Source organism: Glycine soja, chromosome 8, assembly GCF_004193775.1.
Source record: "Glycine soja cultivar W05 chromosome 8, ASM419377v2, whole genome shotgun sequence".
Taxonomy (NCBI): Eukaryota; Viridiplantae; Streptophyta; class Magnoliopsida; order Fabales; family Fabaceae; genus Glycine; species Glycine soja.
The window spans coordinates 2907946-3049976 of NC_041009.1; the positions used below are offsets into that span (position 1 = coordinate 2907946).

General features: G+C 32.1%; 15 protein-coding genes, 8 non-coding genes and 3 pseudogenes across 34 annotated transcripts; 21 read left to right on the forward strand and 5 right to left on the reverse strand.

Annotated features, from left to right (window-relative positions):
• Positions 1–5202: 5202 nt before the first annotated feature.
• On the reverse strand, positions 5203–5923 carry LOC114424344 (embryonic abundant protein USP92-like). The gene has a single exon (XM_028391185.1). The coding sequence runs from the start codon at positions 5845–5847 to the stop codon at positions 5449–5451; it is 399 nt and encodes a 132-aa protein (XP_028246986.1). The 5' UTR covers positions 5848–5923; the 3' UTR covers positions 5203–5448.
• Positions 5924–11167: 5244 nt separating this feature from the next.
• LOC114424733 lies at positions 11168–12036 on the forward strand (annotated as a pseudogene).
• Positions 12037–14755: 2719 nt separating this feature from the next.
• LOC114424610 lies at positions 14756–17467 on the reverse strand (annotated as a pseudogene).
• A 14355-nt stretch (positions 17468–31822) lies between these two features.
• Positions 31823–35778, forward strand: LOC114421158 (transcription factor bHLH68-like). Of its 2 annotated transcripts, none has more exons than XM_028386970.1 (9): positions 31823–32325; positions 32716–33034; positions 33451–33528; positions 33773–33838; positions 34201–34347; positions 34445–34501; positions 34777–34821; positions 35094–35141; positions 35237–35778. In XM_028386970.1, the coding sequence occupies exons 1-9, from the start codon at positions 32096–32098 to the stop codon at positions 35369–35371; spliced, it is 1125 nt and encodes a 374-aa protein (XP_028242771.1). In that variant the 5' UTR covers positions 31823–32095; the 3' UTR covers positions 35372–35778. The 2 variants fall into 2 exon arrangements, with proteins under 2 accessions (XP_028242771.1, XP_028242772.1); XM_028386971.1 differs by having other exon boundaries at positions 34201–34266.
• Positions 35779–45595: 9817 nt separating this feature from the next.
• On the forward strand, positions 45596–53140 carry LOC114423904 (putative E3 ubiquitin-protein ligase LIN). Its single transcript, XM_028390814.1, has 15 exons — positions 45596–46437; positions 47328–47564; positions 47685–47770; positions 47862–49025; positions 49117–49261; positions 49416–49673; positions 49777–50083; positions 50450–50574; positions 50649–50765; positions 51151–51282; positions 51359–51481; positions 51870–51980; positions 52062–52208; positions 52399–52644; positions 52877–53140. Exons 1-15 carry the CDS (start codon positions 45652–45654, stop codon positions 52892–52894), a joined length of 4002 nt encoding a protein of 1333 aa, XP_028246615.1. The 5' UTR covers positions 45596–45651; the 3' UTR covers positions 52895–53140.
• A 4019-nt stretch (positions 53141–57159) lies between these two features.
• LOC114421159 (protein NRT1/ PTR FAMILY 1.2-like) lies at positions 57160–60359 on the forward strand. The gene is made up of 5 exons (XM_028386972.1): positions 57160–57425; positions 57523–57615; positions 57765–57982; positions 58250–58788; positions 59294–60359. The coding sequence occupies exons 2-5, from the start codon at positions 57531–57533 to the stop codon at positions 60171–60173; spliced, it is 1722 nt and encodes a 573-aa protein (XP_028242773.1). The 5' UTR covers positions 57160–57425; positions 57523–57530; the 3' UTR covers positions 60174–60359.
• A 187-nt stretch (positions 60360–60546) lies between these two features.
• LOC114421160 (cyclin-dependent kinase F-1-like) lies at positions 60547–64194 on the forward strand. 5 transcript variants are annotated; one of them, XM_028386975.1, is made up of 3 exons: positions 60547–61116; positions 61326–62082; positions 64053–64194. In XM_028386975.1, the coding sequence occupies exons 1-2, from the start codon at positions 60634–60636 to the stop codon at positions 62070–62072; spliced, it is 1230 nt and encodes a 409-aa protein (XP_028242776.1). In that variant the 5' UTR covers positions 60547–60633; the 3' UTR covers positions 62073–62082; positions 64053–64194. The 5 variants fall into 5 exon arrangements, with proteins under 5 accessions (XP_028242776.1, XP_028242778.1, XP_028242777.1 ...); XM_028386977.1 differs by lacking the exon at positions 64053–64194 and adding an exon at positions 64007–64022; XM_028386976.1 differs by lacking the exon at positions 64053–64194 and adding an exon at positions 63993–64009.
• Positions 64195–66507: 2313 nt separating this feature from the next.
• Positions 66508–72639, forward strand: LOC114421161 (protein tesmin/TSO1-like CXC 5). Its single transcript, XM_028386979.1, has 8 exons — positions 66508–67080; positions 67517–67624; positions 67724–67901; positions 68741–69094; positions 69553–69653; positions 69735–69829; positions 70994–71416; positions 72195–72639. Exons 1-8 carry the CDS (start codon positions 66869–66871, stop codon positions 72377–72379), a joined length of 1656 nt encoding a protein of 551 aa, XP_028242780.1. The 5' UTR covers positions 66508–66868; the 3' UTR covers positions 72380–72639.
• Positions 72640–74558: 1919 nt separating this feature from the next.
• On the forward strand, positions 74559–76541 carry LOC114423013. The gene is made up of 3 exons (XM_028389604.1): positions 74559–74799; positions 74888–75006; positions 75866–76541. Exons 1-3 carry the CDS (start codon positions 74657–74659, stop codon positions 75883–75885), a joined length of 282 nt encoding a protein of 93 aa, XP_028245405.1. The 5' UTR covers positions 74559–74656; the 3' UTR covers positions 75886–76541.
• A 1327-nt stretch (positions 76542–77868) lies between these two features.
• LOC114422851 (proteinaceous RNase P 1, chloroplastic/mitochondrial-like) lies at positions 77869–81820 on the forward strand. Its single transcript, XM_028389398.1, has 7 exons — positions 77869–79293; positions 79382–79471; positions 79574–79755; positions 79854–79974; positions 80184–80255; positions 80382–80508; positions 81453–81820. The coding sequence occupies exons 1-7, from the start codon at positions 77953–77955 to the stop codon at positions 81692–81694; spliced, it is 2175 nt and encodes a 724-aa protein (XP_028245199.1). The 5' UTR covers positions 77869–77952; the 3' UTR covers positions 81695–81820.
• A 1295-nt stretch (positions 81821–83115) lies between these two features.
• LOC114424366 (probable protein ABIL5) lies at positions 83116–86697 on the forward strand. 2 transcript variants are annotated; one of them, XM_028391211.1, is made up of 8 exons: positions 83116–83381; positions 83478–83560; positions 84902–85049; positions 85229–85325; positions 85431–85470; positions 85856–86010; positions 86155–86216; positions 86342–86697. In XM_028391211.1, the coding sequence occupies exons 1-8, from the start codon at positions 83307–83309 to the stop codon at positions 86435–86437; spliced, it is 756 nt and encodes a 251-aa protein (XP_028247012.1). In that variant the 5' UTR covers positions 83116–83306; the 3' UTR covers positions 86438–86697. The 2 variants fall into 2 exon arrangements, with proteins under 2 accessions (XP_028247012.1, XP_028247013.1); XM_028391212.1 differs by having other exon boundaries at positions 83117–83345; positions 83468–83560.
• A 3025-nt stretch (positions 86698–89722) lies between these two features.
• LOC114424649 lies at positions 89723–93122 on the forward strand. The gene is made up of 5 exons (XM_028391511.1): positions 89723–89882; positions 89970–91457; positions 91550–91611; positions 91764–91875; positions 92362–93122. Exons 2-5 carry the CDS (start codon positions 89990–89992, stop codon positions 92976–92978), a joined length of 2259 nt encoding a protein of 752 aa, XP_028247312.1. The 5' UTR covers positions 89723–89882; positions 89970–89989; the 3' UTR covers positions 92979–93122.
• A 717-nt stretch (positions 93123–93839) lies between these two features.
• On the reverse strand, positions 93840–95079 carry LOC114423057 (dynein light chain 1, cytoplasmic-like). Its single transcript, XM_028389665.1, has 2 exons — positions 94626–95079; positions 93840–94325 (listed from the first exon to the last, which is right to left on the reverse strand). The coding sequence occupies exons 1-2, from the start codon at positions 94761–94763 to the stop codon at positions 94182–94184; spliced, it is 282 nt and encodes a 93-aa protein (XP_028245466.1). The 5' UTR covers positions 94764–95079; the 3' UTR covers positions 93840–94181.
• Positions 95080–101297: 6218 nt separating this feature from the next.
• Positions 101298–101395, forward strand: LOC114424812. Its single transcript, XR_003669110.1, has one exon. It is a non-coding gene; the product is annotated as a small nucleolar RNA Z43 (small nucleolar RNA).
• Positions 101396–101690: 295 nt separating this feature from the next.
• On the forward strand, positions 101691–101770 carry LOC114424816. The gene has a single exon (XR_003669114.1). It is a non-coding gene; the product is annotated as a small nucleolar RNA U83 (small nucleolar RNA).
• Positions 101771–101862: 92 nt separating this feature from the next.
• LOC114424809 lies at positions 101863–101952 on the forward strand. The gene has a single exon (XR_003669108.1). It is a non-coding gene; the product is annotated as a small nucleolar RNA snR60/Z15/Z230/Z193/J17 (small nucleolar RNA).
• A 99-nt stretch (positions 101953–102051) lies between these two features.
• On the forward strand, positions 102052–102154 carry LOC114424818. Its single transcript, XR_003669115.1, has one exon. It is a non-coding gene; the product is annotated as a small nucleolar RNA snoR99 (small nucleolar RNA).
• Positions 102155–102249: 95 nt separating this feature from the next.
• Positions 102250–102372, forward strand: LOC114424843. The gene has a single exon (XR_003669134.1). It is a non-coding gene; the product is annotated as a small nucleolar RNA SNORD14 (small nucleolar RNA).
• Positions 102373–102461: 89 nt separating this feature from the next.
• Positions 102462–102579, forward strand: LOC114424846. Its single transcript, XR_003669137.1, has one exon. It is a non-coding gene; the product is annotated as a small nucleolar RNA SNORD14 (small nucleolar RNA).
• Positions 102580–102681: 102 nt separating this feature from the next.
• LOC114424844 lies at positions 102682–102805 on the forward strand. Its single transcript, XR_003669135.1, has one exon. It is a non-coding gene; the product is annotated as a small nucleolar RNA SNORD14 (small nucleolar RNA).
• Positions 102806–102921: 116 nt separating this feature from the next.
• On the forward strand, positions 102922–103045 carry LOC114424845. The gene has a single exon (XR_003669136.1). It is a non-coding gene; the product is annotated as a small nucleolar RNA SNORD14 (small nucleolar RNA).
• A 1706-nt stretch (positions 103046–104751) lies between these two features.
• LOC114421165 (chloroplast processing peptidase-like) lies at positions 104752–107357 on the reverse strand. Its single transcript, XM_028386980.1, has 5 exons — positions 106781–107357; positions 106259–106396; positions 105772–105858; positions 105282–105349; positions 104752–105184 (listed from the first exon to the last, which is right to left on the reverse strand). The coding sequence occupies exons 1-5, from the start codon at positions 107216–107218 to the stop codon at positions 105034–105036; spliced, it is 882 nt and encodes a 293-aa protein (XP_028242781.1). The 5' UTR covers positions 107219–107357; the 3' UTR covers positions 104752–105033.
• A 950-nt stretch (positions 107358–108307) lies between these two features.
• On the reverse strand, positions 108308–111955 carry LOC114421166 (pentatricopeptide repeat-containing protein At5g21222-like). Of its 6 annotated transcripts, none has more exons than XM_028386987.1 (5): positions 111828–111939; positions 111400–111475; positions 110897–111136; positions 109682–110587; positions 108308–109490 (listed from the first exon to the last, which is right to left on the reverse strand). In XM_028386987.1, the coding sequence occupies exons 3-5, from the start codon at positions 110957–110959 to the stop codon at positions 108606–108608; spliced, it is 1854 nt and encodes a 617-aa protein (XP_028242788.1). In that variant the 5' UTR covers positions 110960–111136; positions 111400–111475; positions 111828–111939; the 3' UTR covers positions 108308–108605. The 6 variants fall into 6 exon arrangements, with proteins under 6 accessions (XP_028242788.1, XP_028242782.1, XP_028242784.1 ...); XM_028386981.1 differs by having other exon boundaries at positions 109682–110599; XM_028386983.1 differs by having other exon boundaries at positions 109682–110599; positions 111745–111832.
• Positions 111956–112885: 930 nt separating this feature from the next.
• Positions 112886–115023, forward strand: LOC114424431 (annotated as a pseudogene).
• Positions 115024–127756: 12733 nt separating this feature from the next.
• On the forward strand, positions 127757–128972 carry LOC114423064 (transcription repressor OFP8-like). The gene has a single exon (XM_028389674.1). The coding sequence runs from the start codon at positions 127882–127884 to the stop codon at positions 128761–128763; it is 882 nt and encodes a 293-aa protein (XP_028245475.1). The 5' UTR covers positions 127757–127881; the 3' UTR covers positions 128764–128972.
• Positions 128973–134259: 5287 nt separating this feature from the next.
• On the forward strand, positions 134260–135401 carry LOC114424270. The gene has a single exon (XM_028391107.1). It carries the CDS (start codon positions 134496–134498, stop codon positions 135162–135164), a length of 669 nt encoding a protein of 222 aa, XP_028246908.1. The 5' UTR covers positions 134260–134495; the 3' UTR covers positions 135165–135401.
• The last annotated feature ends 6630 nt before the right edge of the window (positions 135402–142031 follow it).

Genomic DNA, 142031 nt, shown 5'->3' on the forward strand with positions numbered 1-142031 from the left:
CTCAAGGTTTTTCACATACAACTTCGTCCTCTCCCAGATCTTCGGCGCAGAAGAATCTTCTGAAATTCGATCACTTCATTCATTCGTGTTTCACTTTCTTTAGATTTTCGTCAATATTAGAGATTCTACGTTCGCGATTATGATGATGATGCTATAGCAGCAATATTTCGTGAACCATATTCACATCAAAGGCCGAATTGCAGGGTCTCCAATCACATATGGGCAATCGAGGATAACCTCAATCAGACGAATTTGGGGTTGTGTGAGCCTCTTCGCATCAAACCCTGGATCACATGACACTCCATGAAACCTCGGTCAGATCCTCCAAATTGCACGACACTCGATGAAAGCTCGGTGAAATGAATTTGGGGATGTGCAAGCATCTTCACATGAAAGACCGAATCGCAGAACATTCTCCCAATCGCAGACACTTCATGAAACCTTAGTCAAACCCTTCAAATCGCACGACACTCCATGAAACCTCGGTTAGACCCTTCGAATCGCGCGACACTCAATGAAAATTAGGTCAAACGAATTTGGGGATGTGCAAGCATCTTCACATGAAAGACTGAATCGCAGGATACTCTCCCAATCGCAGACACTCCATGAAACCTCAGTCAGACCCTCTGAATCGTGTGACACTCGATGAAAACTCGGTCAAACGAATTTGGGGATGTGCAAGCATCTTCACATGAAAGACCGAATCACAGGACACTCCCCCAATCGCATACTGCATTGTATAGTAAGAGCCTTTCCACAATCGCATACTTCAAAGTTTTGGTCCTACACACAGGCAAGACTTTTAATACTGAGTTTTGTTATTTTTATCTTCACTTTTGTGATATATTTATTTTTCTAATGTGTAGATTTTCCAGTTGTAAAAAATAATTCTACTAAAAAATATTCAAAAGATATGTGCAAAAATATGAAAAGGGGGTAGACAATGCAAAAGCACAATGTAACTTGGAAAGAAAAAGGAGATTAGCAGAGAGGTGCATCCAAATGATGGTATGTAAACAATTTATATTTCTTCATATGCAAATTGCTTTTTGTATTAAATTCAAATTAGTCATTGGAATTTAAATTCAAATCTAATAGACAGGTGTTTGATTTCTATCCTCTTCTTTAATATTGACATTTTATAAGTCAGAAACCAAATGCACAGACACGCACACACACTTGTGTGAAAGTTGAACTTTTATATAATTTTAAGTAAATGTGAATTTTTGTTAGGCTTAATTAACAAGGTTGATGAATTTGTGTCTTCGGAATGTTCCTTTGTTTAAATAATCACATTGTCTCACTTTAGGGATACATGTAGGCATTTTAAAATATATTGTTAGTCCTTGGTTAACAGCAACAAAACATATCCTAGAGAAAAATAAGCATAAGAGTTAGGGTTATAACTCAAAGGCATCATTTGAACGTGTATCACCCAAAAACTTAAAATATGCTAATTTTAACAAATAAAGTCATTATATATTTTTGTTAATTTATTTATCTCCATATTTGTTAATTTATACTCATGCTTATTATATATGTTGCTTCATGAAATTTTATTTCACCTCAAGAGTTGAAGGAGTTGGTTATGAATATCACAATCTTTTCTCAATATTAAGATAATTGACCAACCTGACAGAGGTTTCATAAATTCTAATAATAGGTCCAAATGTAACAACACAACTTTGTCTCTTCTAAGCACATTATACAATCATGGTTTGGAGCAAACACCATTGCCTGTAGGATCAGATGTTTCAAGTCTTGGAAGCAGTTGTAGTGTACCACTATCCAATGAAGCAACATGGAATTTGAGGGTATGATTTTCACACTAGATTAATTCTCAGCAGGAAAGATAGACCTTCAGGTCCTTCTCTAAGATTTACCAGTAGTTCTATGTCTAACAAATGTCTGCATAAGCTCTTGCTTCAGTTGTCTGGTCACTAGGAATGAAGCATTGGCTTTTTAGAAAGTTCTCCAGATCATCTTATCTTTCCCTTCTTCTTCTCATACTCTTGTTTCAATTCTTCTAAACGATAGGATATCTGATGCAAACCATAATGCAGATGTAAAATTATATCTGACTTGAATAAATATTACATAGTCTAGTAACATCATAGTCATGCATTATTGTAATGGCCATTATTGAAAAAATATGTATGCATCATGGTGTCTACCAAGAAGGTAAAAGAGTAGGGACACTGCCAAATAAAAAAGTCAAGTCCAACTATCTTGGCATGGAAACTGCCAAATTAAAAGGGTATATAGGCCATGCTCTATATTTGAGCTGCATGTTCAAGATAATAAATGTTTAATCCCTAGTCCAACTATTTGACAAAGGTAAAAGAGTAGCTACAATGATCAAGGTAAAACAAATGTTTGGCCCATTGCCCACTAAAACCTTTTTTGCTCAGACTGTGCAAAAAACTATGTGGAGACACATTTTTTACTCACAGATTTAATGCAGTTAAGAGAATGTATCAGTAATACAGTTATCACTTGATTAATCACATCAATAAATCAATAAATACGAGATTTAAAAGTAACAAATTATGTAACATTCAAGTTTGAAAGTAACTTTGAGTTTGACAAAAAAAATGTATGTAGAAGTTATTAAGTGAAGGAAAATGTGCATCTTGCTCCAATTCATATCATTCATAGTCCGTAACAAGGAGTTAGAGAAAGGAAGAGGACCTAGATAGAATAAGCTAGTGGTAACAATGTATCTGGATTTATTGCATCCTCGGGGAAGTTTTTCAAAGCATGTATGAGTTTTTCAAAAGGTAGTTTAATCTGATAAACAATTAAAACCACAAACAAACAACATAAATTTGCTTTGGTTTATAATATATAGAGGAATTGCTGTACCAAAGGCAACCCTGCCTGTAGTCAAAATACAGTAATTTTGCTATGAGAGTTATTATCATCAAAGAGTATATAATATTAACAAGAAACATGCAATTTAATACATATCCATTTCTTTCCTCATAGAATATGTATCTTTATAAGGTAGGGATAATACGTTGACACCATCAATAATCAAAACAAATAAATCTGGGAAACAAAATAGTTACCGGATACAAGACCTCCATTGGAGCATGAACAACTCCTTTTAACAAATTCAAAAGTTGATAGATGAACTTAAATCATTGAAGATATCTAAAGCAATAAGAAAATACTAGTAAATACATTGATAAATCATATGAACAACTCCATTGGTTCAGAAATACTACTAAATACTACTAAACACTTAACTATAATGTTCATTCTTTCATAAAAAAATCAAAAGTATGACCAAGAGGTTCAACATGGGTAGAAAATACTACTAAATACTACTACATAATACTAAATACTTTGATAAAAGGATAAAGTGTTCTTCCTACAATTTCACATAGGTTCAGCATTGTTCAGAAATACTACTAAATACAAGCCCATACATCATTCAAGGAGATAGAATGTAGCAATGCCACTATGACCAAGAGTCTAAGATAGTTTCGAAAATCAAAACAGTTAGAAGAATCTAGATTATTCCAAATACAGAAGAGAGTGTAATACCGAGATACTATTTGCTTGTCAAGGTCTATCTTCAGCAGAAAAGCACTTCCATACAAATTTAATTGACCATATACATTGCCTCTACATCACTTCATTTCTCCCTCTTGCCTAAAAATAACAAAGAAATGCAAAATTGTTGGAGGGTTGAGCGGAAAACGGACCTGAAATTGACTCCAAAACAATTCGAATAAAAAATAAATCAGCTTCATGAACATCAAATTTTAATAATTTCTTTAAAATCACAAGAAGTAGTTTGTTTTCTTCTTTGTCTTTTTTCAATAAAAGAATGAAAACGAAAAATAACTACAAATGTCAAAGAGGGACAAAAAATAAAGCTTACAACAAAACTAGGGTTCAGTTTAGGCAAACACGCGGGGAAGGGGTGACCTGAGTCACGATAGGCTAGGGGTGCGCCACCACGGAAGGAGTGACCTGAGTCACGATGACCACCGTAAGTCGGGGTGACAAAGGAGTGACGATGACTGAGGAATGGAGAGAGCTGAGTCACGATGCGAACTGAGTGACGAGAGTGTTGTTCAACTAATCTTCACATAGCTAGGGCGCACAACTAAGTCTTCTGAGGTCATGAGAGTGTTGTTCCAGTCACGTGACTATAATGTCGTGCCAAACACAACGGTGTTCACCAAAGCAACGTCGTCAAAGTAGTGTTTCTGCAATTCAAAGACCAGTTTGTATATCACCGTCTTCGTTTTCTAACTTTACAATTATGAAATTGGCACTGCTTATTATACCACATCGGTTTAGGAGGACCGATGTGGTTACTGTGTCGTAGAAACCAATTTTTTTAGTAGTGTGCGGAAATTGACATTCGGACTTTTGAGTCTTTACTATTTAGACATTTTGGTACACTTGCCAAACAATCAACATATAATGAAAGGATTTTTTTTTTCATTTTTAATCTAATTCTTTCAATTTGAAAGAGTCAATTATCCTAAAAAAAATTGTAGTCCTGTATATTGCAATATTTTAAGCATGCACATGCATGATGGAAGAAAGTTTGAGATAAATAATGCTATAAGAAGCCTCACTCTTTATTAAACTGTGTTTGGTCTATATAACTCATAGTAGTATTAAAGAAATAATCCATTAAGCAAGAGCTTTTAAAAATAAGTGTTTTTTCTTTGAACTTAAAACATTTCTAAGCAAAAAGCATTCAACTAATTAATTAAAGAAAGATACAAGCTTACTAGGAAAAGAGCTGAAAGAAAACCTAGCTGACGAAACTCCATTATTTAAGGCTGGTTGGATACCAGAAGAACATCTGACTCTGAAAGATTTAATAAGATAAATAATTTATAGAGACTTCCAGCTTCTCTCAGTGTGCTTAGTCCAGAAAAGAGGACTCCAACTCTGGATTTTTTTTTACTCCTTTTATATGTTCCTTTCATTCTATTAATTAATATTCTGATACTTTTGGTATGTATTCTTTTTTAATATAATTTTTTTTGAAAAATAAAAATATTAAATCAAATATATATTTTTTATGCTGAATTGCAATGAAGAAAAGAGATGCCTAAAGCATCAGCTATTAGACTCTATTGAACATCCATATAGGAGGGTTGATAAGAATCATCAAAAGATTAAGATCAATTTTTATATTAAATCAAATATATTAGGGAGAGAAAAAAGTATTAGAACATGAAACACGGTACATTTTTATTGCATTATTAATGATCACAACATCATGAAAGCATGTCGATCACGAGATGAATCATGCTTCGGTGGGGTACCAAACTAACAACAGTACACGTAGGTTCGTAGCTCCATTTCCAGCTCTAAGCTAAAAAGGGTAGTGCCGGCGGGCAGAAATACACAACATCACATTATAATTTATTTATAATACACACATTTCTGATGGTGCCCAAGATGCACTAATTAAACAACAATTTTAGTCTGAGAGGCACCCTCCGTGGCTAAATTGGGAACCCACAAAATGGACTTGTTTCCAAGGAAATGGCAAAGAGGGTTAGTTCCAGGATCAACTTTCATTATTTGACGGAACAATTCAAAGTTCAAGACCGAAGTATCAAAGTGGCAAACAGCAAGTGCCTGAGTTTTGGTTCCATCACCGGCAAGCAATGGAACCATGAAAGCTGTTGTTTCATGGACTTCATGGCAGTAAAACACAGCCTTTTGGAAATTCAACCTATGACACATCACTGCTTTGCCTCCAAGATTATGCACTCCCTCCACTGTGTATTCCTCTTGCTTACTCAAGAAGGAGCTTGAAAATGCCTGAACGTTCTTTCCAAGCTTTGAAATGACAAAGTTCATTAGGGTTTCCAAGGATTCTGCACAGTATTTGTCTTCTCCCTTGGGTCCTTCCCTTAAACAAAAAAATTAAAATAATGCATTTTATCTAGACCTTTATCTCGTTAAAACAATGAATAAAATATGTTTTGCATGAACCACGAGCTAGACATGATTAGTTGCATACTTGCATTTTTTTAAGGAATCAAATGATTTATTTTGTCTAAAACAAAAAAATTAAAATAATGCATTTTATCTAGACCTTTATCTCGTTAAAACAATGAATAAAATATGTTTGCATGAACCACGAGCTAGACATGATTAGTTGCATACTTTCATTTTTTTAAGAAATCAAATAATTTATTTTGTCTAAAACAAAAAAATTAAAATAATGCATTTTATCTAGACCTTTAATTATCTCGTTAAAACAATAAATAAAATATATTTTGCATGAACCACCACCTAGGCATGATTACATATTTTATTATTATACATTCTCTTACCTGGTCATCTAGAATGGTCCTCCTAAATTCAAATCCAACTCCACTCTCAAGTAGAGTGGAAATAGGCCAGGCCGGTCTACAAGGGCCTACGTCCTGACCTACATAAAGTCTGGTCTAAACTGACATATTTAATTAAAAGATTAGGTTCAGACTTTTTTAAAAGTTTATTAAATTAAATAGACGAGACTTAAACTTGTTAAAAAGTCTTATAAGCTTGATAGGTTGGCCTATATATATTTGGTACCAATTTATACTATATTATTTTTTGGATACAATTATTTTTACTTGATTACATATTATTGCTCCATAACTTTTATTCCTATAATCAAGTAAGATTTTAATTACAATTTAGGTGTCTGTATATTACTGCTTTCCCTCTGGTTAACGTTTCCTTTTTCATTAACTTTCCTATTTTTCTATCCCAAAGCAAACAAATATAAAAAGGCTATCAGGTCAGGCTAAACTTTTAAAAAGGTCAGGTCGAACTAAAATAAAAGTCTTTGATTTGATAGGCTATAGGTCAGGCTCAGGCCTAAAAAATTCATCATAGGCTAGGCTCAAATTTTTTAAAGCCTGATCTGACATATTTCTACCCCTACTCTCAAGATAAAAAATACACCAAGTAACAAGATAGGAAAAGAGACAAAATTATGTCATCATATCCTAATGGTACAATAAATAATAGATTATAACATGCATGGACGTAACCAAAATAAATTATTCGGGGAAGGCTAAAACTAAAGTACTAAACACATTATAATCAAAATCAACAAATGACTAATTTTTATTATTAAAAGTTATCTAAAATTAGTTTAGTAAAAAATTAACTAGTATATATCTTATGAAATTAAATATAATAATAAACTAAAATCATTGATTCTTTCTTTTTAAGAGGTCATTCATCAAGTTTATAAGTTTGTGGTAAAATTTCTAAAGTTTGTGACACGAAAGTAAATAATAAAAAAAAAGAGTTCTTTAGGTTGTCATATTTCAACTACATTCAAAATTTAATTTATCTACCCAATTCTAAATATTATAAAACCTTAGTTACTAAATAGAATTAACGGTAAAACAAACTAAAAGCAATTTGAAACAAAATCATTGTTTAAAGTACGTACTCTCTCCCGTTTTTTATTTATAAAGTTGGTGACTCATTTATGCTTAACTATTAAAAAATTGGTTAAATTTGGGTATTAACATTAAATTTATTCTTAACATTATTGATGAGATTAACATTATTGATGAGAGTTTATTTATCTTCTCCGATCTCCATGTAGAAGTGAAAAAGAGACAATTCATGACATTTAATTTAGTAAAAAAATATTTAATGCAGAAAATGATTGAAATAAAATCTTATAAAAAAGGGTAATTATATTTACTTGCATCTTGGTCCGATTTGATGAGATTGCTTGTGTTTCAGGACCATTTTCAGAAGTCCCTTCCTTGTTCTGCGCCAAGTACAAGCTCCCAATTCATTATCTAATGATGTTGGCGCATGCAAACGGTCAAATAGATGCTTGCAATCTATTTCAAAAAGTACAACTCCTTAGCCCACAAAATGGCTTCTAGCAAGGAGGATGCTTCTGCTTCAACTACTGGTGGCATACCAGTATTTACAGACGTTCTTGCAGCAACATAAGCACCCTCTGAATTTCAAATACAAGCACCATGACCAAATGCCTTTGCAGCAACATAAGCTCCCTCTGAATTTCAAATACAAGCACCATGACCAAATGCCTTTTCTGCCTGGAAAAGGGACCCGTCAGTATTGCATTTTACATATCCTCAATTGGATTTTGTCCATCATGAATTGTTGTGTTGTGGTCAAAATAAAAAGTAACTCTGAATAGAATAAGTGAATCTTTCCTCTTCTCTCTACATACATATTATTGTGGCTGTTACTAGCTAACACTAAAAAAAACAACTATGGACTTATGTTTTTGTGAGGAGATAGAAAAAAAAAATCTTAATCACTAAAGTTAAAATTATAGGTTATTTATTGCTTTAAATTATTTCATATATTAGATTTTATCTTAATTATTTAAAAAATTTATTTTTCTTATTTAACAAATAATAAAACAAGCTTGCAGTACTCTCTCTACTTATTTTTTAAAAACTTTTGGAAAATTTCTGTTCCACTCAAAGTGCTTCCGCTCAACAAATTGTTTTAGATAAATTAAAAAAATAGCACATTATAATTTTATGAGAATGAAAAATATATTAAAATTTTTATGAATTTTATGATAAGAATAAATATATTTAAGTATGAAATTTATAATTATGTAACCTTTATTTGTTTTTTTTATCAGTCATGTTTGTTTGTTGTTGTCTTGTTGAGGCTTGCAGCTTGGAGAGAGACAGTGGAAGCAGTTTCCTTACGTAACGAGATCCACTCAAAACGTTATCGTATCCTCCCTACCCAAATGTGCCAATATAAAACTTGAAATGATTGCTTATCCTTCTTCTTCTTCTTTTCTTTTTTTGTTTCCTTTTCACGCCGCTGCAGATTTGGGATAGTTTCAGAAACTCGATGAAATTGACCCATTTTAATTCATATTTTATACACATAATGGCGTCCTGTATTTGTTCACTTTCATCAATACATTTCTTTGCGATGGATTTGGTTATGCAGACCACGCGAGGTCCAATTCTGAATCTAGAATCAATTTTCCAACACCAAATTAAATATGAACAGGCCCAAGCCATTGCTCAATCAAGATCTAAAATGATAGTACGTAACTTAATAAACATTGTAAAACTTCATTGTATGCTTAGTAAGGATACTAGAGAAATAAGGGTGACATGCAATTGAGCTACACTTATGGGAACTTTGCAGTGGCAGCACCCATGCCATAGGCGTAGTACGTACTACTATCTTGTTGTCGAGCATTCTGCAACATATAATTAACGTTGCTATTTTGTCACTATATACATTTCTTTACTACCCCTACCTATTTGTTTATGCAAACAGAGTGACTCTTGTAATATTAATTAATTTAAATGCAGGACACGAGAAACGACACTAGAGGCATACTAAGAGTGACTCATATATTAATTTATATAATTAAATATTTTTTTAGTCTTTGAATTGAAAAATATAAATATTTGTTTTGTATATAATAAGAAATATATGACAAATAAATATTTTTAATTATAAATTTTATTATGATTAAAATATATTAAGATATATATACTTTTAAATATATAAATTATATTTAAATTTCTAATAAACATTTTAAACTATGATATAAGATTATTTTTAATTATTGATATTTTTAAAAATAAATATTGAAATTTGAAACTAAATATAAAAATAAAGATAAAATAGGGTATATTAAAAGTGATTGAAAGTTACGAAGATAAAGTTGAGAGAACGATAAAGTTAAGATAGTTGAGAGATTTTTTATAATTTGTAAGAATAATGTATAAATAGATACACCATTAAGTACTTAGTATATAGATAAAGATATCTAATTATGGTAGTTTGAAGTTATTGAGAGGAAAATATTTTTATTATTTTATAAAGATTCCAAATCAAGTAGGATTACTATAAATAATGAAATTATTTTTGAATAATTACATATTTAAAATTCACATGATTGATTTTAAACCTCATATTAAAAAATATAAAAAAATTATTTTTGAAAATATATAAAATATATGTTATATTTTATATATTAAAAAAAATATATATTTTATATATAAAAAACATTAAAAAATGAATACTAATTATTACTAAAGTATATTTTTAATTTAAATAAATAAACAGTAGTTAATTAAATGAAAATTAATAATACAGAAAAAAACACTTAATTAATGGACAATTTATTGTTTTCCATCTTTTTTAAACTTGAATAAATAAAGTAATACATTCTTTTTCAATTTTACAATTTAATTTGTTTAAGAAAGTGTTAAAAGTCAATAGATCTAACTCATTAGTTGAGAATAATTTATAAATTATTATAAATCTTTTAATATTATTTTTAATTTTTACGGATAAAAAATATTTAAAAATCCTAGAATTTAAGGTATATTTTATATGGAATCTAGTTTTCTAATTAAACATCCCTTTTCAAAATAAAATAACATAAAACTAGTCTTCCGAGCGTCCACTCTAATATTTTTCAAGAGCTAACAATCCAAACCTAGCCACTATATATGTCATCATCCCTGCAGGAGTTGGGATCACAAATTTTCCGCTATCCCTCATTTATTGCAAAAATGGAACTTCATTTCTTAGTGATCTCTATTTCTGTTCTCTTCGCTGTAATTAGTGTTAATTAGGGCTATGAAGCCTTTTATTTTCAATTTTCATGCCCTTGTCAACTTTAACTACTTTTTCTAACGTGATCAGAAACTTAAACAACAAGTATATATAAGAATTAGTATAAATTTCTAAATACCTGAGTTGGATTATTTTCTATGAATAAAAAAAATCAACATTATGCTCTATTTCTATCATTCCATGTGCCAGTACAATGATATTGTTAAGACATGAGACTTATGCTAATGTATATATGTTGTAGCAGCTTGCTCTTGCAAGAGAATGCCATGCCCAATCATCGCTCCCAGACGAAGATTTTTGGCATGCTGTTTAGCCAAACACTCCCATTCCCAGTGCACTTAGAGACCTTGTAAAGCCTGGCCCTGAAGGTTTGTTGCATCTTGATGAATCATCAACTCTAGATGATTGATTCTTGTTTATTTGTTCTTAGCGTGTTAGAATGTCAGGTTTGGTTTGTGTTGCATGTGATTGCGAAGTAGCAAACACGAGAAGAAAAATAGATATATATATTTTTTATTATTATTACGATACAGGTGTTGAAATTGATAATCTCCCCATGCAAATTGTTGATACGCAGTACCCGAAAACCTTCTTCTATGAAGAGGACCTTCATCCCGAGAAAACAATGAATGTACAATTCAGCAAGAGTCCCTTTACACAACCTTTTACTGTATTCGCATGGTTAAAGGGCTTGGAAATCAAAGACATAGAAAAAGGACACACTTTTGCTGATATATGCATGATGAGAGAGCACGTTGAGGGAGAACGCAAGTTTTTGTGCAAAATCCTTGAGAGCATTAATCGGTTTCGCCATTTCAAAGCTGGGAAAGAACATTCAAGTACTTTCAAGTTCCCTTTGTGGACAAGCAAGAGCAATACACTGTGGAAGGAGTGCAAAATCTTGGAGGCAAAGCAGTGATGTGTCATAGGCTCAATTTCAGAACGGCAGTGTTTTATTGCCATGTAGTCCATGGAACAACAGCTTTCATTGTTCCAATGGTGGCTGGTGATGGAACCAAAACTAGGACACTGTCGTTTGCCACTCGGATACTTCGACCATGAATCAGTAAATGCTTCGTGAAACCATGGGAGTTGATCCTGAAATTAACCCTGTTTGCCATTTCCTTGGCAGCAAGGCCATTTTGTGGGTACCCAATTTAGCTGTGGACAGGACACTGCCTATCAGACTGACGTTGTTGTTTAATTAGTCCATGCATCTTAGGCACCATGAAAATGAGATTGTGTATAAAATAAATAATCATTTACTTGTGTTGTGAAAGTAATGTGTTAGGGTCTGCTACCCAAAAGGAGCATCATCCTGTGATCAGCAGCGTGCTATGATGATGCTTTGATGCAATAAATATATTTGCAGTGTTCTTCGTTCTTAAAAGGAACTAAAAAGGAAAAAAGTTTTTTCATTGGAAAGCATAACATTGCGTTATTTATGATTATTTTTTGTGTTCTTTTATAATTTTTACATTAAAAATTTTCTTTTTTTAATTTTTTAATCAGTACCGACAGGAACTTTCATTCTTCCATCGGGCTTGTAATTAAATATTGGAAAGCACACATCTTATAAATATACTATTTGAGATAGGCTCGATTGATTTTACCAGTACTGATGCATATTGATCAATTTGGGAAGAATGCTTCCTCTTAAATTGACATTTTCAAAGAGTTTTTGATTGCCTGATTTATTTTACTAAGCATAAATAGTTGATAAATCAATTAATAAAACTTCAGATGGATTAAATAGTAGAAATGTAACTTATTTTGCAAGCGGATGCATGTGCCAACAAAAACTTGATAGGAAAGATCGCGATTAAGATTTTGAAAATCATAATTGTGTCTGCAACTGCATAAAAAGTATTTTACATCAACAGCTAGCTAGATGTACGTATAAGACATGTATATGTTAATTAATATTAAGTTCGTATTTTGAGTAACGAGCAACATATATAACTTCCTCATCTAGCCTGTAGCATATATGGAGATACTTGTTTTGTTGATGGAACAAAAGAAGAAACTCCTTTGGATATATAATGCAGGGCATCTATTTATAATATATAAAAGGTGACCTATTCCATATTACATCGTCACGTCAGCGAAAATGATGATGTGGAAGAAGAAGAGCATTCTTTTATTGAGTGATACTTACCATCTTCCAAAATTCTATACAATACATTTCAATTGAGTGATATTCACTTCCAAATGCCTCAGTCTTCTGCATTCCTTTTTACACATACGACTTCGTCCTTTTTCAGATCTTCGACGCAGAAGAACCTTCTAAAATTTGATCGCTTTATTCATTCACGTTTCACTTTCTTTAGATTTTCATCAATATTAGAGTTCTACGTTCGAGATTATGATGATGATGTTATAGAAGCAGTATTTTGTGAACCATATTCACATCAAAGACCGAATTGCAGGACCTCCAATTTGGGATCGTGCGAGCCTCTTTGCATCAAATCCCGAATCGCACAACATTCCATGAAACCTCGGTCAAACCCTCTGAATCGCGCGACACTCGACGAAAACTCGTTCAAACAAATTTGGGGATGTGCAAGCATCTTCACATGAAAGACCGAATCGCAGACACTCCATGAAACCTCAGTTAGACCCTCTGAATCGCGCAACACTTCGCATCAAACCCCAAATCGCACAACACTCCATGAAACTCAGTCAGACCCTCCACATCGTGCGACACTCGACGAAAACTCGGTCAAACAAATTTGGGGATGTGTAAGCATCTTCACATGAAAGACCGAATCACAGGACACTCTCCCAATCGCAGACACTCCATGAAACCTCGGTCAAACCCTTCGAATCGCGCGACACTCGACGGAAACTCGATCAAACAAATTTGGGGATGTGCAAGCATCTTCACATGAAAGACTGAATTGCATGACACTCCCTCAATCACATACTGCATTGTATAGTGAAAGCCTCTCCACAATCGCATACTTCAAAGTTTTGGTCCTACATAGCAAGACTTTTGATACTGAGTTTTGTTGATTTTTATTTTCACTTTTATGATATATTTATTTGTCTGATGCGTAGATTTTCCCGTTGTAAAAAATAATTCGGCTGAAAAATATTCAAAAGATAGATGCAAATATGTGAAAAGATGATAGACACTGCAAAAACATAATATAACTTGGAAAAAAGAAGGAGATTAACGGAGAGGTGCATCCAAATGATGGTATGTAAACAATTTATATTTCTTCATATACAAATTGTTTTTTTGTATTACATTGATATTCAAATTCAAATTAGTCATTGGAATTTAAATTCAAATCTAATAGACATAAGTGTTTGATTTTTGTCATCTTCTTTAATATTGACATTTTATAAGCCAAAAACTAAATGCACAGGCACGCACACACACTTGTGTGAAAGTTGAACTATTAGTGTTTTATATAATTTAAAGTGAATGTGAACTTTTGTTAGGCTTAATTAATAAGGTTGATTAATTTGTGTCTTTCGAACGTTCCTTTGTTTAAATAATCACATTGCCTCACTTTAGGGATACATGTAGACATTTTAAAATATATTGTTAGTCCTTGGTTGACAGCAATAGAACATGGTCCTAGAGAAAAAGAACATGGTCCTAGAGAAAAAGAAGCATAAGAGTTAGAGGTATAACTCAAAGGCATCAGACCAACATTTGAACGTGTATCTCCCAGAAACTTAAAATACGCTAATTTTAACAAATAAAATCATTATATATTTTTGTTAATTTATTTATCTTCATATTTGTTAATGTATACGCATGCTATATATGTTGTTTCATGAAATTTTATTTCACCTCCAAGAGTTGAAGGAGTTGGTTATGAATATCACAATTTTTTCTCAATATTAAAGGTTTCATAAATTCTAATAATAGGTCCAAATGTAGCGACACAACTTTATCTCTTCCAAGGAAATTATACAATCATAGTTACTTAAGGCTCGCCTTCCTCTTTTAGATGAAAATGCTCTTAATATAGACTTGCAACTACAATCTACAAGGAAGTTTTTTTCTAACTCAACTTTATAGTTAAACAATATTTTTCACAATTTATGAATAAATTTTAACTTAAATAAGATATGTTTAATTGTTCATTACCTATAGGTAAAAAAAAAAAAAAAAGACTTCAAGGAGTTGATTATGAATATCACATTTTTTTCCAATATTAAAATAATTGGCCAATATGACAGAGGTCTTGGAAATATTTGATCATTTGGTTAGCCAACGGCAGAAGCATAAAGAGGAAAAATAGTTGTGAAAATAATTAGATGGAACACCTGTTTAAGAAATTAATCTTCTCTCATCTTGTAGCCAAAGCATGACTGGCAATATTAGTTGTTGCTAACTCTGTAGTAGGTCATAAAAGAATCCTTGCAACATCTAAAGCAACATTTCCCTGAAATTAAACAAAATCATAAATCCAAGTTAAAAATTATATCTATATATTCGGGAAGCTCATCTTCACAGCACAAGTATGTTCTTTAGTCTAACATTCATCACAGGTGTCTTTTCTTAGAAAGAAACTAATACAGTATTGCTCAACTAAGTCTCACTATAAAATTTGGGCATGTAGGAAGTAGGAACACAATAGGTTAAGTTACCTGGCCAAGGATTACAGCTGTATCAGTGCTCTTTAGGTCTGGCTCAAGATTTTGTCCATATGGGTGCCCATTATACCACCAAACAAACTCTCTAGCTGAATGTATCCCTTTCAAGTTCTGAGAAGGAAAGGAATATTAAGAAAAATTGAAATAAGAGTAACTAAAACTATCAGTTAATGCATAGCCATCACAAAATAAATAAGCATTAAGTCATTGCTTACACCACAGGCAAAACCAATGAAACACAAAAATTCTAGCAAATTCAGGAAAAGCACATAATGAATCAAGCTTACCTCCCCTGGAATACCAAGACTTCTATCACTTTCAGCACCAAATGCAAGGACAACCTGCTCGAGTTCATAAACTAAAAGATGGTACAACTGACAAATATCTGCATTAACATGTTAGTATGTTACCATCAACAAAAAAAATCCCGAACCAGAGCGCCTCACCGCGTGATACAGCTCGTGTAATTCAGAGAGAGAAATGCTGGATCCAAGGGTCACATTCCCCAAAAATGAGCATCGTTCATGTTGTGCCACCTTTGAAAACTGGTTGATGACAATTTGTTGCAAGTTTTCTGGTAAACTAAGCTCAACAGTGTTACTCTCACCAAAGAAAATATATTGAAACCCCCGGTAGCACCAAAAAAGTAAAAATTGAAGTTTTGAAATATTTCTTCAAGTAAACCTCAAAATCCATCCTTGAAAAAATTGGCAGCAGACACGATAGTTCCTACAAATGCAAAAATCCCCACTCTAGTCCCTAAGAACCCCAAATATTAGATATATTAGCCCTGACACACCAGACAAATTAGTCCCACAAAAGCCTGGACACTACTGAATGTCGTGTCCACGTGTCGGACGCGTTTTTGCCGTGTCCAATTTCTTTTTTTGGACTTGGACACACCATGACACTTCTCCAAATAGTTGGATATGCAGTGGGCACTTCTATGGATATACAATGGACACTTCTCTGATTTTTCTTTATCAATTTTTTTAAAAATCAACCTAAAAGATTAGATTATAAAAAATTATTTTTAAAATTTACTTATTTTGATAACCTCTTTCATGCAACGTTCTACCTTCTTATCTTCTATTTACATTTGCGGTTTGTCCCTTTTGCATGACATCCATTCATGTTCTTGAGTACGCTAGTGTCATTGGTTATTTTACATTTGTCATTGCCTCATCGGCGGCATCTGGTCATCTTGCTTGGCTAACTTCGCATTTGTGGTTCCTCTATTCGTCACTTCTACTTGTTTTTCTTTTCTAGTTTGTTGACTTCTTCTTTCGTGCATTTTTTATACACCCTTTGTTTGTCTTGATATAAATCTTAATCATCAATTTACATTTTTGTCATGTTGATAATATATATATATATATATATATATATATATATATATATATATATATATATATATATATATATATATATATATGTCGTATTCCCATGTCCTATGTTTTAGATTTAGCCATGTCCCGTGTCCGAGTTTCATAGATTAGTCCCTCACAAGACCAAAGGCATAGACATCACAGATCCATATTGCTGCAGTGGTGAGAATCACACATTCATGCAGACAACGTATTGGAACCATTGGAAAAAGATTGGACAGCTCATATTGTATCTCATAATTGGAACTTAAAACATGCATTTGAGACTTGAGTTGTCCGTTCTTCAACCAACAGAATCCAATTTACTGATTGTGTGAACGCGTGATCCTCACAACTGCAACCAATTCAGTTTGACAACATGTGTGGTTCTCAGGGACTAGGTTGAATTTTTTTGCATTTTAGGGACTTGTGTGACCTGGGGTTTTTACTCTATTTCTTGTTCTATACAACTAGCCAGAACACAACTAAGAAGTTCAATTTTGCAAATAACAAGAAAAGACCTTGGTTTCAGGGTGATCGGGTGCAACAACGGAGCGAACCAACCCAAAAGCCGTGGGCAACCTGTCAATGATATCAACTTGTGCTTGTTGGTGAGCCTTCAACATCTACAAACCAAACAACCCAATTCGGTTACAGTTATCTATCCATTTTCAAATTTGAAGCGTAAAGAATAGAGCTTTACCTTCTCGGCAGTGTAGAAACCAGCAGGACCACTTCCAACAACACACACCCGCAATGGACTTGAAGAAATGCTCCTACAGAGCCAACTTCTAGCCCCCAAAATTCCCATTTTTTGCATTTTATAATCTGAGAGAACAAAAAATAAAGAATATATAATATGGGAGAAGAAATACACGAGTGCAATGTTGGGACTTGGGAGGAAATCACATTCACAAACATCCAAGCGATCCCACTTTATTAGCTTCGGGTCTGGATTGGTATGTTGGATAGGTCGTTTTGGGCTGACAAGTCCAATTGAATTGGGCCTATCTGTGACCCAAAACTTCATTGTCGTTGCCCAATCTTTAGAGTTTAGAATTTTTTTTTTTTTTTTTAAGTAGGATATCCTTCGGTAAAACCCATATAACATATGTTTAAGTTAGCACTTAGCAACCATTTCATATCTTGTTGGTTGTTTAGAGTTTAGACTAAAATCAAACAACTCAAGACGAAGAATCACAACAAGAAGTCATTTAGAATTTGGATAGGTTTTAATTTAACTTTTAACTAAAAGAAATCCTAAATTAATTAACCATTTAAATTTGTGTTAAAATCTTAACCAGCCCAATTAAAGGACCCGCATGCTTAATGATGCAGAGAAACCTACGAACAACTACCATTATAGCACAGCATATTGGCATCTCCACAGTCACTACATGCAATGAAAAGGATTGCCTTGTTTCCCGGTCAACGCACACTAACCTTGCAAGAAAATGTCACATACACGACTCAAGTCACAGGGTTGCAAAATATTAAAATTGTTGGCAAGGACTTCTACATAAATATTTATTAGAGGATAAAATAAATTGAGTTTCTATTGTAGACTCAAATTAACTCAGACACTTTAACAGAAATTATTTTTATTTAACTTTTACTTTTCTAATAGATTTTTTTATGTGAATGGGAGGGACAAAGTCCCAAGAAAATAACTAGAAATCACGTGAAAAAACTAATACGCTTATATCTGCGAAAACAACGTTTGAAATAAAATGAGGAACAACCTCAAAGATCCTTAACTGTCTATCGAAGGACAAGTCATTTAGCAAGCCTATCAACTTTTGTAATAGATAAAGTGCATAAGTTAATTTTAACTAAAAAAATTAACGACATTTTATCTTCTAATTTTCTTTTCCTCAATTTATTTAGACTCTACTTATTTCAACAGTTTTAACCTTTTAGCGGGCTTGGAATCTTCTTTGCAATGTATACTTTTGTGTCACTTGAGCTTTTCCATAATGAAAGAAAAGTTATTCCATTTAGGAAAGATAATTAAATCTGAAAAGCAAGTGCACGGGTTTAACGGTAGCATATATATTGCCTTTAGCAATGTTAATTAAAAAGGTTCTTATACGTAGGTTACCCGAGAATGAGATTGTTGAAGTTAACAAATTCAATCTTTTTCTTTTACCAATTACTGACCTTCTAAAGTCAATTTAAGTTGCAAGATAAAATGATCGTATAAAATGCATCCTTTTTTTTTTTGCTGAATTTATAAAATACATTATTCTCCCACTTTAAAGTAAATATAAAGTGCACACACGTATATACCTTCAAGAAGCTATATAACCTCTTTTGTAACTTGTAAGCACATTGTCTTGACTTCAATTGTTGCGGATGCATTATGGTTTCGCAAGTTTATGACTTTGTGTTTAGATATAAAAAAAAGTTCATAAATATTTATAGGAGAAAAAAAGTTCATAAATAATTAATGAGGTTTAAAAAAATTACGTTCAATTAATAATATGTATAAAAAAAAAACACGTTTAAGTCAAGGAGATATAACTTACCTATTTGAACATGATATGTAAATTATAGTAAATTTTTTAATATTATTTTTAATTCCTACAGATAAAATTATATAAAATAATACAGTTAAATAAATAATTGAAAAAGTAAAAAAAAAATATTTATCTATCATTTTTCATCATTTTTTTTTGGGTTTTGAAACTATTTAGAGATTTTTCCAAAATTAAAATAAAGTGGTAGGCATAAATATTAATAAAAATACAAATTACAATAAAAAGTAATAAAAAAATACACTTTAAATTAGCTTTTTAGTTAATTTATTGATACAATGAAATTCTTTCTATTTTATCTTCTAACTATTTGGAGGGTTGCGTGATATTAAGAAAAAAACTTTAAAATAAATACAGAATCACATAAAGTCACGCGTAAGATAAATAATATTTCTCTTGACGTTTATTTAAAATTTTAATATCTAAATCTAAATTAAAATTGAAGGAAAGTAATTTTTTTTAGGGGAAGGAAAGTAATTAATTAATTAAAAAATACTTCAGGGGAATTAACGAAAAAGAATGCAAAATTGCAACAAACAAAATGTATAGTTTACGTATTAAATTAAGTGATTGGCGGGTCGGGTTAATGAGGGAATGTGAGAGGTCACAAATGACGTACGGATGACGTAGTAATTTGCATGTTTAAAAACTACTATAAATCAATAATTTGTGGCTGTGAAATTTAAGAGTAAAAAACGAAAAAGCAAGAGAAATAATTAGAGCATGGACCCGATGTTGATTTTGGAACAGAGAAATTTTATTTTATTCTTTAGAAAAAGGGAGAGGGAAAAAGAAGTGTCATTTTTGGCTTTTTGCTTTATATGTATAGGAAACGAGACAAAGTGGGCCATGTAATAGGGCCCACACCAATACGATTGAGTAGTTGTATCCAAAAAACACTGAAAAGCCCAAATAGAAAGGAGTTCCCTTTGTATAGAACTCTTTCGGACTACTACAGCCAACCCGGACCCACAAACCGTCTGTCTGACCTCCTTAACTAATTTTCAGGTCAATCTCTCTCCACTTTCAAAAAAGAAAAAAAAAATTCTATACTTTATAATCAAGACATTGCTAGTATTATACTACTACATTTTCCCATTATCAACCTAATTAAGAAAAAAGAAAAATTGTGATTTTTGGCTTTCATAAGTTCTTGATTAGTGTTAAACTGTCTTTTTCATAACTTTTGATTAGACAATAGTAGGAATATTGTTTTGGAGTATTATTAGGGTCTCCTGAGGTATTATCCACTTAGGTGCTTATTAGGTGTCACAGTATTATTTTTGTAAAAGACACCTTGGTAGATTAAAAGGAAATAGTGTTTATAAATAATCTGTGATCTCAATTTTTAAGCAATGTGAGACTTTATGATTACTAAAACAGATCTCTTAACATCAAATTACAGGTTTAATTTTCTTTCATCTTAAAAATGATTGTGAAAGATAATTAAGAAATGATCTGACCACCAAACCCTTGAAAACTAGATCAAGGTATCAATCATTCAACAAAGTTGTGCCCGAATAAAAGAATTTCTTATGTGTTATTTCTTTTTAGTTATAAGGTCCACCAAAACTGATATATGAAAAATCAAAATGTTAAATGTATATATGACTTTTATCGTGTTGTATGGAGTAGTGACAAATCAATTTATTTATGCCATTCATCCAATCCATTCATTCCAAATAAAAAGTTCAAATGAATTAGATTTAATCCATCTATTTAATTTTATGAATGATTAATGATATATGCATTATTTTTTAAAATCCATTGAATTCTCCAATCAATACTTAATGGATTAGAATCAATCCAACATACATTTTTCATATTTAAATCATTCTTAAATTTATTTTGAAAAAATTGTTCAAAAACTATATGTTGATACAAATTTTAAAAAAAAAATATTTTGGTCAACATAAATTGGAACTACTTTTTAAATTTTTATCCAAAGGATCTTTGATGGATCAAATTTTCTAAATAATTTTTTGAAGAGTTAAAATGGATTAATGAATTGTTTTAATGAAATCTATTTTAATTCAAATTAAAGTTTATCAGATTCATTCATTTTGTCACCTCGAATTATATGTAGTGTTTTTAAATTTTGAATAGTGGTGTCTTGATGCTAAGGCTCAAGTGGTGTGTAATGATTAACTCTAAAGATACTATTTTATATAAATGAGAAATGATCAATTTATTTTAGGAGTAATTTTTTTTCATCATCACCATTTATTTTCTCAAGATCTAATAATTCTAATAAGTAATTAATTTTACTCATTATGAAAAGAAATCAATTTACTCAAAGACAAGAATAACATTTTTAAAAATTACTCTTCATTATAATCATTCATTTTTTTAAATCTAATCATTAATGATTATTAGATTTCAAGAAAATAAATAATTAAGATAAAAAATAATTATAAAAGAATTACTCTTAGAATAACTTGACCATTCCTCTGTACTAAAAAATAATAAAAGTTACTGAAAATTAACAACATTCATAATATAACTCAACTAGTGCTGGAAGGTGTCCTACAAGATATTAGAAGGAAGATACATAAATTGTAAACCAAACTCCCGTGCATTAGGACAATTAAACTATCTCCTTTCTACAATCTACTGTCGGCTCTATTTCAAATAATGCCCATTTTCTTAACCTAAAAAGCAATAAACTTAAAAGAATGAGACATATGTCTCAGTTGCTGTTCTAAAGAACCTAAGGATGACTCTCTTATTCTAGTGATCCATATCTTAGTTCTAATGGTTTTACTCATCGCTCAAACTCTAGTAAACACTTTTATCTACGGTGAAGTCCACACTAATCACTTATGATAATTCATTGTATCTGTATTCTGTCCCATGCCTCATGTAGTAGTTCTTGTGAAAAACTGAAAATTACTGGGAAAAAAAACTGATTCTCCATGGTATGCATTGTGATGATTTTTCTTGGCAAAGATTGTAACCAGGTCCCTTATTTTGTTATTCAAGGAAAAAGAAAACAACCTCAATCTTATGGTGTCATAATCAACACCACTTTAATTTCCTTCACTGGATATCATAGATCTCCAACAATGTATCTAAATGTACCTAGATGTAGGCATTTATTTTTCATTATAGGGAATGCATTACTCCTCACCAAGTTTAGAAGTGCAAGATGAATATCAAATGTGGAGGTAAGATGGATACATGCATGTTGGTGTCCTACTATCAGGACTAAGCAAATTTTCAGTTTGTCTGTTAGACATTGGAGAAGTTCGATAGCTCTCTTCGCTTTATGTAGATTCTTGTATAGTATTTTACCTCCCTTGTATTCCTAACAGTAAGAACTATAAATTGAAATAGTTTGTGTAAAATAAAACAATTAAGTTCTTGCATTTCTAAAGAGAGAGAGAGAGAGAGAGAAAACTAAAAGAAAAAAGAATGAAAGAGAAAAAAATAAAAGAAAAGAAAGAAAAAAGATTTAATTGAAAAAAAATCACAATAGATTTATATATATATATATATATATATATATATTATCAAAACTATATTTTAAGATATAATATATTATTAATAGCAAAAATCACAATATGAAGGAAATATAAGAGTGGAAAATTAATTGAAAAAATAATATTATAATTACCAAAACTATATTTTTATCCATAAAACAAAATAAATTTTTACATAAAATATCATGTAAACATGTTTATTTTCATTATTTTATTTTTATCAATTATTTTAATAAAAAATTATCTTCTCTCAATTTTTTATTATCAAATACTTATAATTCAATAAATTAGTTTATTATCTTTCAAACTTTTAATTAGTAACTTTTAGTAATGTATTGTATTTTGAGGTTTTTACTTTATTTTTCTGCTTGTACTTAACTTTTAAAAGATACTTCCTGGTCACACCAAAAAATCTTGAGCATCATAGAATCAATTTATTTATTTATTTATTTATTTATTTATTTATTATTATTATTATTATTATTATTATTATTATTATTATTATTATTATTATTATTATTATTATTCACAATCACTTGAGAGCAATGAGGAGCAATAATGATACTCCGCCTTGATTTAACACCCCCAAAATTCCGAATAATTAAAAACATGAATAAATTATCCTTTAACAAAAATAAAAAATATTAAGTAAATGATAAATTATGTTTTTTTTTTTTACATAAACATCACCTCTTTTTCGAGGATAGAACTGAATGATTATACATTAGTGCCAAGATTAGTTCAAATAAATTTATTAATTAATTTTTCACTCGTTTGACTTTGTTTCTCTTTGATCACTTTCACTTTTGACACATGGGAGGCTAGAGAAAAAGCAATGAGGAAAATTAGCATCCTTCATATGTATGTACATCATTTAAAAATTGATGTAGTCTCCAAGGCTGCAATTAAAAAATAGAAAGTGTGAATTATTTTCCATAAGATATATAAAAGGACAAAAGAACTCAAGATAGTAGGGGTAAGAAACCATTATGCAAATGCCATTGGAATTTGTATTTAAAGTATTACGTATAAAATATTAGAAATATTGCTATCATTTTCCTACTCAGAATGATTGAAGGTGTTTATTTATAATCTACTTAGATATTGCCTTTTGCTTGTCTGCCAACATTATTCCCTTTCCACATTTTTTAAGTTACTAAACAATTCAGTAATTTGGTCATATATATATAATAGATTATTCATTTGACAATGAGTTTTACGTTGATCTCATCAAGCATCACGCAACACATTTAATTATTTATAGCTGTCATTATCAACGGAATTTGTTCAATTACAGGTTACAGCTTTGATAATCTTTTTTTTTTTTTTGTTCTTACGAAAGAAGTTAATATTTGGAAGAACTTTTATATCGTCTCACGTTATATAAAAGGAAAAAATGAAAAAAAGGAAAAGATTGAGGAATAAAACAAAGAAATTAGGCACAAAATATACTTCATTTCTAAACGCCAAAAGATAATACGCTTCATTTGAACGAGAAGTGAGAACATATATATGCATAATAATTTATTAGAATGCGATCGGGTGCGTAAGAGTAAAATAAATACTAGATTTTATTATAAAGATTAAAAAATATAATATATTTCTCGCCCTTTCAATTATTTTGACGTATTAATTTTAGTTCCTATAATAAAAATTGATGCATTCTTAGTTGTTATATTTACCAAAATTTTAGTCCTTGGACTAAAAATGTATTGATTTTTTTAATAGGGATTAAAACCTAGTTACCTTTTAATATATTTTGAGGGACAAAAATATAATTTATCTTAATTAAAATTAAAATATAAAAATTATAGTATATTAATTGAAAATCCATGTAATTTTTAAATAATGATTTAAATTTAATTATTTATGTATTTTTTACATTCTCGTGTATAAACAAAAATGATGTTTGGATAAGATTAATTGGATGCCTTGAAATGCGTGCACGCAACGCTAAGAAAAGAAGAGCAATTTTGTCAAGTTCATGTAGCTAGCTTAGCCAGATCATCATTTTCTCTCAAAACACCTTTGAGACAATTCGTTTTAAATTCTGGGCCTTTTGGTGGAGAGATAGTGCATAATCCCCACATAATTAAGTATTGTCCGCATGTTCTACTGATTAAACAGAATTCTTAATATTAATCATACATACATATTCACCATCAATTCACAAGTATAGCCGGTGATGATGACTTTATTTTCACCTTTATGTGTGTACACGTTCTAATTCACCGGTACCAAACACCAATTGTAAGTTCTGTTTAACTTTTATCAAATAGAGTACCTAATAAACTATATAAGGATGTATTTGAAATATTTTATTTAAACTTATATTGTGGTTTATGATATTTTTATACATAGCTTTTAAATTTATTCCAATGCATTCTTTTGTAAAACGTATTAAAATATTTTTTTAACTTATTCCAAAAACTTTATTATGAAACTTGTAATAAACTTTCGTTTAATAAAAGTTTATTTTACTTAATTAAGCTATTGATATTACGAAAATTCTTATTTCGTTTCTTATTTGGTTATAAAAAGATTAACTATACAATGACAAATTCATGTAATATTTTGCGGATGTATTTTGTGAGAGAAAATATTTTATATAAAAATGAGATGATTAAATTTGAATCGTTTAAATATATATAAAGTATTAAGATTTAATATTAAAAAATAAAAAAAAATAATTATATGACATTAAATCTTAACGATTCATATTTGATTATATGATTTAAATTTAATAATTATCTCATTCATATATATATATATATATAAATGAATTAGGTCTCGACTTTATTAGAACAGATTTTACATCTCAATAAATATTTATAAAGATTCTTATAAATTATCAACCAATAAAATTTTTTATATCGACAATAAAAATTAAATTCATTTATTTTAAATATGAATTTATTTCTTATCAATAGAATGAATTTTTATGTATTATTTTGTATATATAATTAGAGCTACACAAAATTTTTATAAAGGTTTTTAATTAATAAAGGGGTTAAACATCTCTTTCCTTATAAATAGAAATATTCACTTGTTATTTTCTCTTTCAAAATCATTAACTTTTGGTCCTCCATTTTAGAAATGTGTTATTTAAACTCCACTTATTAAATCTATCAATGCAATCAACGATGATGCCCAGTTAATACTGCAAACGTGGGTGACTATTGGCTGCCATGTGACAAGTATTTTTTCTTTTGTCTCGAAATTTTTTCGAAGTTTCAATTTATTACCTATAAAATTTAAAGTTTAATTTTTATCCCCGTAAAGTTTAAAGTTTAGTTTTAGTTTTCATAAAATTCAAAAGTTCATATTTAAATTCTATAAATTTTCTAGTTACCATAAATTCAAAATTTGATTTTAAAAAATTGTTTATATAGGGTTACCTTCTGAAATAGTACGTACTGTTTAAATTTATTGTTAACATTTTATTATTAACTTTATTCAATTTCAAATTTTTAACAGGGGGATAAATAACAAGCCAAAAATGTCAATTTACCGATCTTTTTATTCTTTCTCTAAGCTAAGTTTTATAATATTTAATTTTATTTACATATTGTGGCTATTATTTAATATTGAAAGATTGTTTTCTGACATTAATTTTACATTTTTTTTCCACTTTCAACTGTTGAAATAATACAAAAGACTTAAAGGAGGATATACATAATAAAAGACTTCTACTTCTACTTTATTACTAAAACAATTAAACTCCTATCTTTATTTGATTTATTTTTATAATTTATCATTTTCATTTTTTCTCTTTACCGTATATATTTATTCATTTTTTATTTTTCTTACAGGTACCACCTCACCGCGCTAGGGAACTCGATATACAAAATAAGTGATCACGAGTGGGAGATAGATTGGTGTGGAGATCAAATTGAAGAACACCTCCGAATCAAGTATTAAAATTAATCACATTAATGATACATTTAAAATAAGTGTTTCTCCTGAATAAAAATTACAAATTAAAAATAACGTATAAGGATTAAAATATAAAAAATTTCCTAAAATCTAAAAATACTTTAAGATCGACTAAATTATTCTTTTATTATTTGCGCCTAATCTAACTAGAACACACACACACAAAGGAGGTCCGTACGATTGATGAGTAGTGGAACTCATAGGATATCACAATTGAAATGATGCGAAGGCATGCATATCACAATACCATCTTGTGTGCTTCTTTTATTTCTAACCTAAGAAAACAACCAATTTTATGGGATAGTATTCAAATTCAAATTGCCCTTTACCTTTCTTTCTATTTCACCTTTTTGAGGAGGGGGAGGGAGTTATTGTAGGGTTGTCTTTTAAAATAAGATATGAAAGTAGGAGTAGGGAAACCGCTAGCTTTTCTGGTATCGTATTAACCTATATTTATTTATATACTTTATTGTTGTTAACTAAGCCGTCTTATATGAATGATGGTATTCTGGTGTCACACTATAATAATCGTTTTAGGTGATTTTACACAAATAAAATAAAATCAATAAATAAATGAAAATGAATAATAATTTTATAAAATTAGTTTTATTATCATAATTATTTTTTGTTTTATAGTCCATATTATTAATATTATAAAAAATATAAATGACAGAAAATACTTAATATTATATTAAAAATTTAAAAATAATTATTTTAAGATAATTTTTTACCCAACAATTATTATTGAACGGAGAAAATAGTAATTTTAAAGGAAATTCTGAAGCATGTGATGAGGAATCCAACGATGAAAACGTTTTTGACATGGATTTAAATAAGCTATTTAAGTTTTTTAGGCTAAATATTGGGGTTCAAAAAAGACATTCCAAATTTCAATATTGTCGTTTGTATGTGTTACACAAATATTTTTGAGTTAATAGTACAATATGCTAATTATGATATTGTTTAAGAACATGCTGCTCATCTCGCGGATTCAACCTTGTGTGAGCAGTGGACAATATATAATTAACTCTTCTGTTGGCTTCGTGACGAAAAAAGATAAAGACACCGTAGTCGTAAATCCTACTATAACTTTTTATTTTAAATATTTTACTGTCGTAAATATTCATGATTTCTATGAGAAAATTAAAAAGAAAAAAAGAAATCGTACAAGCTTTTATAACTTTTGTGTATAAAATCGTGATTTCATTTACGCCATATCCTTAAATGAGTATTTTTTCAAAATTTATCTTCATTTTGATAAATTTTTTTAAAAAATACCCCTTTTAGTAAATATCCTTACCATCCTTTTTCTCATAAATTCCTTTCATATGAGAAAGAGAGTTGTGTTTGTTTCTCGGGAAGATCATGGAGGAAAGCTAAAGAAAATAAAATGAGAAAAGTGTGGTGACTAAGGGGAGAAAAGTGTGCTAGAAAGAAAGAAAAGACACCGCACCTACGACAAAGATTTTGGAGTACTGTATGTGCTAGAAAGACAAAGCCATCCCCGGCTAACTATATGCCTATTCTTTATATATTTAAAAAATGTAGCTTTTTAGTATTATTTTTTATACTAATTTTTTATTTGATTAATTATTTTATTTTTTCATATATTTTTTTTGTCTCTTTCTTTATTGTAAAAATTTATACAAAATATAGTACGTATACATTTTTTATCCCTTTAATGCAAATGAAGAAAACTATGTGGGTTAATTGTTTTCAAGTCTCTGGTCTCAGGGCAGTCTTAGTTCGAGAATTATAGGTTTATTTGTTTGTTGCTGGTAATATCAAAATGCGGTTAAAAGGAATGTTTGTTTGGAATGTATAAAACTAATTATATTAATTAAGAGTTTTGTTAACCAAATGCTTTAATTAAGGATGACATTATATTCATTAAGAAATTAAAAGAATATTGAAAATCATATAAAAACTCATTTAAAAATTACATAAGAATACATTTTTATGTATTTTAATAAAACATTTTTTTTTTTTACTTTCTTCAATTTAAGTTATTGATTAACATCTGTGTTATGTGTAGTTACTATAGCTAACCAAACGAATAATCCCATCACAGTTTTAATATGTTTACTATTGATTTGATCACTTTAAAATGGCATCAAAATGCTGATAGCAATATAATACGAAAATTTACAGCATGCATGAGTGCGTGTACGACCTATATCCTATATATGGCATACTTAAGTATGAGGAGGGGTATCAACAACGCTTAGCTGCTTAAATTAGGTATAATATTTTTTTGGGTGCATAAACAAGGAAAGAACAAAAAACAGAAGCTATTTTTACAATTGAAAAATAAATTTCAATTTAAATTGAAGATTAGTTTTAAAAATCATACACTCATTGTTACTCTATCGAATATTTTTTTTCGTATTAAATATTGTATGCATATATTATTATTTGCTCTATTGAAACTTGAAAGTCAATTTAAATAATTTTTAGAATACGAATTCACGTTTGATTTTTATTTTAAAAAATGAAAATTTTGGACAAGGATAAATTAGAATTAAATATTGTAATTAATTATCTTTTAAAAAATTAAGTATTATAATATTGAAAATCTTGATTTATCTTTTAAAAAGAAAATATTTATTGCAAAAATTGAAAACAAAAGAAATCCATACTCAACTAAAAGTCTAAAAGTATTAAGTTATATAACAAAAATACATGCATTATTTTGTAAAAAAAAAATACTAATTATAACTATTGCTTATAGAAATTCTTAAAATTAAAATGACTCAAATCCTATATGAAATTAATTATGTTAATAGATAGATTGAATAAATTTACCATTTTATATATTCAGATCCAAATGTTAGAAATCCTTGATTGAGAAAATCAATAATTTTGTAGTCAATAAGGAAAAATAAAATGAGAATTGACATGTCAACTAGATTGAATATTAATTTTCTAGTCTAGTTTTTTTATCTTACTAAAAAGACTTAATTAAACTTTGAATATTAACTTTGATTAAAACTTTTAGCCACGACAATGAAATTCCTAAACATATTTTTTAAGAATTTTTTTTATCAAACAATAACAAATTAAAGTAAAAATAAAAAAATGAAATTGAAGTGGGAATATTACTACTATTACACTACTTTTTATTATAAATATACTTTTTAAATAATATAATTTGAACATAAATCATTTCATTTTAAAACTTTTTGTTGACTAAAATATATTTTATAAAATAAAATTTATTCAAATCAAGTTTACCAACGCTTTCCTCCACATGCGCAAGGTTGATGATGTTAACGTCATAGATTTGATTTACTACTTTGTTAATTTGTCACACAAATTCGAAAAGTTAATAAAGATACTCCTACGTATTATACGCTGATGAAGTATATGTTTACACTTGAAGTTACTGCAAGAGCCAGCTTCACATAATGATTAGTATAACCGTAACTCGTTGAGAGCATTACGCCATTATCAAGTTGTTCGTCATTAGTCAATGATAGAATCGTTAAGCAAGTAATTTTCGTTGACTAATGTATAAAATTGTCAACGCATTATACATGCAATCGACCATCATGGCGGAAGAAGAAAACCGAATTGAAAGACGATTAATTGGGATGGAAAGCTGAATCCTTCAGGCAACTAATGTGGCTAAAATTTTTAATAAATAATTTTAAATTCTCCTATGACATCTTTTTATCAATGTTAATGTATCCCTTATAGTCACTATCGGATGATTTTTTTTTTTTTTTGCATTTTAGTCTTTTTTGAATTTATGCACCTAAGATTACCCCTTTTTGCATCTTAGTCTCTTATCGTATTCATGCACTTGAGACTATAAGCTTGTGTATTCCTGTAGACTATGATTGACTGACCCTGTATAACCTGTCTTATTTATTGATCCAGTATTTGCTATCTGACCAACCCTGGATAGCCAACCAATGATCTTGCATTGGACGTTTCATGAGACTCCAAGACACAATCTAAGTGTAACGCCCATGATACACATATGAGAATTGTAAGAATAACAACTAGATGGAATATGAGAAATCATTTCAGGAATATCGGAGTCATTCGGATATAATAAAACCCTATATGAGCCAACGTTAAACCACACAAAGGACATATATTACACTTTTCGCACTAAATGTTTTTGGGTTAGGTCTCTTGTTTTCTTACCCATGATCTAGCTACAAAAATAATTAATTTTTTATTTATTAAATATAAACACATTTAATATTTTTATGTATTTAATTAAAACATTAAATATATTTTATTTAATATTTTTGTTAAGAATAATTCCACATCGAATAATTCATGAACATGATAAGTGTTTATATAGCTGGATAGACCATGAGAGAAATTTTAATAAAGGAGAGAAGAGGAAGGAAAATGAGAGGTTTTAATTACATATTATATTTGATTAAAAATAGTGGATGCATGGAAGAAATTTTAATGGAGATGAGATTGGGGAGTTTCCCTTTTCTTCATTAGTTCACAAGAGGAGAGGAAGGAAGGAAGGAGTTTTAAAAATTAATTTAAATTTGCATTTATATAGCTTTAAATTTTAAAACACACAAATGTTTTGATCATTATAATTGAAATGTTTTACATTTTCACCCCTACCTTTCAAATCCTCCCAATTGAAGAAGAACAAAATTGGATGGAAAAGGATTTTTCTCCCCTAGCCTCATAAAAATTGATGAGACAACAAAAATTTATAAAAATCTCCCCCTCCTCTCCATTTCCTTCCAACTAATTAAATACTATGTAAATCTGCTTATAATTAAAGCAAACGAAAATACACATGCAATTAAAATACATATGACCGAAGATCAAGAGCGTATTCATTTAATAATTAGCTGTAACCCTTTTTTCTACAGACAATAATTAGCTGTCTGTAACTTTTAACCTTTTCATACATAAATATAGTATAAGACACAGACTAATTAACTCATTGACAACTGCTTAATGAAATGAAATAAGCAATGAATGCCAATGCAGTCAAGGATAAGGTGGAAGTGTTTAGCTTGGATAAGTCAAATTAAATTTCTCAAATTTTAGACGTCTCATCTATTAAAAGGCATTGCAATATTGTGCAAGTCTCAGTAGCACGCCACGTGGAAGATATGATACAAAATTCGTGCACTCGAGAGTGGCTATGGTTAGACGCATATATTGGTTTTCTTAATTATGGGAATTTGCTACCACCTTTTCTGTCCCACTTTAAGATAAAGCAAAAGCAAGCAGCTAGCTAGGGGAAATAGAAAAGCAAAGGAAGAAAAGAAAAACATGAAAGAAAGAAAGAAAAGAAAAGAAAAGCAATAAAGAAAGGGAAAAAAAGAAGAAGAGAGAAAACAAAGACAAAAGGTTCTCAAAACTCCATGATTATTCAAATTCTCTAAAAAAACAGTACCAAGCAGTAGTAGTGTTCCCTCTACTTAATCAACCCACAGGAGAGGACCTCTACAAAGACCCTGTTTAGGCTTGGGTTGGAACAACATCAAAAAAGAGAAAGCAGACTTTCTTTTCTCTTTTGTAGATCGAGATCGTAGAAATTAAGAAAGGCATGAATAGAGGTGTTTTGCAAAGCTCACCGGTGCAACAAATGATGGCCAGAAACCCTAACAACTGGTGGAACATCAACACCATGCGCCCTCCTCCTCCTTCTCAAGCTTCTGCACCTTTCTTCTCCACTCCTTCCAACTTTCTAACTCCTTATAACCCCACTTCTCTTCCTCTTCCTTCTTGGCATGACAACAATCAAGAGCTACCCGAGTCATGGAGCCAGCTACTCATGTAATACACAAATACACTCTCTCTCTCTCTCTCTCTCTCACACACACACACACACACACCAAATTAACACACCCACATGGTTGCATGGCAAGGCTTGGTATTTTTTTTTTTTGAATTAAAAGTATTTACAGGTTGAGAGTCATGTACTAATCCTTTCGGCCGATAATCATATACTAATATCTCTCGAGATTGATTTCAGAAAATAATTATTTACTTTTTTGCAATATTCTCTTTTAAGAAATCTAGAAAAACAAGAGATTATTTCTTTAAAATAAGTTAAACCAAACCCTTACTTAGTACTTACATATATGAATATGTTTGATTATTTGAAGGATTAAATCTAACTGATTTTAATTTGTTTTTGGTTGCATGTGTGGTTTTGGGAAAAAGGAGTGGGATGGTGTCTGAAGAAGAGAAAGGGGGTATGTGCCAGATTCAGTCAAAGAAGTTGGAGAACTGGGAGCAACAAATGCTAAGCCAGGCTCCAAGTGCTCCTATTGTTGATGTTAAGCAAGAAAGCTCGGTGAACAGCTATGTGTATGGGCATGGAACAAACGAAGAGTTTCAAGCAGCAAAGCCAATTACATGGTCTCAAATAGTGCCTGCTTCTTCCCCCAAATCATGTGTAACAAGTTTCAGCAGCAGCATGTTGGATTTCTCCAACAATAACGCCGATGCGAGGCCTCCTCCACCAGATCCATCCTCAGAGGTAAAATTATACACATTAATTTAGAGAGATTCTACACAATTTAATTTGTTATTGTTTTTCTTTCTTTCTGGGTTTTGATACGAGTTGCACATTTCGTGAAACTTTACTAAAACCAAATGACAATTGAAATTAACCTTTGAATTTGGTCCCCGAAATGCTTTCGTATTGAAGAATATTTTCAATTTTCATTTTCCAATTTAATATACATACGCCAAAGGCGTGGGTCCTCCAACTTTTCTTTTTAAACGAATATGTATGTAAAACGGTTCTTCTAATATTTTTCTTTATTATATATAGATAAAAAAATGGATCGTTTGCTTCTCTTTATCTTCTATTTTCTTTTGGGTTTCTACTTTAAGTATTTCTTTTTCTATTGCATTATAATTTTAACGATTTTTTTGTTTTTTAATTTCAAGTGTAATAGCAGTACTGCAACTGGTGGGGCATTCAAGAAAGCTAGGGTTCAACCGCCCACAACTCAGTCGACCTTCAAGGTATTTTCATCGATTGCAAACAAATACACAGAAACTTCCAACCTCGAACACTTTTTCAGGCAAACCAACACACATAACCGCACACAAACATCACATGTGTGTGGGTGGTCACTGTTGTTTTTCTTGATTGTCTTGTTCCTACACATTTTTATTTCATTTTATTTTATTTTTCTCATTTTATCTTGATATATGAAGAATTAACATAAGCCAGCATATCAATTAAGCATGTGTTTGCCCGTTACAGGTTAGGAAGGAGAAATTAGGTGACAGAATTACCGCCCTTCATCAACTCGTTTCCCCATTCGGAAAGGTATAAACCTAATTTATTCAATGGAATTGAATATTTACATAAACTTAATTTATATCCAAAATTGGAATAAAAAACTAAAGTATATATATATATATATATATATATATCTTCATAGAAAACCTATAAAAGTTTGCATATCCAATTAACCTCGTTAGTTCCCTAGCTCCAACATAAGAATGGAAAACGATACTTTTTCTTGATATGATTCATCTTCCCCATACCCTCTTTCTTTCACACAGTTTTTTAGAGAAAAGAAAACAATATGCTCTTTGTTTATATAGCATTACATAGAAGAGAAGAGATGACTGAGAATATGACTGTAGTGTGTGATATATATTTTGATTTTTTTTTTACTTTTGCAGACTGACACGGCTTCTGTCTTATTAGAAGCTATTGGGTATATCAGATTCCTTCAGAGTCAAATTGAGGTCATTAATGTTTATTCTCCTCGCTCTGTCGATTTTTGCAAACGACCACGAGAGTCAGTGAATAGTGATGGCACGCTAGATGTTAGAAGTCCATTATTTCACGTTGTTCTAATCTTTCTGCTTCCACTTTAGTTTTTGAAGTTCTAAAAATATTCTCTTTTCCCCGTGGATGATGCAGGCCCTTAGCTTACCATACTTGGGCAGTGGATCAGGAAACATGAGGCACCAACAATCCGTAAGAAATAATACCAACCCATTTCTAGTTAGCACACAACACATACATAAAGCCGTTTCTCACTTCCCAAAGCAATGATATATATATATATATATATATATATATATATATATATATATATATATATATATATATATATATATATATAAAATCACTCTAGCTTTCTCTCTCTTGCAGCATCTTTCTTCTTCTTGCATGTGCGCCAGAATGCATACTAATTAATGGGTAATAATGTGGTACTAATTGAGTGATGATTTGTAATTGTTTAATGTTAGGTTCAAGGAGAGAAGAATTGTATATTCCCTGAAGACCCCGGTCAGGTATGCTTTTTCCTTGGATCCACTAATTAACCCCTTAAAGGGATACGTTTGGGGATTTTGCATTTGGAAAAGAAGCTTAGCCAGCCACCTGCAGTTCGACTTGCATTCTATATTATAAGTGAAGAAAAGTTTATAGCTAGACAATTAAAGACAAATGTCACCAGCTTTATCAGATATAATACTATATATTAATTAGTTATTATATATATAGTAGTTTGAACACTAGCTAGTCAAATTCTCATTTTATTTAATTTGTTTCTGGCCGGTTATAGTTGCTGAATGAAAACTGTTTGAAGAGGAAAGCAGCTAGTAGTGAGCAGGTAATTAATTGTTCTGTGAATTTTTTCCTTTTCTAATAATGATTAAACTAATTCAATTTTTACTTATGTCTTGCTTTATTGGTTGTTGCTATTAGGATTCTCAAGAAGAAGCAAATAAAGACCTGAGGAGTAGAGGGTTGTGCCTGGTTCCAGTGTCATGTACGCTCCAAGTTGGAAGTGACAATGGAGCTGACTATTGGGCTCCTGCTTTTGGTGGGGGATTTCGGTAGATTGCTCAACTTACTATATATTAATGGGTTATCATGCATATGCAGCATATATACAGCAGAGAGGAAAATATAATATTCATGGAGATTGTATAACATCATTAGCAGTCAATCTGCTGCAAAACCTAATTAAGGCTGATTGCTCATGATGCTATACAGCATTCCTGAATAAAATGTATGCTGCCAGTCAAGTAGTATATATTTTGCAAGCCCTTGTGAAGACTCCTTAATTCACGGAAATCAGGCTCTATTTATTTTCACTAGCTTAATTAATTAAGAGGTCGATCGATCGAACAATGCTAGATTAATTAATGTATGTATATATATGCAATAATTGTATGATTATTTTCATTGCTACTTCTTTAGCAGTAACTAAACAGGAGATCATAAAAGCTATTACTAATGCATAATCTGCATATCCACTATTTAAGCCTTTAAGATTAAATTTATTGTCCATTTGGTACATCACGAAATTGTGAGAAGGATATACAAAATACGACATCGAGCTAGTGTTTATTTAGACCAGTTTACATAAGTTACTTGAGTGCATGCTAAACAATATTTAAACTTTTTTAATATATTCTTTATTTTGAAGCTAATTATATGTGAATTTTATTAAATAAATATTTTAACAAATTGTGTTTTATTTAATAATAGAGTGTAATATTCCTATAAATACTCGACCTAGCAGTCGGCATATATAAAGTTTGCAGTGTATTTTTGTACGTGGATGAATAGACGTAAAAAAGTGTGCACACTTCGCAATGACATACACCGACACCGACAGAGTTTAACACGCATGCAGACTTGTATCGCATGCGGGGGTTATATTTATAGTTATACTTATTATACCCTTTCTTTGGTTATACCAGTCACCGGTGTATATAGCAGAATAAATAGCCCTAGCTTGGCTAGGGCAACCCATCTGTTATTGCATTTCAGCAACACACTTCATTTGTTTCATCATAAATTATAATATATAGAAAAAAATTGTTAACAATAAAAAATTTATTGAACATGTATTTTTTATTTATTAAATTTGATGATAGTAAAAAAATTATAATGTCACTTCAAGAATGAGTCTTCTTATTTTAATTTTTGAATAAATTTTAATCAATAATATAATAAAACATGTATTAGAAAACTTATTAATAACATTCCTTATATTTACAAGATGTTTTGAAAGAAATTATTACGATGAAAACTTTCAATAATAACTTTTACATCACAATACAATTTTTAAAAATGCGATCAAAATTAAAACCTAAATATTAGTACTTCTTATCAAACCACCATCACCAACTTTTTTATGTAAATGTTGTTGTCACGGCCGGCGTACGATCATGTAGTGGTGGCGGGAGTGGAGTTGATTGAAGCAACAACAATGAGAGGTGACAATATGAATAATGACATGGTGATAGTGGTAACATAATAGTAATGATACTAAATATAGGATGTCAATTAACAAAGATCACATATTAAATGAATAACAAGATTACATCCAAATTAATATAATATAAAATAATAAGAATTAAGATATAACAAATAAATTAATATAAGTGACTAAATTATATTTTATAATAATAATTGATAACATGATTTGTACCAATTTATATATCTTACTAAATATGAATTTATATATATATATATATATATATATAAATATTTTATATTAAATATGAAAAATTTAAAAATATTTTAAAAAATATAGTTTTTCAAAAATTACTAGTTCAAATTGATCAGCTCTACACCAGTTTGACTGATTCCCATTGGTTCTTAAACCATCCGATTTTTCTAAATTAATCAATCGATCTTCATGTCAATTCTTGGTGGTTCAACTAGTTGAACTGGTCAATTGGATTTTCAAAATATTGATTTTTTTAATAAAGCTTCTAGACAAAGAATAGATTTATCTTTTAATAAATGTATATATTTTGAACTCTTTATGTAGGTCATCAAATTTAATATTTTAAAAAGGTAAATAAATATGTGATTTATATATTATAACAAATTTAATATAATAATAATAATAATAAAAGAAAATATAATTTATGTTTACATAAATAGGCCTAAAAAACTTCTTAAAATGCCTAATGTCTAGCCTTTTTTAACTAAATATATTTTTATTGGACTAATTGTAAACTAGACCGTAAATTTCTATCAGACGACCTAACCAATTTCTATCTATTTATGTGAAAAATGAATAAATTAATAAGTAAAAAGATAAAAAGCATCCACAAACAAGTTTAAGGAAAACTAATAAGTAATAATAAAGTGTCTGTTATATAGAATGGTTTTACTAGTTGAAAAAAATACTTACCAGCCATGACATTTATATTTGAAAAGTTATGTGCAAATAATATATATATATATATATATATATATATATATATATATATATATATATATATATTCCCCAAGCTAGGATAATAATCTAATTACTTGCAGCCGTTTGTTCTTATCATTGTGTGTCCTCTATCTCGAAAATTAATAAAATTATAAAAAAATCGATGGCCAGCTAGCTACTAGCTACTGTAACTAGTATCGCATATAGAAATTGGCTTCTCTATTATCATCCGTTCCTCAGCTGTCTCGCATGTGAATAAGAAATGTACAAATTCCAGTATTACAAACTTCCAATAAGAAGGGGTGAATTAGTGCTGCGATGTATTTAAGAAATTGGACCATCTGAACTGACACGCAAATGATAGTGAAACATTCTATGGCTCTATATACAATAACGAACATTAATGGCATGGGTTGCATACAGCATATCTGATGCAGCCATTCATCAACACAAGATACTTACGTGTAGTTGTGCAAAAAAAGATCAATTAATACACAAGATACTTACATTTTGTCCAGTTATACAACTTAATTACAAGTTTGGAAGCATGGAGAACTGAATTAATCATCAAACAAATAAGCATAAAAGAAAAAAGGAAAAAAGAAAGCGTGAGTGAGCACAGAACAAACAAGGTAATTCATAAAGTGAATAAAAACAATCAACACGGCATAGCAAAGTTGCGAAAGAAAATAAACCAACTAAAAATGGGGAACACTCGATACGGCAAAACAAAAAATAGAAAAGTCTAAATCACTTCATGTCTATATATATGCGAGTATGAGGAAGGATAAGTATTATAGTATTTAAATTTGCACTTATCATCGTTAAATTTTATAGATAATTTTACCGAAAACAACATAGTTAACTACTTCCTTTTTCAAAGTAATTTTTAGCCCTTTAATGTTAATAAAAAATAAAATGCTAAATGTTTTAACAAATTCAATTTACAACTAATAAAATTTAAACAAATATGATTTATAGCAAAGTAAAATTGTTTTTTTTTTAATTTAGAGACTTTGACCGGTTAAATTTTTATTTAAAAACAAAAAAGCTTAAAGAAAAAAGTTGAAAGATCAAGATTAATTAAACTTTTTTCATGAACTAAAAAATAAATTTTTAAAAAGTTTAAAAACTAACAATCTAATCCAAAATACAGTGAATTGAAAGCAACAACTTTCAATTTAGGATTTTTATTCACACCGTCACTTTTTCTTCTTCTCCTTAATGACACAAAAACAAAAGCCCAATTTCATAAAACTCAATGCAAAAAGTTTGGGTCCACATACAGTTCTCTCTATTTGCTTTTGTATTTTTTAAAAACTTTTTTCCTCCTAGAAACATGATAATTGTTGTGTATAAGTATATTTTGAGATTAAATCACATAGAAATTGTTAATTTCCTTCTTTTAATTCTTCCTTTTTATGTGTGAATAATTGAGATTTTAACATCATTTAAGTTTTTGTGCATAAAGTGTTCAAGTTTTGTGAATTTATAGTGTTTGGTGAATAATTGTCACAGAAAAATAAAGTAAAGCTCGAGAAAACAAACTTAAGATCTGAAGATGTTCGCTTAGCGCAACACAATCGCTTAACAGGTAGAACACGCTTAGCGCCAAGAAGTATGAAGAAGTCTGATACGTGAAGGCGCACTCAACGCAAGTCACACGCTGAGCGCTAGGTTATCGCCATACTCGATAAGCACGGTAATCGCGCTTAGCACGAAGGTTGCATGAAATCCAAACTGAATTGCAACTATAAAAAGAGAAAGAAGAGAAGAGAAAAGACAAATGTTAGAAGCACGAGAATCAATCATTAGGAGTCATTCTTTCTCTCCATTCCCTTTCTTGTCTACTCCTTTCATTACCCATTACCCTCTTACAATTATAAAGTCTCTTAAGACAATGAGAGACTAAAATCACTCTTGTTGGGAGCTTAATAGTCAACTATTTTTTATGTAATCACTCTTCCTATTTATTTAATGTTATTTTAATTTCATTATTTTTTTTCTTTGCTTAATTTCATTGTTTATGGTTTGATCACCCATATTCATAGTAAATTTTAGGGGTCACATTGGGAAATGTTATTCACTAAAAGAATTGGAAAAGAACATCTAAATAATTCATCTCTAAGGATAGAATGATTTTATTTAGCCTATTATAATCTTCATTCTTAATGCAATTTAACTGTTTTACCTCTTAAGGAGATTTGAGAGAGAAAATAGATAAATTATACCGTTTCACATGAAGGATCATGATAAGGATAAATTAGTAGATGTAGGTGATAATTAGAGTAATCTAAATAGAGAAATTTTTTTAGCATTACATCAAGAGTAACTCTTGTAGGTTAAGCCCTAGACATTCTCATCTTCTGAATTAACTTTTGCTTCTAATATTGGCTTCTCTCATCTTGTATGTTTTAATTAATTAATTTAATTTTATGCTTGTTTTTCTCTCTTGTTTGTTTAAATTTAATTTTATGCCAATTTATTTTACTTTTCTTTTCACAACCTTTAAACCAATTTATTTATTATTTGAAAATTATAAATTTACCTACCTAAGTACAAACAAAGTTCATCTAGACTTGATACTTAAACTTTCGTTTTATTTTACTACTTTACAAATTTGTGCACTTGTCAATCGTTCAACAAGTTTTTGGCATTGTTGTCAGAGACTTTGTTCTTTGTACTTGATAATTTGGATATTCCAATTTTAAAGCAATTGGTTTTTATTCTTTAGCTTTTTATTTAATTTTTCTGAAAAAAATCAATTTTCTATAATCAATTTTTATTTTTAATTTTTATTTTAATTTTTGCTTTATAATACATTCTTTAACCTTGATAACCTGTGTTGTAGTTGTTTTCTTTCTTGTATGTGAAGTATAATTTCAGGAAACAACCTTGTTCCATTGGATCTAGAGATTGAAACAACTTGTAGAAGAAACAACCCTGCAAGAAGAAGGAGGGAACAACAAGAGGTCTAGGTAAATTAAGGAGAGAGAGAACCATCATCTTCGGTATCATCTTTTTCTTTCCATGTGATCAACCCACATCCCAATTTTGAAGAACGTATTATGGCAGAAGATAGGCCATAGAGTGACTTTGGAGGACTATTTTTGTTCCTTTTTACCTTAGTACTTTACTAGCATAGCCTGGCCCGAAGTTTAAGCCACCAACATCACTTATCCACATTCTTTCATTCAGCTGATTCAAGGCAATTGTTGATGGATTGACAAGTGCACCAATTCGTTTCAAGTAATAAAATTAAAATGGAAGTTCAAGTATCGAATTCACATGGATTTTATTTGTACTTAGGTAGATGGATATTTTATTAATAAAAGAAGTTAAAGAAATTTGACTTGAAAAGTTTATAAGAAAAACAATAATTTAAATTGACAGAAAATTAAATCAAACAAGAGAAGAAATTAAACAAAAATTTAAATTGATTAATTAAAGACAGAAAATTTAGAGAACCTAATAATATTATAGAAGTAAATTAAGAAGATGAAAATGTTGAAAACTTAGCCTAGCAGAGCTACTTTTTGATGTAATGTTAATAAATTTTCTCTATTTATAATTATTTTAATTTACACCTGTATCTATTAGTATACTCTAAATTTGGTTCTCCACATGAAAGGGCCTAATTTATCTATTCTCTCTCAAATCCCTTTGTAGAGCTAAAATAGTAAATTGCATTAAGAATAAAGATGTATAACAGGCTAAACAAAAATCAACTTATCTCTAGTGATGACTTTATTTAGATACTCTTTCCTAATTCTATTAGAAAATAATATTTTCCAACATTACCCCTAAAACTTAACATGCAAATGGGTGATCAAGCCACAAACAATCATGTTAAACACAAGAAAGGATAATACAAATGTAATATTATTAAATAGATATGAAGAAAAATTACATCAAGAGTTTAGCCTCTCATTGTCATAAAGGTTTTACAATTACAAGAGAAAAATATTTAGTAAAAGGGAAAGAAGATAAGAAAAGGAATAAAAGAAAGGAATGACTCTTAATGCTTGCTTATCCTTCTTCTAACTTTTGTCTTCTACAAGGAATTATATTATCTTGAAATCTCTGTTTATTTTTTTCCTTCTTTTCTCTTTTTCTTTTATAGATGCAGATTAACTTAGCTACGCGAATTTCTCGTACTAAGTCTACCTTTACTTTATTGAATTAGCCTGTTTTTCTTAATTAACCCATTTTTCTTAATTAGTCTGCTTTCCTTAATTAATTTATAATATATTCCAACAAATGATAAATCAATCATGTCACACACTATGTTGATATGCATACCCCATTTTTTTATTGAATAATTAAATTAAGAAAAAATATAGATTTGAATTGTAATAATAATATATCGTTGCACAGGTAGTTATGCAGAAACATTATAAAATAATTTATCATTTGATATATGTATGTTATTGTACACAAAATTAAATATTGACAGTTTTTATTAATGTAAGAGTATAATAAATAAGAATATATTTATATAGAATGTTAATATTTTGTGTCTAATAATGACATACATATATGAAATGACATTATCTCAAATTAATAATTTGCACATTTGAAAACTGTTAACTTTATATTATTGAACAAGTAATGGCAATGCCAACGTAAACTTCAAAAGCACTCATAGTTGATAACCTGAACCTGCAACGTTGCATTATAATAATATATACTGTAAATCTCTTTTCATATCAAAGGCTGTAACTTTGAGATGATATAAAAACTTAATAATTACATGTTATTAATTTTTATAAAAGCATATTTGGATAGAAAGTGTTGATAGTACGAGGTTGATTATAACTTAGGTTGATGGAGATGGAGTCCCTACTACAAGAACGAAACAGAATCAGACTAGCGAAAAGTTTTTCTAGCAAGTAAAACTGAGATAATTCATCGATCAAACGTAGTCTTCGTCTGTGAGTAGAAGAGAATCTTGAAGAGTGGAGAACGAGTTGCCTTATTGGTAATGGATGTGATCGCTTTTACCGTATGACTTTTCTAGATTTCTAGTCAATATATATATGTGTATATATATATATATATATATATATATATATATATATATATATATATATATATATATATATATATATATATATATATATATAATAGGTATGAAATTGAACAAACAATACGTAGTTTGTTGATACTATATATGTTATATGACCATCATGGGGACTAATTGTTCGTATTATGGTACGTTGCTCATTACAGGAACATTGACTAATCCCAGACAAAGTATGCAAAACTTCACAAGCCAACAATTTTAAGTAAAGTGAAGGAGTCTAGTTCAGGGCAGCCCAAATAATCAGGGGTATAAAGTAAATTTTAAGAGAAATTTGAAAATTATATTTTAAATATATATATATATATATATATATATATATATTACTTTTGTCAGTATATAATTTATTTCCTATTTTATGAAAATTAATTATAATTTTTTTGATAAAACTAAAATTTAAGCTTTAATTACTTAACTTTGAGCTGACACATTTACTAGTTCAGTAAAATATAGAAAAAAAAAGCATGATGGTAAAATGAAAAAAAAAATGATGATAATTTGATGCTAAAATGTACAATTAAATTAAGAAACAAGTCTTTGTTCATTTCCAGCTCGTGTGTGCAACAACCCAGCAATCACGTCTCCAACAGCAACCGTGCGTACATACATAAGGTATGTTTTTTGTTTTTTCGTACTATAAATCACAAGAAATATGCAATAGCATGCATGATGAAAATGTTGATGGAAACTCCAGGCTTGGCTTGACTTTCATAGGATATGCCTGCTGGAAAGGATGACAAAAAAACAGTAATCATGTTGGGCGTGAAGTTGCAAAGCAATAAACATCATTTCCAGGTGAGCAATTACCAAACATCGCCACCACGCGAGGCCATGTCATTTCCACACCCTAATTATTCTTCTTTTCGATGTGACGACATGCGTTGTTCATCCATCACCCTTTCTATTTCCAGATCTCTTTGTCTGTCACTGCTTGTAGTTTTGATGTGATATTTAAACTGTTCTCTTATGCTCATTTCCTCAAATGTCACTTTCCAATCTAAAGTAGCACAGCGTATTGGTTTTTCTCCTTATGATTGCGTGAACTAACTCACATGTTATTCTAGTTTAATTACTAAGTTTGGAAGCAGAATTTGGCTCTCTTAATAGTTGTGCAAAGATCGATTGTTTCTCATAAAAAAAACATCCATAGTATAGATCCAAAAAAAATATTGATTTTTTTTCCGTCAATGTGTGTTTAGGTTATAATATATAATGTTAATTTCAATTAAAATTGAATTTTCAAGCAATATGATTTTTGCTCGAATGTTTTATTCTTAAAATAAGTCGATACTAAAATTTTGATGTAAAACATAATTTAAGTCACTTTAACTTAAAAATTAATTTTATACCAAAGTTAGTTTTTTTAACGTGAGACTAAATTTTTCTATATTCACTTGAAATTACGTTAATTACAATATTTCAACATAATTTTTTATGATTCAACGTAAATCCAAACAAATTCAATGTATACAAAAAAAAAAATCTGAAAAAATATTGATGATAAAATTCAGTGTAAAATTTTGATTTAATGTAAAACCCACTTAAAGTTACTTCAACTTAATGTATTCTATGCCCAAATTACTTCAACATAATTTTATGTGGTGTTTAGTCAAATTTTAAATAACCTGACCGGTACTGGCCCATGCACTACACAATGGATTGTGATCTTGGTCTTACTGCCTATGTCCTGCTCTGGTTAGAAAGGCCTATTAGTCCCACAGTGTGTTCAAGTGATGGCCTGAAAAAAAAGGAATGAATCAAATGGATAAAAAATGTAAAAGAATTGTGTGATAGAGGAAAATTCTCTCAGAATTGGTTTAGCTTTTCCGTTTCTAACTGTATACTATTGAAATTGTCAAATTTGATGATTCTTTCATGCGTTTGATTTAGCTTTTCAAATTGGTTTTCTTAGGATTCTATATGCTTGTTTAATTTGGCAAATTTGTTGTTAGCGCATTCATAAATCGAGCATGTGTTGATTTGATAATATTCAGAAGGAAAATAATCAAGTGGTGAATGTGAATCTCCTCTGTATCCGTGCACATGATTAACGAGCCGGCTGGGCGGCAAAACGGGTCCCACCCGCTGTTCGTGTTTTACCGCGAGATTTCAAAGTGGACAGAGTTACCAAAATGTCCCACTCTTTTGGCCTTGCTCCACTTCCGATTCCACACAGCTGTTTTAGATGTTGCCATTTTAACCTAACCCTCGTTTTTTAATTCCATCTTTAGTTTTTCATATTATAAAATCTTTTAAACTAGTAGTAGTATAACTTATATGAAAATTTTGTCTTTTGTATAATTTTGGCTCAAATTAACCATTTATTATTTTTTTTATTCTTTCTTATTATATACTAACTCGAATTGTACGTAAGTATTCCCATGTTCTATATTGGGTGCAATTACTGCAGACCCATTGAGTTACCTCTGTCCTTTCACAATATCTTAATATAATTTGACGGTAATATTTAAAGGACTATCTTAGCAGTTAGCACAATATCTTTGGACCGATTAAACTTCACAAGTTAAACAACGTCATTGAAAGAAAGGAGACACACGAGAGGTTTAAATTTAACAGCCAGTTGATTAAAAACTCTCGCAGCAATGTTTTGCAGTAACATTAAATACAAGGGTCACATTGGTAAAGTAAAGTATTTTATTTTAGTATTTTATGAAAGTAAAACATGGTAAGACCAAAACAAGGGTCACATTGGTCATTTCAGAAACTGCCGTCCGAGACTTCTAATTCCGGCAAATTCAATTGAAACCGTTAACTGGTATTTCCGTTAACGTCGTATCCATAATTTCATATACCCCCCCAACAGACCAAACTTGTACTCACTATCACACCACCATGACCACCGTAACGGTCACCACTCGAGCTCAAATCCTCCGCCACACCGCCGCATTCACCTCCTCCGTCCTCTCGCAATCCGAACTACGTCGCCGCCTCATCGCCACTCTCCTCCGCGACACTCCATTCTCCGACCAAAAACACCTAAACCTCGCCGCAGACACTCTTGAGAGCGCGATCTCGTTCTCGAGCCCCGCCCTCCGCTTCTCGTCCCTCTCCCTCGCCGAGAAGCTCCTCCTCCCTCTCCCCGACTTCCCCCTCTCCTCTCTTCTCCTCTCTCTCATCCACGCACTCCGTAACCGCCCTACCGAATCCGCCGTTAGCCTCCTCCGAATCTTCCACTCCAACGCTTCCCTCGCTCGATCCGAAATCGCTCCCGCGCTCTACGAACGCCTCTTCTCTCTCCACCTCTTCCCCGTCTTCCGCTGGTTCGATGATCAGAGGACGCGGATTCTCTCAACGAGCCGTAACGATAGCGATTATTCGGTAACTTCCGAGGAGTACTCCGTGGTGCTGCCATGCGCGAAGGTGTTGTCGAAGATGAGCGAGGAGCAGGCAGCGAAGCTCAGGGAGGTGGAGAGAGACTACGAAGAGGTCCTCAACCAGAACTGCATGGTTCTCGCCGAGTATTTCAAAGAGGTTTTGGTCAACGAAAACGGTGACGCTGCTGCGATTAGTCCACCGTCGTTGGTACTGAAGAGCGCCGCAGAAGATGGCCGCGGCGGTGTGGAGAACAGAAAGGAGGAGATGATGAAAATGAGCGTGTTGGAGAACGGACGGTATAATGTAATAATGTTGTATCTACTTAATTTGTTCTGTTTACCAATTCCTTACTATTTTCAATCTAACACTGAGAGCATCAAGAGCTGGTCAATATTATTTTCATTTTCATATCAACTTATTATTTAATTATAGGATTACAATTTTTTCCTCTCTAGCTTATATGATTTCTGTTTCCTTGAAAATCATTCTGAATTTTATCCAAGTATTTCATAATTTTCATGTCTTATGCTAAGAGAAAAAAAAAAGAAAGGTTTTCAGGTTGTTGGAAAATTAGAATAATGGTAATTAACTTTTGAAGGTGTTTTTACAAAAAAGTTATATTTTTCTTATTAACTAGTATTTCAGTTAGTAACCTACAGGATAATCAATAATGTTTATTTTATATACAATTGAATTTATAATAAATAAACATCTAAAAGTATATTATGATAGGCTGACAAGAGAATTGAATATAATAAAGATAAAAAGAAAATTATTTAAAATAGTTAAGAGAGAAATTTTTTATCACTTGTAGAAATAATACGTGAAGTGCACCTTAGAGAGTGGAAGTTACTGAAAATTTGTGTAGTTCTTGAATGTGTGAGATGCTACTATAGTAATAATCTCTATTAAATAAATTATTGAAGTTGAAATACAACTACATTTTAGAATTTGAAATATAGAATTTATCATCATTACAATTTCTAACTTTTATATGAGAGACTAACAAGATTAATAGATTTCAAATTTAAAGATATATTTAATATTTTTCTGATTCTAGAACTATCGTGACCTCACCTCACAATTTTGATACAGAATAAAATGAGGGGGGAGAATATTAGATTTTAATATAATACTAGGCACTTGCATTTCATGATCATTCTGTCTCGTTTTTTATGTACTGATTGCTGCAGCCAATATGGTCCGAAAGGGAAGCATCTATTGAATTTTTGAGCCCCAGTTCCAGCAGCAGATCTTCCCAAGTGCCATTTTATCCTCAAAGAGTCTTTTCCAGAATCCTCAAACCCCAAAAAGCTTCAAAAACTTGGACAACACCAGTCTATTTAAACTCAACCACCGCTGATACTGATTTTTCTTTAGATGAGAGTTTGCTTAGTTCGTCTTCAGATTCTGAGGCAGAAAATGATGAGGTAATTGATGCTACCGAGAGAGGGAGAGCCGAAAAATTAAATATTCCCACGAGGTCTGAATTTTCTATGCTAGTTGTTTTTAGTTCTTGAAATGCTAAGTAATAAAGCTGTGTCCTGTAGGAAAAGGACAAAACTGTTGCATTGTTGGAGCCTCGACAAAGCCAAATTAAGGAGCGAATGCTATCCATCTTCAAACAATCAAGAGGGTACGTATACGCCAATATTTAAAACCATTCTTGGTTATGTTATTGCATGGTGTGCTGCATTTTATTTAACTTGGGTTGTTCCTACTTGTAGTTCCCCAGATTATCCTATGGCAGACTTCGATACCCCGCTGCATGGAATTGGGAAACATGCACCTCCCAAGGACTTTGTCTGTCCAATAACAAGTCACATATTTGATGATCCAGTGACTCTTGAGACTGGTCAGACATATGAACGTAAAGCTATCGAGGAATGGTTTAATAGAGGAAACATAACCTGTCCCATCACACGCCAGAAGCTTCAAAACACCCAGCTACCCAAAACAAATTACGTGCTCAAGCGACTAATTGCAAGCTGGAAAGATCGCAACCCCCATTTGGTCCCACCGCCGTGTGAGAGTCCGTACGAAGATACTGATGAGGCAGTTGTGATACCAACAACATTGCCTTCAACTTCTCCTAATAGTGTTATAACCCAAGCCACCGTTGATGGGATGATGAGTGAGTTACGCTGTGCAATCAATAACCTTTATATGTCAGAGGTTCTCCAGGAATCGGAAATGGCCGTGCTTCAAATTGACAAGTTCTGGAGAGGAGTGAATGTAGGAGTGGATATACATAGCATGCTATCAAAACCTGCGATAATCAATGGATTTATGGAGATCCTTTTCAATTCTGTTGAGCCCCAGGTGCTTCAAGCTTCAGTTTTCCTTTTGGCGGAGATGGGTTCCAGAGACAATGCTGTTATTAAGACTCTCACACGTGTGGACACTGACGTGGAATGTATCAAGGCTCTTTTCAAGAACGGGTTGACTGAGGCTGTTGTCTTGTTGTATCTGCTAAACCCTTCCACTATGAGTCTTGCAGAGATGGCAATAGTGGAGTCTCTAATAACAGTTTTCAATAAGAAAGAGGAAGACTTGGTTAAGATGTGTTTGAAGCCCAAAACAGCTGCAGTGCTTTTACTTGCACGGATTGTTGGAAGCAGTGAAGAGATAATTGCATCTTCGGTTGTCAATACCCTTTTCTCTGAAAAAACAATTGGAACTATTGTCGGAAGTTTGGGAGCTGACTTGGCAAAGGAGAGGATTGCTGCAGTGGAGATCTTGTTGAGATGCATGGAAGAAGATGGGACTTGCAGGAATAACATTGCTGATAAAGCAGAGTTGTCACCTATTTTGGAAACTTTAATCGGTGCAACCGATGGAGATCGATTTAAGATTATTCAGTTTTTCTTTGAGTTAGTCAAATTAAATAGGTATGTATATATCTTTCATTTTCATAATTACACTAATCAAACTAATCTAAATTTTAGTTTGTCTGATAGCTTCCTTCTGGGTTCCCTTCAGGCGTACATTCATTGAACAAATCCTCCACATTATAAAGGAAGAAGGACCTTTTAGTACAATGCATACTCTTCTTATTTATTTGCAGACAGCTCTTCAAGATCAATGTCCAGTTATGGCTGGCCTCTTACTCCAACTCGATCTTCTGGTGTGAATCTTTGATGCTCCCTGAATCTTAAATATAAAAATTAGTTGTATGATTTCTTATTACAGTATCTTTGTATTACTGCCTTTAAATCACAAATGATAAAAATCTGTTTTACAAGTAATAAGGGCTTAATTTTCATCATGACATTTTGTAGGTTGAGCCAAGAAAAATGAGCATATACCGGGAAGAGGCGATGGATACTCTTATTTCATGCCTGAGAAACACAGATTTCCCCGTTACCCAATTAGCAGCTGCTGATACAATTATTTCACTGCAAGGGAGTTTTGACTTCTCTGGAAACCCTCGAACAAGAGAAGTTCTTCTTAAACGAGCAGGTATCGAAAAAAGTTCCAGAAGTCTTGTACAGGTGGATCAGATCAACAACTTCAGCCCAGAAATTGATATAACTCCAGTTAAGTCCTTCTAAACTCGAATCTCTTCCTGTATTTTGACTTTTTGGGTTCTGCTTGCCAAATATTCTCTCTGATACCTTATTGTTTGTTTGGCGTCAACAGGAAGAAGAGAAGGCAGCTGATGATTGGGAAAGAAGAATTGCATCTGTTCTAGTTAGCCATGAGTTTGGCACTCTTTTTGAGGCTTTAGCAGATGGCATGAAGAGCCGAAACCCAGAACTACGATCAGCATGCTTTATATTAGCTACATGGCTCATTTACATGTTGACCATTCTACCAGATACAGGGATACATGTAGCAGCTCGTGCCTGCTTGCTGAAGCAGTTCATAGCTAAATTAAATTGTGCTAAGGATGTAGAAGACAGAATCCTTTCTATGCTTGCTCTCAATAGCTTTCTTCATTTCTCTGGTAAGTTTCACAAATATAGCCATTGAATACAATTTACAAGTTACAACATCATTTCAAAAATATGGTACAGCTAGATAATGACAAACAAAAATCTTGTCTAAGAAGGGGTAGCTGCCAATAAGCAGTTCCTTGAAGCATGATAAACTACTCAATACAGAATTCAACATTTATTTAGATCTGATACTATCAATCAATATTAGTGTTGGCTTTCGTTATTAATCTGTTATTTGAATTTTGAAATGAAAATAATCAAAATAATTTCCTTCTACATGAATCTATGAGACTTTCTTATGATTTATATGTTCAAGTTCCTGCATGTCATTGTTATAGAAAATTGTTGATCATACATCATATCATGAATTTCAGACGGCTTTGGTGATCTAACTTCCTTCACTAAGGATATCATAAAAGGGTTGAGAGAGCTAAAGAGATCCTGTCCTTTAGCAACTAAAATGCTAAAGGTTCTTGTTGAAGAAAATGAATCTAAAGCGGTAAGTTTGTTGAATTCTTTTACCATTGTCTAGTATAGGCATGGTGCATGATTTAATGTTCTTGATTGGAACAGGAAATTTGGATACATAAAGAGCTCATAAAAGAAGACTGCAGCGAGAATGGAGAGGTGCTGTCTGTCATTTGCTTTAAGGGTAAATTTTTTTCAGGACATACAGATGGCACTATGAAGGTAATTATAGTTAGAACTTAGAACTTTACATGCCTTGTATACTCTAACGAATAATGAATTTAAGTCTGAACGAAAATATCTGTACTAGTTGAAATATTTGTTCCTTAGAATTACTGGAAAATAAATCATTACATTATTGAACTGTTGATTTATGCAATTACCATAAAAAAGAATGAGGTGAGCTAGACCTAAATACGTAAAGATATATGTATCACAAACTGGAGTGGACTTTAGGGCGTGTTTTATGCCACATGCTTAAAAGATTGAATGGCTGGAAAAAAGTCAAGTCATGCTTGATCATTGGCAAAAATGTTTTGGTCTTGGCTGCACATGACAGCTATACTGTAATATGAGCTAACTGGAAAATACCTTGTAACTTCTGAAGGTCTGGACATTAAAGGATAACTTATTCTGTCTGATGCAAGAGATCCAAGAACATACTAAGGCTGTGACAAACTTGGTGATTTCCGAATCTGATGACAGATTATACAGTGGTTCACTTGACCGAACTGCAAGGGTAAAATTTTCTGCAGTTATTCTAACCTCAATGTTGGGCTGCCTGCTAACAAAGGTTTTGTTTCATTAAAGAACAGGTCTGGTCTATTGGAAAGGCAGCAATACATTGTGTGCAGGTGCATGATATGAAAGACCAGATTCATAATTTAGTTGTAACCAATAGCTTATCTTGTTTCATTCCGCAGGGGACTGGTGTCAAGGTACTCTTAAACTATGAACACATGTTCTTCTTTAAATGGTTTTGGCTCACTTCTTTTATGCAGGCTAGAGTGTAAAATAACACTAGTCTCCTTATTATGAATGTCTCTCTGTCACACTCACTTGTACACACAAACATTATGCTTGATACATTGCTCTGAGCTGCATGTTTTACCGTTTCTTTATTTTCTTCCCTTCTGATTATGTCTTTGACAACAAAATCCCTAGGTGGGATCTTCACAGGCCATTAATTTTTGTAATAGATTCTGTTACTGCTTTGCCCTTTGTACTGAAAATTCTTAACAATTACTTCATACATGCATGCATACATACATACATACAGACAGACATACATTGCTTTCTGCTGAAATTAGTTTGCTATCTTATCAGGTTCAGTCATTGAATGGAGAATCAAAGTTGTTAAATTCTAGTAAATATGTGAAGTGCTTGGCTCATGTTCATGGGAAATTATACTGTGGATGCCATGACAGTAGTGTTCAGGTATCAAGTTTTTGAAGTGTAAGGCAGTCTAATGTGATGCTTTATCAACATTCTTGCAATAATATTCTCATGATATTTCAGGAGATACATTTGGCCACTGGAACAGTCAACACTATTCAAAGTGGTTATAAAAGATTACTTGGGAAAGCAAATCCTATTCATGCACTGCAAATTCATGGTGAACTTATATATGCAGCTGGCTCTTCCTTGGATGGATCCGCTATAAAGGTATCCCAGACACGTATGATATAGCGGTATATATAATGATTAATAATAGTTACAATTCTTGCTAGAAACATCGGGTTTCATGATTTTCTGAATTCCCAAGCATAGAAAATCTTTGAGCTACTTGATGTTAATTTTAAGGATGTCATAAACTCATAATAGCTAACTAACTTTTGCATATATAAATGTCAAGATATGGAACAATTCCAATTACAGTATAGTTGGATCATTGCAAACTGGATCTGATGTGCGGGCCATGGAAGTGAGCTCAGAATTGATTTATTTGGGGTGCAAAGGAGGTACTGTGGAAATTTGGGATAAGAAGAAACACAAAAGAGTCGACACGTTGCAAATGGGTACGAATTGTAGGGTTAATTGCATGGCTCTAGACAGCAATGAAGAGGTTTTGGTAATTGGAACTTCAGATGGACAGATTCAGGTGCCTCTTTTATTTATTCAATTAACTAATTAACTTCTTGTTTGAATTTTAATTCCAAAATAACGATGGAAATTGTGCTCTGGAACTTAGATGGACTTCAAGTTTTGCATTTTCATGTCATCATATATGTAGCATTTGTACTTTGTCTTCCAAGTTCCAAATCAGATTTATAAACGAAATTGTAATTATAGACGTTTCCTTTAACAGTTACTAAATCTCTGGTTAATTGCAGGCTTGGGGAATGAATTAAAAAAAGACGCTGAAGGTGCAGTGGTACAGGAAGACATAGATGAACTTACCTTGACATTTGACAGTATTACATTCATTAAACCTTAAAAAATACTTTCATTTTTTAGGTTCCTCGTGAGCTGTATATAGCTCAAAGTTTATACATCCAAGTGACTTGTACATAGATTAATTCATAGATATATTGCTATATCATATGTATGAGATTGTCTTTTTAATTTTTATGCATTCTTCCTTTTTATTTCTTTTATCTCTTTCTTTTATTTTCTTTTTCTTGTTTATGGACGTTTGTGTGGGGACTTTAGTAGGGAAGGAAGATGAGGATAAATTCTAGTATTTTGAATAAGCATTCTGCTGATACGAGAAATTAGAAAGAATCTTCATTTTAATAATAAATATGCAATAATTTTCCATCTGTTCATAATATAAAGTTGTAACATTCAGATTCACGTGTTACATTTTTTTCTTCAAATTCACCTGTCATATTTAGTAATAAAATTTTAGTAAAAAAATATCCAATGAAGTTATTTTAATAAGAGATATATTTGTAAAAAATTCTTATATGAAAGTTCTAAGATCTTTAATGACCACTTAGGAGTGATTTAAATCACCATAAGACATAAACAAAGATAATTCTCAAATAATTACATGATTAATTATGTAATCACATCCTCATAAGTAGCAATAGAATTTTATTTGTATTTTATAAAAAAATTTCATATTTATAAAATAATATTTTTTTGTTTACATTAACTAAGATTGATTGAGTCCGTTTAACGATGACATCTACTTATACAATTTAATAAATGAGATATATTAATTTTTATACAATAAAAATCATTACATATATATTGTTCTATCCGGATTAATGATGTCTTGTCACAACAATTCTGCTATCAATAACAATTTAGATTAAAATTATAAAATATTTGTTTCTCATTATCATAATCTATATTATAATAACAAATTTCTAATTTTAATCAAATACTTGTCATATTAACAATTAATTTAATAAAACAATAAATATGATAATAAAATAAAAAATAATTTTTTATTAAAATTGACATAATAGATTGAATTTTGGACATACATATTTATCCCCAACATATATATTATAACTTTACCCACTGATTTGTTTTACTAAGGAAAGCTCTTTATGTCATTGATAGTAAAACTTTTTATACATTTAGGTATATGATTTAAGAGTTTAATAATTGTTCGTATAAAATATTTTATACTATTAACTAATAAAAAGTTATTATTAATATAATTTTTAAGATACATAGTAAAAGTCCTTGATATTGTATTTACATAAAAAAAATTAATTATTCTTTTAGTCCTATAATTTAAAAGTCTTATTTTGATTGTTATAATTGTAATATTTTAACTCTTTTGATTATGATCGTCTAAAATTATCTTACATTGATATCTTTTAAATCGCTACAAAAATGAAACTACTATTTAATTTAATTTTTTGGTGGTTTTTCACCGTTTGCTTTAGTTATTTAGCAATTTTATATATATATATAATTAATATGACATTAGGAAATTTCAGATGTGGGTAAAAAGGTTAAAAAATTGTAACTATAAGAATCAAAATAAATAAATAAAAAACTTAAATGATAGAAAAAGATGTTGTAACTAGAAAGATTTCTCATCAAAATTTCAAATCATTTTTTTTCTCTATTCTCTTTTTAATCTCTCAATCAATTGTTTATTTTTAAAAAATAATGATTACTAATTCACATCTACTTTGTATATATTACTTTTTAACCTATTTTTGAAGGAGATAAAAGTTATCAACATTAGGCTCATCTTATAATTACAAAGTACTTTAATTAAGATCAATAAAATTCGAAAATTGTGATTTTTTTGTACTTTTAAGTATGTGAATTAAATTTCTGGCAAATAACCTTTTGTGTACATGTAACTTCTGTTTCCACCAATATAACCGTCGATTCTTCGAACAAAACAAGAGTACATGAAGCTTTCATCACACCCAGGGGACCAAATTTAACTTCTATTTATTAATTAACAGATTAAAAAAAATCAATTTCCATACTTTTTATGTAAAATACGCTTCGATTCAAGTTAACTTAAAAGCATGTTTCAATTTTTAAAATAAATTTCATCAAAATTATTTTTAAGAAAATGTTTGATAAATATTTCATATTGTCCGAAAGTAGATTTGAGCTTAAGTCAATCCTATAAAATCAGTTATAAGGTGAAGATTATTCCTCATTTATATAGTTTATTTTGATATTATTTTTATTGGATGTGAGACTTAACATATCTCATTTTTTTCATAGTTATTTGTCATGTGAGACTTTTAACACATTCATTTATTTAGGTGTGACCACACATATGTTATCCTACACCTAAAAAGAAAAAAAAAAATATATATATATATATATATATAATATAACATAATTTATAGTGTGATTAAAAAAATTAAAAATATTGACAAGGTGTTTAAAATAAAAATTGATTCATATATATTACTATTATTTTTATGAAATCAAACGAATAGTTAAATACTAACTAAAGTCAGTTCACCGCAACTTGAAATGACATAATTTTTTTTTTTTTCTTCACCCTTTGGAACCTTGGATCAATCGTTGGACACTTAATCTAACCTTTTTGTTCCACCGAGTCACATATTTAATACAAGTAATCTTTCACTTCAAGCTAGTTAAAGGTGGACGATGACAGTTAAAGAAGTATATTATTAAGTTCTATCAGCCATGGGAGTTAAAACTGAAGTCAATTAAGAAACTTGGAATCTTGCTTTGGAACGAATTTGTCCAACAACACTTGTAACTCAATACATTTTTTCCTCAAGTTGAACCAATTTGTCCAATACTTATAGATGATAAAGACTTTCATTAGAGGGAGAGATTATCATGTAAAAGAGAGTTACACTTAAAGGAAAGATGTGTTGGGTTATAAGTGTGAGGTGAAGTCACACATTAAATAGAAGTAAAAATTGAACACCATATAAATGAAAAAAAAACTCATAGCGTTAAGATTGAAAAGCACGTGGATTTGGTGTAGCACAATGAAAATGATTCTCTTACTATCAAATCTACTCCTTTACTAAATGTTACTACTAGTGATAATTTCGAGAACTCATGGCATGTGATATTTGGCTGCAACCCAAGTTCAGCGAGTCTTCATAAGGAATGGTCTGCTGCTCGTGCTTTGTCCAATCTACATCATGAGCACCATCACCAAATTATGCTCTCATCTTGGTCGAAACCTGCACCTGGATACATCAAGATAAACATTGATGCTGCTAGCTTTAAAGACATCAACAAATATGACGTCAGCGTTTGTATACGAGATGACCAAAGTAATTTCATTTCAGCCAAATCTCTTCACCATGAGGGAACACCAGAACCTCGGGAGGCAGAAGCAATTGATCTCTTACATGGTTTGCTTTGGGCTAAAAGAGCTACGACTTCATAACATTTTGTTTGAGCTTGATTGCAAGACAGTCGTTGACGGAATCTCAGTCGGTTCTACAGGAAGCACAGATTTTAAAGTTATTCTATCTAAACATAGAACTTTAATTTCTAATTTTTAAACTCGGGTGAGTTTCATTAGAAAACAAGTGAATATTGTTGTCCACTCCTTAGCAACAAGAGCATCAATTTCTATACTTGTATTCAAGTCTTTGATTATATTCTCAGTTATATCTTTCATCGTATTATTAATGGTGAGTTAATCTTCTTTTAAAAAAAACCATCATGAAAAAAAGTAAGTATTATCCATAAATGAAACCTATAATCATTGTTTAATTAATCAACACCCAAATTTATTAAAAAGATTAAATATTTTTTTCTGACAAATTGTGCAGTGATTTTTCAAACAAAAAGGCATACTTTTCCTTTGTACTTTGTACTTAACGAGCGATTAAAAAAGTTAATCAAATATTCTCAATAGTCTTTTTTTTTTTTTTAAGAAAAACTTTTCCTCTGTATTTCTCACTTACCAAACGAGGTCTGTATTTTAAAAGCAATTGATTGCATCACAATTATTTTTATCAAATTTTAAATCAAACTGAATGTTAAAAAATAAAGCCAGTTACCTTCATTATACTTGAAATGACATAAATTAGTTTTTTTTTCCTTCCTTTCACCCTTTGGAACCTTTGATTCGTCGTTGGACACTTAAACTTAATTACCTTTTCGTTCCGCGGAGTCTCTCACACACACATATATATATATATATATAACGTATTTTTCACTTCACACTTGTTTAAGGTGAATGACACATACGGATTTAAGCCCAATTGGATGCCATTTCGTGTAGTTCATATGACAATAATTAAATAAATGGTTTAATATGTACATAAATAGCCAATTTTTTTGTCGTAATTAAAATTTTGTTTTCCTTTTTAAGGAAATTGGGTGGTCGTTAATTTGCAACAAGAAATACTACTAATTTCTTTCGATTACCGAGATGCGACAATAAATTACTATAATAACGAGGTCAACTGCACCGAGTCGTAACACACGCAGGAGAGAAATATTGTATGCGGATAAAAAGAGCTTTTGTCCATATATTGTAGTAACTAGCTTAATTAATTTATAGTATTTTGTGTGTAACTTTTCCATGTGTGTATCGCAGAAGGAAAAATGGAGATGCCAATGGAGCAAAAGAAAGCCACCGAGCTGCTTGAAAGGAAAAAGGGTGGTTGGAGAACCATGCCCTTTATCATAGGTGATGACCCCTTTCAAGGCATTTCTCTATTCATTCATACATTAAAAATCATTGTTTTTCTTTTGGCACAATGTTGTGTGTTACTGCTAGTGAGGTATATATATGAGAAGTTCTAATATAACCAGGTTGTGATTTCCATCTTCCTGTAGCAAACGAGACCTTTGAAAAGGTTGCAGTAGTGGGGCTCCGTGTAAACATGATTTTGTACCTGCTTCAGGAGTATCATTTTGACCCTGCAACTGGAACTATTATAATGTTCCTGTGGAACGCCTTGACCAATCTGTTGCCCATCTTTTGTGCTTTCCTTTCTGATTCTTGCCTTGGACGATTTCGTGTTATTGCAATGGGAACAGTCATCCACCTTGTTGTAAGCCAATACTTTGGAATAACTTATTTTCGGTTTATTTGGATTATATGACATTAAGAACTTATAAAATATATATAGCTTATAACACACACATATATATATATATAATCAATTGTTTAATTTTAACTTATTTCAACAAGCTTTCAAAAACAGTTTATAATTTAAATATTGAAAATAATTTATCGGAAATGGCTAAAGTCTTAATTAAGTTGCTTACCCAATGGGCACTTGAATTTCTTACATGTTTGGTTATTATCTTGATTGCAGGGCTTAGTTGTGTTATGGCTCACTACTATTATTAGGCATGCAAGGCCTCAATGTGATACAGAACCTTGTGCAAATCCAACAGTACCGCAACTCCTGATTCTTTTCTCTTCCCTTACTCTCATGGCTCTTGGAGCTAGTGGCATTAGGTCATGTACCTTGGCCTTTACCGCAGATCAAATCTACAACCCTGAAAACCCACAAAACGAGAGGACCATGAAGAGCTTTTTCAATTGGTACTATCTTTCAGTTGCCATTTCAGTAACAATTTCAATGGCATTCATAGTGTACATTCAAGTTAAAGCAGGGTGGGTTGTGGGTTTTGGGATTTCTATGGGGATTGTGTCACTGTCTGCAATCATGTTTTTTTTGGGCACTTCCATATACGTCAAAGTGAAACCAAACAAGAGCTTGCTCACTGGCTTCGCCCAAGTGATTGTTGCGGCCTGGAAAAACAGACACTTACCCCTGCCTCCCAAGAACTCTGACATTTGGTATTTCCGCAATGGTTCTAATCTTGTTCAACCAACAAACAAAGTAAGGTATGCATTGATTTTTCATATGATAGACTCTCATGTAACACTTGTGTATGCGTTTCTTTCTTTGTATAGAGATTAAATAAATATCTAGGCACGTTAAAGAATAGAGTAAACACCGAACAACCAAATCTATTGTTAAAAAAACGTTAATCCTTAAACATATAAACTCTCACTTTAATCTTTAAAAACAATCAAATATTGGCTATATTAGTCCTTTTTAAAACTAAAGTGTACCATGTTTTATATGACTAACATTTATAATTTTAAAAACTAAATAAAATAATATTTCTGTAGTATTGGAGATTAATGTGTCTTGCACTAATTTTTTCAAGAAGAAATTTAGGTATATTGCTATATTAGTAAGAAGAAATAGACAAAAAAATTGCAAATCATATATAGTTTATCCGGTCCCCATTTTGTAATATGAAATTATAAAAAAAAATAAAAATTAGAGGACTTATTTTGAGCATGTTAATTAATTCAATAGTTCATTGATCTCCCTTCTTAGGTTCTTGAATAAAGCTTGCATAATCAAGAATAGAGAGAAAGATTTGGACTATGAGGGGAGACCCAATGAGCCATGGAGTCTGTGTACAGTGAGACAAGTAGAGGAGTTGAAAGCCATAATCAAAGTCCTTCCTATTTGGTCCACTGGCATCATACTTGCGACTACTGTAAGCCAACAACAATTTTTCATAGTCCAAGCAGGTACCATGGACAGGATGGTGTTCGGTATAGATATCCCAGCTACTAATTTCGCTTTATTCATGATGCTAACTTTGACCATGTGGGTGATTGTGTATGATCGCATTCTAGTTCCCATTTTGCCTAACCAACGAATACTCACTGTGAAGCTACGAATGGGAATTGGGCTAGTGATCTCATGTTTAGCCACTCTAGTAGCAACATTGGTAGAGAAGAAGAGAAGAAATCAAGCCATAAGTGAAGGATTTATAGACAACCCGAAAGGAGTGGTCAACATGTCAGCTATGTGGTTGGTGCCCTCCTATTGCTTATTTGGTTTGGCACAAGGTTTTACTGTCATTGGACAAATAGAGTTTTTTTACTCTCAATTTCCTAAAACAATGTCCACTGTTGCTGTTTCCCTATCTACCCTTAACATTGGGGTGGGAAACTTGGTGGGAAGCCTCATCATCAAGGTTGTGAAAGATGGGACAAGGAGAGGAGGAAGAGCTAGTTGGCTAGCATCAAATATCAATAGAGGACACTATGATTACTACTATGGACTCCTTTTCATTCTAAATTTGGTTAATTTGGTATGTTTCTTGGTATGGAGTAGGGCTTATGGGAGTACTCAGGATATAAAAGATTGGGATGAAGATGTTGACAAAATTTTGACATCAGAGAAAGAGACCAACACACAATAAAAAGGAGGAAAACAAAGCAAAAGAAATAAATGTATTCTCTTGTATTAGTGGAAAAAAGATATTTTGTGGCTGTATTTTCTTATTTCTTATTAAAATAAGAATGTAAAACCATGTGAAATTATCCTCTTTTATAATTGTTATAGATATAGTATCGATAATCATGCAACACATGGAATAATGTGTCAATCAACAAGAGTGGATTTAGATTATTAAAATATTAAATATATATTATTGAATTATAAATTAACGGGCATAAAATTGTCCTCAATGAAAAACATGTGTGGTCCATTAAAAAATTACATAATTTATTGGCTTATTAAATATATTTTCGGTGTTATAATATATCTAATCTTTCCCACGTGTGAATAAGAGAAGTTGAGTGAGAAGTGAGAAGAAGAGACTGATAATAAGTTTGAGGCAGAGGCATTGGACACCGGAGTGGACAGTGAGTGTGATTGAGATGGATCCTCCACCGAAGAGCTGGAGCATCCACACCCGATCCGAGATCATAGCAAAATACGAGGTCATGGAGCGGGTCGGGTCGGGAGCATACGCCGATGTGTACCGCGGCCGCCGCCTCTCCGACAACCTCACCGTCGCCCTCAAGGAAATCCACGACTACCAGTCCGCCTTCCGAGAAATCGACGCTTTGCAGCTCCTGCAGGGCTCCCCAAACGTCGTCGTTTTGCACGAGTACTTCTGGCGCGAAGACGAGGACGCCGTCCTTGTCCTCGAGTTCCTCAGAACCGACTTGGCCACCGTCGTCGCCGACGCCGCTAAGGCCAACCAGCCCCTCCCCGCCGGCGAGCTCAAGCGCTGGATGATTCAGATTCTCTCCGGCCTCGACGCTTGTCACCGCCACATGGTCCTCCACCGAGATTTGAAGCCCTCTAATCTCTTAATTTCCGAACTCGGCCTCCTCAAGATCGCTGATTTTGGACAGGTTATCTCGTTCTCAACAATCACAAACCCTATCCCTCTAACTATTGAAATGTTTTAGCCAGTGTTTGCATAATTGATTTTTTAATTTGAGTTTAATGGTCATTCCCTGGCGCTGTAAATCTATTTTGTATTCTACTATTAATTTTACACTATTGAAATGTTTTAACCAGTGTTTGCAAAATTTACAGAATTGATGGGTTGTTTTCTCAGGCAAGGATTCTCACGGAGCCTGGTATTGATGCTTCTAATAATCATGAAGAATATTCTAGGGTTTTAGATGACGCTGACAATAAGGATACTATTACTAGCACTCACGATGGGAAAGCAACATGCACCACAAGTGGCGTAGATAGGGAAGAGGAAGAGAAAGAACTTGGTTGTTTGACGTCATGCGTGGGGACTCGTTGGTTTAGGGCTCCTGAGTTGCTTTATGGATCCAGAGACTATGGTTTGGAGGTTGATTTGTGGTCCTTGGGATGTATCTTTGCAGAACTTTTAACTCTGCAACCTTTGTTTCCTGGAACTGCTGATATTGACCAGCTTAGTAGAATCATTGGTGTTTTGGGTAGCCTTGATGAGAGTGCTTGGGCTGGTTGTTCTAAACTTCCTGATTATGCGATAATCTCCTTTAGCAAGGTGGAGAATCCTGCTGGTCTTGAAGCTTGTTTGCCCAATCGGTCCCCTGATGAAGTGGCTCTGGTGAAAAAACTGGTTTGTTATGATCCTGCTAAGAGGGCCACGGCGATGGAGCTGCTTCATGACAAGTACTTTAGTGAAGAGCCTCTTCCTGTTCCGGTTTCTGAGCTGCGAGTTCCTATGACCAGAAAAGGGCAAGATGAGGATTCCCCTTGTGGGTGGGGTGATATCGATGAAATGGATTGCGATTCTGATTTTGATGAGTTTGGCCCTCTGAATATCACAAGGACTGGAACTGGTTTCTCCATACAGTTTCCTTGAAGAATTCAAGGTACATTGTATTCTTGGAACTGCCTTTTTGCCTTTTCTGTTGTGTTGCTCAACTGTTATTATTTGCTGGAAATTCTTCGGTGAGAATATTGATAAGAAATATCTCTTTTTGTCTGATTTATCATTCACTTGTGAACAAAGGGATAAATTGTTGAAAAGTATGCATGATTGTGTGTTAACATGACACTCGTAGTTGATATAATACATGGACTTGTATCTGTTCAAATTTACACATATAATGATAGAACCCACTATAGTTATTTTTGTGTTTATTGCTCTGATGACATGACAAAGTAAAAAGTTAGCTGCAAGAGGATTCATATCCATAATAAAGACCGACTTTTTGTGAGTGGAAGTGGGAAATTCTGCAGCCCAGCTATGTTAACAGGGGTCTTTGTGAACTTAGACGTTGAAATATATTTTGTTTAAATTTATATTTGTATAAAATTTAAAGGAAATTAAATAGAGGAATATTATTAACTTTCCTCTTTTTATTTTTTTAAGAAAATAAGCTTCCTCTTATTAAATAACTCTGACACTTTGTTGCCTTTTTAATATGACTCCATTACCTGTTTTTGTCTCTATACATGAATACTATTTTGTCATAATCATTCATTCGAGAAAAGCAAGGCATACCTTGTCATCTTTAACTGTACATAGAAATTGGATGGTTATACTTCATGATATTTGTAATCCACTTTAAATCCACAATACCATGACTTGAAAAAATTAGAAAAAGGGGAAGTTATTTGTTGCTTATGACTTATTGGTTCTCCCCATGTCTTTTGATTAACATATCTTATAAGCTATACTTTTTAATCGTTAATAACTTCTTCTTTTTTTTTATCTAAAATAGGCTACTGCATAAACATTATGAAGACAGACAGACATACTTTATCTAACTTAATGTCCATTACATAATGTCAATCAAGAGAGAGTCAAAAGAAATTGAAACCAAACAAATAATTGATTGCTACAACTTATATGACTCTGAAATTAGGGCTGAACAAATTAAAGCATACCCAATTACCCATTACCCATTATTTACAGCAAGTACCTCCAGTCTAGTTTGTTGCAATTCCTTATTGAAAATAAAGCAGTGTTATTGAACATCAAGCTTAGGTTGGACCGACAATGCACCAAATTACCCAATCTCCTTCCTATCTAATCTCTAACCCCCAATCCAATTTGCTGCACTGATGTCACCCTTATTCCAGTTCCTCAAATTTATCCACGGTATCATTCACTTTTCAATAATGTCTATTATTTACTACAAATATGACTGTCTATTAGCATATCCACTGTTCTAAGTATTGCATACCACTTCTTAGAACATGCTTAAACTACCTACGTATGTAAATACTATTTTATTATATGCACCGAGGCAATAGTCAATAATGCATGGAAAAACACAAACTGAAAGAGTAAAGAACAATTCTCCAATATAGGAGTTGCTCAGCGTGTAAACACTGATATCCATAACAATTCTCTTTGCCAAATACTACATCCACGTTAACTAGTCTGTTAGCACTTAGCAATATTGTTGATAATTTCTAGACCAAAAGATGAAACTACTATTAATCAAGGGCAGTAATGGTAGCAACAAATAAATTTTGTATGTTATTTTATTTAAAAGACATTGATATACTAAACATCAGGACTTAAAATAAATCTTTAGGTTCAATCACACCTGCAGAAGTGAACCATTTATACACAAAGATTATATAATTATCAACCTAAAGATTGTTTACTTAAAGAAGTAGAAATTCTGAAAAACATATTACATTATATATTATCAACCTCTATTATTGAGATCTTTTGTTCTCAATATTACATCAGTTGCATTAATGTTTTTCTGTGCCTCTTCAAGATTCTTCTATTTCTGCTAGCATATTTTGTGATTCTCATCAGCCCCTTCTCTGAAGTGCAAGTAATGTGGAAGAAATGATGAACAATCCCTTTGAAGTGCAGGTTCTTTTAGCCTTGGAATTTCCTATCACACTTCGAACTATATATATTGATTTATGCAATTTTGGAATCAGTAGAATACTAGAATGTGACTTGGATTCTACATATAAAGAAACCATTTTAAACAAAATATTTATAATGCTAATTCCTGGATGTTTTTTTTTCTTCTGTCAATTAATTTGTAAAACTTAAGCCTTTTACTCAACCTTGTCTTGGGACAAATCTAACTTAAATTATTTCATTTTAGACAAATAAATTTAGATCTGCATTAGTAACAGGTCTTAATCACCTTTTTACTGGAAAATTAGTTCCAAATAAGACGAACAGTGAATTTCTTATTTCCGGACATTTCTGTGAACACTTACCTGCTGCTCAGCACTATATAGCTTTCAACTTGAAGCTATTATATACGCTCCTGAATTCTTTCTTCCAAAAGCATTACGCTAAAAATGAGACAAACTTTGAAAAATGGAATGTTATTTAAGCAGGCATCTCTTCTCCTTTCTATTGGTAAAAACATTTTATTTTCATTTTTCAAGCGTGAAAGGAAAAATAAATAATTCAACAACATATCAACCTTTGGCAAAACTTTCAGCCATTTATGGCAAATAATTCTCTTAATTGCAAGGAGACATCAAATTCCAAAATTAATTCACAAACAAATCTCTAGCCACTAACAGTCACGGAAATTCTCTAAAAATAACTTCAAATGCGACATGCATATAAAACCAATCTGGAAGGGATGACAAATAGAAATCTTTGCGGGAGCAATTTAAAATAGTATAGATTCATTTCCTACAATGTCCAACATTTCCTATAATTTCCCAATACTCATTAACTCATTGAAAGCATTTGATTTTGAACAATTTGTATTGCCATCAAGTTTTATGGTGTGTATCTCCGTTAGTTTCTTTGCGACGACTCTTTTTTTAATTCATTATAATCAAACTACTTGAATATTATATGGAGACTGATCAATTCACCAAAAAATATGGAGAGTGATCATGATACCTTTTGTATCCTTCACCTAAAAAAGAATGGAATAATGTCTTGACTTTTATGTTGAATTGCTGTCATGTTCGCTTATATTGGGCTAATATCCCAGTTGAGTGTCTTCCATGGTCCAATTTTAGTGGGTAGTTTGATTGAAGTTTTTAAGCTCTTTAAGCCTTTTCACACGGAATATATAGGGTTTAGTGGTTTTATCACGTTTTCCTTAGGGCCACCATACACATACAGAAGCCAGGTGGAGTCAGTTTGTTATCTACTCCTTTGCTATTACCTCTGAAAAAATACAAAATATTTAAACATGTCATTTCCTTTTCAATTTATTATCCTAAACATATACAGCAAAGACTTATATTTCATTTTCTTCACCATTTTTTGCCATTGGTCCAAGAAAAGAAAAAAAGACTGTAATACAGATTTTTTTAATTACCATGTAATAAATAGTACTTATTTTCATTCTAAAAAAATGTAATAAATATTACATTTTTCTATTTATAAGAATTAATTAACTAATTTACCGTGATTAATTTAATTAATAAAAAAATTATCTTAAATTTATATTTTTTTTAAAATACTATTGTTATTAATGTTTTTCTCTCTCTTCTAAATGTTTATCAATACAATATTTTTCTAATTTAATTGGGGATATTCTAGTTTAAGAAAAATTAATTCAAAAAAATTATGAATTTGATCTTATTAAAATGAATAAATATCACTTCTAATTTGAGTCTTATAAATAATCTTACTTAAGAATTTTATGATTTTTATTGAGATTTTTTCTCCTACCCATACTTTTTTCATTCACAATTAGGAACAGAGGTGGGATAGTAAAAAAAATATAAACATTATTAATAATTAATCTTACTAAAGAAATTTGAGATTTTTTTCTCTTACCCATACTTTTTTCATTCACAAGAAATTATTACTTGAGAAATTCGAATTATGTTTCGTTAAGTAATGTTGTTTTATGAAAATTAAAATAAAATAATACGATTATAAAATTTTACAATTGTGAAAAAATTATTGATATTTTGTCAATGTTACTCCAGTATGAAACCATGAGATGACAATGAGATTAGCTCGAAATTGCACTTAGTGGCATAAACTGTAAAAAAGTTTGCTCTGGGAAGTCAACAAGTGGCGTGGGACCGCTTTATTTTAGCGCCAAATTCTCTCTTTATTTACATCTTAGGTTTAATCCCAAAACCGAATCCCCTGTTATAAACCCCAGAGACGCAAAGTAAGGCTCCAGATCAAAAACGCACACGTGTCCACAATTAACGGCTGATATGAAAAATGGTTTGGACGTGGGTTGAATCGTAGGGCAGAGAAGCAAAGAGGAGCACTGCTTCTATGAATTTGCGCCGCGTGATCAATACTTTAACGAAGAACCGTTGGATGAAGAAGGGAGCGATATCTGGGCGTTGAATATTTACAAAAATTGAATTTGAAAAGCTTGGGAGAGAGAGGGAGGAAGAGAGGGGGCGAAGGCGAACACCACCAACAAAGAACACACACAACTCAAACCCCCCTTCTCCCTTCTCTCCTCTTCTCTTCTCTTAATAATCGCAAAGTTTTCTTTTTTTCTTTTTCATATTTTCTTGTTCTTTCTATTGTTGTTCTGTGTCGGTGTTTGGATCGAATTGTCTTTGATTCGAGAGCTGAACGCAGAGTGGGGCTCCGTTTGGATCTGAATTTGAGCTTAATTTTTGTTGAATTTGTAGCTCTGATTATTCTTGTTGTTACCATCAATAGTCGGTGAGAAGACTGAGTGAGGTTTTGATTTTTCTTTTAAAAAGATTATTGTTTTGATGGGGGAAGGTGAAGCTGAGGGGAGTGATGGCGCTCCCAAGAATGTTGTGGCAAACGACGTCGTTGCCAATGCGCTGTTGCCGTTCGATGTTCCCGCCAAGAAGTTAGCGCGGCAGCTCGATTTCACCGGCTTCGGCGGGATGTCGACGACGCCGCAGCCGCAGCCGCCGGTGGTTTTGCCGCTGCGGCCTTCTACTTCTGTCAGGGTTGGGTGAGTTTTTGTATCCTACATGTTGTTTTCTATTTTTCATTTGTCGACAATATGGATTTTCAGATTTCTTAGAAAAAATAAGGTGAAACTGTGTGTGTGTGTGTGTGGTTTTTTTAAAAAAAAATATCTGATTTGTGGAAATTCTGGGATTGGGAATTCGGGAATAAAGTTTCGATTTTTATGCTTCTCATACATGCGCGATGCTTGTTTGGTAGTTAGGAAGTTGAGTTGCAATCACAGTTTGTGAAATTTTCTATAGGAAATTTCCTTTCTGGTTTTGGGGTTCGGTTGTTGAGAAATGAGAAAGAAGTGACCGATAATTATCATTAGGTTTTGGTTTATTTAGTATGTATTGAATTTTTTATTTTTTCTTACAGCGTGTTTGTTGATTATTTGAATTGCTCTTTGGTCTTCAATTAACGTTTGTTTTATTCAGGAAACCAGAATCTCCTAAATCAAGACCGAGGCCTGGCTTTGAAATTAAAGAAGCTACCCCGAAGAAGCAGAAGCAGTGCAATTGTAAACATTCAAAATGCCTGAAACTGTAAGTGAAATACTCTGACTTTCTCTGTGGTCATTGTATTGTGCTTTTGCACCTTGTTGGATGCAATGTGGAGCTAATGTTTGAAATGTCTTTGAGCAGATATTGTGAATGTTTTGCTTCGGGAATATATTGTGACGGCTGCAACTGTGTAAATTGTTGTAACAATGTGGAAAACGAAGCTGCTAGACGAGAAGCAGTTGAAGCTACTTTAGAACGGAATCCAAATGCATTTAGGCCAAAAATAGCAAGTAGCCCTCATAGAACACGTGATATCAGGGTATGTGGTTGGTTTACCTTTTGTGATGATTAATGTTGTGTGTTGTGTTTTATATTGTGGCCGTTAACATTGATTTAAGGTATTGTATTTATTGATTAGAAATTTAGAACCACATCAGGTTTGAATATGCTCCACTGGTGCAAGACATTATTACTTCTCTTTAATATGCAAAAGGGATATTTTCTGCATTATAATTGGAGGTCACTTCTGCTTGTGTAATTGTTTTCCCCACAGCATAATTTTATGTTACATTAAGTGCATCATTCCATAATTACAGAATTATGCCTTTGCTTATTACTCTACCATTTTTCGGTTTTACAATTTTGTAGAGATAATCAATTTTCCTTGATATTAAGTATCCTTACTGGTTATGTTAATTGTCTTTATCCCCTACCTATTAATATGTTGATGCTATTTTCCAAAAGACATAGTTTAGATAAATTCATTTTTTGATCTTCTAAAATTTTGTGTCAATGAAACCTATTTCATTTTTGGTTTCCTTATTTGCATTTTCTTTTAATTTAGTTACACAAGGATAGAAAGTCAATATAAATCGGCTAGCAATGTAACTAAAAGCAACTCAGGACTCGGGTAAGTGACAGCCACATGTCTCATTGTCCGCACAAAATTTTGGCTTTTGACGGTATAAAAATTTTCTATGACAGCAACCTATTGTTAAAACACCTGACAAATTCACTTATATATGCTCTAAAGTGTAAAACTGTAAATAAATGAATTTTTTTCTGAACTCAGTAATTTTTCTAGTACTGGTAAAGATGTTGCATTTTTTTTCTTACTTTTTAATTGTTGACTATCTGTGAACTTCAAAATAAATGTAGGAGGATGCTGGGGAAATTTTGATATTGGGAAAGCATAATAAAGGGTGCCATTGTAAAAAATCTGGGTGCCTCAAGAAGTATTGTGAGTGCTTCCAAGCCAACATTCTTTGTTCTGAAAATTGTAAATGCATGGATTGCAAAAACTTTGAGGGAAGTGAAGAGAGACAGGCTTTGTTCCATGGAGATCAAAATAACAACTTGGTGTATATTCAGCAAGCAGCCAATGCTGCCATAACTGGAGCTATTGGTTCCTCTGGCTATTCTTCACCACCAATATCAAAGAAAAGAAAAGGTCAAGAACTCTTATTTGGGCCAACCGTCAAGGATCCATCAGTTGGCAGGCAGGGGCAACAGGTAAAAATTTGTTAATATTGTTCAGAGGTTTATTTTAACTTGGGAAATCGGTTAAATTGTGGAAATGGAGGAAAAAAAAGTTAGCCAGTTTTAAAATTTACTGTCGCACAATCTTACATGACTGTATTCACAATTAATTTAGTCTTTATTTAATTTATATATGCTCCCTTTGATTTGTTCCAATGTGTCTCCACAAGGAAAGCCTATCTCAAAATGCTAGTCTATTGTGAATGAATAAAGACAAATCAATTCTGCGGCTTTGATGCTGAAAGTTTTGGTTCGATACCATGATGACTTAACATCTGGTCTAAAAAAAGCTCATCATGAGTTGCTAGTTCATATTAGCTTGCTGCAATTTAGAGTGAAAACTATTAATGACTTTTTTATTTTTCAATTATATACAATAATGTCATGAATGATGAATTATGTATATATATATATTCTTTAATGTTCACCAGGCAAACAATGTCAGAGTTCCTGCACCCTCCTCATCCTTGTCACCTATCCCAGGTGCTCGTGTTGGACCAGCAACATTAGGTCCTTCAAAATTAATGTACAGGTATAACTGGTTAAATTCATGAAAATGATGAAATGAAGATATATTTATTTAATTTAGTCATTAACTTGATTACTGTTGAAGGTCTCTTTTAGCAGACATCATACAACCACAGCACCTGAAGGAACTTTGCTCAGTTCTGGTGCTAGTATCTGGACAAGCCGCTAAGACATTTACAGGTATGTTGACATGTTAAATTGTCAATTATAAATTGTGCTATTTGTTTTGGAAGTATCATTATTGTTTGTCTTTTTAATTCCTTATATGAGTATTGAGTAGAGTGGTATTAACCAAGAAAAGATTTTTCTGTTTTCCACATTTTCCCTGCCTTTTCCCTTTCTCAAACTGATCCTAAAAAATTGAGTTGTTCCATATAATAAGTGAGCATTATTTAAGGATTGCTGTAATTTTGTATCTTACAAATTGAATTGTTACATCAGATAAGACTTTCTAATTTGTTGCTCTAGAAACAAGTGCATCAGAAAATCAAGAACTAAACAAATTTTCAATCATAGTAAGGTTTATAAATTTTTTTATCACCATTCTGTTTATGTGCAATCAAACTAGTTAGAGGATTTAATTAGCTAAATAATAAGTTACAGAATTTAATCTGTTTTAGTAATATATACCTGCAAACAATAGTTTCCTTTATGGGAAATGAGGAAAGCAGAAAAGGAAGTGCAATAAATTAAAAGTTGTTTATTTTGAACTTTGAAGTGGAATTAATTCTATGGCACCTCTAAATGTTTGGTAACCCTGCCCATTTGCTGATGTTATTTGTCACTGGATAGCTGTTTGATGAGTTTCGAATTTGGGATGGAGTGCGATGCTCAAGATGCTGGGGTATCCAAAAATTTTAGCACCTAAGAAACCTCTATATTGACAAGTGACCTTTTAGTGCACTAATTTTTTTCCTGTTATTCTATAGAAATATGATTAGGAAACAGTTCATAAAACACTAAGAACTTTTTGGTTTATGGAATTGCTTTCTTTTCCTATTTTCTGTTTCACTCATTATTTTGCTTTCAGAGATTTGTATTGGAAATGGTGAAAACAAGAAATTAAGTGAAATTGATGTGGCATTTTTGTAATTATATGTAAAAAAAATAAGAAATTTGAATTAAAAAATATTTCCCAAAACCAAACAGGCTCTAATACTTATGGAGTCTTGTTCCATGAGTTTATGCATATACTTAGAAGTAAAGATTTTGGGCTAGAAACTTCTAGTTTTCTGTATTGATGATTCCAGTTGCTATCTACCAAGTGATATTAGCTTTATCAATGTACAGTTGTACATTATTGACTTATTTTCTCTCACCAATTATTTTTATGGCTGTGAACAGACCAGAAAAATTTAATGGATAAGCATGCAGAAGATCAGACAGAAACTTCTCGTGCTTCTTCAACTCAGGAGCAATTACCAAGCCAAAAGGAAGCTAATGTTGACAAAGCTATGGCTGATGATGATTGTTCGAGTGCAAACCAGACAGATAATATCAGCCTGGATAATTCTTGTTCAGATGGTGCTGATGCCCCAAAAGGGAGGCCAATGTCTCCTGGAACTTTAGCATTGATGTGCGATGAGCAAGATACAATGTTCATGACTGCTGCCTCCCCTGTTGGATCAAGGGCACATGCTTGCAACACATCTTTGCAACCGCCTTATGGGCAAGTAATGACAGAGGTCTATGCAGAGCAAGAAAGGATTGTATTGACGAAATTTAGAGATTTTCTCAATAGAGTTATCACTATGGGAGAAATAAATGGTAAGTTAACTTTCAATTTAGACAACACCCACCATCCCAATAACTGCTTGTTTATTTTCCATTAGTTGATTTGTCATTGTACCGTCCTTTTAGTTATCTGAAGCTGAACCTGTATTATTTATGTGTAATTTGAGCTCCGGTACCAATATCTATCAGTCCAGAGACAGTGTAAATTCATGAAGATAAAGAAAGGAAAAAAGCAATACTGGAACCTTCCTGCTTCCTCCTATCTCAAACCAAACTCATTTCTCTGTTACCCCTTTCTCCATCACTACACCTTATGCTCCACTCCCCACCTGATTCTTTTCCCTCTGCTAAGAGCCAATCTATTCATACTCCATTGATTCCTCAGCAAGAACTTGCTTAAACACCTAATCCATTCACTTTACTTCAAAGTTACGGGGTTGGTTCTGTTTTTTGCTAATTACAAGTTAATTGTGGTAAAGGATTACTGGATGAGTGAGTTCTATCATCTATGGAGCATGAAGTGAAGACCTCATATGGATAGAAAATGGTCGTCTTCTATAGTTGTAAAGTGTACATCAAGACAGTTAGTGAGATTAACTAGCTGTTTCTAGTTTGTTAATGCTTTGTCGGGTCTGCTTTTTATATCATTGTGAGTTGAAATGGCTCTGAAATTTCTGATTTCCGTGGTCAGAAAGTATTGTGGGCTGGATTTCAATGTTAAATGTATGGTTGAAGTATATGTTGTGTATTTTTGCATTTCCTACTTGAGTGTTTGTTTGAAGTGACTAACTTTTATTCCCAAAAAATTCAGAAACAAAGTGCTCTTCATTAGCCAGAAGTGAATTAGAGAGTCAAAAGGGCCCAAACATGAATTGCAGTGGAAATGACAGTACTGAGACAGCACATCAGCAGGCAGCCACTAATAATAACATTAACGGTGTTGCCAAAGCTGCGGCGGGCAACTCCATTTTGTTCCCTGGTAGTGGTAGTTCCTGAAAATGGGGAAACTTATCCTAAGGTAGAAAAATAGATATGAAAGGAATCTAACATAGATGAGCAGAGATAACTCTGGAAGAATATTGTGTGAAGGTATGCTACAACTCTGAACTGTAAAAACACTTTCATTCTTCATTATATGCCTTCTCTTTGAAGTTTGAAGGGGGTGTCAACTGTCAACCCAGGCCCACCAACTAATCCAACTAGGATCAATTTTCTTCTTTTACTTCGCTCATTCATATAGAAATCTTAATTGCTCTGCTTCGTCATCTATTCATTATTAATTATTAATTAATTAATCTAAAAGAAGTTTTGGTGGACACATGTCAAATCTCATGCAATTTTTTCCTCCCTTTTTTAACAAGATCTAGGCCATTTTTGTCTTTTAGTTGAACGGTTCAGAAACCAGTGATTAACAATTTTTTTTTATGTATTGTGCTATCTCTTTTTTTTTCTTCTAATATAATTATATTTTTAAGAAAAGTAACTATTATTATCATAAAATAATAAAATTTAATTTAAAATTATATATATATATATATATATATATATATATATATATATATATATATACTTTTTTTTAAGCTAAAGTTTTATATACCTACTTTCTATTTAGGACACAAGATAATTTGACATTTTTTTTATTTGAGAATAACTTTACATTGTCAAAATATATATTTATTTTATGATTTTATTCATATATTTTCTAAATCTTACTAGGTATTTTTTATACTTTTATACCTACCAATTTTTTATATAGTCATCTTAATAGGTTATACGTGTTTATCTCCAAGTTTTTTCCTCATCTACGACAACTATTTCGTCAAATTTTATAAAAAAGATTTTAACTGTGTTTAATATTTTTTTATATAAGTGTATACAACATTAAAGAAATAAATAATATAAATTTAAGAAAATGCAGAAAATTATTTATAGAAATTAATTTTTTTTCAGTTTAAAGTTATAAAAGTGATTAATTAACGAGTTTATTAAATTAACTAATAAAAACTAAGTTAATTGAAGAAAATTATTTTATTTGTGACGGAAATGAGATAATTGAAATATAAAAAACACTTTAAGAAACATACTATTTAAATTGAATAATATGAAACAAATAAGAAGGGACGGAGTCGGCCTTCGCTGTAGGGACGGCCAACAAATTTTCCCTATATACGCATTAATTTTTGTATAAAACTCTTATTTTTTCGGATAAAAAACTCTTATAATGTGATAATTCAAAATGTTAACTATTTTTTTTGGTATAGAAAATTTTAACTACTTTATATAGGGAACATAATTTTAAGATAGAAAAAAAGGTTGTTAATTATTTATTATTGTTTAGAACAATTCATTAATTATAACCTTTAGCTAGCACTCTTATTATGAGAATCCATAATAAAGTATTATACGCACCATTTTCAATTGATGAAAAAAAAATGGGCACCATTTTCAGTTAATAACAATCAATTTTATTTTTTTTTGTATTTGAGCAAGTAGGAATAAATGGATCCATTTGTGTGTTTGATCTACTTTGTTTTTTTTTATATAAAAAAAAACTGTATGTTTTTGTCAAATTTTCAAAAGAATTTTTGAGAAATAAGAGTTTATTTTACTATTATTTCAAAAGTGATCAACTGAAGAAAAAAAAAAGATATAAGATATGTTAGACTGTTAAGGAGTAAAGTAAGAGGAAAAATATGAGAGATTTGAATTCATCTGTTAACAAAATTAATATTTGTTAATAAAAAAACAAAATAAATTAAATGATATGATGATATAGCCTCAGTAAAATTAGGCTCGATTTTTAAATAAAGTCTCGGATGTGAGGATGGAGTTTTAAGCCTCCGTTGGTACAATTGTGTCATTCAAAAGCTTGCATTAAAAAACTGCCCAAGGATGAGGAAAGATAAAATCTGTGCAGTTACTATTTCCTAACACGAATGGACATTTTCTTTTTTTGCAGTAAATCTGTATCCATTTTGAAAAAATGTGATGAACGCAAAAGTAATAAATCGGGTTAACCGGAACGGTTTAAGTTTGTTTGTTTTCAGTTTCAGGCCATATTGGGCCGAATAAAAAAATATTCTGTGCATGGGCCCCCAAACAAAAGTCCGAATGACTTAAAAAAAGTTTTTTTTATTATTTATTAAAAGTGTCTCAAGTAAAAATGTTTTAAAGAAATGGCACCGTTGCAGTGGTAATATTGTGGTTCTGGGAAAGCGTAGATTACATAGTGATAGTAGCGGCGGGCGAAGGTTTGATACTGAGTGTTTGAGAATGGCATCATCGAAGGTAATGTGTAGGTTGTCGTGTCGGATACAGAGTGTTGTTGCTCATAATCATAACAAGTTCACCAAACCCTCACCACTCTCTCCTCTTTCTCTCTCTCTCTCTGCGCGACGCCTTTCTCGCACTTCCCGGTGAGACCAGACCCACATCACTATATTAACTTTTCCTTCTTGTGAAAACCTAAAAATAACATTTTTTTCTGTGATTTTGGTTGGTTAGGTTACCAGTGGAATTGGGAAGCTTGGAATCAATGATGCCGTTGCATAGCGCGGTAGCTTCAGCTCGATTAGTGTCAAGCTTGTCTATTGAGTCTCTGGGTTGGGGATTAGTTCCTCAAGGTCTGTCTCCTTCACTATTGCACACCACACAATTACCCCTTTACTTTCTTCTTTTGTTTTGCACACTAATTGTATAGACATACCTTTCGGTTCTTGTTGGTTAGAGGTAGAGCTTTGTTGTGTGGAAGTTTTTTACAGGGTATACCATATCATCAGCACTTGGGTATTGGAAGTATTTGTATTTGTGATAGAATTTACTTAGATGTGAAAAATCATTAAGTGGGCTTTCAAGGGAAATGATGTTCTGAAGCCTGGCACCAAGGGGTAGGAAAGGGGGTTCTTCTAAATTGTATAGTAAATTTATCATATCATTTCCATTTTACCCATTTTTTTTTTTTAATTTTGGAAGCTTTGGATCTAAGGATAACGTTAGAAAAATAGACAGGTATTGTTAGTCATATGATAGAAATTGCACTATGATAGTTGTATTTGTATTATGACTTCAAAAATACCAAAATAAGTCATGGTGGTATTTATTTCATGAAGTTTTGCTGAAGTAAATTCCAGGGTACAAGTGTTAACTGTTAACTAGAGATACCTGAAGGCTGATGCTCAAAAAGGCAAATATATTCATTTTTTTAATTTTTTCATAAAATTATATTTTACAGCTCAACAAAATTAAATATCATTGTGTCCTTTTAGACTTTGTTAGAAGTAGAGAAGTAGCCTGCATGAGTAAATAGCTACCTTTGATGGAAGTCTTGCTATACACTGTTGACTTATTAGAATTTTTTTTTATAAAGTACATTGTTGATATGATAATTGCACACATCTCATTTTTCCCTCTAATTTGAGGTGCCAAATTTAATAACTGAACGACGAGAACTTATTGCAATGCTTCCATGTGTCTATTTTACAGGTATTTCCATGCCTTTATGACAGCATTTGTCTGCAGTTAGTTGCTGAAAGGTAGCATTTTCATTGGATGGCAGGCTCATGTTGATGTTTTCATTTGTTGTAATCTTGAGGCCACTGGCATAGAATCCTTCATCTGACATATTTGAGGAACATGCCGTGCAACTGATGTTGCTTACGTATTGTTTGGTTCATTTTATCGTCATATATTTCTGGAATAACATTTTTGGTTTTTCCAGTCTGGATGAATTTTCTGTCAACTAATAATGCATTAAAGTGCATTATATCTGAGGATTTAATCCATTTACTCGTTAATGTTTCCATTTTTACTACAGTTCTATGGTTTTATAACTATAAGTCATTGGCAAACCAGGTATGATATAGTAGTGTAGAGGGGTCTAGCAAATGGGAAATGAGACTCGCATATAAAAGTTGGACTCACCCGATAACATTTCTCATGTAGGAAAGAGAGGGCTAAAGAGTGGATTGCTAAGATTTCTCGTGTAGTGTGTGATTCTGCATCCTTGGTTGGACAGATGACATGGGTGGAATGGGAACAAAATAGATGGTTCATGGTTGCTTTAGAACATGCTAAATCATTACCTGCTGCTGTTGATTACCTACCCTTTTGTTTCTACATGTTGTAATCTTGTAACAATTCCATTTTGCTTTTGTTTTAATGATTTCCTACAATGGTCTGATTGGTTTTTATCGCAAAAAAAAAATTGTGGATTTAGTTGAATCCTGGGTTTAAAAAAATTATATAGCATTTTATTGCAAGGTGTACTAGTTTTCACTCAAATTTTATTGCTATGACCCAAGAAAGGTTTTTCTGTTGAGTGGCTTTGAACCTTGATTCATCTCAATTGAAGTTTATTTTTTTCCATTGAGAGAAACTCCTAACTATTGGCATATGCAAGAAATTTGTGTTTGAAGTTTTTACCAAATGTGCATATGAACCCCATGTATGTAGTTAAGGTAGCTTTAAAACACTATCAATTTGTTCTGATGGTAAAACGTTACGGTACAAAGTTTTAGTAGCTTATATACCATTAAAACTCGGGGTGAGTCTGAGATCTCAAGTTGAAGTTGAAGAAATTGAGTTTTTAATTAACTTCATCAATTTCATTGCTGATAAAGTTTATTAAAGCGAATCCAATGTATATTTTATATAGTAAAAAAAATGAATTTGACAATGGAAATGCATGTTTCAAAAAGAAAATGATAAATGGAGAGACATTAAAGGGATAATTATTTTGAAGTGAAAAACAGTTTTCCGAGGGATTTAGGTTCTTGACACATCGGATCTTTAGCTAGTTTAGATAAATGTTTTTTACCATTATAAATCGGGGTAGTAGTGGTAGGGTCAAAATTTTTATAGAATAAAATATAAAAATAACAAATTAAATCTTTGAAGTATAAGGATCAAAATTTAAAAAGCATAAATCAATAACGGAGATTGAAATTGTATTTAGTTTACATAAAAACAAATTTAGTGATTCAGCTCAGGTATCCGATTTGAAAAAGGGTAATTTTGTATCAAGGGTATTTATTACATTTGATAAGGTGTTTTGAAATGTTAAAACTTAACGTAATTTGGAATTATTATTTTTTGTATTGGGAAGTGATTTAATTTATTTTTTTTGTTTGGAAGGTATATATAATAAGGAATGATGTTATAAAAAAATAGAATAAGAAATTATTTGAAATGTTATTTTCATAAGGTGTCTCCTTCCTATTACTTCTCTTCATCTACTCAAAAAGTTTTATGAGAGAGCACAGTTAAAAGCAAAAGGAAAAATGAAAAAATAGGAAAATTAAGCATATAATTCAAAAGATGATCTATATATTAAAAATGATGTAATGTCAAAAAATATAAAACGTAGTATAAATGTCAGATTGACCAGACGATAAGGGATCGAAATGTCTGTGTTTCATAGATTACCACTGCCAGTGCGAAATTAATTTGTTACATGCGCATAATAATCCAGGTCCGGGGGCAGTGGAAAAGAAAATACAGAAATAAAACAAAACAAAAAGCATATCTATCTAAGAGTAGAGAATTAGCGGCAGCACATGATACGGTGATTGATGGCCCCCTTTACCTTTACCCTCGACTTCAACACTCTGCAACTTCAACTTCGTCACTCTCTGTTTTTCTCTAAACCAAAGCTTTGTCGTGTCTATCATCCTCGCCCTTCAACCAACATCATCACTTTCAGCTTCATCCAAAGAACACAAACTGCAACTAAATATTCTTCTTCACTTGAAATCGTGACCAAGAGAGCCCCTCCTGCTTCATTCGAACCAAAAGCTGGCATTAGTAGCACTAGCAGCAGTTCCGAGGTTAGTGAGAGAGTGAAGAAGAAGAAAAAGAAGAAGAAGAATAAGGATAAGGATTGTCCTGAAGTGAAGTTGAAGAATGCTTTGGATATGTGTTCTAAAAGAGGTGACGTTATGGGAGCATTATCCTTATATGACTCAGCAATCTCAGAGGGTGTCAAACTGGGTCAGCACCACTACACTGTGTTGTTGTATCTTTGTTCATCTGCAGCTGTTGGTGTTGTTCGACCAGCTAAAAGTGGAAGTGGTGCTAGAACTTTGAACTCACATGTTTACTCTAATGAAGTTCCCAATGAGGGCACACATTTTGATTTGGATGGCAAAGCTGAGTTAAATTCTGATTTGAATTCTACCGAGAAGGATGAGATATTATTGGTGAGTGAGGATGTCAAGAGATATGCACTGCAGAGAGGGTTTGAAGTGTATCAGAATATGTGTTTGGATAAGGTTCAAATGAATGAGGCCGCGTTGACGGCCGTGGCTCGAATGGCCATGTCCATGGGCGATGGTGACAGAGCTTTTGAGATGGTGAGGCAGATGAAGGACTTGGGGATAAGTCCTAGGTTAAGGTCTTATGGTCCTGCTTTGTTCACCTTTTGCAATAATGGGGAAATAGATAAGGCATTTGCTGTTGAAAAGCACATGCTACAACATGGTGTTTACCCTGAAGAGCCTGAGTTGGAGGCTCTCTTGAGGGTGAGTGTGGGAGCTGGAAATAGTGATAAGGTTTACTATGTGTTGCATAAACTAAGAAGTATTGTGAGGAAAGTGTCACCGACTACTTCGTCTTTGATTGTTGATTGGTTTAAGAGCAAGCAGGCTTCAAGAGTTGGAAAGAGAAAATGGGATGAGAGATTAATAAGGGAAGCAATAGAAAATAATGGTGGAGGCTGGCATGGACAAGGGTGGTTGGGTAAGGGGAAATGGGAAGCTGTTCATACAACTATTGGAAAGGATGGAATGTGCAAATGCTGTCAGGTGCAGTTGACAACTATTGATCTTGATCCTGTTGAAACTGAGAATTTTGCCAAGTCGGTTGCATCCTTAGCTGTAATGAGAGAAAAAGGGTCAAACTTCCAGAAATTTCAAGTAAGAAACTTTTATAATGCGAATTTGTTCTAATCTCATCATAGATTGATGAAATTGAACTTGGAATATATGAAATTGTGCATTGCAGAAATGGCTTGACTACTCTGGACCTTTTGAAGCAGTGGTAGATGCTGCAAATGTTGGTCTTTTCGGCCAAGGGAGGTTCATGCCACACAAGGCAAGTTACTGAATGTGGAAGATCCTTCTCCTTTTTTCTTTTGCCCTGCTTGTTGTTCTTATTATGGTTATTGATTATTTTCTCCTGAGATGAAAAATTTAGATCAATGCCGTTGCCAATGAAATACGCCAAAGGCTCCCTTCAAAGAAGTTTCCACTTATCATTTTGCATAATAAACGTATCAAGGGAGACAAAATGGATGAACCAATCAATAGGGCATTAATTGATAAGTGGAATAATGCTGATGCACTCTATGCAACACCTACTGGATCAAATGATGATTGGTAAGAACAAAATGGGATAAATTATTGTTAGTAACTTTTTGTTATCTATTTCTACTGTTTATGCATTATCATGCTTCATTTACTAACCTGTGCTTCAGGTACTGGTTGTATGCAGCTATAAAATTTAGATGCTTACTTGTTACCAATGATGAGATGAGAGATCATCTATTTCAACTTTTGGGAAATGACTTTTTCCCCAAGTGGAAAGAAAGGCATCAGGTGAGCATAGCCCTCTGGAAAGAAATTTTTTGATCGGATCTGTTCTTATTTTCATACTGGTTTTATATATTTGATCATTTTGATGAAATGAGGTTTAACCTTTAGTCTTTGGTTAAATCATGTAATATGCTTGGCTTTGTTTCCCTTTCTTTGATAATTTTCAATTTAAGGCTGTCCTAACATTGGAATCCCTGTCTTCCAAATTTAAGGTACGCTTCAGTTTCTCTGATACTGGTAGTCCAGTGTTTCACATGCCCCCTCCTTGTTCTGTTGTTATTCAGGTAAGCTCCTTGTTTCAAAAATGGTGGAGCATGAATAAAAATTAAATTATATTTGTTTATAAATCTGAAGTTGAAAAAATAATGTAAAGAAAAGAAAGAAATATAATATGGCAATTGTGGTAGCAGGAATCAGAGGAAGGCCACTGGCATATTCCAATTGATGCAGAACTTAATGATGAATCAGAAAGAAGATGGTTGTGCATTACCCGCGCTAAATTAGATGTGGTTTCCAAAGATTCTTCAACATCTAAAGGTAATTGCTGGCACACTCACCGGGGATTGTATCTGGTTCTCATTTACATGGTTGTTTTTACAACCACTTATTGTCTTCATTATTGTTGTTTCAATGAAAATAATGATATCAATTTCTTGATATATGGGGTATTGATATTTCTCAAATTAAGAAAATAGTTCTCAACAATGAAATTTTAAGCTTTAGCAACAAAGTCATTATCAAAATACATGCTATATAGTAGAAATTTGTACTTTTCTAGAGGTTTTCTAAACTCTATTCCATTGATGCTTCTTGTATTAACCCTCCATAACATATGCTACCCAAGTACATCTGGACTAATAGACACTCAGCTAGCTTGTGATCAATGACTTTAAAATGAAGCATTGGAAATTTCAGATGGTCAAATGTGAGGATTAGAAGTCATTTGCTTTCCTCAAAAAAGAAGAAAAAGAAAAGGAATCGGAATTAAGAATGCCATTAACTGCTCAGGGAATTATCAGTTCTTCTAAAGTAATTACAGTAACTTTAAAAGTCTAAACGTAGCTCAAGCACCGTGAAAATTATCTAATTTGTTCAGTACTCATCATCTCAATATATATTCCCTGGCTAACCTTTCCACCCAACCGTTTACAACTTTTGAGCTAAGACACTTTAGTAACAGTTGCATGTAAGTGTCATGTAGCCTAATATAATTCTATCTATTACAGTATGGCATACCTCAAAATCCTCCATAGAACTTATTTTTTGCGTGCATGCCTGCTTTGCATCCATCAACATGAGCATGGTTTAACAACTTGATGCCTACTTTTGTATTCTGTACTTGGGAAGAGTTACTTGAGTGTAGGCCATATCTATTGCCAATTATAAAGTTATCCCTTATAAAAATTAACTCTGCATACCAATTTGGTGAATTAACTTGTTGTTATACTAATCCCCTCCTTGCTTTCCCTTCCTTTCATTAGACTCTAAACCTTTGCAAAAAGGAGAATGTGCAAGATCAGCTACTAGAAATGCGTCTGCAAAGGAGTCGCAACATCAGAATCTTGTCAACCACAAAGAAAAAAAGGAAACACCTCAAGAATTGTATAAAAATGTTAGAGATATTTTTTTAGAATCAGTATCCTCAGATAAAAATAACTCAATATTGTCTGACATTGAGGCTGCAGAGTTGATTGGTGGTTGTACCATTGATTTTCAGATATAGAGTTCCCTTTGTCTTGCTGATTATCTTGAGCTATACCCTGGAAAATTATCATATTGGTCTGGCGTGAAGCTCCAATATAGTTTTATATTGCAGAGAGAAATATAAAGGATAAGTTGTAGTTCTAAATTCTAATCCAAAATTAACTTTTTCCATTCAAAACTCGTAGTTATTGTTCACACATGGAATGGGACAAGATAATATTTGGTAATTCAATTTTTTAACCGCCATCAAATAGCTTGAAATTTCAATTGAACAGTTCTTTTGTCATGATTCTAAACCATGTTAACAACCATAATTATATCAGATTTGAACAGCAGAAGGCATCTTCATGTAGCAGACCCTTACTGAAGATATAAATAAATTATCACTGTCAATTAGTTTATAACTCAATTTGTATGTTTAACTTGTTTGTGACAGTATGATGATGACGTTGGAATCTTGGTCCTCTATGAAACCACTTTTTCACTCTCCTACCCGGTACTTCATATGCTTCATTAGTTTTGTAAGTTCTAGACTTCTAGTCAATATGACATGTACTCATTTTTCTGTTCAAATACTCTCTGTTCACCCAAATCTTCTGTTCAAATAGTCATTTTTCATTGCCATATGGCATATACTGTTATATAATAATCATTCACTACCTTAGAGGGGTCATTCCATACATCAAAGGTTTTCTTATCTTGGATTGGATTACCATTTCTTTTCTCTAAAATTTGTGTCTCAACTACCAAAAATGAGGGAGCCATTCGGACTAGTAGTAACATTCTTGTCTTGGACTGGAGTACTATTTATTCCCCTAAAAATTTTGTTCCAACTATAAAAATGGAAATAGCATAACTAACCCGCTGGAAGATCAGGCTGATGGATAATAGGTAAAAGGCGTTAACTTCTATAAATAAATAAAAAATGCAAAAGGCGTTAGCTATACATAAATGATTTTAATTAAATATTAACATCTACATTAAATATACGGTTAAGATTTGCGCATCTTATACTCTCATGAATCTCTCACCTTATACAAGTCCTACACGTATATGAAACAGTGCATATGCATGTGCTATGCTGTTTAAGCCACAAACCCAATAAGCTCTACAACAAGTCATGTGCCTTTCAAAATATAAATATTATTAATTAGCAACGACATATATCTAATATCATATATATACGTGACTTGTTTTTATCAGAAATCTGAGATGATTATGTCACTGGGAGTAGTAAATGCTTAGTAATTACGAGTTACTGTTGGTTACATGATTGTAAATTTTTTAAAGGAATGAATTGTTATTCATTGCATTATACTGAGTCATTACTTTGAGCTTTTAATTAATTAGATGCCCATGATGGCAAAAAAACAGAATATCACGGGACTGAAACTGTTTATTTGTCACCATCCCCTATAATGTGTGTGCTGGCTGGTCATGGGCAGCAGAATCTATTTTCAAGGAACCTTGTTTGTTTAATCATATCACAAGCCTCCAAAAGTCACATTACACAAACCCTCTTACAGTTAGTTTGGAGAGCCTCATTCAGAAAAGTGATCAGCATTATATTAGAACCTGTCTTTACAAACATTATTGTTATTTTCATAAGTTAACGCAACTGCTACAATAATATGATGGAGTTGAATTTCAAGTCTTTAGCGGATGCTGAGGTAGAAGAAACTATGCGCTTTGAAAAGTCTCTTCAGGTTCATATCCATATATACCAAACAACGCCATATATAATATATTAGCTTTTCTTTTAAGTTCCATTTTTTTTTCATGCATATATAAGGTGGTTGCAGGAGCTGAGAGAACTAAGGTCTGAGCTACACAAAGCTGCAGAATACTGTGAAACTAAGTTCTCGCAAAGCGAAGACAAGAGTGAGTGAGTGCTCTAAACTCACCATGCGCGCCCTTGTACCTGCGTTGTTGTGAACGTTACTCATTTGTATTTTGCTTAATGGGTGTTTTTATTTGTAAAGAAAAAGTGATGGAAAAAATCCAAATCTCAAATCAGTTAAAAATAAAATCAGATTAGAATATATAAGTAAGAGGGTTTTGAAATGAACAGTAACATGATGACGTAGACTCATACTTTTATCCTCTATTTTAATTCGAAGCATTAACCTCAATTTACTTTTGTTTTTTTATTTCTTTCCGTTATAAGCAATGGACCTTAAGTTAGCTTCCCTTTTTGCCAGTTTGATTCTTTCGCCATATGGATGCCGATTACACGTAGCAAGATCTTAGTCATTGTTTCGTTGACATGCTAAACTCTTCTTTTCTTCCTTCAATGGTAAAGAGTTTGCTAACAGTCTACGGCTGCGGAAAGAAAAACAGTTTTTTAGAAAACGGACCGAACCACTATATAAAAACCCTTATGCTAGAACCAAACTGTTTTTATTAAATGTTTCAGATCAGTTTTTTTAAAAATGGTTTGATTTTTTTGTTCAGATCCGTTTGGTTATCCTTTTAAACTCATTTATGATTCAATTTTTACAATGAATCGAACCAAGCTGCTTTATAAAAGCAGTGTCCATGGTTTGAACCAAACCATTTTTCTAAAACAGTTCGGTTTGGTTAGTTTTGTTTTTATTTTTTCTAAAACAGTTTGGTTTTGAAAACGGTTTGCTTCAGTTTTTCCCACACCGATGGCTAACACCACAGCATTTTGTATTCTGTGGCATCTAAGGAGCTTTTCAATTGTCTCCCTGAGGGACAGAACGATAATCCAGAATCATTCTTGTGGCCAAACGTGAATTAGTTTCGGCTCGAATCATCCACCATTTTTCATGCTTAACTTCAAAAATTGATAAATTTAGTGGAATTGAATAACTTTCAGGAATTGAAGAGAGTTTAACTCAGTTGATTGAATTGTTGTAAATTCACTAATACTGTCTTTCCTTCCTAAGGATAAAAAATTCAGTCTTTGGTTTCATTGTTTTTTTAAATAAAATTATTTTTTGAATATAATGGTGGTCCTATATAATTGGCTTCGCAAAAATTAATATATAGATTGAGTACGTATCATCTGTAAAGATGAGTATTTCAATAATTGTAGTTGGTGGAGGTCTTTCATTTGCTGTTTTAGGATGTTACGTCTTAAAACTGTTTAGATAGTTCCCTCTTAGCTAGTTTGCTTGTGCTTTCTAATTTTTTTTTACTAAAGAGTTTGTTTGGTTGCTTGCTGGATATGTTGACCCGTGACAAATAATGTTGCATGCAGTGTGGTGGACAACACAAAAGAGTACATATGCAGGACCATGGTCACTGTTGTTGATCATCTTGGAAACGTTTCTGCCAATCTTGATGGCCTTATTTCTCATACAAATGCATTTTCTGAAGCTGAGTTACGAATCCAATGCCTACAACAAGTTAGTATTGATGCTTTACACAATATTAGTCCCAAATATATCATGTTATCTGAAACTTCTTGTACATCGTCCTAACAAAAATGCTTTAATTTATTTAAAAATATCACCACACACTTCATATATAATTTTCATTTTTTTAAAAAAAAATCTAACTAAGTTTAATATTTGTTTCTTGATAGAGACTTCTCTCTTGTGAACAATATGCTCGTAAATTGGCCCTCGCAAAATTGCAATGGAATGAGAATTCGCTTAGATTTCATCCTCGTTATTTATCAAGTAAAATATTTCCTGCACTGCCACCCCTTATTTTTCTTTCCATACAGAGTACATTTTTCCATATATCTGATTCCTGTTTTATTTTATTATTTTTCAATTGATCAGCACCTCCCCTTGAGACATCAAGCAGTAAAAAAGTAATAAGGTACGTACCTCTCCATTTCTCCATAACTCACGCGGAATCTAATAAGGCGACAATGATCTTACACACAGCACACAAAAATAGTGTTTATAATAATGACACCCGTAATGTCATGATCCATAACTGGACTCATGGATGATGCACACATATTTTTTAACCAAAATAATATTTTAAATTTATCAAAAACTTTGCAGCCTCTTCTATAATTCCAGCATTCCAAGATGATAAATAAATGTCAAAATCTATATATAAACATTCACTCAACAGTCAAAATTAAAGACACGAAATACATGTTATTTTTAATGAAGATATATGGCACTTCATCTATGAAACTTAATTAAAGATATTTTAGATAATATTTCTGACTTTTTTTATTAATATAATGAAGAGATTCTGAAAGTCAAGTTCCTTTAAAGTTAGAAGATAAAGACGCACCGGAAACATATGAGGATTTGCCACTCTTTATGTACACCCATAAGCCACCAGTTCAGAATTTGAAGCCAACCACAGCCACACTTAACGGACACATCAATTTGGCCATGGGTAGGTACCATATTAATGTGTTTGTGTGTGTAGTACTAAAACAAAAGTTATCTTATTCTTCGGAAAAATTAATTTTCTTTTGGGTTGCATCTCTAACAATTTTTTCTTTTCCACTAATACTTCCCTGTTAATTTTAAACAATAGTGGCACCTGTTAAGGACGGTTTGTCATTCTTAACAAAAGTTTCAAATCCTTTCCATTTCCAAGTAAGTCATGTGTCCTTTATACTCTACCTGTTTTATAGTATAATTGATTATTGATATGCAAAATAAATTGGATCCTAGTCCTAGATTTCTGATTAATTTGTGAATGTCTTTGTATATATATGTAGAGTACCCAGAAGGTTGGACACCACAGAAGATCCTTATATGGTAGTGACATCTTATGGCTCTTACGGCGTTCAAAACGAGCACAACGAAAAAACTAGACTACGAGAATCTATTAATTTGCAAATCTTAAGTTTTCATAGTCATTGTGGTTTATCATATCCCTCTTATTTCTATGAAATTATAAGCAAATATTTGTATTTCAGGCTCTGAAAGATTAGTTTTTTTTTTTCTTCTGTTAAAGCACTTGGGGCAGGGAAGATATATCATATATGATGATATAAGATTTAGATATAGCACATCTGACTCTATATAAATGCTCATTTAACTCAAAATTTCTGAAATGAAAAAGCTTGAGATACCAACTACCTAAAAACTGGGTCCCCAGTGCGACCAAAATGGAAATGAGCAGAAAATCAAATGGATGGAGATTTCAGTAATGATCTTAGACCAGCAAGACTATATACTACCACTCTTTTACCTCTTTGAAGTGTAAGAATAAATAGTCTGCAAGCCCTGCAGTAATGACACTGCCTAATGTTTGCAATGACAGTTATCGTAAGAATCACAAAACCCCGTATACTACTTATAATATTTTATGCCCTTTCCATGAAAGCTAGGAATAAGAGTACACAACACCTTTTAATTTAGTCCTTACATATATAGTTACATTACATCTGCATTGTCACTATTTTTTCTCTGTGATTCAATCAATCGTTTTCTCCTTCCTTCTTTCCATTCCCTGAACATTAATATTGATATTATTTGCGAGTATGGAACTTCTAAAAACTAATTGAACTCAATCATAGTCCTATCCTTTAATTATATTCCTGGTATGATATGTATATGCTGCCCCTAGAAATCAAGTTAAAACTCATGGATCCATAGTCAAAGAAAAATATTATCAAAATTCAATGTGTAAATTAAAATTCTTACAGCTTTTCCATACGCTATCATATATAAAGACAAATATCATTCTCCCTCTTTATTTTTTTTTATATTTTTTTAAGAAGCTAAGACCCCCCTGGAATAAAGGATCGGAGAAGGAAAATTGGGATAGAGAGCATTAGCACTTAGCAGGAATTGAACTCTACTGTTCTCATTGATCTCTTACCAATTGAGGTACTAGCTAGAGAAAGATAATTTATTAACTCTATTGAATTTATATTTACATTTATTGAGCTTTTTATTTAGTTTAATTGGCTCTTTTTCGTTCCAATTTTGTTTTATATTGAGTTTAATTAAACAAGTCATTTAATATAGCAATATTAAAGACAAAGGACTTCGGCCGGCAAATTGGAACGTGAACTACTATTTACGGTTGGCAGGTTTAGCTAAATGTTTATGGCTAATGCTTACTACTCTGCAAAATGATCCCACTGTCTCCATTCGCTCTTATCAGTGTTTTTAAGAAGTCCTACTAAAACCAGTATTTATAACAAGTATGTTGAAGATATCGATCGATTAAGGAAGTATTTTTTTGTTCAAAGACAGTATTTTTAAATACAAATAATGAAAAAAAAAACAGAATGTATTGAAAATAATAATAATATTAAAACCAGCTGTGTTAAAATTATTTTAATATCATTTTTAATTTTTTATTTATTGTAACTATCAGTATCGTACTCATGAAAAATTACTCTTATCCAAGTATGCATAATTATATTTCAAAGCTTCTTAGAAGAAAATATACCAAAATGAAATCTGAAAGATAAAAATGTTAAATATAGGTGGGATTAATTGCCTTTAAGTTCAAACTAATTCAATACCGAAAAATTTGATCATTCAACCTGTAGAGATATATATGAGGTCGTAGTGAACAATAATGAACATGAACAGAAAGGATTTCTCTCTCCTCAGAAGCACTAATTAAATGCCTCATTAAGACTAATAAGAAAACAGTTCAACCCCTGAAAAGAAAATTAACCAATTGAATTATCTTCCACAAGATTTTAGGTAATTTTTAATTTGTTTTTTATTAGCTGAAAAATTTATTTAGTTGTTGTTGATTAAGTAAACGATTTTAGGAGCTTTTAATGTTTTTTTAAGCATTACCTTGAAAAAGTATTTTTTTAAACATTAACTTCTAAATTTTAACTTTCTATATTTTTTTTAATTTTTATTCTCATTATTTATTCATTTTTCTTATTATATTTTTTAAAATAAATTATGATATTATTATTTTTTATCCTCGATATTCATTCATTTTTCTTGTTACATTTTTTTAATAAATTATTATATTATTATTTTTCTGTGATTTATATTTTTCAATTATTTTAACAATTAATTTTATAAATACTTTTAATTTAATAAATTAGTTTTCAGCTTATTTTACTTGCTAATTTGAGTCGTTGTCCAATCTCCTCGCCCCACAACGGAAAAAGTAAACACGTCCTTTTATGGTAATTCATTGAAGAAGTCTATGATAGAAAAGAAAAAGGAAAACACTAATGTAGTAATGTTCTGAACTGAATTTTTGGCTTCACCAACTCGAGTGTGGTGGCAGTGTCCACTTTCCATTGAGTATGTACTATGTAACTGACACACTTATGTTTCCTCGCACTCAGCAACATGTGTACGACGAAAACCATTATGTCTCATTTATTGCAATCGCAATATTTAATCGTTCGCCATAAACAAAGGAAGTAAGGAGCTGTAGTACAACCTCTTCAGCTGACAACTCTGCACCACAGCTGATGCAAACACTTTCGTTATGTTAATGTATCCATCATACACGTGTGTTACTCTCATGACTCTCTAGGAGTTGTTTCTCGTGGTCGTGGATGAATCTTCTACAAACCCTCTTATTTCCTCACTCGCATATTTTCATGAGTTTCTTTCTCATCTGGTTATGTTGTTCTGCTGATTCTGGCGTCTCTGTGCTTTACACGGCATTGTTTTGGGATTCATGCTAAGAAAAAGGTAGGTAAGTATGAAACCATGAATTCCTCTTGTGCGCTTAATGTTGCATTTTCTTTACCGTGTGTGTGTGTGTTTTTTTTTTCCATAAAGAAGATGCAAAAGATGGGGAGTGTATGGTTTTATCAAATCCGAGTGTGAATAATAAAGGAGTATAGCTTTAAATGTTTGAAAAAAAAATATTAAGGAATAACAAAAAAAAAAGGAGAAAAGAAGTGTGTTTTTACAGGCTGAAATCTTCAGCTAGCGTTAATTTTTTCTTCATTTTTTCCTTCAACTTTCACAATTTCCATATTTCTTGTATAATTTCTGTGTTGTACTTATATCCCTTATGATTTCAGTGGAGATTCACTCACAGATCAACTCTGTCGATAAATGGTTATTGCGAGAATCAAGTCTAACAACTATACAAATAGTTTAGTTTACAATATTTATTGTTAAATGTTGGTGATCTAGACATGTTTTTTTTCCTCGGTTGATGTTTCTTTGATGTATCTTCATTTTGGATGACTTTGTTGATGGGGACTGATTTTATAAGTAATACTTAACTTCTTATGTTTCAGTGGGACAAACAAATATTATTTCTATCTGCAGTAAAACTTTGAGGTTCAAAGGGGACTAAACCACGTAAGTATTCTACAAAAATTTATTAAGAATTGACGTGTATTAGAATGTAAACAACTTCTCAGTTAGTTAATGAAATTTATGTGACAGAATATCACCACGACTCAATCATGTATAGATCATTTCTGAGATGTGATGATCCAAAAGGAGTAGTACAATGTGGAACAATCAGGAAATACAGGACTCGTTCTCACAAAGTGAAGGACAAGACAAGAATCCAAAAGACAGGCGAAAACTTGGAGACATCCTTGTCCTTGATGAACAAAAGATACAAAGAAGACAAAAAGGTCTTAAAAGGATGTGATGGAAATCTCATTGGTCCATCATCTTTGCAGCTCACACAAGTCTACGGAGGGGATCAAAGTTTGAAAAACATGCTAAATTCATGGTCTAGAGATATTATGTGTGATGGAAAGTCTGAAGACATTGCAAAAGGAGCTCTTGGTCTGCAAGACTCTCTAATCATGCTTCGCAAGTTGCAAGAGGAGGCTTCACCACATTCAGCTTCTTTTAGGAGAAAACGGACTATGAAACCTGTAAGAGACAGAATTGATGCAAAGATGGTTGGTAGAACGCAGGCTAAACCATTTGGGGAACAAAGTAATCCAAAGGGGTTTCAAAGACCACAGCCTTCAGCTGGTGGTTCTTCAAGTAATTGCCAAGAGGAACTTAAGAAGGTGATTAAGGAGAGTTTGGTTAGGCAAAATATGTTTCCAAAGACCTCTGAAAGATTAAATTCAGGCTCAGAAACTTTTTCTACCAGCACAAGCCAATATTCTGCTGTCAGGACTAACAGCCTTTTTGATCCTTCTTTGTCAGTAATAGCTTCAAAGATGGAAAGAGGACCAGGCCTAATTTTCAAGCTGATGGGTTTAGAAGAAGCCCCCTCAAAATCATTTCCAGCTGTTAAGCAGAAACAGTTGGATAGTGAGATAGATACGTCAAAGGTAAGAAAGAATGATTCTGTAGCTGAGAAGGTTAATCCAGAAAAAAAGGCCCTGAGGGAAACTCTTGACACCAAACATTTCAAAGGAATTTTGAAGGAGAGTTTTGTCGAAGAGCCCAAGCTTCATGTGCATCATTTCAATGATACACATTCTAAGCAGTTTGGTGATTTATCTCAAATTGCACTTATGAAACCTCAATGTACTCTTTACCAGGAATCAGTAAAAAGTACCTATATGCCAGTTCCTCCAAAAGAGTTACCCATAACAAAACTGAAACCAGAAATAGCCTCTTCCAAAACTATCAAACATAGAAAAGGTTCCAGTTCTACCACCATGGGAAAAGAAGAGGTTATGAAACTGGATGCAAAAGGAATCAATCCTGTTGAAGAATCATCAGGTAAGGTAAAGCTGTATTGTTACATTGGTCACACATCACAGGTAAATGAGACAATTGGTCAAAATTGGAAGGTACAGACCATTAGTAGAAAACAGCCAGAGAAGGATATCTCACAACCTAGAATTGTGACAACAAGACCTCAATATCAACGAGGAATCCCCTCCACAAAATTGAGGAAGCTAAAAAGTGGGTCCAGAATCGACAAGAATGAGATTTCTTGCTTAAAGAGAACAGGTTCAATCAACATCTCCACTCAAAATACTAATAATTCCAAGGACCTTAATATTGAGATTAAAATATTGATTCTGTGGTAGATTCCTTAACAGGTATAAAGAATCGGATGATGAACCAAAGCCCAGTTGCTGAGCCTGAACCAGCTAAACTAACTGTAAGTTTATTCTTTACTGTATATTTTATCACTATAGGAATCTAAACGTAGAAACTACTTTGTTGAAAACAATGTTTGGATTGTAAAATCATTAATGAATGAATTAAGCAAGACCTTCAATCTGAGTCTGAATTTACAATTCTTCTGCACAGGTTGAACAAATCAGGAAGGGAGAAGAGCAAAAAGTTTACACTGAGATTAGTGCACTAGAAGATGAACTCCTGAATGTGTGTGAAGCAGATGCCTACATAAATAAGATTGGAGGTAAGCTTCTCAAGTTATTACTACTGACACAATTGAAATGAAACTCAAAATGCACTCGTTGTGCTCCTTCTTTGCATTTAGCATTGTCAAAGATATGAAAGTAAACACATTATTATAATTTCTAATGTCCGATTCAAACCAAAAGTTGTACTACTACCCTCCATTTTTGCTGGGGCTTCTTCTCCTCTGTCTAGTGGCCTTAGCCCCCCCTTCTATATTAAAATAGTTATATGAAGTTTCATAGCTCAGTGAAGAAATTGTGTGAAAAAGAGAGTTACTTGATCTATTTTTTGCTTGGATCATAAGTATAGAGTAATAATTAATCCCTTTCATGTGAAAATGGTAATGTTAAGCATTTGTCAAATAGCTTTATATTGTTTTTATCATAACATTACACCTAGTAATGCATTGAAAGCTTATTCATCCCATGACAAGCATTTTGATTCTGTCTTTACGTGACTTATTTCTCTAATATTGATGTCACAGAAAAATACAAGCAGAGGAAGAGTTTTTCAGGCGATGACATTATTATGCTGCTCAAGTCTGAACATGAAAATAATGCTATCACTGCTTATAGCATTAACGCTGATAAAGAGGGGACTGAGCTGAAACATTTTCTTTTAACCAGTCCATCATTCATTGGACATGCAAAGAAGCTCTTCAATCTTGAAGTTGATTGTCCCAACACCCTACAAAAGGATGAAACTATTTACAGCATGGCAAATCTCAGGCTTTATTTGGATTGCACGTATGAACTCGCTGAGCGTAAAAGCCTTCAAGAGTCACAAGTAGTTCGTTCTTTCTTGCTCGCTTGTGGAGGGAACTCAAGATTACACTTCTCCTTAGGCAGGTTGGTTGAAGAAATCTGTGATGGCATTGAGAATCTGAAATTTTACAAAGAAGATTCCGGGGAGGAAGTTTTTGCAGGCAATGATGTCTTTGCAATGATGGAGAAAGACATGAAGTGCAATGGAGAGATAAACAGTATGTGGGAGAAGGGTTGGAGGCGAGGATTTTCTGCAGATGAGGCTGAACTAGTTGTCAATAAAATAGAGATCCTGCTTATGAGTGGATTAATTGAGGAGGTTTTTATAAATTTATGATTAAATCACATTTCAGTATCTTCACCAGTTCAACTTGTAGATAATAAGAACTGACTATACAAGAGTTGAATGTTAAAACAGTTGTCTTATAGTTGCATAGTAGTTTTGGAATGAAAAGTTAGTAATCTATAAATATTATTTCTACCATTGGCGTTGGATACACATTTTTAACACGATAACACCTCATGTAATATGTGTTTGACATTCTATCAAGTGCATAAGCAAAGAAATTTGTTTTAGTGGTTCAGACGCTCGAACCAAGCTTTCATTTGAATGTATAATTTTTTTATAATGATCGCATGAGGCTAGAACTTATGAATTCATACGTAGTAATATTCAAAACTAACAGATTCTAGTGAATTTTTAAACGCACAATTGAAAACAGTTGCATAGTTGCCTAGTTTTGGTATGAACAGTTTTTAGTAATCTTATTCTTTGATCACAAATACTCCTACAATTGGCGCTGGACACATTTTTAACTCGACAACACCTCGTGTGTAATGTGTGACATTATTTCAAGGGTCTAATTCAAAAATTATTGTTTAGTGGTTCCTAAACTTGAACCAAACTTTCATTTGAATGCGAATATATAAGGTTAGCTCAATTGATGTTTTTAATAATATTAATCAACTAATATTTATCGATAAAAAAAATTTGTTTGAGTGACTTAATAAAAAAATTTCATTAGGATGTACACTTTAAAACACTAAATAATATATAAAATATTTAACAACTATTATACACACTTGTTATAAATAAAAGAACACATCCCATTGCAAAATAATTCTATTTTTGCCACGAAGAAGAAATGAATATTCATATATATATATATATATATATATATTGGAAAAAAAAGAAAAAGAAACGAATAAAGCTCAGACAATTTTATTTTATTATTATTCTTTTTTCACATGAAGCAGAGACAGTATCTTAACTACAGTTCGATTGATACACGTATTCGCATAGGTGAATCCAGAGTCGTCGAAAAGTTCCATTTGAGAGACAAGATGATGAAAACACTTCAACAGCCATCATACATAGTTCTTCCATTCAAAGCTGTAACATCTAAAATATTCTGATGGTGCATGGAAGCAAAATCAGATCAAGAGGGATCAATTAAAAACTTATCCTGCATATGGATGCTTCTCTATTCTCTAATAACCAAACCCTGTATTCTATCTCAGATTGCACTTTTAACATAAATCAAGAAGATGTTCCCTTGAAGATAAGAAAATTAAGAGTCGCCAGAGCAAAATAGATGAAAGTCCCTGATGAATGGGTGAAATAGCACCCAAAATTGGATCCTACCACACATTGCCACCCATTCCCGTACACACTATCAAATTCCTGAAAAATTAACCAAACACCACCACCACATAATCAATAGAAAATAATAGATACACCTCAAAAGAACTAACATTAGTCAAACCACCGTCGTCATAGGAGAAACTATTACATGGTTTCGAATTACCACGTGTCTATGATATTAAATAATTTTCAAGTGTCATATAATCAAGAAACTTAATTTATGAGGAAAAGGATTAATAATGCTAAAGTATGTATCATGCAGATAATGGTTGAGTCTTGAATTATGTAAATATTCTCCAAACCCACACCCCAAATTAAAGAAAGAAAGAAGTGAGGCACCTTCTTGATATGGGCAGCAATAGAGATGCAATCATAAACATCGTAGAGATCAAGGGCCTGAGAAGCAGAGGCCATGGCATGGATCTGCATCTTGGTTGACATGTCTGTTTCTTTCACCATAGCCTTTCCTTCCAACATCCTTAGAGAGAGGTGATTCTAATTCTCCTTTTACAAGGTTTTTGCTGTGCAATAATCTGTTATCTAAGGTTGAGATTATGGCACCTGAAGCCCCTCCAGTTCCAATTTCCAAACACAGCGCTGGAATTCCAACAACGATGATGCATTGGTGATTGAGTGATCTTATTATTGATGGGGTGGCATGGCACTACTTCAAGAGATACACGTAACCTCACCTTTATGTTCAGCTATCTTGTCTCATTCGTCTCCTCTCTCTCTCTCTCTCTCTAATCTCTTTTTCTCACTCCATTCAATCATCAACAAATTACAAACCATTGTGATTGCATTTCTTATCTCTGCTCTTCAAGTTGCAACTGTTTATTTTAATTCACTTATTTTATAAAAAAATCTATTTGATTTCGCGTTGAAAACACATAACGCGGTATCAAATGTGGAAAACTGAAAGCCGTTACTTCGCTGTTAATGTGAAAATTTGACGCAAAATCTAATAGGAGTATGCTATAAATTGTTTTTGTAAAATTAATAAATGAGTTTCCTAAAAAAAAGTAATAGATGAATAGTTATTTCAACTTTTTGGTAAATAACAGTTTCTTGAGCAAAATCATTTTTCAGGCATATATTATTAAAAGCGCAGTATTTAATATATAGATAATATTAAAGGTAGTATTATTTATTACAAATTTACTTTTAATTATTTCAATGTTATTTACTATAAGTAAATTAAATAAATTCAGATTTATATCAAAAATTCAAAATTAGTGTCATTACTATTACTGATCAATAAAAACTAATATCTATAAAAAGTAAAATGCGGGTTAGCAAAAGTATATTAAAAATATGTATTTTAAGAAATTATAGGAAATAATAAACATACTTTTATGCCAAAGATTGCATTGAAGATTTCTGTATTGAAAATGTCAAAATGGTTCTGGTCGCGGGGCTACGTATTTGTCCTTCTTATTCCTACGCGTAAAAATAAAATTTAGTCACATGCTCGTTTGCGTTACCGAAATATATTTTATCATTAAAAATGTGGGTAATACTAGTTAAGGATAAGATAAAAATAATAATTAATTAATATTATCTTTAAAATTCTTGAACTTTTATTTCCTTACTTATTTTACTCATTTAATTAATATATATTTACTTAAAGGTATTTTTATACAAAAATAACTAATATAATAGTAAATAATTTTCAATATACTTTTATTATTTTTTTATAAAATTGTGCATCAAAATGTGTGCAAATGGAATCCAAACACGCTGGAAAGTGTCAGAACTTAGAAGATAATATCTTAGAATATCCACACTCCGGATTGGTTTGGTGCAGAATGCATATTTGCTCAAATCCATGGATTATCTCGAATCCTAATCGTAATCCTTGTCCTTGATGTAAGCACGTGGCATCTCTCTTTCTCCGGTAATGCATTGGACTGGGAAATTGAACTGTGTGTGACTCGTGCATGTATGGGTCTGGTTCCTTTTTTGCTTTTTTATATATCAAACTAAATAGCCCATTTCAGTGTCTCGTGCCAGCTACAAAATTTTCTTTGATCAATTTCGCCAAAATTTGGTTCTAACATGGACCAATGGAGACATGCTTTAGCACAATGCAATGATTTTGTTTTACACATATTTCACAATGCTAGATTCTGCCTATACCACTTGACCAAAAACACTTGTGACTACCGCGCAATATTGGGCCAAAAACAAAAATGACTAGCCTACCGCGTAATAACCATTCAATTGTTTGACCAACAAAACTACAAAACTCCATACTTTTTTTTTCTATTTCGGTGCTACAAAGGAGCTAAGTTAGTGTTTCGTTGTGAAGAAAGAAAATAAATAAAGTAGATAAAAAAATATTCAAATTAAAATTGTTAGTTATGAATAAAATTACTGATTTGTAATTCAGAAGGGAGAAATAAACAGAAGAGACATCAGCCAACATAGCTAACTGATTCCTAGTTGGAGGACTATGAAAAACATGAACACCATCGTGCAGCTCCACTCCACGCTTAGCCAACAAATTAGCAACTTGCAGATTCGCCTCACGAAGAATATGGTTGCCCCTGACCAGATGAATATCTTGAGCCATATTAGCAACATGATTGTAGAGAGAATAGCAGGTTTCTATTGCACCCTTCAATTAAGAACTTCGTTGCAATAGCAGATTCCGATTCCAAGATAAAATCTTCACTTATATATGGGACTTAAATTTTTTTCAATACAAAACTTCATACCTCTTCCTACAACTACAAACTACAAAAGAAAACCCTTATAAAACTTATATTTTTATTTTTTTGTTTTCACAAAAAACAGACTTATTTTGGAGCATAATAATCGTTCAAAATTACGAATATTGTAACTTGAACTTTGACACACTTCAATAAATAAGTTTCCTAATTATCGTTCTTTTTGTATTTTTTTTTATTTTTCTTGTTGTGTATTTGTCTTTCTTGATTTTTTTTTACAATACTAGCCAAAAAATTAACTAGGAGCCGAAAACCTAAAAGTTTTTAGGTTATCTTATTAAATCATAAGTATTATATAAAAACATTACAAGCAATAGAAGTTATAAAAAAAGGAGTAATAAGAAAATTGAATAAATATTTTAAGGATGAAAATGAATAAAATATAAAAAAAAGTTATAGAAACTAGCATTTTAAAAAGTGTTACTACAAGTAATGTTTCAAAAAATACTACAAGCTACTAAAAAATGATAAAAGCTACTTAAAAAATATGTTTACCATACAGTTGAAAAAGTTTTTCAACTAATAAAAAAAATTAAAAGTTAATTGAAATGACTTATCAAACATAACATTTGTCATTGTTTGTTAGATTTCAATGTGTTATCAACATTACATGCACTCATTTATACACACCATTGTATAAACCTAAGAAGAACTCAAAGGCCCTCACTTAAGTGTGATTAAGCGAGGAGAGTTGATAGCTAAACATTTCAATATCAGAAGGTTTCGATTAAGCGAGACATTACTTGTGCTTAAGCGAGGGATGCACGTCAAGCCTAAGCCTACGACAAATTATAAAAACCTGATATGCAAATGAAGAAGGATCTTAACACGTTTTGAGACAACAATTTTGTGAGAGAGAACACCATTCAAAGGGCTTTTGGCTTGATTCATTACACTTTGAATGATTGATTTTGGGATTTATAATCAAGTTATAAGCAATTAATCTCCTCATCTGTCGGGGTTGAAAACAATTAAACCTAATTTCATGTAATACTCATTTTTAATACAATTGTTCGTGTATTATTATTATTATTTTTCACTTAATGCTTGTTTTAGACGGGTCACCTAATCATAGAAGCCATTAGTTTGATTGATAGACATTCTTATGGTCCCTGAACTAATAAAAGTAACTAATTGGAATTAATTCCAGACATAGGTCAATACCAATTAGAATTTTTTAAATTTTTAAACATTAATATTGGTTATTTAGATTGATTTGTCAAGACATCGAGAATTAATCTAAATAATTTAATTTTTTTTCACCTAAGACACTAGGGTTAGAATATATGTGTGAATTTGAGATAAATTACATGAATAATTATACTTATCTATTGAGTTAATTACATCAAAAGAGGGGAAAATCAAGTCCAATTTGGGTCGTTCAAACCATCCATTTCCTACCGCAATACTGTTATCATTATTATTTTTTACATTATTTTTATTCTTACATTAGTCTTTATTATTCAAACACAACCCCTTTTGGAAAAAATACATTACAAAACCTTAGTCTTTTGATTGGAATTGTCTGAATAACCACTAGTAATTTGGGAGACTACTAGGACACAAGTCCTAATACTAAATTGAAACTTGTGATTTCATTTGATCATACGAAAAATCCTTAATAGTAAAAATCCTACACTTACAAACCCCACAAATTTATAAGCATAAAACACATTCTCTTATAATTTTCTTAGAGTTGTAGCCTTTTCCATAACACAACATTAATTGTTTTTTTTTTCAAAAGAGAAATATTAATAGTAGCACATTGTTTTAAACACACATTATTTGTTAAAAATTATTAAAAATTTCAAAAATTGAATATTTAATTGTTAATAAGGAGTGAAACACATCAAAATTTATTATTTTTAATAAAGTGTGTTAGAAAAAGTATGTTGTTAGCATTTAAAAAAAAAATTGGAAAGCAAACTATTCTTCCATAGTTGTTTTTAGGTTACTAGCTATTATTCTAAAGTTGATGGTTTTTATTGCTTTAAAAGATAGTTTGATGAACAACATGATTAATTATAATTTAGTATATTTTTTTATAACATAATTAATACTTTTTAATTGTGCAAAAATTATAGTTAACATAGATACTAAAACCATGAAGGTTCTTGGTGGATGGTGAAGTTCATGATTAACATTTGTAATCTTAAGTCTTTAAAAAATGTTTAATTTATCTTCTATACAAATACTTTGTAAAGGCAAAAATCATAAGAATGATTGACTTATGATTTACAAAATTTTACCTGAATTTTTTCATAAAGACAACTATCATCTTACTAGCATATTTAAAACAATAACTTTAATAAAAAAACCAGATGAAAGATCTTGAAGAAAAGATAAAAACTTGATTTTCTTAAAACAAAAATCACAACCCAAAGTCAGTAAAAAAAAGAGATCAATTTGCAAAGATTTTAAACTACTTGATTTTTACCACTAACACTACATTTAGATATTGACAATAACCAACCAAACTTTCAGTATCTTTCACAGAGATCCAAGTTTAATTTTACAGGCTACTTGTAGTTTATTCCAGGTAATTTTTACACTAGTATCCCCCAAGTTTTGTTTACTACCAAAACACTTTTGTCTCTACACAAATAAACAAATTCATTATTAATGAGGTCTAGTTCAATTACTTAAGAAGAGTGTGTGAATTATTGAACCCCCTGATGTTGCCTTCCATTTTTACTGATAAAAAAACAAATTTGTTTAAAGTTGTGTGCACACATACATTAAATGTCTAATAAACAAAAATACAAAGCTAAGCTCATTGTTCCTTTTCTCTCGGGGTTTCCAAGGTACTCTGAGAGCTCTATACAACTTAAGAAAATAAGTTCAAAGAGTTTGAATACATGCTATAAGGCTCTGATTGGAATTACATAACTTGAGCACTTCAAATCTTCTAATATTTATAAAATTGTTGATGAAGTAATCATTATTTCTAGATGGTTTTTTTCTATGTTTGTCTATTGTCTGGGGTGTCAATTTGAGTATTTAATACACCATTTAATATTTGTCATCAACTAGTCACTTAAGAGTGATAAAACATTTTGTTTATCTTCCTTGAGTAAGACTTTAATTTTTTTTTTAGAGATCATATTATCATTTATTTAGAGAAGTACAATGTCTTATTCTTTTGTGTGTTTTTTTATGTAGAAGGTGATTTTACAATTTGTCTTTTTTTTTTTTTTATCTTTCGACAGATCCTGTGAAGGATATCAAGACGACATTCTTTGTAAGAGGGTCGAACACACACAAAACATTAACTTGATCTCAAATGCTTACAAAATAAAAGTGTTGTTAATAAAAACTTTGACGTGACGGGTTTGAAGAATATCACCCCATGAAATAGGAAAAATAATGAAAAAAATTCATGTAGTGCAATGATGATGATAACTTTTTTTTATGCTTAAATAATTTTTTGATACCTATAAAATATGAGTGTTGTAGTACATTACTTTTATTTGGGAACATGTAAAATTTTTATTTTTGAAAAAAATATCTATCGTAAAAATAACTTAACTACTTGGTCATAAACTTTTAGATGACCTATAATTGATGATTGTGACGCTCTATTAGCCGTATCATTGGTTATCATACGTTCACTAACAACAAATAATAACATCAATCATAAAAACATGAGACACTTAAATTAAAAAGAACATTAGAATTTAGGTATCAAAATCAAATCAGCTTAGTTTTAGGATCTAAAAAACTATTTAATTCTTAGTTTATTTATAATTTGATTATTTTTATTTTTAAGATTTTTCTTAAATATTCTTTTTATCAATTTAGTATTAATTAAAAATAAATATTTACAAATTAAAATTAAATAAATTAATGTTTAATTTAACAAACAGTTTTCAAATTGCATCTATTTATGATTAATTATAAATAGTTTACTAATTAAAGAAATTAATTAAAATTTCAATGCCTTTGATAAAAACTTTCAATTAAAACTTAAGAATTAAGATGATTAAAAGAAGTAAAACGTTGGTGTAAAAAAAAAAAACGTTCACTTTAACTTAACCTCCCGAGTAATTTGGCTAGGCTATTATTTGACGGCGCAGGTTAGGAATGGCGCACCCTCAGCACGTTCTAGAGACATCAAAACCCTAGTTCGCAATTCTCCTCTTTATAAGCACTCTCTAAGAACCTTACCCACATCCTCATGTTCTATCTGAGGCTAGGGTTTACGTCTTTCGCCGCAATTTCGAAGATCCAATTTCTTTCATTGCTTTCATTGTTCTTTTGTCTGTGATTCGAAGGAAAGGGACTGTGACGATTTCTGTGATTAGGTCTCGTTCGTCGTAATTGGCCTAACCGGCCTTGCCGACCATCCTGCTATATCACCACCCATATTCTGAGTCCCTTTTTCATCCAATTCTTTTTCTTTTATCTTTTTTCAATTTTAAATTGTTCTTCGTTGTCAGTATTGGTTGTGCGGTATCAGATTCGTACACTTTTGATCGGCCGATGATTAAATCACAAATAATAGACAAGCATATGTCTGAACTATTTTGTGTGGAAAAATCTAATCTTCTCTATGAGGCCAACTATTTTTCTGTTTTCTTTTAGATTTTTTTCTAGGTTTAGTCTTCCAAGGAAGTGTTTTTCTTTTGCGATTGGGGTGTTTCAAGTTTTTCGAATCTTCTGTGCATTGTTTTGCCAATGATGAGAGAAATAGTACATATGTAATGTATGATTTTTCATGATTACAGAACCTACTGCCTTCCTTCTGAGGCGCGCCTTTAATGTTTGTGATTTTGTATGCTTGAGTGTTTTTTAGTAAATTATTTTTGGTCACTCCCAAGTTATTCGTGGTTTAATTGTAGTTGAAGGGTCATATGATGATTATAAGCATAGTTCAGATGATTTATCTGTGATTAATTCTGTTTTTAGTCTTTCGCTCCTATCTGATGATCCCTTCACATAACGTCTTATGGGCTTTTTTATTTGTTAACACGCTTAAATTATCCTTCTCAAGTTTTGGGACTATTCGTCAGCCCCTTTAGCAGTTCCTCTGATTGCTCTAGGGATGGATATGTCCCTCACATAATTCTTCCATCCGATTCACTTTGTCAGCTTTGTTTTTTAATGTTTTGCTGATCATTGTAGGATGGAATATCTTTATGTTTGAATTCCTATGATAGGTGATTGTTATTATTTTGCATCAGATTAGTCCACATATGTTGTAATATTTTCCTCCGTGATACATTGTTTGTTGTCTGTGATGATATCTTTTAAGGCTGTTTCTCAAAACATTCGCAGTGGCCGCCCAAGAGCTTTCGCCTTCGCCAGGCTTGAGAGCTAGTGCTGCTTTTATCCTTCCTTGGATGTCTGAGACATTATACCTGGAATTATTTGTGTTATGTTTTCTTTGTTTGTTTACCTTAAGTAAATTTGTTACAGTTTTCCATGTTGTTCAATTACCCGATGACGACAATCAATTAGGCTTGTTTCTCTAAACATTCGCAGTGGCCGCATAAGAGCTTTCGCCTTCGCCGGGCTCGAGAGCTATTGCTGCTATTATCCTTCCTTGGATGTTTGAGACTTTGTAGATTTTATTCAAATTTGATTAGCTTTGTGCTTTTTTGCGTTGTTTGTTTTTTTGAAATTTACTCGTTCACAACAGTATATTAGGATGACCTTAAAGAACTCGATGATGATAAATCTAAAGGCTTGTTTCTCTAAACATTCGCAGTGGCCGACCAAGAGCTTTCGCCTTCGCCAGGCTTGAGAGCTAATGCTGCCATTATCCTTCCTTGGATGTCTGAGAGTTTGTTAATTGTGCAATGAATTGAGTTGTTTGGTTTTGGAGTTCATTCATATTTAATAAATCTACCTAAGTTTTTCTTAATTTTGTATTTTGGCATTTTGTGTCACATTTTGATTCACGCCAATGATGATAAATCCTAAGGCTTGTTTCTCTAAACATTCGCAGTGGCCGCCCAAGAGCTTTCGCCTTCGCCAGGCTAGAGAGCTAATGCTGCTATTATCCTTCCTTGGATGTCTGAGGTCAAATTATATCATAAGTTTGACTATTTTCTCATTTCAGGCTAGCACCTGTGTCCTTGGTACGATTTTGTTACACATGGCTAAATGAAGATGGTGTTTTCGTCACTCATATTTTTGTATCCACTGGAATTAGTCTGTTCCCGCATAGTTGACAAATAAATACTATGTATAGATGGAATGGATCCTGAATCGTATGCCATCATTTAAACGTGTATAGTTAGTGTTAATGAGTTGAAACGGATCAACATTTAGTTGTTTTTTTGGTAATGACATACTATCTCCGAATTAGTTTGGATTGTTTTTAAAGGTAGTGTTCGGAATTAGATATACTAAATGTTTTGAAAGAATTATTTAACAAGTTTAATTTATTGTTTGCTTATACGCTACATCCTAATGGATTTTTTTGGTTTTTTTTGGGTATGTTAACGTTCTAAAACTAAGTTAGAAAATCCGAGTCAGCTTCAGAAATTTCATAAAAAAAGTTCTTTCAAGAACACCAGAAACAATGACAATCAATCAAGCAACAAAAACATAACTTCGTCAAAACAAAATCACAGTCAAAGTTGCTATATCTTTTTCTAAAAATGTTAGCAAAAGAATTTCAATTAAAGCCCGTCGACGTTTACGAGACATAATCCCAAGTAAAAAATGTGACATGGATATCTCAAGATTTTTTCTCCCGTTTCACTCTGCTTCTGCTAAATTCACTGTGAAAGTTAGAAAGGAAGGTATCTAATAGGTGTGGCGTTTCTTATCTTAAGTATTTGTGTTTAGACATCTAAAGTTGAGCCAGAACCGTAACACCGTAAATGTAGGGATTTAAGTGAGATTATTTGTTTGTCACTTACGAATTTGTTAGTGGAGGCAATTTCTGCGTTTTCCTCCTTATAGTCCGCTTTTTCGAAGATCGACATGGCTGGCAAACAACGTTGTCCTTGCTAACATTGCTTTTTGGCATTGGTTGCAAGGAAAAGTCGGCTAAGAATATGCTTTGCTTGAACTTAGAAGATTAATTCGATCCCCAAAACATTATTTTACTGTGGTTTTTTCCTTAAAAAAGTTATCTTCATTTTTTGTATTAAGACTCTGGCGTGAATTTATCATTTTTATTTTATTTTATAATCTTGAACTGTGAGATATATTGGATTAAGATTTCAAAGAATTATAAAAGATTTTTTTATAATAAAATCTGGTGATATTTTATTAGATTCTTAAATAATATAAATAAGTTTTATTTTATTTTAATATTCTTAGATAATCTTTAAAATTTACAAAAAAAAATTATACTAAAATAATTTTTTAAAATTGTAATTCAATACACCTAAAAATCTTTGTGCTCGTTCTTATGAGGTGAAATATGGCTTATGTGGAATCGGGGGAGCCTTGAAGGAAAGGGAGTGTCATGTTTAATCTATTCCATTGAATTATTCCCACGGTAGTCCCACATATATTGTAGCCGTTGATTAAAAACCTATTCGGGTTTCCTGCTGTAGAACCCGTCTTTAATTTTTTTTTATGTTAGCGCTCCGCATCAACTTTCGGAGGGATAAAGCGGTGTAAGAGAGATGCAAAAAGACCAAGGAGAAAATGTTCGCATAGTGTCTAACAGAACAACAAGAAGAAAATGGACCACCAATTTGGCGAAATGAAGTTAAGAATGTTACATGTGTCTTAATCAAGACATGATTTTATTAAATAGTACATAGATAGATTTATAATGTAAATACTTTTCATTCCTTAAAGCAAAATATATTCTAAGAAAAGTTGGTGGTATTTTTTTTTTTTTACATGTATTTTTTCCTGTAACCAACTTCTTCAAGCAAAGTACGATGACTGGATATTTGAATTAATAGATAATTTACACGAACCAATATGAAGAATGTGAAGAAACTTACAAATGTTTTTCAACTTAGCAAACATCCTATCCTATATCTTTGAATACAAAAATTGGGAAAGGTTGTACAGTCTACAATAATCGATGGACAGAGTGGTCATTGAGATGGTAGAGCAGTCTCCGCACTCTCCTGCGTCTGCGTGGTTTCAACACTGCAAGTTTCCTTAGAAACTGTGCCAGCAATTCTATTTGGTGGCCAATAGCGAAATACTGATCTACCTATGATATTCTTGGCTGGCAGGGGACCCCTAACAAAATTATATTTCATTCGCAACATAATTAGCAACTACTCTATAGAAATAACATTACTGAATGCATTTGGATAATTAAACACATAGCCATTACCACACATGGGAGTCATAGCTGTTATTGCGGTTGTCTCCCATTACAAAGACGTAGTTCTCTGGCACACGCTGCAAAACACACAAAGCAACAAATAAGTAACTAAGTTATGAACAAGGTCAGAATTATCCTAGCCCATAACAAAAACGCTGCAAAGCTGTAGTATGCCTCCAAGACTCAAGCTTCCCACACCCCATAAAAATCAGATTTGGAATGTAAAAATTACATCCCTTGATTTTTATGGGGTGCAGGAAGAAACACCCTGCCTCCAATTCCTCTGTTTACTGTCCTAAAAGTAAAATCTTACCCGTTAGCCCAACACAATGATCATCAACCTTCACAGGCCTAACTCAAATTATCTCAATAATCAATTCTTGGTAGTTATCCCCACTCTTAAGTATTAAATTAGAATTTCCTTTTCAATAAAAATATTTTATTTTATTACTAAAACATCATATGAAGTGGAACAAAGGGAGTAAAAGGTACAACTTACTGTGGGTTTCATCTCATAAGCAGGTGGTTCAAGGATGTACTCTTCATTCCTCTCAACCCCATTAACTACAAGATGCCCTTTACGAACCTGGAAATAATTTAATTAGAGATTAGTGATATTTAAGTGAATAAGCACTGGATCAAGCACCCCAAGAATCTGACTTAAATTATAAATGACTACTTACATTCATGCAAACTTTAAAGTTCCAAGACCATTTAAAAACCAAGAGCCTAGTTAACCAAACTTTTGAACTAGAAAAGAATAAACTTCCCTCTAAAAACAAGAAAACAAGCAAGTGGTAAAACAAATCCAGGGACAAGCAAAAGACAAGAACAGGACCACGAATGAAAATGTAACAATTAGTTGTAGTCACTAGCCATGAGATAGAACAATGCACAATAAAATTTGTTCATCAAGGAATTGAACAAACAATGAAAAGCCAGCATCACGAAACAAGAGTATGAATGCTCTTATCCAGAGATCTTACCTCCACAATATCACCTGCCTTTGCAACCACACGCTTTATAAAAACATCATCATCGCTATATCCAACTTCTTGAAGCACCGGAGGGCTTTTAAATATCACTATGTCACTTGCACATGGTTTTCTAAAATAGTATGAAACCTGAAAACATGAAGATGTATCTTTACAATGGAGATGCATCATAACAGATAGAAAGTCTAGCTAAATGCTGACGTCAAAATCTATTAAAAGTGCATAGCTATATGTTACATGATTTGTCAAGGCCTACGGATTCATATACTTTTTGTGAAGTAGTCAAATTCAACATTAAATTTTTTCTCTTCACAACAAATAGCTACAAATACAAAACTATTATCTGAAAAAAACTAAGCCAGTAAATAATCTGCTTCAGGTAAAACAAAAAAAGAAAGAATTTACCAATTAAGTACAAAAGCCTATCATAATCCCCATAACCTTGCATATGTCTCACAATCCGCAATTTAATAAAAGTAAAATTAGAAGAAGGTAAAGGAAGAAAAAGGGTACCTTCTCAGCAACAATTCGATCTCCAACATCAAATGTAGGATACATTGACAGCGAAGGAATGTACCTCGGCTCCGCCACGAACGTTCGAAACGCAAGCGAAATTGCCAGAGCCACAAGCACCGTTTTTGCGTCATCAGAACTGAAATTCAACCATTCCGGCAAGGGCCCTTCTTTCTTCTCCGCATCCCGGTCACCCCCACCCCCACCGTCGCCGCCGCCGTCGCCGCTGCCACCACCGTCGTCGGACTTGAGCACCGCCTTGATGTCCTCGCCGGAATCTCTGAAGGCTTTGCAGAGGATTCTACGGTGAAAAGTTGCAGTGCTTTTGACGAGGGGACGGTGACAGAGCGACGGTAAGCGGAAATTGAAGAAATTGGGTTGGCTCAAGTTAGGGTTTTGAAGCGATGGGAGTGATGGGAAAACGGAGAGAGAAGGCATGTCGTCCTAGTTAGAGATTGAGACCTTGAGATACCAAGCTCAGCTAACAAAGAAAGAGGAAAAACTCACAAAATCTTGTAGTGAAGTGATTGCTTTGCTTGGATGGAGTTTGTCCGATTCTTGTCTTTATCTTTTTTTACTTCCCACTTTGCCAATAGTGGATTGTATTTGCGTTTAATTAATTAAAGTTTTTCATGGATTATACAAAAAAATTCTAAATTTAAAAAGAAAAAAAAAAGTATTGTTGTTATTTAAAAGTAAAAAAAAAACATATTTTTATGAAAGTAATATTATTACAAGAGAAATACTAACTACCCATCCTCTAACATGTTCACTCTAACACACAATTATTATTTTAAATTAATTAAAAATTACAAAATTACAAGAAAATCATTTATTAGGATATGAGATCCATAATTTTTTTTAATTTATAATACATTTCAACCAATAAAAATTTCTACTATTAAATAAAAATTGTTGGTATAAACTGAAAATGTTTTTTTTAAATTAAAAAAACATCGTTTAGTTATGAAGCGGAGTTTTCTATTCTTTCTTGTCATGGTTGTCACTCATACCATGTTTAATTTTGACATTTATTTTTGTGAACAATAATGTGTAGACACCAATTATATACACAGAAAAGTCAATTTAGTTGCTCACCACTTAATTAGATTAGAACTATCTTATCTTAAGAATTGGATCGGATCATCCAACACAGAAAAAAAATGTTTTATATATAAGCTATTGTATGCTACATTTGAGGTCATTTTAGTCTCAGTTTTATCTGTCTAATGATATGTATTGGTGATTCAAAACTCAAAAGTAAATGATTTGTCTGACTTGACTCTGCATTTTTGTGGGTTTAAAATTTTGACTATAACAATTAAAATATTAATGGACTAATTTAGAGTAATAAAATATTAAAGAACTGAAAGAACACCGATAGAAGAATTAAGAATGCAATTAAGCCTTGAATTTAATAATGGTCTCTTCTCATATGTAATCTAAGTAAGCATGTTGGTCTCGTGCAATTTCATTTGATTGATATGGTTCTATTCTTTTCAGTGTTTTCCTTATAAGTACTATTTATAAAAGTAAGATTTTCCAACAATGCTCAGTGTACACAACAATACAAAACGAATTTTATAGTGATGTAATAGGATACACATTTCATTGGCAAGTGATTACTGAATACGAGTAGCAGCAGTTCAACAAATTGAAATTACACCAGCATTTTGTCAAAATTGTAAGTGTATGTTCTGATTTCTGAAGTCCATGAATGGTATCTACAGTTTTTCCACCTGAACTCATTGGCATGGTGTACTGTCATGGAAACAACCAAATCTATTCAGAAAGGATTTGTGTTTCATCACAATGGTAAGTCACCTCAACAAAGTATTGACACTACTCTGCAACAGTCAAGGAATGGCCTAACAACCTGATTTTGAATCTGCTGCCTACTTACAATCAGTGGTTGCACTCCATATGAACTTCTTGTGCGAACAAAAAACATGGAAGTGGTAACATTCCGCATGTTGTCAGATAGTTTGACTACCATTCTGCATCTTATGTTTCCATTAGTTGTTCTTGTTGGATGAGTCACCACTACGTCAGGTATTTGAAGCAGATTAGAGGGAGAAGCACTGAGTTTCTGTTTCTTATAAATACTCTCCAAGCTTTGCACTTGTATCTTGTCACTATCAAATTCTTGATCTAGCTCAGATTCTTCTTCTGAACCATTAAGAATTCTGTTGGCTTCTTTGAATAAACCAATGGCACGCCAAGCATCAGCCACCAGTTGCATAGTCGACATTTCAGGGACAACACCCCTCTCTTCCATAGTAGTAAGTAACTCTTCTGCTTTCCATGGTTGTTTTGCTTCTCCATATCCCCATATTAAAGTTTCATAAGTTTTCAAATTTGGGGAAGTTCCCATTTCATGCATTTTCTCACAAAGTCTAAATGCACGATCCATTTTGCCTGCGGCACACCATCCACTGATGATGGTAGTGAAGATCACCACGTTTGGTTGTACGCCATATTTGCTCATAGAAGTCAGAAGAGCCTCGGCTTTTCGTGGCTGTCCGGCACGCACATAGCCTTTTGCAAGGATGCTATATGCGTGGATGTCAGGTTCTATACCGGCCTTCACCATGTCGTTGAATATCTCCTCACAATTTTCCATAAGCCCTGCTGAACTCCATGCATTCATGATGGTGCTAAAGGTTACTACATCTGGTTTGATCCCAAATTCTTCCATCAATGTCAGTGCCTGAACAATTTTCATCTGTAAGTTACTATCACAATACTAGATACTGAATAATTACAGAACAACAGAATACATGCACAAAATAAACACGCAACAAACGGTTCTTGGAGTATTTTCAGCGTGTCAATAAAGTGGAGGGAAAGGCGTGCAAGAAAATATTGATCTCATGAAAAGTATAAGATATCAGAACTCACCTCATCTACTCCATTTGTGTCTGTAGTGTCTAGATATCCTTTGATAAGAGAGTTGAAAACTACTGGATTTGGATCCACACCAAGCTCCTTCATTCTGTATAGAAACCTCAAGGCTTCTGGCATATTGCCTTCCTTGCAATAACCACTTATTATGATGCCACAAGTTCGTTCATTAGGTTTCACTATGTTGTACGGCATTTTCAATATTAGCCTTTCAGCCTTCTCTGTCTCACCATTCTGAGCATATGCCCTTGCCATGGTGTTGTATGTTACAACATCAGGCTGAATGCCAGAAGCCACCATTTTATGCAAAACATTCCATGCTTCTTCCAGTTTCTTCTTGGTACACCAGGCTTGGATGAGAATATTATATGTTCTATCATTGGGTTTCACATTTTCATCTTGACCCATCATCTCTAGCAATTTCATAGATTCATAAGGCCTTCCAGCAATCCCAAATCCTTTGATGAGAGTATTATAAGTACTAGTCGTTGGTTTACATCCATACTCCTTCATTTTCTGAAAGATTTTCATGGCCTCATCTACCTTGCCAGACTCAGAAAAGGCATTGATCATAGCATTGAGAAGTATTGAATCAGGCTTCATCCCATTGTCTGCAACTTTAGAAAGAAGTGCAGGAATAGACTTGAAACGCTTTTGGCGGGTTAGAGCAGCCACAAGAGTTGTGTATGTTATGAGAGTTGGCTTATGCCCTTCTTCAGTTAAGTTGTTGAAGACGGCCTGAGCTTCATGTGGCTTCCCTTTTCCAATCAAAGTATTCATCAGTTTTGTTCTTGCATGAACTGTTTGACAACTGTTGTTTCCCCTACAGATAAGGCAGTGGGATTGATCACGTCTCTCTTGCGGGGTAGAACTTAACTTTGGTTGGTTCTTCTTGTACTGATGCTGTTTCAGAACCTGATGTCAATCTTTATCAATCTTATGGGCATTTTTGGTAACGAATTCAATTGAATGGCAGTCATGGAAAACTCTCATTCAGATTACTAATACAATTCAGTGTAGTCTACTTGGCCTGTTGGCCACTCCCTATTAGGCAGCTACAATCTAGTCCTATTAAAATCTAAGAATTCAACAGTCAAAATCATAGGAAGAATTAAGGATAATTGAAGTCATAGCTAATGCAATGAACAGAACACGTTATTTTCTGATATCATCATGAGAAAAATAATAAAATAAACAAGTAGTTCACAATACCATGACTGATAAATCTTTTGCGCTTTCATTACTCATGAGGGCTCCCTTCTTGCTGCTATCCATGACTAATGAGTAGACCTGATCTGATTCTCAGAAATCTATCTTGATTCTTGACTGCTTCTGAAAGCCTCAGCAAACTACTATTCTAGCCAGAATCAGATTCTGGCTACAAGACCTAGCCGGAGTGCTGGCTTAATTATACCGGCACATAATAACGGAGATGCCTCATCCTGGATTATTCTATCAAGAACACACAAGAGAATCAACCAGAGAAGGTTATCATCAACTGGCGTTTTCAAAAACACAATGATGAACAAAATGAACCATGGCATTAATCCAGAAATGACTAAACTAATCTTGCACGGGATGAAGATTAGTAAAAATAAATTCTATCTAGTTGCTCAATAGAGAGTCCAATTGAGATAAAGTACTAGTGGTAAGGTTTACTTTTGTATGGTCAAGGACAAATCTATGTTGGTTCAAGAAAATGGAACAACTATTACCTTAAAATCCATACACAAACTGGCAAACCCCACACCCAGTCACATTTGCTCCAGAAATCTTCATTTTATTAACAAACTGGTGCACAAAATGTAAAAATGTAATCCTTAAATAAACAGCCAAGAAGAAAATCCATAACTCAACATTATGTTTGGGGTGGGAAGTTTAGAAGCTGAACGTGGATCATGGGAATTTGCTATCTATATATAGCAACAATAATACAGAAGGAACAAACAATCACCCAATTGTAACTGACAAAGCAAACAGTTGAAATATCAATTAGATGATCACGTCGTCAGTTTTCAGCATTAAGATACAGTTTATGATGACTCAGAAGTAAACTATACCATAGTGCATGCTGCATAGTTGATGGTGTTGTTCATAATAGTTAGGAAACAAGTCGACAAGTTTGAAGGACAGGAAAGGGTACCTTAGTTTAGCAGTTGAGAAGCTTATGGTCTGCGTGCGTAGTTAGGAGTGAAGTTGTGTTACATAGTTAGCAGAAGAAAATCCAATTGGAGTTTAGTGGTATTTTCGTGTGTGTGGCATACACTGGAGATTCTTATCCACAAATATTTATCGTAATAAGATTTCGGGGTACTATTTTGAGGCAGACATGGGAAAAAGACAAAGATCACTTGAGGAGTGGATTAGACCACGCCAGCATTCTATTGGCAGGATCAAAATTTACCACGTATTCCATTGCCAAGAACGCCCACCTTCCAGATTCTCAATTTTCAATTTCAAACTTGCACTTTAGACTTTATTCACTGTGGTGTGACTTTTTTTATTCATTGATAATTTCTTGTTATTGGAAGAACTAGAAGGCTTAATTCTTGTTACATTGATTATTAATATATTGTGATTATCTTGAGAAAAAAAGATTTTTGAAGTGTCTGCTTAACGATACCTGGCCTGTTTTTCTTTTTTCTTTTTTTTTTAATCAGTTTTGACCGCAGGTGACCAAATAATAGTGTTGGTTAAGTTTTTTTTACACACGTGCAGCACTTTTTTTTAAGAGTATGATACTTGAACACTTTTTCTTTTTATTTTTAATTCAAGCATTCTTCTAACACTTTTTTTTTTCTATTTTTTCCTTTTAATCACATCATAAATCTTATATTTGTATTTTTCTCCTTTTTCCTTTTTTTCATCAAGTGTTTAATAGCATTTTTTGGTGTCCATTTATCTTTTTCCTTTATTCAATAGCATTCATCATTTAAGGGTTTGACAATATTTGTTTACATTATTTTTTCTTGTCTTTTAATTTAACCCATCTTTTATTTTGTGTATTATTAAGAAGAAGAGACAACTTGGGCTATTATTATGAGTAACAATACGTATATTTTTCTCTCTTTATCTAAAAAAAAGTAATTCATCTTTACTTTTTTCTTTTAATCTCTCTTTCTCTTTGTCCTTTTGTGTGGTTGTGTCGTGTTTTAACCCAATTAAACCCAAAATGTTGCGATAACTGAGAAGGGGCAGTTGCTTCCATTACTTTTTTTTAAGCTTCCGGACATTTAATCCGAAATATAAAATTACATGTCTTTATGCAATGTAAAAATTTACATTCCAGGATAGGTACAGAAAACAAATGAGAGGTGCAGGAAATAATTTTCCTTGAGAAGGTAGTGATGGCAATTGGCATAAAGTCCAAAGCGATGCTTACGGGGAAGTTCCCCAAAACCTGCAACATTTTCTATCTGTAGACACTGTTTTGATTTCAAGAACCAAACTTCATCCGCTACGTTGGTGGAAAAAACAGTAACAACAGTACATGATGTTGAAGGTGTGGAAGTGGTACCAGAATTGCCTTGCTGTTCATCCAGTGAAGACCCAAGCCATCAGTTCTGCGATTCTCTGGGGTGTTTGAAACCTTTCAGCTCAGTACATCACTCATTCAGCTGCAAAAAAGCAACTTCTACTATCTGTAATTGTAACTAACCCCATTTTTATATCAATTTTCTGTTCAAGCAGTGCTTTCTGACTCTAGGATTGTTTGGTGTTATGTTAACATATACAGCAAACCTGTAATGTTGAAGTGTCAACGTACATGGTTTGGATTCCCAATTACTTGTGTGCTATCATGGTTTGCATTTCTAAAGGTGTCATTTTTTAATGGAAAATGGAAGCTGATTTTAATGAAAATATATATGCAGTCAAAACCTACAGAATCCTTTATGTAAGAACCTTTAGGTTCAAGTGGTACACATCACACTTTTGATTTCCAGCTTTTATTGATTTTGAATTTTGATATATCTCTTGGCGGTTTCAGCAATTTGCCTTGCTGGTAAGTTAAGTTGGCATCTGCAATTTTTTTATTGATTGAAGCTAGTTGATTTTGATTTTTTGATTATGAAACCTAAGATAATATATTGATGTTGTAGGATTCAGATGCTAAATTTACGATCAACTGGAACCGCTTGGCTGTTACGAGTATGTTTGGATTTGGTTTTGTTGGACCAGTTGGGCACTTCTGGTATGTGAATTCTATTTTGTTCAGTTTATTTACCTGCTTTCCAGTACTTCCTACTTATCAAATCATGTCTTCATATGGCAGAGTTTTTGCTGATTAGTTATAACGTAATTCACCTGTAAAGAAATTCTTCAATAGCATATCATATCATAGAGATAGAGATGGATTTTAATTTACAAAGTAATTAATGGTTCAAGTATGATCTTTTATGTGGGGAGTGGGGACTTTGTAAATCACTTTGTCACAACATGAGATTGCGTCCAATTTTTGAGACATATCATATAGGGCTTTTGACTAGTAAATTTTCTGCAATTTTTGGGACATATCATATAGGACTTTTGACTTGTGATTTCAAAAGTGGGGAGTGACTTGACTTGCTTTGGGATTTTAAGATTGAAAAATGTGACATTCAATTCACTAACAAGCTTAAAAAATAAGGAACAGTTCTGCTGAAAGTAATTATAGGCCAAGTTATAATTCTTGCTGCTAAACACTTGGAACCAACTTTCATGTCTTGTTTGTAGGAATGAAGGCTTGGACAAACATATAAAGTTCAAGCTTCAACTAATGTCAAAGTCCGTGCGATCCGTGGCCACTAAAGTGGCAATGAATGGCATAATTTTTGGTCCTTTCCATTTGCTTGTCTTCTTTACTTACATGGGATTATGTGCTGGCAAGTGAAGGAAGACTTGAAGAGAAATTATGTCCCCCTGATTTTAGAAGGTGGCGTGTGGCCAGTTGTGCTGGTTTTTAATTTTAGGTGTGTTCCTGTGAAGTGCTTTCTGGATAGTGCTTTTCTGTCATGCTTGGAGCAACAGAAGGGTGCACCCTTGAAAAAATGGTTTGCATCATTTCATTCTACGATTACGAATGAAAAAGGAGGTGGTCATTGATGACGAAGAGATTGATGAAATAACAAAAATTGATTTCTTAAAGCTTTTGAATATTTTTTATTTTTTAATGTTTTGCAAGTTGTAATAGATAGATTGAAGATAGATATTTTGCTTTGTATATTGTTGTTGAGTCTAATTATCTTGAACTGCAGGCCAAGAAATTATCTCCGTGCTACTAGTTGAGAGCTGCAATTATTAGCATATAGTGGAACCGAAGACAAATATAATTTGATAAGTCTATAATTTTTCTTCTTTTAGTTTCCTTGTTGCACTGAAATGTTGGGTGGACGAGGGTCAATGATCTCTCTTTTTCTTTACAAATAAAAATAATACTACATAATGATTGTCTTCAGTACACTATACACTTTAAGGTGTCATAGCCCATATTCCAGGAATAACGTAAAAGATAACAAAGTCACTGTCATCTACAAGCACTAAATACGTATTAACTGTTTTTTTTTTCAATAAAAAAAGTCAAGAGCTCAAAGGAGATTGACGTTCTAAGTGAAGATGAGGCACAGAGTCTAAGTGTAAGTGTAAGCTTAAGTCATTGGTTAACGTTGTGATTTTGATAGCGAAAATGATCAAAACTCATAATTTGGGCTTCTTGTTAATTTTGGAAAAAGAGAAAGAGGTGTGTTTTTTGGGCACATAAATTGCATTCTTATTTTGCTTGGTGAGACATGTAATTAGATGCATGCTGGAAAAGGTTGGAAGATTTTTTTTAAAGAAATTTAAAAAGAAAAAAAATAATAAACAAATTTTGATACTCTTCAAAATATTTAATTTCTTACGCTTTTTTTACTTATATGTCCTCATTCAATGAGTAAATGGAACAATATTCTAGGAAAACGTTAGATTTTTGTATTAATTTTTGAAGCTCTGTATTTCCTTTTTATGGAGTGATTGTTAAGACTTAAGAGTGAAACGGAAATTATTACAAATATTTTGTAGTATTAAATTTGATTCATATATATTTATCTGACAAATTTAATTCTTTATGATCAGCTTCCTCTATTATCTAGGTCTAGTTTTGTCCCTGGTCTAAGTTGATACTACTCCATAACATAATATATCTGATTTTCGTTGGCACTTGGGACATAGTCGTCAGCATGCAGACTCACTTATGTTATGAATGAAGCAAAACTGTGTTGTGTTTCTCACTGTCTATCCTCCACTCAAACTATATGAGGCAAAACTGACACTAATGAATACGTATCATATTATGTGATGAAAATGAAGTTTGTTTGTTCATTAATGCTTTAACTCTCTTCATTAAATAGTATTGATTTAAAGTAGATATATAAATATTTTGAACAATATATTAATTTAAACTATTATTATATTCATTAACGTAGTATATGCTGAATTGAAACCAAAGATTTAAATAATATTCTGAATGAATAAAGATATTACTGATATGTTATTATGTGAAAATAGGAAAAGTTATTACATGTGTTTGCGGGGGAAGGGGAAGGGAAAGTGGCATTTTGGCACCTCATTTGGATCATCCTTTCCTTTGTTATTTGTGGTCGTCTTATCGGAAGACGACAAAATCAGTGATATTCATACAGTACTTGTTTGCACAGTCCAATTAACCGAATGCATTTCCTCACTACTCACAAAGAAACCATGGACGCCAACACTCCTCTCCGCTGAATTAAGGCTTCACCAAATAACCAAAGCAGCAGGCCCAAACCCAACCAATTGGCAAGATTTATTAATAAGGCCCATTAGGCGAATGTTGGTTACTGCCACTGGCATTAACTTTTTCATGCAGGGACGCCGTTATATTCAAAGTCGCTGGAATTCACAGCAAGAAAAACCTTTTCGGGGTTAATGTGATTATGGGAATTGCCAAGAGTTCCTTTGTTTTGCTTTTTGCGATCTACTTGGACAAGTTTGGGAGAAGGCAGTTGGGTTCATGTCCTTGTCTGGGTTGGGCTTGGGCTCCAAAATTTTTGAAGAGTCAAGTTCGAGGGATTTTCTTCCTACAGTGAAAGAAAATCTTCTACGCTCAATATTTTTTGGAATATTTCAAAATTATTCCTGTTAATAAACATATGAATTTGTAATATGTATGAATGATACGGAAGGGTGTTTTTAGAATTTTCCTCTTAATGTTGGGTGTAGAAGAAAAATGGCTAGTGAAGGAAGAAAATTCCCGAGTTCAAAGCCTTTGTGGGCGATTGTGTTGAGCATTGTCGCTTGGGTTATTCTTTCTACACCCAACATATTTAAAAAAATTATAACTTTGCTCTTTTTACTTTTTCTTCTTCGTTTTTTCATTTTCTCTTTTCTTCGTATAGCCTACGGATTAGCAATCCGTAAGACACTGTTCATTTGGAATTTTTGGTGCGTCCATTGATCTCCTCCTTCTCCTCCACGAAGCTAGTGTCGGTACTACTCGTGGTGTGTGTTTGTTGTCTATGGCTCCTCCCTAGTTTCTCCTCCAACAGTTTCTTGTCGTCCTCCGCGAATTTCTTCTCCTTTGCTGTCGTGAGTAGCACTGCGTCATTATCAGTAAGTTTTTTTTGCCTTCATTTACTCCATACGAATTATCAATCCATATGATTTATATGAATTGCTAATCCATATGATTCATACATATTAATAATTCATATGAAACAAATAGATTATCAATCCGTATGAACCATATAAATTGGCTTCATATGAATTGTCAATCCGTATGGTTCATACGGATTGTTAATCCATATGAACCATATAGATTGTCAATCTGTATGGATCATACTGATTGTCAATCCGTATGGATCATATGAATTTTCGTATGGATTGCTAATCAGTATACGTTCAATATACAGAAAAGAAAAAAATGCAGATAGCAAACTCATGGCGGCAATAGCGGAACGAAGGCAGACACCAACAACGAGCACACGTAGATTGATGAAAATGAATCACAAATTGAAGATGAGAGAATTTAGAGGAGAAATGAAAAATGTGTGAATGAATGGTGCAGACGAACGAATTCCTAATCTGTATTTCACATTTAAGCGTTAATAAAGGAGGAGCAAAATTAGTTTTTCACTCAAAATGTTGGGTGTAGAAGAAATGAATTTGGGTGCAAGAAGAAAATCCTTTGTCGCTTTGTGTGAGGATGTTTCATTTTTTTCTATTGAGCTTGGGCCCATTACGTGGGTCTATTCATCAGGGATTTTTCCGTTGAGGCTTCGGGCCCAAGGGTCGAGTCTTGCAATTTCAGTGAACCGGTTGGTGAGAGGGATGGTGTCCATGACATTCTTGACTATTTCGGAGAAGATAACGTTTAGAGGGATGTTTTTTTTGAGATGACAGGGATTATGATGATGGTTACGACTTTCTTTTATGTGTTTATGCCGGAGACCAAAGGCAAAAAAACATTGGAAGAAATGGAAACACTTTTTGAGAGTCATGTTAGTAATAGAGGGAGGCAAGTGGAAGTTGTTTAGGGGAGTGGTTGCCTAGTTCGGGTATGTGTTATTGTGTTTGCTTTATCCTTTTTCTAGTTGCATAATATGTATTAACGCGAAATTGCTTACCCTATTATATAACATGAATTTAAGTAAAAAATTCTAAGAACCATTGTACACCTGAAAAAAAAAAAAAAGAGCTATCGGTTATATATACAAGCATTTACGAAATTGTGGTTAATGTTAGCAAAGTTAAGTAAGCAAGGCATTGAAGCAAATGGCATTTACGAAATTATGTTAAATGCTAGCAAATGTACCAGGCAAGGCAAGTTAGTTTTTATGAAAACGATATATTATTCGTATGAGAAATAAATATAACATTTTTAACAATTGCCAATCAAAATATTATCAACTAATTAAAAGTAATTCTAAATATAACTTCAAAATATTTATTACACGAATCAATATTATGTTCATACCATACAATTCATAATTAGTTAATAGTAATTTAGATAAAATGTTTTTTTTAATCTTTTTTCATTGCATTAATCATTTTAAAATTATAGTGTAGAATAAATAAAATAAAATATTCAATAAAAACCAATTTTTTAGACGATAAAGTTTCATAAATGATATTTTAATCATAGTTTCATTAGTTAAATACCAAAGTAGTAACACTAGAATAACATTCACACATAGTGTGAATAACCTTGTAAAAAACAACCATTTAAACACACAGTAGTACAAGAAAAGCACAATGTCTACCCCAATAAAGCCTAGCATAGTTAGTAGATATAGTTGGGTTTGCTAAGCAAAAATTGACGGAATTGATATAACTCATTTCAATAATTTCTAACTATTTGTTGAGAGAGATATTTAGTGAAATAAAAAACACAAATGTCTACTTTTAGATTAGTTTTTTGTGTGGTATTCCTACCTTTCTTTTCTTTCCTAAATCTTTTATGTGCATTTTAAATTGGGGAAAGGATTAATATTTGCTTCTTTCTATTCTTTCTTCAATCTTAATTTCTAATGTCTTTCATGAAAAACTGACCAAACTCCAAAGGGTGAAGAGAGGTAATGCCATTTCACACTAATATATATTATTTTTATTTTACAAAACTAAGAAACAGTTTTTTTTAAAAGAAAAAAATGAGATATTTTCTCCACGAAAGCTTATATAAGTGATGTTTTTTTAGGAGGACACAAGAAAGAGAGAGAGAAAAAAGTACAAAAAATCTCAACACAGGAAAACATTCATGTTCTATTTAGTAAAAGGGAAATAAATAGATAAAAATAGGAATAATAAAAAAAGAGAGAGAAATAAGGGTATGAAAACAAGCAAGAAATATAATGAATTTAAATGTTCTTAATTTAAAAGAAATAAAGATGAGATAGTCTCAAATAGTGAGACAATTAATGAGATATGTGGATGAGTGTGTTTTCAGAGAACTATGGAGTTTGAGTTGAAATAAGAAAAACATGAATTGTGGATTCAAGCAATAAGGCGAAATGTGAGTGAGTGTCAGCAGTTAACCCGATATTGTGAGAAATTATAATGTAATTTTTTTTCGGGGAAAATATAAATTATATTAAATCCAAAATGATACAATAATAAACGGGACATAAAGAAAATCAAAAGCCTCCCTAATACAAGAAGATCTATATCAAGATGCTAAAACAAATGTAACAGGTGTGCTTGTCTATACATAAAAAACTTAATCTTGCTAATAACCTCTATTAGAGAAAATTGATAATCTTCAGAAATCAGCTTGTTCCTAGACAACCAGATGCAGTAGACTGTACTGTAATTGTTATAGCCAGTAATTTTCCTTGAACACCTGATGTGGATCTGCCCCTAATTAAAGAGTCAGTAATGCGTTATAAAGATGTGAAACGTTTGCGGAAAGGAGCCAAATCACGAATGTGAGCCCAAACTTTTCTACAAGAAAAGAACAAAAGAGCATTTGATTCGGACTCATTTGAACATAAAAGGCAGAGAAAACCCTTGTTAAAAAAACAATTTTGTCAAGAGTAAGCACACGATTAATGTAAAATTAATTATACCTAAAGTTGTTATACATTTCTGTCATTTCTTATCATTTTTTTGCTTGGAATTAAATTCAAGTAGAACATACCACTTCCATAAAAAATAAAAAAAGGCAGGACATACCACGTTTTTTTTTCACCCTATTTCATAGGTACCAATTACCAAACATACTCATATTTGTTGCTCCATCCTATTTCCATGCTCCCCTTCATTTTGTCCTTTTTTTTTCCTACCAAATACATCATTATATATTTCTTCGAGAATGAATAGCACGAGGTAAAAGTAAATTCACAAAAGAATGTTAAAAAAAATGTCAACAAAAAAGCATATCACGTAAAAACTTCTAAATGCAATTACCAAGTTTGTAAGCCTTAAGGATTAGGTGAGTGTCCTTGCCAAATTACAAGCTTTCTGGTAAATCTAACTTTAACTGCGATGAAAGACGCTATATTCACAGTCACAGACGTTGCTAAAAGGAATGCGGAATCGCGCATAAATATAATGGAATGCTTTCTTGATTAGCCTCTGGGAGAACTTCTTAGTTACTTACATTAAGAGGCTAATTCAGATTCCCATTATTATTCAAAGGATTTTGTTAAGGGATTAGCTTAAAAAATAATAAATAAAAGATTCTAATTAAAATTTAAAAATTACAGCGAAAATATATTGATAACGTTAACTAATATATTTTTATAAAAAATAAATTATTTTTTCTAGTTTTTATAACCAATGTTTAGATCAACTCCTTCCCCGAAATGTACTGAGACCTAACCTGTTTTTTTCTGTTTTAATTTTTACGAAAAACAAAGAACCATGACTCAGTTACCATCTCCATGGATGGACCTGCAACCTGGAGTTGTTTACTAGTTTCCTCAGTTTAATGATAAAAGAAGAGAAATTGTGTCTATACATAAACGTGTGTATATATATACTTTTTTTTACACCAAAGAGAGAAAAGTGTAGAATGAGATAAGTGGTTGTCAAAATAACTATACTTTGAGTCACGGGTGCTGAATCATTGAGAAAATGGGGTACTCTGTTCCTCACATCACACGTACCCACAGAACTTACGGGTTGACATTAATCTTAGTCATAAGGCAAAGACCGTACCAAATCCATGTTCCCAGTCACCTTTTAGTTACGTTGTGTAAGTTACTCGAAATGTAGATATTTTAGCTTCTGCTAGTGCCAGCATTTACTAAGGTTGTGTTTCCTACTATTGATTTCGATTCAAAACTTTATAAACAATAATATATATTCTCCACCTTTTCATGACTTCTGCTCACGGTATTATTTGGGTCCTGCTCACGGTATTATTTGGGTCCAATACCCTTGTCTGATTCTGCAAGAGGGACCTGTCTGATGCAAACTTAACGTTAAGGATTTGAAATTCCAACCTAATCTTGCTATGGTTGCGCCAATCTTAGTTGCACAAGTGAGATTTGAGTGATTATACAACGTGTTATGTATATATAGTCTATATAAAGGACAAGATCAAGAAATTGTTTTGTATAAAAAGAAGAAAAAGAGAAAGGAAGAAAACTACACGAGGACCATACGTCATGATCCAAATGTCAAACTCTAACACCACCCCATGTTTTCATTGACAAGGCATAAGCTAACAAAAATGGGGTTCAGACCCCTTTTTTATATAATCATAAGCAGAGCAAATCAGAGCAACAGTGTGACAAGAAATCCATGTAATTGCAATGGTATCTCCTTGTCATTAAGTTCATGTGAATTTGAAAAGCTAACTATAACTATCCCATACCGTCTGCTACCCCATTTGGTGTGGCTTTTCAAGTAGTAAAGGGTAAGAGCTTCTCGTTTCCATGTGTCGTTATGTGTTTGGAACCTTCCAAGACTTTGAGATGCTCTTGATCAGAGAGACCTTGACCTCATCATTCCATGGACATTAATTTTTTAGTGCTGTTTAAACGGGATAGATATATTAAGGCAACTAAAGAGTAATTAATAGAAGGGGGTTAATTATATAAGTGGCTTCAACGACCATAAATTATTAGGTAATTCTAAACTATAACCTAGATAAGGCTTGATTGCCGAGGGAGAAAGTAAGTCTTCTCACCAGACTCTCGAAAGTATCCATCGATGAATAATAGAAGACTGCTAAAAAGAGACAAAGGCTAACTAAGGACCTCTATCTCTAAACTCTAAAAGCTGGAAAGTGCTGACTCCAGGCCTATCCTACACCCTTGGATTACATCATTATTAATCGTATTTTCCAAAAAATTAGTTAAAAATATTTCTTTTCTTTACCATCCTGAATTAATTTTTTCTGGTATCTGATTGAATTGGAATATGGAATATCATAATAATGATAATGCATTTTTTTATATTCCTTAAAATGAAAAAAAAATGATGCTAACTAATATCTAAATAACATATAATTGATGATAAAAAAATTAATATTGTACAATTACGTGTCATATATGAAAATTTAGTTTGGATTGTAGTGTTTTTTTTTTTTGTCTAATATACAATGACGACAACAAATTTTTTATCTGTGTACAAATTAAAATTACTCAATCTCTTATATAGCTACTAGACCTATGCTAGTGAGCTGGGATTACAGTGATCAATATATAATAATTTCTGATTCTAGATTAAAATGTAGTAGTAGTACTAGCCAAGATCAAACTTGTTGGTGTGGCATGGACTTCAAAGTTCAAACCTATAACTTGTCTTCTAACTACCGGACGAGTCGAGCAAGACGCGAGCATGTTGACAAAAATGCTTAATAAGATCCATTTAGAAGGGAACATTGATAAGGTGACAATAATACCTTTGTCCTCCACTCCTATATCTCACATATCGAAAATAAAAATTCCTCTATTCTTTCTCTCTCTGCACTATATCAACTTTTGTAGCTTTCTAAATTCAGAGAACTGAGAAATAAATATACTGGGAGCCCCCACCGCCATCATTTACGTATTTTCAAATCAAATAAAAATAATAATAATAAGTAAGGGGCCAAAATCAACCGCGAAAACTATACATGATTGGTCTCTAGATTATAGTCCATATATATTATATTGAAGCCCACTTTCTTGGTTTAGGGTTAATGCATTGTACTGGTAACAGCTGAAATATGCAGATATCTCAAATGGAAACTGCCTACCATTTTCATCCAAATGATGATGATGATTTGGTCAAGAGTCACTATTGAACAATTGGTTCTATAGGATGCCCAGTCTCAATTTTCCCACAGTTGAATGCTAAAAATATAGGTACTAGGTTGTATTGGTTAATGCCCCGTGAGACCTCTTCTACCACTTCCATCTATATATTATAAGCTAAACAGTTAGGTATAGTTGTCTTTCCTATCCTGGAGTATATTCTGAAGGTTGTTGAGCTAGCAAAAGAGTCCATTGCAAGAATTTATATGGGCAATTTGAAACCAATCTAATATTATTAATAAAATGAGGTTTTAAGAACATTTTCCATTCCTCTACTGGTTGTGTCATTTGTGTGGAAGGGGGAGACAGGAAATACTGCTATTATATTGTACCAACATATAGTTGCATTATATCTCCTGTGAATGTATGCTTTTCCGTGACTTGCATTATAATGTAACTTTATTAATAAATAATCATACAGCACGGATCAGTTTAGATTTTTTTTTTTATAAAAAAAAGTACCTATAAGAGAAAAAAAAAGTAATTTTTTATAGTTAAAATCATATCTATTTTAAGAACTATTAAGTACATGAATCTATTGACACAATATTATTTTAGTTTAACTAAAAGTTTAAATTCTATGTAGTTATATTAAGTATTTAGAGGAAAGACTTTAATGTATATATGGTTTCTAAAATAAATTATTTTAGAGAATTTAGTTAAAAAAATTAAAGTTGATTTACTAATTTAAAGTTGTTGGAATAATTGTGGCATTAGGTTAAATCTGACATTACACTTAATTTAAAATCTTAAAGTTAAGATTATGAATTTGTTTTTAGTTATATAACACTTAACCTTTTCATTTTTATTTATATGATGTTGGACTTCACCTTCTACTTATTCCAACTAAAGTTAAGAGAAATTTTATTTGTTTTACTTCCTTATTATTTCCCCCATATCAGACGTATTTTTTTAGAAGTTTATCTGACTAGTTTTAAAGGCGCATGTAGTTTGTTTGCAATTTTGTTATATATTAACTTTGTAGCTAGGCGTGGAACCCCCTCACTTCAGTTCTTCTAACCTTCTTAATTAAATAATTATGTAAAAATAAAATGTTTTTAATTCCTGCATTTTGAGTTAAATGTGGCAAGGTCCTTAAATTTTATATTGATTAATTTAGTCTTTAAATTCATTAATATGAAATATAAGGACTTTGACCGAGTTTAACAAAAAAATATAGCTAGGAATTAAAATACAGTTTCCCCTAATCATGCACTACAGCTAATATACATGAGTATGGATGTCGTCGTTGAGGAATTAGTTTGCAATTAGTAATACTCTCACTTTGTAGCTAGCTGTGAACAGACAACTGAAAACGAACGGAAGAAGTAATTGAAAAGCTTTTCAATGCTTTCCTTATCGATTTGAGTTCGTAATAAGGAAGAGAAATACAGTGAAGAAAAAGGATAAACAAATCTGCGAGAGTATTTCATTTTCGTTTCAATCATAACACATACTTTCCACACATAAAAGAATAAAAAAAAAAGAATTAGAAGAGGAGGAGGATAATGCATGCTTTAGTTTGTTTTAAATTAAAGTAAATCTTTTATTTTATATTATACTAAGTTACTAACCATATATCACGGGACTATATATGTAGATAGAAGAAATCAAGTTTAGGTAAGGATTCTTAAACTGTTATTGAAAAGGCTATACTAGTGTAGCACTTTATTATTTTTATTTTTCTTATTGTGTAGTACTAAGAGATACCATCGTTTTCTACTATTTGAATTTCAAACATCATTAAGCGCCTTGAACAAGTATAATTAACGTCCTTGACCGTGGTCCCCTATTGTCATATATATATGTCCCAGAGCAAATATATGCTGCAGTTGTTATATTGTTTTTCTAACTGATCATCAATTAGTACAATTAGTCAATTACTATAATAATAGTAAATCAATTTCAATAATAATTACACCTTTAATACAAGGAATAAGTTCGATCACTTTAGAGAGTACTTTTAACGAGAATTGTTTAACTCACTTTTTTTTATTAACAAAATACAATTTTTTGTTACCCTATTTTCTCAAATTTGGGGGCAAGATACAGTTCCTTACAACAAATTTTGGGACAATTTGTAATGCTAAAAGATTCCATGAGAGAGAATGGACGTAAACAAATAAAAAAAAATAGATTGCAACAAAAATCATAAAAATTCACTGTACATGGACCAATGCATGGCAGCCAACATATTTTTAAGCATAAAGCAGATTTTGAGGTCAGACTTTTTTAACTAATAAATTATAGAAAAATTAGGGATTTTACAAAAAATAAAAGTGGCCTGTGAGGTGGAGTCTTTATAAAACTAATAAAAGTAACCGAAAAATTAGGAACCTTATAAAAATGTAAGTGATTTTTCCTGTCGAAGGGTTTGAATTTCATTCATCAAATAAAAAACACGCCTTAGCTATCACTACATTAGAGCAACTAATAATAAAAGTTATATTAATATTAACACAAAATAACTTTTTTCTGGGAACCTAAAACAAGGGCTTGAGCCTTGAGTACTCGCCTTATGTTCGGGTCAAAACAAAATTCTTCAAATTATGGATATATGAATCAAAACAACGAACCTCCATCATATCATAAAAAAAAAGCTAAAATATTTAAAGTGTTGTGGCAACGGAAAAAAAAGCAATGAACCAAAAACAAATTGCCTTGTGACCAGTTGGTCTGACTAGAAAATTTTCATAAATCCACACTACCTTGCACCGTCACACAAATTGGGTATGCTAACAAGCACGGTACGACAATTGCGATAAATTCTTCATAACAGTAAATTTAATACTATAAGAAATCCAGTATATAATTTGGTTGAGATCCGATAGAGGAATGGGACGCAGTGATATTATAAAGTTTTATATATTTTTATTTTATTTTTTGTTGATTTTTTTTTACTTTTTTTCAAAATTAAATACCAATAATTATTGTGATAGTTATTGTTATTGTCGCATTTATTTTAGTATGATAAATAATAAATAAAATACAAATAACAATGCTATTTTATTATTACATAAAAAAATTAAAAAATAACTAGTGTTGTTATTTATAATATGAAAAACTCGCTTATTTAGTTTCATTCTTAAAAGAACTAGAGATAAAAGCAATTAACCTAAGTCCAGCAAATGTAGCCTAACTCAAGCACGATTATGACATGGAGTTAATAGAATCAAGCCAAATAAAAGCTAGTATTGAATGCAGGATTGAATAAATTATTCTAAATTTTCTTACATTATTTTTTATTTTTATAAATAAAAAATCTTATACATTTTATTTGATAGGTTCGAGGTAACTAAGCAGGCTCGACCCATTTTATTTGTATTCACTTCTAAGTAACTTATTTGTATTAACTTTAAAATTAATGAGACTTCACCCTTAAAATTACTCTTATTTTTAATAAGGTTATTGTTAGTAAGTAATATGTAAACATGGAAAAATGCTGGAGATTCCCTTGTCAACTTGTACACGGAAGGAGAACAAAGAAGAAGCATGAGCCTGGGCAACAAGAGAGAATTGTGCTTGTTCAGTAAGCCTACCCATGCCCTTGTGTTGGTACGTATCCAGGAAGCTTTACGCTAGCTTTTCAGAGTTTTTCACTCATACCCAGCAGTAGTTGTTCAACTTGGAGCACAAAACAAAAGGACAAAGGGTAAAATTTCCTCCCAACATATTTGAATTCTCATATTCATCTCCAAGTAATAAGTTACACACTTACACCTCAAGTAGTTGAAACAAGTGTAATTTTAACGCATCAAATCAAATATAATAAGGCCAAGCAGTCAAGCACCAAGCATGTTCACATTAAAAATTACAACACACAAGCCTAATACCACTTTATAGTTTCTTGGAATGCAGGTATATTTTTCATGAAAAATACTTTTGTTGAAGCTGAATAAAATTATTATAAATGACAAATTTCATTCTTCAACGACATATGTAATGTTGAAACTAGATATTATTATTAATGAAGCCCAAACAATCCCATTCCAATTAATTCAAATAGTCTCTTGTTAAGAATACTGTAAATTGTATATATGTTTTATTTTTCCAAAAAAAATAAAAGAAAAAGAAGGTAAACGAAAACCCGGGGGTGGGACTGGGCACGTTAAGGTCTAAGGTCAATTACAACTGTTGCGAGTATTTATTAAACTAAACCGAAATTCTCTCATTAGTCATTGATCCACTCAGTGCCACAGGCAGGACAAACAAGAGGACGAGAAGAAACAGCATAAAGTTGCATCAGTGCCTTTTTTATTAATTAAATTAAATAAAATTATTTTTCCTTTCATTTGAAATCATTATTAATAAGACTTTCCCTTTCGTTGCGGTTTCTCATGCATTTATATCCCTCCCTCCCCATTACCCGTCTTCAAAATCCTCTCTTTCTCTTTCTTTCCCTCTATTATCCCACAGTAGTAAGTAGTACCATCCCACTCACTCACTCACTCACTGTTGGCCATGGAAAACCATAACCGTCTCAAACTGCGAATCTCTCGCATGTTCCGATCCTCATTCGGGTCGTGCAGAACCCGTAACCTAACCGATGTTATGGAAAAAACGGTGTTTGCACCACCCAGCCCCATCGATGAACCACCCTCACCCAAAACGAGACCCATTTTTAGGCCCAAAACCATCAACGACACTTGCATCCTGTCGTTTAAGGATTCTCATTCTCTCCCCAGACGCAAAATCTCCGAGTGGTCATCACCTTTTGTAGTGGGTGGCGGCAACAAAATCAAAAACAACAACCTCAACCTTAACCTCGGTGTCATGTCGTGCCCACCCACTTCCCCAAACATTTCCCTCAACACAATCCACGAACACGATTTCGGTTACGACGACAAAAAAAAGGTCTCGACGAAAAACTCGAGGACCAACAAGAAGAAGAAGAAGAAGAAGAAGAAGAGGCATGCCCAGAAGAAAAGGGAGTTTTTCCCTTTCAATTCATGCGCCAAAGACACCAACTTTGGTGGATACTGGTGGTATAGCAGTGACGAAGACGACGAAACCGACACCCTTTTCTCCTCGAAAAGCCTCTCCTCGGATTCCTCCCGGTCCCGGCGCCGGCGCCGGAATAATGAACGGAGCTCCGACATGGGTGTTCTGCCGCTGAACGGGAAGGTGAAGGATACATTCGCGGTGGTGAAGCGCTCCAGCGACCCTTACAGTGATTTCAGGACTTCGATGCTCGAAATGATCGTCGAGAAGCAGATTTTTTCGCCCGCTGATTTGGAGAATCTCTTGCAGTGTTTTCTGTCGCTGAATTCGCATCACCATCATAAGATCATTGTCCATGTCTTCACCGAGATTTGGGAGGCTCTGTTCTCTGACTGGTTTTGATAATTAGAGAGATAAAATAAGAGGGAGAAAGAAAATAACCACTGTCTTAATTATCTTCGTTCTCTCTGTTATTTATGTTAATGTTAATTAGTTATTTAGTTCGTTCCCAAGGGAATTAATTAGTTCAGTCCTTCTCACTTGCTTTGCATGTATGATATGATATGATATTCCATCTTCTGCTGCACAATTTAATTACTGAACCTTTTTCATTTTTCCTGTTGAATCTGATTTTTTTTTAACCTTGTAAGTAGGGCTTTTGATTTTTGCAAGGGTTGATCATTTGAGCTAACCATGAGATGATTAATCTGACTTGGAAACTAATTTCTCAAAATGTTGAGATTTAAAATTTATATAAGCGACAGATATATAGTATTTCATAAACATGTGATCACATATTTTAAGACGTAAGATATGATTATCTGCTAATCATGTGCCAGACTTTGGAAGTTATTATTGTTTAAGAATGGGGTCTTTCTTTCGTATGCGAGGTGTGTGGATATACTGACAAGGGGCTTTGTTTGGGAAGGTGGTGGTAAGATTGTGAAAAGGCCTTAAAAAAAGGGCACTTGTCTTGTTTTTGGGGGTGCCAGCTTTATTTATGCTTATGGAAAAGATTACTCAAAGGAATTGGGGGAAACAAGGGTCGTTGGATGGGGGTGCTTTTTTTTATTTGAATGGGGGAAAGAAAGAAAGTGGTTGAAAGCACCAAAGCTGTCTTACTCTCCCGTGTGTGTTGTTGTGGTTGAATTGGACCTTTTGAAATTCTTTTCTTCTGGATGCACCAAAAGAATACAAAAAGACTAGCTTGTTTTCATTTTCTAAAGTCCCCCTCCATAAAATCAGAGAAAAGGATGAGATACTATCCTCTTTCCATTGGAATTAGGAGGTTATCATTAGAAAACTTCCACATGGGGATGAGACTTTTAGAGTTCACGGAGTGAGTGAGATCTGCATCGGATTAAGTTAACAAAACACAATGGATCAACTTTATGCACTTGTGACCACTATTCTAAAAGATATTCTAACATCTATTGTAATTAAAAAGGAATAGTGAATTATTTCACCACATAAAATAACAAGTATTCTTTTTTTACCAAAATATTCTAACACTTATTATTTTATGATAAAAAGTATTGAAATTGAAAGAAAATATAATTAATTATTTAAAACGCACAAAAATATTTAATATTTTTAACTGAATAGTTAAGATTATTTAAAAAGTACTTGATGAGGATAGATTCAGAATTATTTTAATCTACAATACATTGCCAAATTCGTAAAAGAAAAATAATACAGCACCTTGTTAAATTTAAAGATAAGTACTATCTATCAAAAAAATTTAAAGATAAGTATTTGCTAACATTTATTTTTCTTAATGGTTTGAGTTTGTCTTTCTTCGCTTCACCAATACTATTTGAAGTATTGATTAAGCAATTAAAGTAAAAGTTTTTTTTTTACAAAAGTATAAGGTTTTTATTATACTTATAAGCAAGAACCTTGTTTTAAATAGCTAAAAACGAGAAAAACAAGTCAGTGGGCAAATGTAGTGTTGACCTTATTTCTACAAGAATAATCTACAATTCTCCTTAAACATAAGGGGATTCACATGATGCAAATGTTTTTATGTCCCCATCTCTATTTAATTTGAAACTTACCTGTTTTTAATTAAGAAATATCAACTTGGAGATCAAGACGCAGATATGGATGAACAGCAATTTTTTTTGTCTCTTGTTTCATGAGTTACTCCAGGTTAATACGAACAATTATTATCCAGTAGCTGCGAAAAAGATTCATTGAATTCTTTTCAAATGGGTATACATCTTTTTGGTCAAAGAAAAAAAACATTTGTTCAATAATTTAGTGATGAGTTTGTCACCATGCTGAGACGACATAATTTAGAAATCATTCAAAGCATCCTGCCAAAAAGGATAATAAATTCCACAATAAAGTTTTATAACATTTGTATTTTTTTTTTCTTTTTATCTTTCTCTATCATATCATCTATAGTATCTCATATGTTTTGTTTTTTTTAATCTCTCTATCAATTATAAGAAAATTCTACAGAAATAATATACAAATACAATTTCTCATCCAAAAAGAATGAGAAAAAGGAAAATAAGTACTTTTTGGTCTTGTATGCGGTTGGTTTGGTACACGTATACAAGAGACAAAACATATAATTGTTAGGTAAAAACATTTTAAGTTTGTATTATTAACCAAATTCATGTCTATGAATGTATTATTAACCAAATTGCATGTATTGCTACGAGCGAGCAAGACAGGACAGAACAAACACACACACCCTTAACATCAAACACTGTCCCAGACGGAGGAGATCATGTTGTTTGTCTTCACTATATACTTGAAGATTGAGAGATCTAAAAATAATTGTCTCAAGGAAGGATCTTGGACTGTTCATGTACATATATCAATGACAAGCAAAGATATGTTTGGGTCCTGATTGGACTATATAGACTGTAGCAAATTAATTCAACAAACTAATGGAAAAAAAACAAACAAGGGTAGCAAAAAATAAAGCAAAACTTTATTATACTGTTAAAAAGATTACTGAAATAATTTAATTTCCTAGTTTTAAAAAAAATAATATTAGTAGTGTATTAAAAAGAGAAAGGAATTGAAGAAAGGGAGAGGCATTGGTCATGTGTTTGTCAGAGAGGGTGGAGACGTACACTTGCCATTCCATTATACTGTCATTTGAAGCAGAAACATCAAATTGGGAGCGTAACGTCGGTGTCAAAAGAATGGGTGCAGCTTCAAAACTGAAATGAAAGAGAAGGCACAATGGAATGGAATGAGAAGGGTTTGCAGAAAGAATATAAAACCAAAACGTTTCTATCTTTCGATTGGTTGTGGGGACTGCATCCCTACTCTACTTAATGCATGGTATCATTACCCAATTACCCCCCGTTGATAGCTATGTAACATGTCACACATGAGACTCATGAGATGAGAGAAAAGAAAACAAAATTGAAAAAGAGGTTTTTATTTGTTTTGTGGCAATCTAGCCTAGGACGTCACATTCATTTGGGTGGCAATTGGCATAGGGTTTATGTCCATTTGCCTCAAATGGAAAGCAGATTAAAGAATGTCTGCTAGTGGCGAATCCATTATGTCTTGGTTTGGTTGCCACTCTCATTAATGATCGCATTTTTTGGGTTCTTGAGTCCCAAATCTCCTTGTCAATGCACACAACCAAATATGTGCAATTAATATTTGGCCGTAAAAAGGGCCAATTAATTTGCTGCATTGGGTGTCGGTTTCTGAACATGGGCCTCATTGCCACATAATTGGGCTGCCCTACCTCTTTCTATACTCTTTGTCGTTTAATCCCTATCTTCCCTTTGGGCTACCTTTAACATTGTAGCTGTCCTTCCTATATTCTTACTATTATAAAAAGCACTTACTTACTAGTTCAAATTTTGGATTAGTTACGAACAAGAATTTCAAAAATAAATTTACATCTGTTCACGGGTATGGTGTTTATAACATGCCGTTGACTAGACAATGTATCAATTTTTATTTTTTTTAAGGATAACATCTTTTAAGAAATCAAATTTTAAATGAACCATTCTCTCAGCTCCCGCTCACTGCCACAGGGATGTCAGTGACTTTTGATGGTTATTTTTATAATGTATCAAAAGAATAATGTCAAATATTAAGAATTGAATTTCATCAGTGTATGCTAGTTGTAACATATAGTATTTAAGTTTTCAATCATGTACTGTACGCATACTGAGCTATTTTTCACTCACATGAATTACTAAAAGAGAAATTGAGCATGTAACATAATCGCATAAAATCTTTAGAAATAAATTGCCTCACTGTCATTCAAAATATTATAAGGACTATAGGAAAATGAAAAAGTGAAATTTCTTTGTTTAAACACAGTGTGGTCTCTCATATTTAGAGTGTAGAGGCTCTGCAAACAGTGTAATGTTAATACAATTGAGCAATCTTCTAAGCACTGAGTACCAAACAGCAAGCTGTATAGGTGGTACTGGGAGGGGACATTTTTGGGGCCAAACATATTTTTCAAGAAATTAAAATTATCAAGGAAAATTAAAAAAGAAGAAGAGAGGTTTAAAATTTTGAAGGTTTGTTGTCGCTTCCTCTGCCTGTTGAGCACGTCTGGTTCTGGAAGGCAGAAAAAAAAAAAAAAAAAAAGAAACTGGTCAGGGTCAGACAGACAGGCACGGTTCTATAATTCTAATTCTTTATTATATGTATCTTGACTCTGAAACAACATGACAAAAGAGAAATGACGAAAAAACCCACGATACTGTCTCTCTCTGTAAGGGGCTTTCCGTTTCACACCACACTCTAGAGGTTTGATGTTTTTTAAATTGACCCTACTATTGAATTGGAAATAGATTTGATTTTGTTCCACCTTAGTTTAATGGTTAAGCCAGCAATAATATGAATTGAAAATATATGACATTTGTTTTATGCTTGAAAATATGAATTGCTTTTTTCTCTCTCCAAATACACTAATTAATGAACAATATATGCCTACATATTTAAAATTATAATCACAAACTTGAAACTTCCTATAGCTAGCCATATCTAAAAGGAAAGAACTAGGAATTAAAGTAGCGAATAATTGCCACAAATTAAATTTACATGGAGAGATAATAATTTCTTGAATATCTTCCAACACTATGAGATTCTCTATATCCTTCCCCTTCATAAAACAATACTGTATCTCCCTTCTTATGCTGGTAACTCTAGAAGCAGGGGAGAAGGTCTCAAGGAATAGTGTCAGAATGTGTTCCCATTTTTCTACAATCCCCAGTAGTAGGTAAGACAACAAGTCCTTCCTTTGTCACAACTCTAGAATTTTCTGAATATATTTTTACTTAGGATACAGTGGATAATTGGAGTCAGAAAGTTATGATCTGGTTCATTCAAGTCTTCTTAAACACATGCTAAAGAATCCGAAGTACTAGTAATTAAAAAAATGGCAACGTCTTTATGATGTAATCGAACTTTTGCAACAATCAACGTGTTTAAGTCATTGCCTTTATTTGGATTTGAAATAGGCGAGACCACTATAGCCTAAAGGGAATAAAATTCTCCCTATCAAGTTTAAGTACAAAAATAAGACTCATGTTCCTAAAGAAAAAAGACTCAATCACTGCAAAGTGATTTACATGTTGGATAAACCTTGCAGCACAGTGAATTTAGCCAATCAACGTGATCAGTGATTACTGATTAGGAGAAAAGCAGCCATAAAACATAGAACAAGAGAGACACAAGTCAACAACCACCCGCTCCTTTGATCAAAAGCAAAAGCAACAAAAACTTAAAAATTCCATTACAACAATGGGAACGAGTGACTATAAAAAAATATGATAGTGAGAAACTGATTTTGCGTTTTGGAGGATGTGGGGCCCCGTTAGGAAGCAGAAAGTAAAGAAGGGCAACAAAGGAGCGTGTGAAGACAAAAGAGCACAAAAAAGCAAAGGAAGCCTATGCTCGAAACCGAAAAGGGAATTCCATCCATCATTCAAAAGAAAAAAAGCTAAAGAATCTTTCATGGCTCCTCTCCTTCTATCATCTGTATAAAGAAAAATCTTCACTAAGGTCTTTTCATTCATATCCAATCCAACTACAACATCGATCACATTGACACAGCAGCAGTTACATTCTGCTGTGTCCCTTATCAGCACCAAAGTACACAGCATAAAATCTATCTTATTTTCATACCATCAATGCTGCTAGGAAGCTCCATTTCCAACACCACCAAGAAGTTCTTTCAAAGGACTCTTGAGAACTACAAGTCTTGTTTCTCTCCTGGTTACCAAAAGCTTCCCAAAACACCTCAACATAATCAATTCTCTTCTTCTGTGGCTGCGCCATGTGTCTTGGACGACATGGACATTAATAACAACCCAAGTTACAAGGAATTGGAGAAGTTCTACAGTGACTTCACAGGGCAATGGGATTCAGTAAAGGAAAAGGGAAGGCCAAGAAGAAGCAAGAACAAAGGCCAAGAGGTACGTAACGAAAGCTTCGTTAGCTTAAACAATGCAAGAAGCCATGATCAGATTGAGAAAAGTGAGGAATGTGACAAGAACAAGAACAACATTGGCCTAACCCATCATAGCGAGAAACAGAAATTGAATTATATGAAGGATAGGAAGGGAAATGGAAATCGCATGGTAGAAAAGAAGCTTAGAGAATTGGAGATGTTGGACATGAGCGATGTGGATTATGTACTGGACATTGAAGAGGTTCTTCATTACTACTCTCGACTCACTTGCCCGGTGTATCTTCAAATTGTGGATAAATTCTTCATGGAAATGTGCTCTGAGTTCTTTGGTGCTCCTTTGAGGCCTGTTGTTACACCTCGTACTCCTAGTATTAAAGTGAGGTCTTAGTCTTATATAGGCTTGCCTTTGTCTTGTTCTTGCAATGTTTCTGTCCATGGATGGTGATGGATGTTTCGGTGTTTTTCTAAAATTTAAATTCGTTGTTGTTCAATAATTATATAATTCGTTGATCAATCGTCAAAGGATCCATATGATATGCACTTAGATGTTAAAATTCAGAATGCATTTTGTTTGAGAAATTGCTGTACGTATTTCTTAAAGTGAAATATTGAAGACTTTTTATTAGCTCAATCTGTGGAAATGGAAGGCACTCGGGTCCCTCGAGGAAAGGCATAACAGGAAGGGCTTTTGCTTTATTTTCCGCCATTATAAAGATAGGGACCTGATTTTTCTGCTTTTTCTTTCCGAGTTGTGTTGTTGTGCTGTCCCTTAAAAATTATATAAAATTGAATTACAAAATTAAATATTAATACAACTACGTCAACAACACAAAAATAACTGAAAAAAAAAGAACAGTAGAAAAACCAATTTCATAAAAATAGATGCCTTTTACATCTAAACACATTAGCAGTAGGGGTCCGACCAGTTACAATGAACGTCTTTCGTCCTATGTTGATTTTATATTTTCAAGAATGGGTTTGAGTTGTATTTTAGGCTGTTCTGATCTGATTTTATGCGCAGTATTATTTTAAAAATATATATTTTAAATAATTTTATATGTATAATATTTTTTACTTAATATTAATATTATTTATTTTGAAATTGCATTATAAAATATACTTTAGTTGTAATAATGCACTTCTTTAAATTTATTTTCTTTGTCAGTTTACTTGCTTTTCAAATTTCATTCTAATCATTCACTTTAGTTTGCATCTTTATTTTCTTCTTCAACTGGTTATTTTTTCTCTGAGCTTCAAAGTCATTTAACATTCATGCAAAGGCAATTGTTTCCTGTTATTCCCGAATTGTTTTCTATACTTCCATTTTGCTTTGGGAATGGCCATTCCAAAAGTATTATGGGAAGTAAAAAAACAATTCTAAAAGTGTAAAAAAAAACACCCACTTGCAAATTTACTTTTTTTCAGAACTTTTACTGTTTATAGAGCCCGACATTTTATTGTTTAATGTTAATGCTAATAAGAACCACTAGACCATAAAAAACGTTGCTATTTGCACTTATATTTTTTCACCCTTTACATCCCTAGGTTTTTTTTAAAATACATAAATCATTCTTCCCTTCACACTCCTCCCATTTTAAAAACCTTTTGCCCTTTTCTTCCTCAACTCTCATGCTCAATTTTACACCCCACCCCCATCTTCCTCATCACCCTATTGGTCTTTCATTACTCTTCCATTGCTTCTCCATGTGAGCTACTTATGAAGAGGAAGAAGATGGGGTTGGATGTGTAAAGAGTGAGCTGGAGAGTGTGGGAGGAAGAAAAGGGAAATTTTTTTAAAATGGGAGGTTTAGATATTATATCATTTTTTTTAAAAAAAAAATAGAAGTGTGAAGAGTGAAAAGTCCAAAGGGGGGTTATATAAGTAAGAGGGGGATGTATAAATAACAATTGCCTCTAGAAAATAAAACGAGCCTTAACCCATTCAATCATACCTTGTACACTTCAATTTCGGCCCAATACGCATAAGCGCTAACGTTTTTCACTTTTTTGGACGCCGCATGACTGGCCTGAAGGTATCCGACAAGAAACATCTAAGCCCGAGAACTCATTGCCCAAGAGCACTAAGATAATGTTTGGTAGAATGTATATATAAAGTGCACTATATATATGTGTGTTTAATTCTTACACTACCAAACAACCTTTAATAGTAATTGTATTTTAAAATTCATTATTAGAATGAAATTTATTGTCCTACAGATCATAGTTATAAAATTTATATTCATTCAAAATATTTTAAGAAGTTATTGAAATTTATGAAATGATTGTGTATATACTTTTGAAACCGTTTGATTATCAAATTATTAATACTAAAATTTTACAATATTCATTGAAAATAAAAGAGGTTTTAAGTAATTCAAGGTTAAACTATTCACTTTATTCTTAATAGTTGTTTTTATTTGAAGTTTTAGTTTCTGTACGAAAAATTGTAAGTTTTAGCTCCTAGGTACACATGTATGTTTACCAATGTTCTAGTTCTTGCTTGCCACTAACATCAAAGACTTTCTAGCGGTATAAAGCTGCTACAAAAACTTTCTGATGGTGATAAATTGTTATAAAAAGCACTAAAATTTATCATTTTCTTATATAAAGACTAAAAACTTAATTAAAATGGAGATAACTATAGGAACCAACCGGAGAGTTTTAACCATAATACAATATATTATATATATCTATCAATGATATAAGAGTTAATATGAATTGGTGTTGAAACCTCTCTCAAACTAATTAATCTCAGTCATGAAATTAAATCTAATGATTGCAATTAAATATTTTCGTTTTTCAGTGCTATTACAAAATATTCTCACCAGATAGATTAAAGGGAATTCTATCTCCCTCTTAAAATGGAGAGATGATTACTTGCACTTGGGCCATGATGTTAATAAATGTAGCAGGAACCAACGCATGTGCTTTGGATATGGTCACATGGTTCAATTGTGAAGAATAGAAGGAAAAAGAAATGACACACTCACTCGAGGTTGGAACAAACATCCAATAGTCTGAGAAAGTATGACACTTTTAAGTACAGATTCAAAGGTTCTCCACTACGTAAAGTGGATCCTATTTTATCTACTATATTGATCAAGAAATGAACGGAAAGCCGGGTCAGGAATCCAAGTGACATATCAATGCCAATAATGATTTAATTAGGAAATTGTGCATATAAATGAGTGTGTTGTGTGTGCATCTGGCCTTATTCATAGGGTATAGAAGAGTCCACTGTTGGTATCCATTGACATTCCAAGAATATGGGGTCAATGTCACATGAATTCCACTTAGTTGGATGGACTCTACTCTTTCAAGCAGAGAGGTAGGGAAATGAGGAGGCCACTATATTTAGCTGCTGTCTCTGTCAAATGGAAGAGCTAAGGGGCATCTCTTTAGGAATGGAAAATCCTTCATGGACGTCTAATTACTAATTGGCATGCATCTACAAAGAAAAATATACAATAAGTACTACGATGTCATAACTAATAGGAGTAAAGAGAGAGAGAATAATAAATGTTAAAGAGGTGAATTTTTTTATATGTAAGAATTGGATCCAAATATAAAGAGTTTATAATAATTCACATTTTATTTAATTAATTGAGTTAAACCTCTTTATTTACTAACTGTTTAGCATATATAAATGTTTATGTATCTTTATTCTTTAGCCACATATATATTATTCTAGCTAGTTTGTGGATACATGCTAATTACCCTCATTTCCAAATTGATCTCATTATTTGCTACTACGTACACACAGTACTAACATTAAAATATAGATGAGGCTGCATGATAAGTTTCCCTGCCTGGCTACCTTTATTATACTAGCAATGAGAATCAAATGATGAGAAATTTAAGACACAACGGAAGATACATTATATTGTGAGCGCTGATGGGTATTGAATGTATGATGGGGTCGACTTAATTCAAAGTTGAACTCAATTCTCAAATGTTATCTTCATTGCAGGTAATTGATTTGACAAAATCTGTCTCATTACATATAGCTAGAGCTATATAGGTTATAGACAGTGATTTTGTCATAATGTGAAAACCATGTGGCGAGAAAACTATATGATTTTTCAAATAAATTAATTAACTTTTTACTGTTGATCTAATTTAGTTTGGCGTATCAGGCACTGATTTGCTCGATCTGCAGTAGTAGCTAGTTTTGTTTTTTTTTTTTTTGGTCATGCTCTAGTCCTTACAGGTATTTTTTTTTTTTGTTATGAGTGATAATTAATAACAATTGAAGGCTCCTCAAGGTGAGGTAGAAAGAAAGAGAGGTTTCACCAAAGTGGAAATTAATTGTAACATCTCTGGTTTGGAATCCGGAGCATGTGGAGAGAGCTTTGGTGTAATTAATGATTGAACATTACAAGTTGAAAGTGGTGGTCCATGTAAACCTACCATGACCCTCCTCAAGTGAAAGATCCAAGTGTTGATATATTTGGCAAGTACACCGCAAAAGTAACAAAGAATAGGATAAAACATCATTCTCACAAGTATTGGATTGCTATGTGTACCACTTCACAAATTCAACTAATTTAAACTCAACAATATGATTCAAAGAAGGATGAATAAATTAAAGAAAACAACAAAAGAAAAGCAAATCAAATTAAATCGAATAACAAAAAAACTTATAATAACAAGTTAGGGAATAAGCATGTAATTTATTCTTATGTTATGAATTTGATTTATCATTGCTTAGAGTAAGATTTTTTTTTTTTTTTTGTAGTAAGATAACTACTATATGTATACGTATGTGCTTATAATGTAGTCATTTGTTTAATCATTTTGTGACACCTGTTTTAAGCTATTAATGTATCAATTTATTAATATCTTTTTCTCCTTAATTAGTTATATATTCAAATAAAGAAGATTTTATTTTCCTTAAATTTTTTAATTAGTGTAAATTTTTAAATCAAGATTAGATTCAACGATATATTTTTACATAATTTTTCTAACAATTAAATAAATTTTTAAAAACAAAATGTTTTAAACAAATGTACTTAATTTTATATTTAATTACATTTTTACTATAAAAGAACATTTTATTAAACGAACCAATCTTTTCTTCAATACAACACACGCACATTTTTTTTAAAAATGTTATAACCGAAAAGAAAAAAAAGAAGCAAAACGTTAATAATCTAAATAAATTTATATTAAAAATATTGGTAAATTGTAATTTTTATGACAATAATATAGATATTTATATGTTTTTATGTAAAATATTTAATACATATATGATAAATTTTTACTCTACAAATAACTATTAGTAAACTTTTACGTGAATATTAATATGCTTTGAAGTGAAATATTTATTTTTGTTGTATATTTTTACTCTAAGTTATCTTTTATGTTAACATTTATTTTTAATTAGGAGAAAACAGATAGTTTGTGTCTAGCTGTGTTTTCATGTTTTTTTAAAATAATAATATAATAAAAGTTAATGAGAATTTTGTGAAAATAATTAAATTTTTTGTGTATATATATATATATATATATATATATATATATATATATATATATGTGTGTGTGTGAATGCATTTATAGAGATAAAATGAGTATAAAAATGTGTACACCAAAATATTTTATTTTTTCTTATATATAATTATAATTATATAGTTAAATACTAATGTATTTTAAAGTAAAATTTAAATTTATGTGATGAAAGTATGCAATTGTGGTAACTATTTATTTTAGATTGAAGGTGTATTCAATTTGATATGTTGTTATATAAAAGCAGAGATAATTCCATATAAACTCGTTCAGATATTCACTTTTAATTACACGCATTGAAACATATAGGCAGCTTACGGGACTAGCTGCAAACTGCAAAACAATACCCTAAATACGTACACATATAGTATTCCTCTCTTCTGACGAGTCGTCATGATCACGTTCACACGCACTCCACTCCAGCCTGCATGACTTGCCCTTTTCATCTACGTAATAAAGTTATCGTTTCCATCCCAACCTTCTCCTCCATTGAGAGAATGAGCAAATATATATATGATATATCTCTTCCTCTAGCCACTAGCCAGGACCGCATCGTTAATTTTCAACTTTACTTTACTTTTACAATTATGGATAAAAAAAGGAAAACAATTTCCATGATTTGAAAGGACAACCCTGCATGTCTTATGGCCTAGTTATAATATAGCCACACACAAGAAATTAACAAAGCTCGTGTCTATAATTGCAGCTTAAGCCGCCAGATCTCTAGCTATCTCAAATGAAGCAATCATTGTATGTCACATCCATGAAAGTAACCTTACGTCCCAAAGCTTCTCATTCTCAGTACGTGTCAGACTTCAATTTGTAAACCGCTATGTCCACATTCATCTCTCACTTTCTTGTTCTTGTACATGATCAAACCAAATTCAGATGGGCATTTTCTTTTCTTTAATTTATATATATATATATATATATATATATATATATATATATATATATATATATAATACCATGTGCAGCGGGTGATCGAGTCTTTACTTTTTGTCCGTCCAAACTTTAATGTGTGGGTTTGTTGATGGCTAGGAAAATGCTAGAGATATAGAGATCTAGAGATTAATTAAAAAAATTAAAGATATTGTTAAGATAAACTCTTAAGAATATAGACACGTGAGAAACACTTTACTCACTAGGGTTAATTAGTTCAGTGATGAAAGTTTTAATAATTTGTACAAAGTTTTACATTCAAATCTCATTATTATTATCATCATAAACAAATAAAATAGATGTTAGAAAGAAAAAGAAATAAATAAGTTATACATTTCTGATCCAATAAATATTTTTCTAATAAAACTTTATATTCCTGTACTTTCTTAACATTATTTTAAAGACTGGTGTAGTACTGTAACAAAACAGAAAAAATAATAAAAGCTTTTTAACGTTTTTATAAGCAGAATGGGCGCCTTACTTTTCATCATTCTCAGCATTTTCTTTTAATTATTATCGAGTGTTTCTTTTGCGGCAAGCCACTTAAATCCGCAGTTTGCAGATATTGTCTCGTAAAAATTAATTAGACAAATTGATAGTTTCTAACTTAATACGCGAGCAAGATCTATGATCTTACATTTATGCAGTCGGCGATAAATTAGGGCTTACCTTATGGTCGTCTACAAACACATCCTCCTGATTTGAGGTGAGATCATATGTTTAAGCTTCAAATGTTTGTCTTCCTTCGCAAAATAATTAGCTACTTAAGCAACAAGAAGTAACAGCAAGTCTAATAGCCCAAATTAGT

Excerpts from the sequence above, each read along its gene's own strand:
- LOC114424344 (XM_028391185.1), bottom strand. The coding sequence starts at position 5,847 with ATGAACTTTGTCATTTCAAAGCTTGGAAAGAACGTTCAGGCATTTTCA.
- LOC114421158 (XM_028386970.1), top strand. The coding sequence starts at position 32,096 with ATGAATAGAGGTGTTTTGCAAAGCTCACCGGTGCAACAAATGATGGCC. Across the intron at positions 33,035-33,450 it reads CACCAGATCCATCCTCAGAG|TGTAATAGCAGTACTGCAAC; the intron begins GTAAAATTATAC and ends TTTAATTTCAAG. Across the intron at positions 34,822-35,093 it reads TCCCTGAAGACCCCGGTCAG|TTGCTGAATGAAAACTGTTT; the intron begins GTATGCTTTTTC and ends GGCCGGTTATAG.
- LOC114423904 (XM_028390814.1), top strand. The coding sequence starts at position 45,652 with ATGACCACCGTAACGGTCACCACTCGAGCTCAAATCCTCCGCCACACC. Across the intron at positions 47,771-47,861 it reads ATCTTCAAACAATCAAGAGG|TTCCCCAGATTATCCTATGG; the intron begins GTACGTATACGC and ends TCCTACTTGTAG. Across the intron at positions 49,262-49,415 it reads TACTCCAACTCGATCTTCTG|GTTGAGCCAAGAAAAATGAG; the intron begins GTGTGAATCTTT and ends GACATTTTGTAG.
- LOC114421159 (XM_028386972.1), top strand. The coding sequence starts at position 57,531 with ATGGAGATGCCAATGGAGCAAAAGAAAGCCACCGAGCTGCTTGAAAGG. Across the intron at positions 57,616-57,764 it reads AACCATGCCCTTTATCATAG|CAAACGAGACCTTTGAAAAG; the intron begins GTGATGACCCCT and ends ATCTTCCTGTAG. Across the intron at positions 58,789-59,293 it reads CAACCAACAAACAAAGTAAG|GTTCTTGAATAAAGCTTGCA; the intron begins GTATGCATTGAT and ends CTCCCTTCTTAG.
- LOC114421160 (XM_028386975.1), top strand. The coding sequence starts at position 60,634 with ATGGATCCTCCACCGAAGAGCTGGAGCATCCACACCCGATCCGAGATC. Across the intron at positions 61,117-61,325 it reads AGATCGCTGATTTTGGACAG|GCAAGGATTCTCACGGAGCC; the intron begins GTTATCTCGTTC and ends TTGTTTTCTCAG.
- LOC114421161 (XM_028386979.1), top strand. The coding sequence starts at position 66,869 with ATGGGGGAAGGTGAAGCTGAGGGGAGTGATGGCGCTCCCAAGAATGTT. Across the intron at positions 67,625-67,723 it reads CATTCAAAATGCCTGAAACT|ATATTGTGAATGTTTTGCTT; the intron begins GTAAGTGAAATA and ends GTCTTTGAGCAG. Across the intron at positions 69,830-70,993 it reads AGCCGCTAAGACATTTACAG|ACCAGAAAAATTTAATGGAT; the intron begins GTATGTTGACAT and ends GGCTGTGAACAG.
- LOC114423013 (XM_028389604.1), top strand. The coding sequence starts at position 74,657 with ATGGCATCATCGAAGGTAATGTGTAGGTTGTCGTGTCGGATACAGAGT. Across the intron at positions 74,800-74,887 it reads CGCCTTTCTCGCACTTCCCG|GTTACCAGTGGAATTGGGAA; the intron begins GTGAGACCAGAC and ends TTGGTTGGTTAG. Across the intron at positions 75,007-75,865 it reads TTGGGGATTAGTTCCTCAAG|GTATTTCCATGCCTTTATGA; the intron begins GTCTGTCTCCTT and ends TCTATTTTACAG.
- LOC114422851 (XM_028389398.1), top strand. The coding sequence starts at position 77,953 with ATGGCCCCCTTTACCTTTACCCTCGACTTCAACACTCTGCAACTTCAA. Across the intron at positions 79,472-79,573 it reads GGAGGTTCATGCCACACAAG|ATCAATGCCGTTGCCAATGA; the intron begins GCAAGTTACTGA and ends TGAAAAATTTAG. Across the intron at positions 79,756-79,853 it reads ACTGGATCAAATGATGATTG|GTACTGGTTGTATGCAGCTA; the intron begins GTAAGAACAAAA and ends CCTGTGCTTCAG.
- LOC114424366 (XM_028391211.1), top strand. The coding sequence starts at position 83,307 with ATGATGGAGTTGAATTTCAAGTCTTTAGCGGATGCTGAGGTAGAAGAA. Across the intron at positions 83,382-83,477 it reads GCTTTGAAAAGTCTCTTCAG|GAGCTGAGAGAACTAAGGTC; the intron begins GTTCATATCCAT and ends AGGTGGTTGCAG. Across the intron at positions 83,561-84,901 it reads CAAAGCGAAGACAAGAGTGA|TGTGGTGGACAACACAAAAG; the intron begins GTGAGTGCTCTA and ends TGTTGCATGCAG.
- LOC114424649 (XM_028391511.1), top strand. The coding sequence starts at position 89,990 with ATGTATAGATCATTTCTGAGATGTGATGATCCAAAAGGAGTAGTACAA. Across the intron at positions 91,458-91,549 it reads TTCTTGCTTAAAGAGAACAG|GTATAAAGAATCGGATGATG; the intron begins GTTCAATCAACA and ends ATTCCTTAACAG. Across the intron at positions 91,612-91,763 it reads CTGAACCAGCTAAACTAACT|GTTGAACAAATCAGGAAGGG; the intron begins GTAAGTTTATTC and ends TCTTCTGCACAG.
- LOC114423057 (XM_028389665.1), bottom strand. The coding sequence starts at position 94,763 with ATGTTGGAAGGAAAGGCTATGGTGAAAGAAACAGACATGTCAACCAAG. Across the intron at positions 94,326-94,625 it reads TTGCTGCCCATATCAAGAAG|GAATTTGATAGTGTGTACGG; the intron begins GTGCCTCACTTC and ends TTAATTTTTCAG.
- LOC114421165 (XM_028386980.1), bottom strand. The coding sequence starts at position 107,218 with ATGCCTTCTCTCTCCGTTTTCCCATCACTCCCATCGCTTCAAAACCCT. Across the intron at positions 105,859-106,258 it reads AGGCAGGTGATATTGTGGAG|GTTCGTAAAGGGCATCTTGT; the intron begins GTAAGATCTCTG and ends AATTATTTCCAG. Across the intron at positions 105,185-105,281 it reads AGCTATGACTCCCATGTGTG|GGGTCCCCTGCCAGCCAAGA; the intron begins GTAATGGCTATG and ends TAATTTTGTTAG.
- LOC114421166 (XM_028386985.1), bottom strand. The coding sequence starts at position 110,959 with ATGGATAGCAGCAAGAAGGGAGCCCTCATGAGTAATGAAAGCGCAAAA. Across the intron at positions 110,600-110,896 it reads CAAAAGATTTATCAGTCATG|GTTCTGAAACAGCATCAGTA; the intron begins GTATTGTGAACT and ends GATTGACATCAG. Across the intron at positions 109,491-109,681 it reads ACACAAATGGAGTAGATGAG|GCACTGACATTGATGGAAGA; the intron begins GTGAGTTCTGAT and ends AAAATTGTTCAG.
- LOC114423064 (XM_028389674.1), top strand. The coding sequence starts at position 127,882 with ATGGAAAACCATAACCGTCTCAAACTGCGAATCTCTCGCATGTTCCGA.
- LOC114424270 (XM_028391107.1), top strand. The coding sequence starts at position 134,496 with ATGCTGCTAGGAAGCTCCATTTCCAACACCACCAAGAAGTTCTTTCAA.